This window comes from Struthio camelus, chromosome 2 (assembly GCF_040807025.1).
Source record: "Struthio camelus isolate bStrCam1 chromosome 2, bStrCam1.hap1, whole genome shotgun sequence".
Taxonomy (NCBI): domain Eukaryota; kingdom Metazoa; phylum Chordata; class Aves; order Struthioniformes; family Struthionidae; genus Struthio; species Struthio camelus.
Window position 1 is genome coordinate 147,551,368 of NC_090943.1, and position 144,179 is coordinate 147,695,546.

Below are 144,179 nucleotides of genomic sequence, written 5' to 3' on the forward strand. Positions count from 1 at the left end.
AACATTGGTACTAAGGTGGGTTTAAAAATTCTCCAAACGGAAAAGGGCAATTTCCATCATCTGTCAGCCAATGCAAAACAAAATCCTCTCGGCTAGAAACATAGCAACACTATTGCTTTCCAGCCCGAGTTTTACCATAACATGATAGTCTTTTGTTTTGGACTTGAATTTGTGAGCTAGAAGGTGAAATACTACATTTTAAGCGGTTTTTACTTTTGTCCTCCTTCCTCCGATTTCCTCTTCTTGACAAGCAGAGGATGAGCTGATCAGGAGTAACCGCATACACGGCGGCTGTTATTTGCCCCAGGACTGTAAACTAAGCAGGGCAGCAGACACGGCCATCCAGCAAGCCTCTCCCGCAGCAAGGCGCAGGAGAGGGCAGGGCAGCAGGAGGCACCAGCCGCAGGCTCGCGTAGCCCTCGTCCTCCTCAGCGCGGGAGGACCAACGCGGCTCCTCTTCCTCCACGCCGGCTGCTTCGCCCTCTCGTGTTTCCGCTTCCACGTACCCTTCCCAGAGACGGGTGACACAACTGGAACCCTTCCCGGGCAGCCTGCTGAGACCCCGGCGGTAGCGCAGGGGTACAGGACCCTCGGACCCGCCCCAACCGCCCTCCACCAGCAGCCCCGGCCGCTCCTCGCTGCTGCGGGCGAGCCGGACCGACCTCCCAGAGCAGCACGCAACGACTAACGCCAGCCGAGCTGCCGAGCCCCACCCTCCCCGCCAGGCCCCGCCCCCAGCGGGCTGCCATCCAGTAGCGGCTTCTCCGCTACCGCGCTCCGCTCTCGGCCCGCCCCAGGCTGGCCAACCGCCGCTCGGCGCAGGCGCGGGGGCGCCGGGAGGGACGGGAGCGGGCGCGGGCGGTGTGGCGCGGCTCTCGCGAGAGCTGCCGCGCGGGGATACGCGATGCCTTGTGGGAGTTTCTTCCTTTCTGGCTGCCCGGCCATCTTGGCGGCGCGTCTCCGGTGAGCGGGGCTGGGCGGGGGGGCCGCGGGCGGGCGCGAGGGGCCGCGGGCGGGCACTGACCGCTTCCCCCCTCCCTGTGTTCCAGTTCCCGCCCGACCCGGCGCGAGGCAGCAACATGGTGGCCGCCAAGAAGACGGTGAGTGGGAGCGGGCCGCGCCGGGCTCACGTGGCGGCGGCCCGGCCTGGCGGCGGCCGGCGGCGGACCCCGCGCGGGAGGGGGCGGCGGGGCCCGGGGGCGCGGGCTGCCGGCCGGCCTGCGGCCTCCGCCCGCCGGCTTTTCTGTCTTTCGCCGCCGCTGCGCGGTGTCGCTGGGTGCTTGCAGGGCTCCTGTGCTAGCTGCAGGAAAGGGGAGCTGGTGCTGCGTCCCTCGCGTGGGTGGGAGGACGGTGCGCTTCAGCTCTTGCCTGCCATGGGTGCGAGCTTGGGTTTCTTGCCACCTTGTGTGCTTGTCGTACTGTTAAAAGCTGCCCTGGCAGCTGTACTTTTCCGTGCTAGATAGTGGTGTGCTTCCTTGCAAACGGAGTTACCCGTCTTCACGAGCACGCTGCTGTTTCGAGTGCCTGCTCGTGGTGCGTGTGATTGCTTGCTTGTGGTGACAAATATAATGGTCTTAGTGTAACTTCTGGGACGTGACATACAGCAGTCGTCGCTCAGGTTTGCCAGGTAGAAGTAGTACCTATTTTGACTTGGCTGGGTGAGCATTGATGAAGGTCGATCAAATGCACCAGAACATCACTGAATAATTTAGATTGCTGTGATAAAGTATCAAGGAAAGCTCTTAAAAAACCACATGGATAAAGGATGTTTTTGATGATCCTGGGAAAGAGTAGCATCAGTTTAAGTATGGTAACGTTCCACAAGTGTTCTCTTAATCATGTGGTATGCTGGCTTTCTTGTTCTGCACTGCAAATAACGCTAAAATTGGGGAAAGAATGCTTATATTTGGAATTTCTGTATGCTCTTATGTTCTCTGCCAGTTTGCAAAAGGTAAGGTAGTTTACAGTAATGCTTTTCTACCTCTCTTTCAGAAAAAGTCACTAGAGTCCATAAACTCTAGGCTTCAGCTGGTTATGAAAAGTGGTAAATATGTGCTGGGTTACAAACAGACTCTGAAAATGATTCGGCAGGGCAAAGCCAAGTTGGTCATCCTAGCTAACAATTGTCCTGCTTTGAGGTAGGTAGATGATAAATGAAAAAAACAGTCCTCTTTAAAATTAAGATGGGTGTTTGCACAAATGCAGCACGTACTTCATGCTGCTTACTATGATGAAGTTTTAGTGCAAAATACTAGCATATTGCTATGAAATAAAAGTGATGGATTGTGTGGGGGGGAAAAAAAAGAAAAAATCGGTCTGGATATATCAGAATGCTTCTCAGCTGTTTTCCAGCTTTGTATACTACAAAGCTTGTGTTAGAGAAGATATGTTTTCATGCTCTGATAGAATTCATTAAAAGCATAATAGAATGGCAATTAATTTTTTTTTCAAAAGGAGTATATTGGAAAAATAAGATTATAGTTAGGAGAGCTATAGTAAGTGACACTGATTTAGTGGTTGAAGGGATTTAGTGTTTGAAGGTTATGACATTTGCTGACATGCGGTCTAAAATAAGCTCTAAATTTAAGTTTGTTCCTGGCCAGTAAAATTCCTTTTTTGTTAGTGAACTCTTTACCTTCTGTCTTCTCACATGTTCTGTCTTGTAGTTTTGAGTCCTTTTGTTATCAAAGGCTATTGACAAATAAAAGAAACTGACAGAGTAAGATAACATAGATGCCTGAGAAAGGGCAGCACTGTTACAGTGGGTAACACCTTAGTGTGAATCTGAGAAGAGCTTAAGGAAAAATGGTGGCCAATCTAATTTCCTGGTGGAAGGCAAAAGAGAAGGGAACATAGGTTGACGTTTTAAAAAAAAAACAAAAAACAAAAAAAACCCCACACAGTTGATCTCACAGCCGAGGCAGCCAAATCTGTTCAACCTCTTACGGCTGGGTATCAGCATTAATAATGGTCGTCATTTATGCAGTTGGCATAGCTCCTACTACTTTTCAGAAGTCTAAAAGTCCTGAATACCCTTCTTTACTGAGTGTTTATGTTTAGAAACAACTTACAGGGTTTGAATTTAGCTTGCTGCTACACGTCTTCAGCATGCTCCTGGATGAGGGTTCCAGAGCTGCAACATGATTTTGCAAGAAATAATGTTGTTTATTTTGTTTTTGGTTTTTTTTTGAGTGGGAGGGGAAAAATGCTTAGGACTTAAGTATGGTCGGAGCTAAAGCTACTCTGTGGCTGTATTATGAACAATCAGAATTGTTTTTCAGTACTTTAATATCTAGTTTTGGAATTTCAGAAAATCGGAGATTGAGTACTATGCTATGCTTGCAAAGACTGGTGTCCATCATTATAGCGGCAACAACATTGAATTGGGTACAGCATGCGGAAAATACTACAGAGTGTGCACACTGGCTATCATTGACCCAGGTATGCGTATCTGTCTGTGTAATGACGAAATAACGCAGGAATCAGTGGTTCCTTCGTTACCTGTCAGCAGTGCTGAGCAAGTAATACGCAGGAGTAATGTCATACTTCGGTGTCCCTTTTTGTTGGGCTTAACTTTAAATTTCCTCTGACTGAGATCATGATTGTACTTTATGAATCCTAGCTTCTTAAAACATGGAGTTCTTGCTTCTTGTGTTTGCATAGAACTCCTTTTACTGTTAAACCCAGTGAGTGTGTGTTTTGTTTCTTTTCTGTAGTGAGGTTTCAGTGGCTGGTGAGAAACTTTACAGTATATGTTTTTGAGACCATCTGCTAGAATACCAACTTGTGAAACATGCTTTCTGCATCAACTTCTTTCGACCTTTGTTAATCTAAGACAAAGGATCTCTGTAATTTGCCAGATTGTGAGTTGTCTTGCTTCCCAGAATGACATGTAGGAAAAGAAGCTATATATAAGTGGATAGTTATCTAGCTCCAGGGTTGAATATTACATTAAGTATGTTTTATCTTAAAACAGTAAATCTGTGCATAATTACTCTGGGTTGGTAGCAACCTTTGTCCCAGTACCTTCAGTTCTCCATGGAAACTGCTAATTAAGTGACTTGCCCAAAAACTTCCAAAGTGAAGTCCAAAATCTTTTAGATGAAGAATCAAATTCTTTTTCATTGTTGTGTTTGTTGACCAAAAGCATTTTCATTAAATGCATAGGTATGAATGCAATGTTTTCTATATTAACTTTCACCAAATGTTTCCCAAGTAAAATCAATTTGAATTCACTGATTAGTTTATTAGTTTTAAGAAGGATTTATTTCGCTTGTTTGTATTCAAATACTAGCTGTAAGTTTCGTTACCTTTCTTCCTGATTTCTTGGCTGTTGTGTTAGCATCTTTGTGTTCAGCTGCTTATAAGCTAAGGAGCTGCAATTAAATCTTAACCATGTGATTTAATGCGAATATTCTCGCTGTCCTGATATTTTGGTGATCAGGGGAGGCTAGACATTCGCTATATTAAACCTATGCATTGTGTCCCCCAGGACTAGAGTGCTGTTCTAGTGCTGGCTTTGTAAATGCTAGTGACAGATGCATAATTATCATGAATACATGTTACATTCTCTATGGATTAGCAAAGTGCAGTTACGAGTATCTTTATCAAGCCATCAAAATTCTTTGCTTTGTTTCTAACTATAATTTTTTTGCATTACTTCTAAGTTTTTCCTGTTTGTAGAATCAGTGTTCATTAATATTGTATGGTTTATTCCTGAAAACAGATCTTCCTGTGGGTCCTCTTATAAGAATGTATTTTTGTTTTACAGGTGATTCTGACATCATTAGAAGCATGCCAGAACAAACTAGTGAGAAGTAAATGCTGTAAAGGTGCTCTTTCTACAATAAAACTGGCTGCGAATCTGTTTTAAGAAAAATTTGTATTGTATTACACCTTTGGTTTTAGGGGACAAACTATATAAATGAAGATTCATTATTGCTGTTGTGTTTCCTGTTCTGTTAGAAATACCTTCACGGGACAAAGCTTGCCTGTTGCTTTCTCTAGAAGCTGTGCATCTCAAAAAGAATAATAGAATAAATTGTTCACGGTAAGTATGGTATCAAATCCCAACAGGACAGGGCTTTCTTAGATGTTTTGGAGTGCTAACACAAAATAAGCTTTTAAACTTCTCTGTTAAAATATGAATTTGCACTTAGCACGAGTTACCGTAGCGAACTTAGGATGTTGAGGGGAAAAATCCAAGGGTTTACTTGTTCTAAAACCAATTGAAACACTTTTTATTAAGCCTGTCACAAAGCACTAATAGAAATGGCAAATAGTATAGCTGCTAGGCATGATACATACTGTCAATAAGATAGGAAGTTAACTTCTTAAAGCTGGTCAGAAATGAGTCCCTTTTCTTTTTTTGTTTCTGAAGATGTTATGTTAGAGACAGGTAACTTGAAGTTCTCTAGTCACTGTTGGTGAAGGTGTCAGTGTCTTCTGGATTTGGGCCAGTTTTTGTCTGAGACAGTGGTTGCAGGATATTTCTTATTCGTGATTATTAAATGTGGTGTGAGTGTTTGCTGGCATGTGATAAAAGCAGCATCAAACAAAAACCTCTGTGTGGCAGCATCTTCACAGAACTGGCATTTTTTGCCAAAGTATGTTTAAAGCACAAGGTGCCAACTGTTAAAGCCAACTGTTAGGAACCTATGCATGCTCATTAGCTTCTCTGAGATCACTTAATGTAGCCTCTGCTGCAACTACCATTGTCTCCAGTATAGAACAGGTGAAGTTGTGAACTACTGACCAGAGGTAGACAAAGAGTAAACTAATGTGTCAAAGCAAAGGAGGAATTGCTGGTATCTCTACCTGTTACGCCCAAATTTGCATCAGTTCAGGAAATAGTTTAGATACTGCTGTTGGTCTGGAAGTAAAGCTAGGAAAAAAGTGCAGTCACTTACATGTGAAAGGAGAAGAACTTCAAGGCACTTCAGTCTTCAGAGTGGCTGGAAGTAATTTGCTGTTTTCATTTGAGTCTCAGAGTTTGTCAAACAAACGTGCTGCAGGTTGCATTGCCAACAGATTAGCTTCATATGTAGAATACTGGCTGTGTTCAGGAGAGTTCAAGGATCACTGAAGCTGACCAAAGAAGAGTAGGGAGAAGTAACCTGGTCTGGATGTGACAAGGGAAAAGGTACTTGGAACTTCGTATTGTAATACCATGATAATCCAGCAGGCTTTTCCACTTCATTCGTTTACTTTCATCATAGTTGAAACACAAACGTATAAACTTGTGTTTTCTCTTACAACTGATTTCACTGCTCTACACTTGATGGAAAGGATATGGAACCTAATTGCTGTGAATGCTGCCACGCTCTTGTTTTTATATATGCATGTGTGTGTGTATATATACATGTGTGTATATATAGATGCATGTGTGTGCATGTGTGTATATATAATATGTATATCCACACAGATACAGTGCTTGAAATAGGGGAGTGAATGGATGAGGGAAGCCCAGAAGAAAACAAGCCAAATAAATAGTATTCATACCCTAAAAATGCTTCAAAACATGGAGGTTTCACTTCAAAAAAAAAAAAAAACAGCATTTTATTATTTTGCATAGCTTATTTCAGCTGTTTAGTTCTACTTAATTAAAATTTTTACTAGTTACTAAATGGTTTATACATATAAAAACTTTTCAACATTTTTTATCTGCAATCAATGCAAGACAGTACAAATAGTATATAAATGTGAGGGTCCAAAATGTTCTTTTCAACTTCATACACAAGGATTTGTTAGTTTACTTTGAGCTGATCTAATAAAATAGCTCTTACAACTTTGTATAAATATAATGTAGTGTACACTTTAAATTTTCATCGATATCTTAGTCTGTTTTCCAAGTCTTCCATTCTCTTCGTCATTTCTTCCAGTAGGCAAAAGTTAAGGAAAGAGCTGTTGAAAGTATGAATTAGTAGAAAAACAATCTGCCAGACGACTGGCTCTACTGAAAGGAAGAAACTGCAGCAATGACAGGCAATGTATGGCAAGCATCACCTCTCTGGTAGCAGTCCTATTGATCTGAGGTGCTAATGTCTGTTGTACCGGTCCATCCTTCTCCAACCATTTACCTCCAGAGCCACAATAATGATGTAAGGCTGGAGCTAGAGGAATCTGAGGTGAAGAGGGGACCTAGCAACCACAGATCTCTGGTGGCAGTGAGGCCTAGTTTTGAAGGACTGAGTTGCTGTACTTACTGCTCACTCCTTTTTGCAGTGGAATTTACAGTCTTGATTTGAACATGATGAGGTGTTACACGATGAAAAAGGGAGAGGGCCTCACTTCACACACACATCGATAGCAGTAAAGTTTTTGGGTGGGCAAGTTAGCTACTTCCAAGTGAGTATATATGTAATGTGCTGACCTTACAGTGAAGCTGCATTTTGGGAATTGGAAGTTTTTATGCTCACTCCTTTCCTTCCCCTTCCTTCCTCAGTGCTTCTTTGTTTTCCTGGCTGTTTTAAAGATTCCAGCCACATGGTCCTTATACCTCTTTCCCAAATGTTCAGCATATTGGGAGTTGCTGAATAATATCATGTTTCACTTGCCGCTCTTCTGGGCTGTTCATCCAAGTTGCTTCTCTCATCGAGGCGTATATTCATTAAATATTCTCCTCCACATTACTTAAAGCTTGTAAAAAGGAGGGGTTTGCCCGCGTATGCTTGTAGTGGTATAACCTCTTGCTTGGACAGCTGCTCTGGGAAAAAAACATCTGTGTGGAATTCTAATGTGTTAGTAAAGTGTTATGTTGCAGGCAAACCTACAGATGGCTGTGTTAGCCTGACTCTGACAGACTAAACTCCGCAGGTGCCTCTTTCTGAAGTTGTTCTTGTCTAGGAAGCACGCAATCCTAAGTTATTTAAATCACTGCACTCTTCTGTGCCGAAAATAAGTCTTTATTTCTGCAATTTTCTCCAAGACTTAAATAGAAGACATGATGTCTTACTAATTAATTTGTTTGATTAGGCAGAAGCAGCTTTCATGAAGAAAATATGCAGGAATTTGCTGCATAAATATTAACACAATGCAAAATACTGCAGAAAGTTGTATTGCCAACTTACCGCTCTTTTCTTGTGAGACATCTGGTGGATGTTACAGGTATTTTAAAGGCTTCTGCGCTAGTAACTCCCTTAAAAAGCCACAGTAATGTGCATCCCCCTCCTCCAAAAAAGCTAGAGATCTACACTTAACCCCTTGTTACTCTGCATATTTGTTTTTTGCAAAGTCAATCAGACCCCGAGTTGTATGAGTAACACTGACACTCTTCATTTGGAATATTATTTTAAATGACTCATAGCATCTGGTGCTTTGCCTAGCAGTTCAGGAGGGAAATATCTCCAGTATTCTGATGTAATGGTTTCCTGTAGACAGTAAGTGCTATTTGGATACTGGAGAAGTAAAACAACCAAAGCAAAGAATATTAGACTTGAGTTTTACCAGTTGTTTCTTTGCTGTCCCTGAAGGTGTTTACTGTTATGGATTATTCAGAATTAAGATCCTTACTAGTATTTTGGTTCCTTCTCTGAGGGAGAGGTGGATTTTAAGTCTTAAGAGCCTTGCTTGGAGTTTTAACATTGCTAAGTAGTTCAGTGTTTCATTAAAACATTCTTCTGAGCCCATGGAGGCAGTTTAGGCTGGATGGGTTATATTAATCATTTTTAACCTTTTAATCGGTTTTAACCTGTCCCTCTTGTGCATTTTGGAGAAACAATTATTGTGAAAGGATATATCGCTGGGTGAGTTTTCTTACTTCAGTGGTTGCATAGTTCTGGAATGTCACAAGGTTTTCACATTTGCATTGGTCTTTATCTTTTGAAGCTTTTGCTGAAAAACAGAAACAGTCAAGCATATGCTTAGAACACTGAATAAATCCAGCAAGGTGGGGGAGGGAATGACAAGGTTGTCTAAATGCAGAGCGGCTTTACTACAACTTCCTGTTCTCAAAACAAGTCAACATCCAAAGAAATGCTATGGGAAACATGTTATAAATACTGGAAAACAGAACACAAAACTTCTTAGCCTGTATATTCAAAGAGAATTCTGGATTATCTAAACAAAGATAACCTAATTACCTGTTGTTCTTGTTGAGTAAGTGTGACTGTCTTCAAATAGATACTTATGGTGTACTGCAAAATTGGGACAGGCAAGGACATCTACGATGGCTACTGTGGCCGATTCTGGTCCTGCAGGAAACCCCCAAAAGATCTAAAAATCAAACCCACTTTACTTATACAGTATTTTTGCCACTCACATGCATTGAGTCTCCTTAATGCGTGAGTACTCCTTAATGCGTGAGTAATCTCACTGGTTGCAGTGAGGATCATTCATGGAGAGGACTAGTGACAGAAAGATGTGAAGGAACCAAGCTGTTAGGCTGTATTTGCTGTATATGCAATTTAAGTTGTGGGTTGCAGAACTGAAAGGGAGTTGTGAAGGTTTCTGTGAGCTTTACCACTTTAGAGTTGATGAACAGAAGTGATTGAAAGCTGAACATGCTTTGAAGCACAGTGTGTTGAAATACAAGTTTCCCCTTGAAGTAATTCATTTGGATGGTGTAAAAACGGAGCATGCAGCCGTGCTTTTATTATAGTGAATCTCAGAAGTTGTTCTGTACGAAGCAGCATTGACTTGCAATAGAAAGGAGAGGGTTTTCTTGAGTAGTGTGGGGAAACAGTTCTCTCATAGGTGAATTGCTAGGGTTTTCTGCAGAGGATGGCATGAAGAAGCAATTTAGCAAGGATCTGGGGGAGAGCTAACCTGAAGACTCCGGACCAGTCCTATGAAGCGTCCCAAATGATGGATCCTGCTGGCGAGCTGATTCTTGCAAAGCTGGCAGAAAGAAATTGCCAAAGGAAATGAAATCTTAAAAGGAGCAATAAAAATGTTTTCATTCCCTCGAAATTGAGATGTTTCTTACCAGTAGCGTTCTGTTGGTGCCTTTTTCATAATGCATGGGGAATGCCTCATACCTGTGCAGTTTGGAAGAGGTCCAGTGTTGATGGAAACTCCAGAACTTGCCCTTCAGCTGAGGTTATTTTAAGAACTCTTCCAAAACTAGAAATGCTTCAGCAGCAGATTAATAGCAGTGAAGAAACTTGAAATTACAGCAGCCTACTTGGTGTCCTTTAAGTGAAAATTTGTTATATGTTTTATTGTCATCCATCAGTTCTGTGGGGTGAACTAAATGAGAAGAACTGAGTACAGAAAAAACTTCTCATTTGACTTCTCTTTTCTCCTTTCTAATGGAAAATGTTGATTAGAATCAGTGTATTCAGATCAGAGCGCAATAGAACTTTTTGTAACACTAGAATTACAAGCAAAAATACAACTGTTTCTAATTCATGAATCATAATTTTTGTAGAGTAGGAACTTATTTTAGAATCCATGTAAACATTTTTTCGTTAATGGATGTCTAGAGAGAAATGGAAACCTGTTTTATATGTAGGTATAAGCACCTGAATGAGTATTTTGTACATTTTCCTCTTAACTGCCCCAAGAGGCTAACATAGAGACAGCTTTTGTTTCTGGAAGAGATATATATATTTTTTCCTACAAAATGAACGCTTCACCTTTAACTGTGGAGCCCTTGAGGGCCCAGATGAGCTGGAGGACATAAATTTAACAGCTGCATACCTTGATCAGCAATGTTAGGGGACCTGATGGAGCATCTAGGGCTCCCTCTCTGCTAATCTAGCCAGGGTTCTTTCCACTGAAGGTGAAAGCATGAGGGAAAAGGGGATGGTGCAACCTCTCCTGACATGCCCTGAAGATGCATGAGAAAGGTGGAAGATGCTTTTAGGCCTTATGGTTTTGTTAACAGCTATTTGGATCTCTAATATTGTTGGTTTAGTGAATCTTGGCAGATGCACGATACGCAGATGACTTAAGTGGTACTGGGAAGGAGATGAGCTACTTTGTGTAGGGCCTGGAATGACCAAGCATGAACAAGAAGACGAAATGAGTGGAGATGAGTGATTTGGTAAGGAGACCGGAGTTCAGTAGGAAGAACTAAGATACTTGCATATGTCCAAATGCATGACTGGGAGCCAGCTGGTGTGAGGAATACGGACATCTTGGAGAAGGTGCCCAAGGCAGAGAGGTGAGTGGGGTGAGACCATGCGGTAATGAAGAAGCTGAGTGAGCAAGGATTCCAGTATAAGAATGAGGAACTGGGAAGCAGGATGGGGAATTCCAAGTATAGGAGAGCAGAGACAAGAAAGAAGAACCTAGAGGAAGCATTTGGCCCACGGCAATGAATTGATCTAGAAGTGGTTTAAGAGATAAAGGCTAATGGGAAAATTGTCTAGGAAGAGCAGGGGGACTGAGGCGGAAAGTTTGAGTTCTAGACACTGGGCTCACACAAAGAGATTCGGATTAAGATGTAAGGGAGAGGAAAGAAACAAGACTGATGTGTTGGTAGAGGTGGGGCAGAAGGTCTCAGGTTTGGGATGGGGATCGAGCATTTCAGAAGACTCCTCTTCAGGCTTCAGAATCTGATTTGGAGAGATCTCTGATCTCATAACCTCTGTCACAGCTGTGAAAGGTGAGACAAGTACAGACAAAGGCTGCAAACACTAATAGAGAGTCCTTGCCTGAAGTCAGTGCAGTGAACATAAATATTCAAATCTTGTTGGGGAAGCATGCTAAAGCTGAGTAGCAGTTTTTAGTTTTCTGGTTTGGAACAAACCCTAAATACTATGCTAGAAAAAGCCTATGAGAAAATGAAGGACTGTGTCTTCAATTACTGTTTATGTGCAGCAGTGATACAGTTCTACAATTTGGAAGAACAGGCTGTTAACCAGCAGGCTGTTAAATGAGTACTGTCATCTAACCAGGGCTGGGGTCTTGTGATTAAAAAGAATGTGTTGCCATTTAATTAAAGGCTCCCATAATATACGTGCTCGGAACAGGGGAGGAGAGGTAATCGTGAGTGCATATTATGTATAACGTTGCTGTAGCCTTGCTGGTGCTTCCATTCAGAGCAGAAATGAACATTGATGAAGGCAATGGATGGAAACCTGACTGAATTCCTCTTGATAAGATGCAAAAGAGACCCCCCCCACACACACTTTTTGTTTACTACTACTCATTAAAAATAATAAATACTAAACAACTATTCTACCAAGCTGATGCTTTCTTGCAAAGTAAAAGTAAAAAGCCTTACCCCAAAACAGATTTAGGGGGGCTCCTTTACTTGGAAACACACAGCCTATCCACAGCTGGGACTGGGGATGAGAGGCTTAGTCAGTGGAGTCCATGTGCTGGCTGCATGAGGGTCAGAGGTTCCCTCACTGCCCTCGCAGGCTGGAGCCTCAGAAGTCCTCAGCTGAGGACAAAGAGAGATTGAAGTCAAAATGAAATTAGTGTTGTTACATAGAAGGGGAACAAATTTAGGCTGTAAACCAAAATGGAGAGGAGAAATTGAACTTTCAACTTGTGTTACAGGCTTGAAGGCAGAACATCTGGTGGACTGAGTTGATGAGCAATAGGTAGTTCTGGAGTGTCCAGAAAAAAAAGGCTGGGCCAATCCTGAATTCACAGGTGTGAGGCATTGCCTATTGGTGAGATGGGAGGAGGAGGAGGGAAGCTGTGAGGCACCAACTCTGCCCAGTTACTAGAAGTGCAGTTTAGAAACTGCCACAAAGGGGCAGGATTTACTTATTTTTCATGTAGCAGGTGATAGATTTTAAAAAGGGGGTGGGGGGGGAACGGGGGAAATTGTGGCAGCCAAAAACCCCTGCAGGTACCTGAGGGATGTATTACCACCACTGAGCTCTGGGGTTTGCTAATGAGTGAGAATTATTATACCAGTTGCCAGATAATTTTGGCCTTGGAATCTCCCCAGCTTTGAAGATGACGTGCTGTCATCAGCAGATTATCTACCTAGTAAGAAGGTTAATGAACAGACTTTCATATCATCATAGTATTTTGTATTTCACAAAGATGGAGCCAGAAGATTCTTAGGACTAAGGGAAACACAAACAATAATGCAATCTATGAAACATTCTCAGATTCTTTTTTTTCCAGATTCTTCCTAGACATCTGTATGAGGGAGAAATACACCACTTGTTAAAAGAAGAAAAAAAAAAAAGAAAAAAACCCTGCATTAAATTTGCATTAAATTCTAAGAAAAAAACCCTCCAAACTCTAGTAAAAGTTAAACCATTCTGTACAATTCTAATGCCCGCTATTTGGTGATGTTTCTGAATTTTGCTTCAGGTACCAGTTTGAAAGTACAAGTAATACTGAGTCCTGGGAGTATATTAGTGGGAGGGATACACTGTCTTCTCTCTGCTTCAACAGCTTTCATCCCAGCTCACGTTCCCCTTCCTTTTGCAAAACTTCAGGAGGGAATGTTTAGAGAGAGGCTGTTTGTGCCGGAGCAAGGAAGGGTGCTTTCTGGAATATAGGGTAAAACTTGGAGGTTATGCACAGTTACTGTATTTTGAACTCTTTGTATTTTTGAAAGTATATTCCATGAATTAATTTTGATGTTCTGTAAATATGTAGAATAGCTCTTTATGATTTCTTCTGCTGTATTTTAGCTTTTTGCCACTTCTCTTAGGAGCAATTGTTTATTCTCATTAAGGCATTATAAATCATGGACACTTTTTTTCACATTCCCAATGAATTAGATCATGCTGCTTTGGCTGGGTGGGGTTTAGTGCACAGATGACCTAAGGGTAGCAAAAAGAAAGGGAGGGAGTAATCAATTCTGCTGGGCTCAGAAGTGTCTGTTTTATGCAACCTTTATGACAACAAAGAAAAGGAAATTATAATATACCTTTTCCTGGATTTTGATTAATGGTATGTATTCCTCACATACTAAAGGGCAGAAATATTACCCTGAGTTACTTATGTCTTGCAACATCTGTGACTAATGGCCTATATTATGACAGAGGTCACACTGAAAAAAACTGTCCTTTCAGGCCTGCAAATAAATCTATAAGCATTCATTCGTCTGTCTCAGTGAAAGTAGAATACTGCTACCTTCACATATTTGGACTCTTAGCTTTTCACTTATCTCCTCCATGGCTGTGAAATCCTCTGCGTAGAAGAGATGTTTATGTGATGGCTCAGAAGCAATTTCCAGCAGTTCTTCCTCAATTGCTTTTCCTATTCCAACAGCATAGATAATTATACCTAGATTCAAAATAAATTGCACATAATTACTACATCAGCAGTTTTAAACCCTGTTCCTCTACGAAAGGAAAATACGAGTATTAGTCACTTTATGCATAGAGGGAGAGCGCAATAAGTGCATGTGCTGTGTATCTCCCAAATTGTGTTTGAACAGGCTTACTATGCTCTGCTTATTTAACAATTGTGTAGAAACTCACTGCTTTGTAGTAATTGAACAGATAATTTTCAAGTTAAAGAAGTGGCAGTTGCCTGGCCCCTACTGATAGTAAATGAACCCAGAAAAGAGTACTGCAAAGCATCCAAGAGAAGCATACGTTTTAAGCCAGTCTCACAGCTGTACCGAAAGCTCCTGGTTTTTGTGTGTGTGTGTATAGGGGTGTGTGATAAAGCTGGCTGATAGAGAGATCTGATGTGTGTCAGCAAGTGGAGCAGAAGCTGGAAAGAAGCCAGTAATTTCTGAGAAAAATGTAAACGCTTAGTTTTTGCACTGGAATCCTCAAAACACATCGAAGCTAGGTTCCTGCATCCTAAGGGACACCAGTGGGCTGGGAGACGCAGCAAAGGGAACCCAAACCTATGAGGGGAGGAAGAACAGGGGAAAAGAATTGACTTGTGGGGTTAGGAAAGAAAGAGCCTTCGAATAGAGGCACTTGGTACAAGCGTCCCCACTGCAGATGTGTTAGGGACAAAGGAAAAGATGATTCATGGTCCTTTTCACTCTGACAGCGGGGCAGGAGGAAAGGATTCACACTCCTCTCACCTGACAGATTTTAAACAAGCAGCAAAGACTAAGTATAGTGATCTTCAGTATCCCCTTTTTCAGCAGTTGACTAGAAACCTTTTATTCTGACAAACATATGATCTGATGCGACCTCTTGATTTATATCAGTTCTGGCTTAGAAAGCGTTCACAACTAGTACCGATTTTGTGATTGCAGTATATTAGAAAAAAATACAAGAATTCGCTTCATAATACAACAATTAGCTTCATAGCGATTGAAGCACTGTTTTAAGACGCAAGAGCAGAAGCTGACTTTTCAGCCAGATGGTTTCAGATAAAACAGAGGGTGGGCAGGTTTGATAGCTCTTTATCATCACTGGGTAATAGTGGCTACACGCTTACTCAGCTGCAGCTTTAACCCTCTCACTGAAGAATCCTGGGCCTCGTGACATTTTAAAATATGTATTTTCCAAGTCTTTAGCACTTTGTTCAAACATCTCCTTGCTTCCTATCATGAATCTGCCTGCCGTTGTGCTTTAGCCAGGAAAGTAAAACACTCACCAGAAACTGATTCAATTCACTGAATGGACCAGTCATGCTGAGGTCTGTTGCTTTTTAAAGACTTGGAGATATCTGTGATAAAACATTCAAGGCCAATTTCATATTCAGCATTACTACGTTGCCTACACTGCAATTACACAGGGGATGGATTTGGCTTGTAGCGTTACAAACACCAGTGTAAGCAGTCCAGGGCTGAGGTTTCATTCAGCAAGTAAGCAAGGTTGGCTTGTACTTCTTTCCTTCTTCAGTTCTGTAAATTCTCCATGTACTCTCCCAGACGTCACCACTTAAGCCATAAATCTTTGGTTTTGTTTTTAGCTTTTAAACAACGTTTTGTTGATATTCCATTGTGACAGCAAACTTCTTAGCTCTGTTGCCTCCTAGGCTCAATTTTGCCACACTACTCCTTTTCTCATCCTTGTACACTCTCCCTTTTCTCCTTACAGAGAGGTATCAGTGCTGACCATGGCTATACTAATCATGCATCAAGTCATGATTGGTATGCTAAGTCAATGAAACTGAAAACGACAAAAAATGTGCAGCACCTTCTAAAGTCTGACTGCTTTCTCTGTGCTGGAGGCCATCAGCCCAGGTTCTTAATAGAGTTTCTCGTAAAATAGAAAATGTTCTGCAAAAAAAAAAAAAGGTTCCTTTATTTTCTTGAAATGTTTTGGAAATTTTAAATCAGCTCAGCTGAAGAGCTGAAAATCTTGTGATTTTTGGTACAGCTGTCCTGGAGGATGGATTTCTGCCCCAGAAATATTTGATATTAAAAATCACCAGTTTTCAATTACATTTCAGCATGAGCCACCATCCAGCAAGGCACATAGAAAGAGAAAGACAGACAGCACTACCGCTTATTTCTCATATCCTTCTGACCTTGGAATGACATGCCTTATAGCAAAGGCTTCTGTGAATACCCAAGATTTGAACTTCTGCTGCAGTGGTCACTGTACTAGCCAGTGCACTATGGCAAACTCTCTCTCGATTAGCACATACTATAGCATCCTGTTTTTAACAATATTTGCCTTTATAAAGAATGAAAAACATCTCCAGTTACCCTTTTGCTTTGCTCTAGTAGCCCACTCAGAGACTTCATCTTGGGCTCGTCCATCTGTAAACACAATGGCGACTCGGGGGACTTTTGCTGAAAACGGTCTGGCTCCTTCCATTTCTGTGAAGCTCCTCTCAAACATTTGCTTCAGAGCCAGTCCTGTCATGGACCCTCTCCCCATGTATTTCATTTGAGATACGGCTTTCTTCATGTCTTTGGCTGAGCTGAACTGCCTTAGTGTAAACTCTGTGCGGACTTCAGTGGAATACTGAAGCAAACCGACTCGAGCAGCTTTGGGTGAAATCTCAAGTGAATCTAAGATTTCTGAGACAAATTGTTTTACAATTTCAAAATTGTTTTCTCCAAGACTTTTTGATCCATCAATCACAAATACCAGGTCAACTGGGCCTTCAGTGCATCCTGTAAAATAAGCAGTACAATTAGTCAGTCAGTGTGAGGCTAAGGCCTGCAATGTTCATATCATGAAAGAGCTCCACAAAGCTGAAAATGGGAGTTAGATACCTGGGAACTGCATGAGCACAGAGGTGTCCAGAATACCTTGTTTCTGGCACAGTCAACCTTACCAGCATGTCTAAATATGTTGCGTAGAGTCTATATCAAAAACTAAGACTATGCCAATGACTATGACTTTAACAAAAAATATAGTCATAGTAAATACTGCACCTAGCTAACCGGAAAGGTCTGTAACTTTTCTCATCACCATTTAAACTGATTGCAGACTAGACCAACAGATCCTGCAGGCGGTTGTCTGAAGGGCATAAGTGATGAGGGTTTGGGATTGTTAGATACCTCCTGAGAGCGAAAGTTACCAAAACAGATCTCCCTCAAAAGAGAAGTCTACATATGTTCTTTCCACATTTCTTTCTGCTTTCAGTGCAGAAGTTACTGAAGAGTTTTGTTACCAAGTCAGAGCAAGGATAAGGAAGTTCAGTTATGAAGCTTGGACTGTTCTTCTTAGACAATAGCTCCATTTTAGAACTGCGGTGCAAGAATTCCTTTCTCCAGACATCCAAGGAAAAAAATGTGTCACACCTACTGAGGTAATGGAAATGCAATGAATATGAACATCAGAACCTGTGTTTTTTTAATTAGGGTTGAGATCTGCCATGAGCATGTTACCATACTTCTGGTAATAATAATAATAATCTCCCCAAGTAAGGTACCCATTTTGCAGAATAAATGTTTTCATTGTGTTCCAGTTTAAAAAAAAAAAAAAAAGTTTCTTCCTCAACAATTAATGGATGATGGGATGAATTGGAAAGTGATCTACATATGTCATGTTAGAAGATAAGAAAATAGAATTAGTGATATTTTAAAATGAAACATACAAAGATAGAAGCTCCACAGTATAGGGATCTGGTTAAAGTCCACATTCCTTGATAATATGATTTCACTCTAACTTTTTTCCTGATGTTTGGAAAAGATTCTTATTGTACCTGATAATATAGCAAAATAACTGTTCCAATTTACTAATTTTTGCTTACAAGAACATCAAGTTAAATGATTCAAGGCATTTTCCATCACACTCACATATGCTTTTGGACTTCAAATATTATATCAGTTTTGAAGTGAGGCATGGCAGGTCAAGTAATTTTAAAAATCAAAGAAACAAATACTTTACAAATAAAATCTACTTACTTTTGCAGGTTTTCTGATCCTCTTTTAATACATATCCCTCCTGGCATTTGCAGATATATGAATCATCATTATTAACACAAATATGTTCACAACCATGGGCAACTGATTTGCAGACATCTTTACCTAGGAATAATTGAAATATTTATGGAGCGTTCTATTTCAAAAATTTCTAAATTCAAAGACTAAAAACATGATATTTGAAGAATGTATGACAAAGAAATAGACCATCGTTGTTCTTTTATGTAGTAATGCCAGAGCAGAGTGACTGATAGACGTACTCAGTTACTTACTTCGACATGTTTTCCCATCTTGTCGCAGGACAAAGCCTTCATGGCACTGACAGCTGTATGAATTGTTATTACTAATGCAGACGTGTTCACAGCCATGGTCAATGGCTTTACACAGATCTTTATCTGAGAATTGTTAAGAGAATTTCCTTATTAGATTGCTTCTCAAACGCAAAACTACACGAACAAGCTTTGAGTCTGTTATCTCTTTTGTGACTGAAAACACATATCCCCCATAAAAGTTCAAGCTACTCACTCCTGCAGGTTTTCCTGTCTTGCCTCAATATAAATCCCTTGTGGCACTGGCAAGTGTATGAATCACCAGTTGGAACACAGACATGTTCACAACCATGGTTGACTGTTTTGCAGATATTTTTACCTGGGAATAATGAAAATGATATTTAGCACAGTTGGCTAGGTAAAGAACTTTCACAAAATGTAAAAACTATAGCAATAATCTTCCATGAAAAATCTCACTTCCATGAAGTTAATTCTGTGTTAAAGATGCAAATGGCATGCTACTGTTGCATAGTGTGTTTTATTCGGAGATCAGAAAGTACAACACATATAGTAACAACTTACTATACACAGAAACAAGAAACAACTTACTTCTACAAGTTTTCCCATCTTCCCTCAGCAGGAATTCCTCATGACACTTGCAGATGTAGGAATCGTCAGTATTCACACAAACATGTTCACAGCCATGGTCAACTGAGTTGCAAACATCTTTGTCTGTGAGGAGTGGATAGAGTATGTTAGGTGAGGCTATTTAGGAAGTGATAATATCCTTTATTAACCAGCTTAAATAGTTGGAAGAAAACCCAGGTGAACATGCAGATGCACAAGCACTCACAGCCTCAACAAGACTTAAACTCAAATAAAAACATACTCTTCTTTTATAGATCAGGCTACTCACATCTACATGTCTTCCCATCTTCCCTCAGCAGGAATTCCTCATGACACTTGCAGATGTAGGAATCGTCAGTATTCACACAAACATGTTCACAGCCATGGTCAACTGAGTTGCAAACATCTTTGTCTGCAAATAAAAGAGTTGGTAGTTAAAATACAATCAGCAGAGACCTTGATCATATGTGCAGTTTATCAAATTAAGTTCTCAGGCTACTTACTTTTGCAGGTTTTCCCATCTTCTCTCAGCAGGAATCCATCATGACATTTGCAGATATATGCATCATCAGTATTAACACAAACATGCTCACAGCCATGGTTGATTGATTTGCAAAGATCTTTATCTGAGAAGAGACGACAGCTCTTGCTGGTTAATGTGCTTCTACACATGCATGAACTACAGATAAAAGTATGCCAATAAATACCGAACTACTTACTTTTGCAAGTTTTTCCATCTTCTCTTAGCAGGAAACCCTCCTGACACTTACAAACAAATGAATCACCAGCATTAACACAAGCATGTTCGCAGCCATGGTTGACTGATTTGCAAATATCCTTACCTGGGAATAGTTAGATAATACGTAATGTTGTTTGCTAGTTAAACATTTTCGTAAGTGCAAAGACTGCAGGGCTAATCTCATGAGCACAGAAAGATGGAGGGCTGCAAACAGAAGGCAAATTTCTGGCTAGTCAAATGATACTTTAGCTTATATGGAACATGAGCTCTTCACCAACTGAACAGAAGGAATTGCATGGTTTGGATGGCGTCCCACTGACGATAACACATTTTAGGAACAATCTGATTACTTTAAGGAGGAGGGCCTTATGTTAAAAGCAATAATAGAAGGCGAAAGGAGGGAATAATTTAGCACAGTCATTTAGCACAAATTCACGGTTATAACAACAAAAGTAAACAAAACACCAGAGGACACTAAGCAAAATAATTCATTAAGAATCTTACATCAGTGCCAAGAGTCTGCATTAAAAAAAACCCCAAAGAATAGAAACAACTCATTTAGGAGGATAAATAGAATCTAACTGGTATTGCTGAACATTGATGGTGTGTTTTGTGTGAGCGCGATGTTAAAACCAATTGGTCATAACCTACTTAAGAAAGATAGAGTGGGAGAAAATGTAGGAGAAAGTGGAGCCATCTATCACCATTACCTGTTTCTTTGTAAATCCAATGCAAAAGAAAGTATTTCCAGTTGCTAATGCAAAACAACTTTTACATATCAACTACAACAGTCTGTGCCACTGACTGCCAAGTTCATATTGGCTCTTGAGAAAAATACCTAACTAAAATGTGTAGGGAATAAAAACTAATATTTTCACAAGAACTTCAGTCTGAGGCATATTACCTGGAGGTCTCATGCTGCTGATAGAAAAGTTTCTAAAAATACTACAGAGGATAATTTTCTTATTCAACAAGCATTACATTCAACACATCACAAATCTAAACTAGATTCCATTCTAACAGATAAAGAAGAAATGATCATGTAAGCAAAAATTAGCATGAGCTTATATACAGCTGTAACTCAGACACATTTATTGTTTAGAGACAGAATCAAATCCACACCAGAAGTTTATAGGGATATTACTTCAGAAGTAACGCAGCTGAATGCAAATATGAGCTGAAGCATTTTGTGGTGGGAGGGGAAATAATAAAAAAAAAAGTGAATGATGATTGCACTGTTTAAGGCTATTTTACCTATACCCCCCCAAGAACCTAATCCTATGGTTTAGGAAATGAAATAGAAAGCAACAGTAAAATAAAATAAACAATAAAAATAGGATTTGAATATAATGAGTGACAGAAAGAAAAATTCACAATATTTACTATAAATGAAAATATTAGGAACTGACATACTGAGATAAAGGACAAGGGAAATAAATGCATGGCCAACAAAATCAAGGATAGCATGAGTAAGTTATTTAAAGGTATTAGGAACAACAAAATTCTAACAACATATGGTTAATTAGTAAACAGAGATGGCAGAATCGCCAATCTCAATGCAGAAAGCATTAAGGTAAAAATACTTGGTCTATACAGATCTGCATTTGTGAAATATGCTACTGATATTACCGAAATGGAGAGTTTCATCAGCTGAGAAGTAGGTCACACAGGACCTACTAAAGACACATTTTTAAATCAGCAATTCCAGGTAACTTGAAGCCAAGAGCTGTAAAAGAGTTGGCTGAAGACCTCTGTGGATGCTTAGTGCAACTTTTCAGAAAGCCCTAGAACCCTGAGGAAACTCCAGAACACCGAGGAGTTTCCACTCCCAGCACACAGCCGCGTGCACCCACACGTGCACACACACACACACACACACACGCACAGAGGAAAAACTACTGCTGTGCCAGTACTTGAAAAGGACAACTAGTTCATTGTAAGCTTGTCAGTTTGACACTGACCTGCATTAAAATAACGGAAGAGATAACGTGCAACTTGATTTCGAGAAAATCAAAGAAAGAAAATTAATATCAATCAACTTGGCATTGTGGAAAAAGAGATTGTGGAAAATTTAATCAGTATCTTTTTAGCTGCTTATAAGACTGGTTCATAAAGCCTATACCTTTCACACAATGGGGACTTCAGTAATGCATCAGTCTTGGTATTTATTCTGATGGAGAAAACAGGCTACATTAAATGGGTTAACACTAGCTAGAGAGGTCTCAGGAATAAATTGTAAATGGGGAATGGTCACGTGGCTTTGTTTCTAAGAATTTGCCCTGCTCCTCTACTACTTAACAATTTTATGAACAATGCAGAAGAAAATATAAAGTAATCACTGACAAAGTTTGTAAGTTACTCCAATTTTCAGAGAACGGCAAATAAAAATAGAGCAGTCACTGCTATAAGGAGACATGAATCTTTTTGCAAGCTGGGTACCAGCAAACTATATATATTTTAAAATAGCTAGAAGTAAGCTTACACATCTAGAAACAAAGAACGAAGGCTGTACTTACAGGATGCGGGACACCTGTGTGACTGTGAATCTTAAACAGCTTATAGGTCACGGGGGGTAACTGACTGAACATGTGCTCTAGTAGAATCTTATGGTCACATAGACCAATGATATCTTTTTTTTTCATACAAAAAGGGTAGATTCAAAGAAGAATTAAGTGGGTTATAACTCGTCTACCATGGGCCCTGCTGAGCTTCCTATTAGGAGAGTTTGTTCAGATGTGGCACCCCCAAAGAGAGGCTGATAACTGGCAGAGGGTTTAGGAGAGCAAGCAGAGGCTTATGAAAGGACTGGAAAACATATAAAGAGCCTGAAAGATTTTCACCTGCTTGTCGTTTACTAAAGAACAGGTTAAGAGCTAAGGCATGGTCTACATGAGTAAATACAAAACAACACAGGGCAATTAGAACTGCAGCCCGTCAAAGTAAAAAGCAACAACATCCGATGCTCAAGATTAAAGCTGGACATACTCAGTCTAGCAGTGAAGTTCCCGTTTTAAAAGCTACATTCTACACCTAAAATTGGCTCATTTTCTAAAATATATCTTTAGTTCAAGCAATAATTAATTCATAGAAAACTTAGGATCTACAGAGGACAATATTCTGCTCTGAGCACTGTGAACCTGTGAATAACCTCCTAATAAAAGGGAAATGAAATTTCTTCTTTCTTAGCTTATGAAGATAAGCTACTTACTTCGACATGTTTTCCCATCTCGCCTCAGTACAAATCCATCACGGCACTGGCAAGTGTATGAATCATCATTATTAACACAAAGATGTTCACAGCCGTGATTGACTGATTTGCAGATGTCCTTATCTAGGAATAATTTAGATGATATTTACTATAGTTTGACTAATAAGAACATTTCCAAAAATGTAAAGATTAAAAGTGTTAAGTTCCTAGTAACATTAAGAATTTCTCCTTATTTTTGTCTGAGCAAATCACAAATCAGAAGACCTGCCTCTAACAGAATATGATTCTTCAGTAGATCTCTGATTGCAAAATATACAGACGCATCAAATAACTTACATTTACATGTTTTCTTATCTTCCCTCAGTATGAAACCCTCATAGCACTGGCAAATGTATGAATTATCAGTAGTCACACAAACATGTTGACAGCCATGATCAACAGAATTGCAAACATCTTTATCTGGAAGAAAATTAAGGGTGCCAGTAGTTTTAAAACATGTCTATGAAAACACAGATTATAAGGAAAAAACTTCTATCAAAGATCATGGTACTTACTCCTACATGTTTTTCCATCTTCCCTTAGTGCAAATCCCTCATAACACTGACAGATGTATGACTCATCAGTATTAACACAAACATGTTCACAGCCATGGTCAACAGAACTGCAGATATCTTTACCTGAGAACAGTTGAGAGTGTTTGGTTAAAGCACACCTGCAAATGCACATATTATACAGGCAGAAATAAATATTTTTATTAAGTCAACTGATATCTTTAGAAAAAATGGACAAAAATTTGGAGAGCAAGCACTTCTAGCACTTGGTGCCTAAACACTTGTGGTTTTTTTTGTCTCTGGTCATATCAGTTTGTCCATTAAAACAAACTATTTCCGTTCACAGAGTCTCTTACAAGATTCCAGAAGGTATAATAACACTACCCCTGTATTATGATAGTAAACTATGAAAGCGCTGTTGGTTAAAACACTTCCACAAATGTACTACCGTAGATAAAAGCTTATCAGTAATTATCAGAGTACTTACTTCTGCATGTTTTCCCATCTTCTCTCAGTAAGAAACCCTCATGACACTTGCAAACATATGAGTCATCTTTGTTAACACAAATATGCTCGCAGCCGTGGTTGACTGATTTGCAGATGTCCCAGCCTGTGAATGATTTAGACATATATTTACATATGTAGATTATGAATTAAAACATATTCATAAATGTAGATTTCATAACGATGTTTCTTCAGTGAGAAGTGATAACCTCCCCTTTTTCCCTTGCCTGATGCACACAGAAATATGTTCAAAAGAGACCACTCACTTCTGCATGTCTTCCCGTCCTCTCTCAGTGCAAATCCCTCACGACACTTGCAGATGTAGGAACTGTTAGCACTAACACAAAGATGTTCACAGCCATGGTTGACCGATTTGCAGATATTTTTGCCTGAGAATAATTTAAAAGATAAAAAGTTGTGTTAGTTAAGGGCAGAATGTGCAAAGTCTTATATTCCCACTTACTGAATGTTCTTGTCCACGATGCTATACTGGACTCATCCTCTAAATCTTTTGTTGTAACCTCTGTCAGCTTTTATTGTAACAAAAACATTTAACTTTATCATTCTACTAATTTACAGTGTTACTAAGGAAAAATGGAGTGTTCAGATTCCAGAATTTACAGAATTTCATGTGTCCCTAACATGCAGATTAGTGACCCACACGGATTTACAGAGGCAGCTAAACCCCCCATCTACATTTCAAGCAAACTGTCTGATGAAAAACAGTTCTTTCCATTATTGTCTTTTTATCTTCAGTAATAAACCTGCTAAAATCTGAAACAGTAATGGTTTTTCCCTTGTAGTTAAGTTTTGCAGCTGTTTATCATTTTCCTGTAAATAACAGTTGTCCAGTACAAGAATGTAAATCTGAATTAAATAATTTTGGATCCACAGCAGTCCAATTTCAAAGCTAGTATTCATACTGAGCAGACATTTAGAGAGTGATTTAGGTGCCTTAAATTATGCATCCAATGTCACTGTAGAAACTCTAGAGTATCCAAGGCATTGACACACTCCTGGCAAATATGACACCACAGGGGAAACTGTGAGTTTCTGGAATCCTGGAGCATTTAATATGACACTGGACAGCAATGTTTAGGCAATCAAATCCTACCCTTACAGACTTCTTCTATATGTGCACAAAAAATATAATGTTGACTTGCTGAATAATAACTTACGTTTACATGTTTTTCCATCACTACGAAGCCTGTATCCTTCAAAACACTGACAAGTATAAGATCTGTCACCATTTATACACAAATGTTCGCAGCCATGATCACTCAGAGCACAATAGTCAACTCCTGCAGAAGCAATTGGATTTATTAAAAAACTTAAGACCGAATGAAGGAATCATTCTTCATCTCTAGTATTTGCATGGCATATACGCAAGTTAATATAAATACATTAAACTGCTTAAGCAATAAATCAGTTCCTTATCTGATTATATACCTATACCTTCAACAAAATGGGAGAGGGCCTTGTATGCTTTGTGTTTGTTGCTGCAAGAAGAGTTGAGAAAACTTATTTTACTGTGTTAACATAACTCAGCAGAGTCTGCATGTCTCAATACTTACAAACTGAATTAAAACCCTCTTTAGCAATGATTGTGTATGACAGACAGTGACAAAGCCAGAAAAGCTACCTTGTGAACAATCTTCTTTAAATAAAGTCTCTAAATGATCTAATATGAACATGGCGGTTTCCAGAACTCACTTGTGTGCCTGACCTAGCTGCGGTGGCAGCAAGCAGAAAACTCTCAGGACCTCAGTGGGTTTTGGCTCAGACTTTGCAAGCCTTTGCAGAAAATTGAAAATGATAAATGTGGTCAAACATGGTCCATTTTTCATCTCAAATTTCCTAATCATTTCTTCTCTGTCATACAAAGATGTAGACCCCTGGTATTCTGCAAGCAGCACTCACTACTCTCTATCGGCTGCACACAGAGTGCCACTCATTTTTATGTAATTAGTTCTCAAAGCAAAAATCAATTTACCACTCAGGTGTTCCACAGCTGTCTTAAGATACTTGTGCCTGTTTATATGACACCAGAATTGTGATTCCCCAGACGTTTTCCCATTAGGAGTGGTATGTGTTAAGTGTTAATCCTTTGCATTCAACTGCTCATTCAGGACATCCCAAAGTGCCAAAATCTCTTTTCATGATGGTCTAAAAAATGTTGTCCATGAGCTTTTAGCAACTCATCTGGAACTCAGGAACAGAACAAAACCTGTTCCTCAGGGGAAGGTCCTCCTAACTGGAGGAGAGGGGTACATTAGCAAGAAAAGGAACAGTTCACTGGGATCACTCTCATTGAGGAGGAAGCCACAGCAGAAGCCGCAGCAGTTTTAATGCTGCATACAGATTTCCAGCTAGTGCCTGGAGGAAAATGAGTCAGAGTGAAAAAACAGCTCTTTTTTTACTACAAAGGAAACAGATCTTTCCATTTGCAAGTTGATAAAACTCTCAAAACATTGTCTGGCTGTTTCTGCATTTCCAGCGGTTTGCTTAGATAAATGTTCAGACAGCTTGTTCCAAATAGACCAATCCCTGTTGCACATGTAATACAGGAGTTCTGCTTTTGCAGACTACTGTCTGCCTTTTTTTAGAGAGCTGCAGTGACAGACAGAAGCAAAGCCTGTCAAGATGCTGGGTGAAGCTAAAAAGGACAGGACGAAGACAAAGGCAAAGACAAAAAACCAACCGCCTTCACTAATTTGCCTCATTCTTCCTTAAATCATTTTTGTGTCTGAGCAGTTGCAGTTTTACTCCTGTTGAAACTGTGTTGCCAAAGTGCAAGAAAAGCAGCAAACTGTGGAGCTGCTCCAATGCGCAACAAACTTGGGAAACAATATAGCCTCCAAAATCTGTAGCAGAAGTGGCCAAAAAGCTCTAATCGGAGGGGATAGGTCCAGGAAAAGTCAAGAGGCAGAATACATTCACATTCCTCTTTTCCTGGCCCTTTCTATGTGTATTTTTCCTGGGAAGGGGGCAATTTGGCTCTTTGCAGTGATTCTCAATGATCATTTTACGAAGGGCGGAGAGCTGCCAGGACAACTTTTGTTCACATGTTAAGGACTCCAGTGCAAAATGTAAAGCTGGCATGGTACTCACACTCCTCCTTTCCCAGATAACATGAAATAGTTTGGGGGACACTGCTATCAGATGAGCTGTCTGGCAGACACATCTACCACATGACTGAAAAACCTGTCCTCAGCACCTGAGGGTGAACAGGTCTTTCAAACCTTTTCTGAAAATACTAGAATTTACAGTCATCTCAACATTTTTCTAAGTCCATCCCAATACTTTTTTCCCTGTGTGTTTGCTTTCAAATCTTTATTAAGGTATTTCTGGAATGCAGTATTTAAGAATAAATTGAAGGTGTGTCCTTGTATGCAAACAGAAACCTTTCTCAGGTGAGCGGAGATCAAGCAGGCTTCTCAAAAGACTTACGTGTGCAGGTTTTTAGGTCCTCATTGATGACAAATCCTTCAGAGCACTGACAGACATAGGAGTCACCAGTATTCAGGCACAGCTGCTCGCAGCCATGATTGCTTTCAGCACAGTGGTCCACTCCTATTCATTTGTGTTAACGATCGAAGAAAGCGCATTAGAGGCTTAGATACACACTCTACAACATTGCAGTTAGTAGGTGGAGCGTTCACAGAGCAAGGGAAAAAGATCAGTACAGCTTTGTATTTAGGTAGTATGCCCACCTATTTGAATAACATGGGTTAACTGACAACAGCTCAGTGAAATGAATGCAGCAACCCCACTTAACAAATAACAAACCTGATGAAGTGCAGGTTTTCCCTTGCCCAGAGTCGTGAAGAGAAAGTAATGCAAAGCAGAGTGAAGAGAGAATCTTGAAGCCCTGCCTTGTCTTCCCCCAGGACTATGCTTTTTCTGTCTCAAAAGCAAGACTGTCTTTTTTGCTCACCATAAAATTTTCTCCGAGAGAAAGTATGAATACTAGTAACTTTTGTAATAGAAAGTATGGCTTTCAGATTATTTCATAAACAGTGATTTTTTTCCTAATAGGATGAAAAATTACCAATTTAAAACTTTATCCTGTTAGCACGGTCTATCAGTTAAAGCCTAGCAGGGACTGATACAGATTATGAATGTGGGAGCATCTTAAAGTGTTCCTTTTCTTTGATTTTGCAAGGGAAATGTTTCTTATTCCAAGTAAGATACAGCGGAATATTTTTTGAATGTTTGTATGCAGCAGTTTGTGTGAAAGAGGAAGAGAGAGAGAAAGAGAGAAAGAGCTGAATTTGGGTTTAAAATCTGCACTGTCTCACACAAGGGCCAGCAAAGCAGTAGAGCAAGATACGTGCACTTGTGAATGTACTATGTAACCTGCTGATTCTGTAAGTATAGAAAAAGCACATTTTAGGAAAAAAGCTTTATACTGAACTTCCGCATAACATTTTATTGCTGACTCTTTAATGTCTATTTTTAGTTATATAGGCTCAGATCACTTTAGCTTAACTTGACTGAAGTTAGGGGAGTTCCCTCAGATCCAAACACAATCTCCTATGTCCCTATTTGCAAATTATTTACAGATGCAAGCAGACATGGCATTTGTTTACATAAAAAAGCTTTCTATAATTAATAATAAAATAGCTTTAAATAGTGTTGTTTATTAGTTTATTTAATTAGGTAATGAGTTTGCAGGAGTTCGTCCAGATACATAATTAGAGATAATGTTGGCTTGAACAAGTGAGGCCGAGATTGATGTTTTTACTAGTTAAAGCAAGTTCCAGCTGGAACAGTCTCCTTTTTCCATGAGTTAACATCATTACAAAGAGACTTGTGTAACTTCTCAGAGCACAAGAAGAATGTGGAAAAAAATAAAATATAATAAAAATAATAATAAAAAACCCCCAGTATCCTTTCTGAAAAATTGCATCTGCAGTTTGGCACCACCTTTTACAATACAAACACCTATACTAATGTGAATTTACCATTTAAATGCTTCAGGTATCTTTTAACACACTCTTTCAAGGAGTGGAATAATCTGAAAGCTGCTAATTGCCAGGCTTCAGAAACTAATATAACTATAAATTTGATTTAATGATTTGATACATGTATGTGTAAAAATTATCGTAAGAAGGAAGGGAAGGGAAAGGGACAGGGAACGAGACAGAGGAAGAGAAAGCAGATATATTTTCAAAAGTAATTGGTGTCATGGGATATATTTATTTTTAAATATTTAACTTGTGACAGCCTAAAAACATCTAATTTTTAGAAAGTGCTGAGTTCTTGCCCCCCTAAAAAAATTCAAACCAAACTGTGCACCTAACATATATAAAACGTGTTTCCTTAAACATGGCTTTGTCATCAATAGTTTATTTAAAAAATAATTACCCTTGACCTATCTACTTTCTTATTTTCAGTAACTGAGTGCTCCTTTGTCATAAGTTCATCAGAGAAAAATGCTACCAATATTTTAGATTGTGTGTTAAGTATGCAAAATCATTCTCGGGAAAAAAGCGTCTTCTGAAAACTGGGTGACTACAAACGGGTAACGTTGTTGGGTTTTTCTAATGTTCTTATTAACAGAGAGCATTTTATCAGACAATTACTGACAGTGTAAACATACGGAAGGAAGAAGCCCGTACAAATCACCATTAGTATTAGGTGTGCTGCAGTTTAAATGGCATGTTAGCAATGTTACAGGTGCTTAATAGTAAGCACTGCCTTTGTGTTAGACACCTTGGCTGAATACATTTTTCCAGTTATTTGAATTCTAGAAGATGATGCATTGGTTCTCTATTGGATGAGGGATCTTACTCCAGCTTTACTTCATTAGGGCTGGCTCTTAGTAGACTTTACAGTACTAGAGATTTACATAGTTCAGGGAGATCTCAAAAGGGATCTGTGAGTGTTCTCTCCTCCTTTTCACACCTCACCTCACTGCAGCAACTAGTTAGTTTGTGAGGAACACTCAGTTCTGCACGTTTTACCATCATGTCTTAGGGCTTCCCCAGGATGACATTTGCATACCAATGACTCTTCAGTGCTAACACATTCATATTCATTGCTATAGTGACCTAAAGCACAGAAGTTTACTTCTGTAGAGAGAATAGCATTGAAGAGTTCAAGCCAATATCAGGACTTCCAAAAAAATGGTTTAGAAAAGTCCATGTTTCTAAAATGGGACTGGATTCTCTGGGCACCTGCTTAAGCTGTGGATAGCAGCTGATCTGATGGCTGATTGCTACTGCTTGACTAGGCAAGACTTTTGACTCCCATACTCCTGCTTCTGTAGTCATCAAAACTGATCACAGGCAAGGAGGAATGTCTGGTGCTTGTAGACAATGATGTATTCTTCCTGATTCATAAAGAGGGCCTATCTGCAGATTTTCTGCTTTATTTTACAAGCTAATACAACATTAGCCTTATAAAAAAGTTTTGGAATAGCAGCTTGATTCTGAAAATGTCACCGGATTTACAGCCTGATCCAAAGCCCCTGGAAATTAAGGAAAAATATCCCAAATGAGAATTGCAGTTTGTCTTTAGTTCACAATTACAACCTTGGCAATAAATATGCTAGATAATACTAGGTCTTTTGGTCTTACGCTTGCCAAGCACATCCATTCTTTAAAATCTTGAATGTGTTAAAATACCATGTAGATAATAAAGAACATGGTAGCAGGGATTGTTGTAAAAAACACTGTGTAGACAAAGGTTCTTCATGAGAAAGCATCTTTTAGACTGAAAGAAAATACAGTTCCAGAAACAGATAAATTTTATGAGAGCCTAAAAATATAATTGTGTTGCTCTAGGCAAGCTTCTTATTCATAACATATCAGTGATATAATCCCCCCACCTCAGTTCTACTGGGCCACTAGGTCAAGCTTGTTCTTTTTACTGAATATGTGCTCGTTCAACGTTAAGACCACCACAGGAAAAATCTGCTGTGACTCTAGGTTCCCACTCAAGAAGAGCTGTAACACAAAGTTCTTTCTGCAGTATGTAGATGTATGTCCATGGCTAGACCAACTCAGCCAAGCAGAGGGAAATTTTAAAAAACAGCTGTTTGTGTCACTACAAAACAAGGTCAGAATGTCTCAAGTAAGTAGTGAACTTCTTAGTTTTGAGCCACTGCCTTCCTATATTATTCCTCATGTTCCCATAAATCTCTTATGAAAAAGTCTAATATACAATCTAGTCCATGCAACAGCAAACTGTATTCTTCTTTCCAGCGTGACTGGCTGAGGTTAAAATTCACGTTCCCAAAGAAAGATTTGTTTCAGCCTTAATTATAGAGAAAAATTCCATCTTGCCAGAAAGGAAACCATTCACAGCAGGTTTAACAAATAAAAGCAGATGAACTTTATTAGGTCCAAAGAATTACTCACTTTTGCATGTTTTCTTATCTGGATTAAGTGTAAACCCTTCTTGGCATCGACAAAAATAGGAATCATCTGTATTAACACATTCCTGTTCACAGCCATGGTCCTGCAGAGAACAATAGTCTGGTCCTAAATTGGGAAAAAAAAAATACATCAGTGAGGAGCATACAGAAATAAATTAAGTGAAAAACAGATACCTCATTTACTTTTGCTTACCTCTCTAGGCACCATTCTGACTTCTCCCCATATTGTTTCAGAACATGAAAATATAATGTTCCTTTTTTACAATGTTACTTTAATGTTACTTTTTTACAAGTATCTGCCATGCTTAAGTATACCTTGAAGTGCTATGCACATTACTTGAATGAATTCTTGGAGAATACATGTACAACATGCAGTACAGAAATTAGCACCATAAATATTCCTTGACATTATGCGGCTGAATCCTACAAAGTTGTCTCATTTTTATCCTAACAAATTACCTCTTTATTTTACTCAGAGTAAGTTAGATACGATCTAAAACAAATTCACAAGCATGCTTTTGAGCTGCAGTCACTAGATCAAATCAGGACTTCATCAGGAGTGTCAATGTTTTAACGGTTTGCTATATAGTTCTCCCATTTAAAATGTTCATGAGCAGAAAGACACTCAAATTCTAGCAACAGCTACTACTTGCATGTAAAGTACCCTAGAGAAGAACAATAGCTGCTGTAATCATTGAGACCAGTACCCCATAGGGTCTAACACTATTAATGAAGTCAAGGAATCTGACATTTACTTAGATATGGTGTCTGGCCATCACTTAGTTTTACACCAGTGGAGTTAACTAACTTGCACTAGTAAAAGAATGGTCTCGATCCTCCAATACTGCTAAAAAGATAAAAAAGTGAGAAATCAAGAAAGTAATGTTTTTAAAGACATCCAGGGACTTCTGAATACCTTACCAAAGAACCGTAACTGACATTCAGAGACTTTGTAATTCCAGAGGCAATTTGCTTCCTGAGGCAGACAGTTCTTTTCTTATATGCATGGGGACCAAATGCAACTTGCCTTTATGTATGATGATAAAAAACTATATTTTCAGGACAAATAAACTGGAATGTGACTTTATAAAAAAGCTTGAGAATATTCACAGAATCACAGAATGGTTGAGGTTGGAAGGGACCTCCGGAGATCATCTAGTCCAACCCCCCCTCCTCAAGCAGGGTCCTCCAGAGCATATTGCACAGAATCGCATGCAGGAGGGTTTTGAATATCTCCAGGGAAGGAGACTCCACCACCTCTCTGGGCAACCTGGTCCAGTGATCTGTCACCCTCACAGGAAAGAAGTTTTTCCTCAAGTTCAGATGGAACTGCCTGTGGTTCAGTTTCTGCCCATTGCCTCTTGTCCTGTCACTGGGAACCACAGAGAAGAGACTGGCCCCATCCTCTCAACACCCTCCCTTCAGATACTTGTACACATTGATGAGATCACCTCTCAGTCTTCTCTTCTCCAGGCTAAACAGGCCCAGCTCTCTCAGCCTTTCCTCACAGGAGAGATGCTCCAGTCCCTTCATCATCTTTGCAGCCCTCCACTGGACTCTCTCCTGTAGTGCCATGTCTCTCTTGGACTGGGGAGCCCAGCACTGGACCCAGTACTCCAGATGTGGCCTCCCCAGGCCTGAGGAGAGGGGGAGGACCACCTGCCTTGACTTGCTGGCAACACTCTTCCTAATGTGGTCCTTGCTGGTCTTCCCAGGAGACCATTGGCCTTCTTGGCCACAAGGGCACACTGCTGGCTCATGCTTAACTTGTTGTCCACCAGCACTCCCAGGTCTTTCTCTGCAGAGCTGCTTTCCAGCAGGTCAACCCCCAGCCTGTACTGATGCATGGGGTTATTCCTCCCCAGGGGCAGGACCCTGCACTTGCCTTTGCTGAACTTCAGGAGGTTCCTCTCCGCCCAGCTCTCCAGCCTATCCAGGTCCCTCGGAATGGCAGCACAGTCTTCTGGTGGGTCAGCCACTCCTCCCAGTTTAGTATCATCAGGAAACTTGCTGAGGGTGCACTCTGTCCCTTCCTCCAGGTCATTGATGAATACACTGAACAAGACTGGACCCAGGACTGACCCCTGGGGGACACCGCTAGCTACAGGCCTCCAACTAGACTCTGTGCCACTGACCACAACCCTCTGAACTGTGCTATCCAGCCAGTTCTCAATCCACCTCAATCCACTGTCCACTCATCCAACCCACGCTTCCTGAGTTTACCTAGGAGGATGTGATGGGAGACAGTGTCCAAAGCCTTGCTGAAGTCCAGGTAGACAACATCCACTGCTCTCCCCTCATCTACCCAGCCAGTCATCCCATCAGAGAAGGCTATCAGATTGGTCAAGCATGATTTCCCTTTGGTGAATCCACGCTGACTACTCCTGATCACCTTCTTGTCCTCCACATGCTTAGACATGACCTTCAGGATGAGCTGTTCCATCCCCTTTCCAGGGAGGGAGGTGAGGCTGACAGGCCTGTAGTTCCCTGGGTCTTCCTTCTTGCCCTTTCTGAAGACTGGAGTGACACTGGCTTTCTTCCAGTCCTCAGGCACCTCTCCTGTTCTCCAAGACCTTTCCAAGATGATGGAGAGTGGCCTAGCAATAACATCCGCCAGCTCCCTCAGCACTCGTGCGTTTTATCCCATATGAATTCCACTTTATGTACTTTCTTTCCCCAAGAACACTTTCTTTTCCAAAGCTGTTTATGATGGCATATACACACACACATATACACAACACAGACCTTAGCTGGTTCCTAAAACTAATTTGCTTGAAGAGGCAGAAGCCATAAAGCCATGTGTGTGCACCACAGGAATAGAAGTGTATGCATTCTGAACCCAAATTAGTATATTTACACAATGTTGTGTTGCACCTACCTGCTCAAATCTTTGCTAATTCCAGAATATCCAAAACGCAAGACAGACTTTTCCTGGGTAACTGATCATCAAGATGACCACAAAAGATGAAAAAATTATGTTATTATCTCTGTTGGAACCTTGAGGCTATTATGTTGGGAACACTAGAAACACGTTTCACAGGGCTTCATTAACACAGTCAAGATTAATGATGCTAACCGAAGGCCTTCACCAGCTACAGTTTATGTGAACCTACCCACAACTCAAACAGGGGCCTTTCTAACTCCTTGCCCTGCTAAAGAACAACAATTGGGACTCACATCCCCTAAATACAAGCAGAAGGCACCATCTGTTCTCCTGAAGGACGCAGCAGTAGTGGCAAGAGTCCTCTTACCTAACAGGTAACTTAGCAGAAAGGAATTAACTCCACCTGCTTGACTGACAATCTGGATTTGCTGCTCCCCTCTCTTTCTGCCATGCACAAAATACTCTGCTGGTGTTTGGCAGGGCTCCTCTCATGAGCCAAGTTCCCTGCATTTCACTCAGAAAAGGTTGGAGTGATTCCCAGTGAAAATATTTGTAAGACATGTATGACAGTACTGATAACATTTACATTTTCAAGCTTTTCTTTACTACAGCTTACTTTCTATCTTGAAAGGAAAGCCAGGAGGCTGAGATAATCACAAGGGCCTGGGAGCTGTAGCCCGAGGCCTAGACCTACTTGCTGATGCAAGTGTTCTGGTCTGGCGTGAGTGTGAGTGTTGGCTAGTTGGCAGTTGTCCCTGAGATTCAGTATGTAAGCCAAATTTGTAGAAATTTATGTTGAAGGTTTTACATTTACAAACAAAGCTATCAGAAGCTTCTTCCTTCATGTTTATGCTGACTGAAAGCCAGCCTGATTCATAACATATGGGAACTCAGGCACACTTTTGCCCTGAAGGGATCTCATGTCTTAACTTTTGCAGCGTTAAAAGCTATCCAGTTCCTTTCTTCATGTTTTATTTTATTAGTAAGGCTCAGAAGATATCAAGTGTGAGAAAAAGTGCCTTAATAAGTGTTATTTATGCTTAGATTCAGAAGATGTGTCTTGAATGAGAATGATTTTGCATAGTGTTTGCTTGTCCTTCCCTGACTAGTGCTTTTGAATCAATCCCTATGTCCTAGTATGCCCAGCCATTTTGTTCTTCTCAAATCACAACCTGATGGTATTTTTTTCCCCTTAGTTTTAGCTTAATTTAAAGCAGTCATAACAAAACAGTCATAACATGGTCACTGTGTTCAGAGACATTCAGAGCTGTAAGAAGCCTTGTCTGCAGCCTCTGCCCATTTGCTTGGGAGCTGCATTTAAGCTAAAGCCCTTCCCCTTGGTTCTTGCTTGAGCTATGTGATAGGTATGCCTGTGCCCAACCTTTCACTTTGCTGATCCTGGCTTGCCGAACGGCTGACTTGACTTCCTGGCTTGACCTTGGACCTCTCTTGTCTCTATGGACTTGTCTGGTAATCACTGGACTGTTGGCTTAGCCTGGTTACTGTCACAGGACCTGTTTTGCTCTTCTTTGGGTACTGTAGGACTGCATGCTTTGTCAGAGAGCTTACTGACCCTGCCTGCCCTGCTTTCACCCTTGGCTCCCTTAGCTCCAAAGATGTGATCAGTCCACTTTTGTGCTATATGTTAAGGAGCTCCTCAGCTCCACAGAGGTCCAATGTGAAACCAAATATGTGCCTGTTGAGAGTCTCTGGATCAAGATCAGAGCAGGAACAGGGAACAGGGTGGTGGTGGTGGTGTCTGTTACAGGCCACCTGACCAAAAGGATGTAGTGGATAAGACTTTCTACAAACTACTAGCAGAAGTCTCCACATTACAGGCTTTTGTCCACGTTGGGAATTTCAACCATCTAACCACCTGCTGGAAGAGCAAGACAACAGACATTGTGCAGACAGGCTTTTGTCCACGTTGGGAATTTCAACCATCTAACCACCTGCTGGAAGAGCAAGACAACAGACATTGTGCAGGCAATTTGGGAGGTTCCTAGACTGTCTTGGTGACAATTTCCTAACACAAACGCTAGATGGACAATGCCAGACCTGCTACTTGCAAACAGGGAAGAACTGGTGGTGATGTGATCACGGATGGCAGCTTGGGATGCTGTGACCATGAAACTACTGATTTCAAAATGTAGACTGAGAGGCGAAAGAGCAGAGTTAAGACTGTACTTTACAAGCTCAGATTTCAGCTTGTTCAGGAAATTGCTAGGAAGAATCCCCTGTGAAAGAGCCAAGAAGAGAACTAGATGCCCAGGAGAACTAGATGTTTTTTAAAGAAAACTTAGTAAGAGCTCAGGAACAAACAATACTGTTGCGGTAGAAGATCTGCTTCCTTGAGAATCAAGGAGCTTCTCAATGAACTAAAATGCAAAAAGGGAGACTAGCAGAGGTAGAAACAAGGACCAAGGGAAAAGAGGAGTATTAAAGCATTGCTTAGGCACTTAGGAACAAAATCAGAAAGACCAAATCCCAGCTGGCATTATGCTTAGTAAGGCACGCTAAGGATAATAAGAAGGGAGTCTACAAGTATGCTAGTAGCAAAAAGAAATTCAGACAAAACGTGGGACCGCTGTTGGAAGGGGGAACAATCTAGTAACGAATGATACAGAAAAGGCTGAAGTACTCAATGCCTTTTTTATTCCTGGTTCTCACAGGTAAAACCTGCTCCCAGCACAGTCTAGGAAGGAGAGGCTCAAGCAACACAGCTTAGAGAGTACTTAGAGATTTATGGTCCTGACTGGGGCTTACCTGGGAGTGCTGAAAGAGCGAGCTGATGTGATTGTGAGGCCACCATCTATCATCTATGAATATTCATTGGGACTGACAGAGGTCCTTGATAACTGAAAAAGGCTGACATTACACTCATCTTTAAAAAGGCAAGAAGAAAGACCCAGGGAACTATGGGTCAGTCAGCCCTGTCTCAGTCCTGGGATAGTGGAGTGTATTCTCTTGCAATCCCTTTTCAAATATGTGAAAGACAAGAAGATAATCAGGAAAAGTCAACATGGATTTAGCAAGGACAAATCATGCTTGATCAACCTGATCATCTTCAAAGATGAAACGCCTGGCTCTCAGGACCAGGGGAGAACAGTGGATATAATATAGTTTGACATTAATAAAGCTCTTGAGATTGTCTCCCACAGCATTCTCACTGGGAAGCTGGTGAAGTATGGGCTGGAAAAATGGACTGTTAGATGGCATGAAAATTTGTTAGACCAGGAGCCTTAAAGGGTAGCAATAAATGGCTTGACATCTGGCTGGCTGCTGCTGCTAAGGAGGAGAGTACCACAGGGACAGTACTGGGGCCCATACTGCTAAACACCTTCATCAGTGACATAGATGACGACACAAAGTGCACCCTCAACAAATCTGTGGATGACGCTAAATTAGGAACAGTGACTTAAAGCAAATATTACAACTCCAATACAACTCCAAAGTTCTCCAAAAGCAGAACTTTGATAAACTTGAGGATTGGACCATCAGAAATCTTACAAAGTTCAGCTAAAGAATTGCAAAGTTTTGTACATGGGGCAGGAACACCTTGGATTTGTACAGACTGGGAAGCAACTGGCTGTTAGGGTACAGCGAGGGCTGGAGGCTCCCTGAAGGATGGGGAGCCAGAAGCCAAGGGGGATTCCTGTGGCAGCTTGAGACCCTGAGGCTGAGGCCAGGCTGAGGCTGGGCGGTTACCTGTGGGTCGGGGTTAGGGTTGGCAGAGCCTGTGGCCAGGCAGGAGAAGGGCTATAGCATCTTGGAGCAGGGACTGACAGCCCTGGGCTGGGGTGAAATGGGGTCCTAGGCCTGGGTAGGGGTGGAGAGGCCCCAAGGAAGTGAGCAGGGACAGTAGAGGCCTGGTGGTGCTCTCCAGACCTTGACACTGGCTAAGCAGCAGCTCTGGGAGAAAGGACCTCGAGGTTTATAGTAGGTATGAGGATTGAATATAAGCCAAAAGTGTGCTTTCCATACAAATAATGTAAACCTCATACTGGGATGCATAGCAAGCAGATTGAAATAAGTTACTATCCCTCTCTACTCAGTAGTGGTGAGGTTGCTCTTGACATACTTTGTCCATTTTTAGAGCATCTCTCCACTTCCCCCCCCAATCCCCTAGCCTTCCCACCACCTCCAGTTCAAGAGAAGAAACTGAAGAAGGTCCAACAGGGACTTACTAAGACTGTTAGGGGCACAGGGCACGTGATTAGTGAGGATAGCTTGAGGGGAGAAGAAGGTATCTAATAGCAGCTTACAACTACTTGCTGTTAGCAGTTACAAAGGTGATGGAGCTAAACCTTTCTTGGTAGTGCCAGATGATATAACAAGGGGCAATGGTCATGACCTATGGCTTGGGTGATTCAGGCTGGACATTCGTGAAAAGCTTTTCACTAGGAGGGTAGCGTAGCACTGCAACTGGTTTCCCAGAGAGGTTTTGAAATCTCCATCTGCGGAGCTTTTCAAGACTCAGCAAGACAAAACCATAGCTGACCTCGTTTATGGTTTGTGATAGTCCCACTTTGAAGGGGAGGCTGGAGTAGATGACCTCCAGAGGTTCCTTCCAACCAACACTTATAAGTACTTATTCTTCTGATATAAGAGCAGAAGCACATGGTCAAACTGAAAGTCTATATAGCTCAATATCCTGTCTCCAGCAATACGTGTTTAAGGCAGGTAAGGACAGGACAAACCTGAAATACTACTTTCCCAGAACACTCTCTCTGCTTCCAGCAGTCTGTGACTCATCATTTTAAACAGGTTAAAATGATTCATAGGATTAGACCATAAGCAAAAACCAACTGAAGACTTATAAAATGTTCATATAGTTGTAAGATCTTGGATCACTTCAAACTAGGGGAGAAAACACTACTTAAAATCTACCTTTTAAAATTGAAGGAATCAATAAGAATTTTTGCTTGGGCATTGGAAAGCACTTATATTATACTAAGATTATTCCAGACTACATAAATGTGGAAATATATGTGGAAGTATAAGAGAATTTAGCTAGCCTTTAGCTGAGAGACACTGACAAAGCGGCTAGTGCGTATAAGCTACAAGCAACATGAACTGGCATCAGCTGTACTTTGGCCCATGGGGAAAAGTGAGATTCGTCTCCCCTAATTTTAGCCATCCAACAATTAGATGTCTAGTGTGGCAAGTCATATCCATACTTTCTGCAAAATCAAGGAAAATGTAGGCTCTTCCATAACTATGTATCTCAGAGAGGTGCAAAAAATCATGTTCTAGCAGTTCATGTCTCTTTTCCTTGATCATAAGGTCAGATGCCCAGCCTCGATTAGATGCTTTCTTTTTACATAGTTAACATTAAGTGAAACATACCAACCATAATATATTATACAGTCGAGAATTGCATAGCCTCTCATCATAAAGCTGAGAGTACCCCCAAGACTGTTAAACTCACAGAAATGCAGTGCTGTATTGATGCATTTTTTGAGAAATAATATTTGTTCACATCATTAAATAATACAGGCTAAATTCACCACTAGCATCAGCAGATCCACTCTCCTAAAGCTAATGGAGTTTATGTACTTACAGATACAAAAAAGTTTTTTTATCAAAGCTCAAAATAATAAAGAAAGAGAACTAGGTACATTCAATTTTCCCTTCACGTTTCCTGAAAGTGAGTTACGACATTTGACAATGTAGAGTTTTTAGCTTGGTTTCCCAAGGAAGGGAAGCCTTGGTAAAATCATTCTCTGGTCTGCCAGTTCCTCTCCATCTCCAACTCTGCTAATTTTTGAATTTATTATTAGCCCAGTATCAAACAAAAATGACAAGGAACAAACAGCAAAGCTACAATAAGGTGGAAACATGGAAGCTTGGTAGAGGCTACTGATGCCCCCAGAGCGTTGGCAAAAGGTATCAAAGAATGCACAGCGCAACTCAGTATTGAGGAAAGTTCATAAGAAAAATAGGCTGCAATGGTTCTTCTGATGGTGGAACTACTTGCTCGATTTAATTTAAACTTGTCTTACAAACCAAGGTGAGGAGAAATTGCTTTGTACAGACTGATCTTCTTTTGGTTTGTTTGTTTGCCTAGATAGGGAGGTGATATTCTAAATGTAAAAGCTGGATCATCAAAATGACTCTGCAAGATAAAGCTTTTGGCTTTCACCATCTGAAAAGGATCCTAGTCTCATGTTAAGAGCTCCCTGTCCATAGAAGGTACCCTTGTCCTTTCAGAAAAAATCCCAAACAAGCCCCCCAAAAGCTTTCATCGGTTTTACAACCTTTGGCTCCAAGGGCACTCTAACCATTTTTTATATTTGACATATTATTCACTGTTCTCAGGAACAGAGGGAGAACTACTGCTAAGAACTGGAAAGCAGGAGAACAAACTTCTCAGATTTAAACCTTATAATAACTTACTTCTGCAAGTTCTTTTGTCTGGATTTAAAATGAACCCTGGATGGCATCTACAGTAGTAGGAGTCCTCAGTATTAACACATTCATGTTGGCAACCTTGGTTATCCAAAGCACAGTAGTCTACAACTGAAAAAACAAACAAACAAACAAAGAGTAATAGGTACAATTAGAAAAACAAAATTGGAACTATTATTATATACAGAGATTACGGTACTAGCTACAAATAGCAGCTATAAAAGAAGAAGGAAAAGCTGACGTAATTTCTGCCCTGAAGAGCCTTTCTGCAACAAGCAGTGCGCTTTGAATACCACTCTGTAGATCAGCTGACAGTGATTTTGATGAGTCCCAGGTTATTTCTCCTACCATATCCTCAACTTTCCAGTTGTCAGGCTGTTTCTCCAGTCCCAGTCCTGGAATCAGTGATGGTTTGTTGCACCTAATTGCTCTACATTTCTTCAGCTCCCTCCCAGCTGTGCTGGGCATCAAGAACTGGTCCAGTAGCCAGTAGCCTGAAAACGCAGGAGACTCATGGCAATACCTTCTACACTGAGGATTGTCACAGCACATTCAGTCCCTCTGCCTTGCTCTAGAATCATCCTATACAAAGCAGCTGCAGCTATGGAGCCTGTGAGCAGTCTAGCACTGATATCTTGCTTCTATAAATGCTTTTTGTATGACAGAAATAAAACATCATACTTGGTTCAGTGGCTTGTTACAGAAACCCATATTTGCAAGATAGATTGCCAAAGAGTAATAATGTAATATTTTAGACTTCACTTAGACAACAAGGAAATTCAAAATAGAAGTGTAAAGGAGCGAAACGATTTTTTTTGTTATTATGTCCCTGCAGTTTAAGCTGTTTATTCACACAGGAAATCTTAGAAGAAATTAAAGACAAATAACAAAGCGGGTGTCCTGTCCACACAAAACTGCCAGGCTCACACTGGGAAAGGCTGCCTGATCTCTTCTGCAGAAGACAGTAATGTGCCCAGCTTTACACAGATGTTTAGTGAAACCACTTTTCCCTCTTTCCCATTGAGTAATTGTTTTTATTACTTTACACTACTGACCCTCCCAAAGTACTTTTAAGATTCAATAGTTTGTTTTTAATAAAATCAGTTCTTTCTTCAATAGCCCTGCCTGCATGAATAAAGGCAGATACTCTGGCGTGCTAAGCCAAGGCCGTCCAGTCACGAAAACAGATAATTCATTTAGTTACTTTGAATGAATTTCCTTTAACCCATCAGAATACTGGGGCTGAATCAAGTCAAATTAGGCTGCTCACTGGGTACCACATGAGACCGTTTTCCTGGCAAGTGCCTTCCTATTTCCAGACTGAACAGCTTCATATAAAAACGCATTTACTGAATATACATTTCAAGGATATAATGTGTCATACAAGTAGTCAGCTTTCCTCTTAAATTAATTCTAACCACATGCACACTTTCAAGTGGTTTAGAAGACATTTTAGCAAATAGGTAAGACAAAAAACGTACGATTTCTTCTACCCAGTACCCTATCTGGGAAAAAGCCTGTACGAATGTCTCCATAAAGTCACCTCCTTCTCTGCATTTAAACCCCAATAAACATGCATTTCTACCACAATAGACATGCATTTCTACTACACTATCTGCAACTGACCAATGAATGACAATAAAGTTGAAAAATAACTACACAGGTTCCAGACTTTTTTTTTGGTCAACATCTGAGCAGTTATCACCCTAAACACTTTCAGATTGCAATCTCTTCCAGGGACGGACTTTCACTTCTTACATGTATACATTTGTTAATGTACTGTGGACACAAATGGGGAAAGAATAATCCATATGAGATAATAATTTTTACAGGCTTACTTTGCTCCATGTATATTAATTCTGGGGAGCTCTTACTCATACAGTAGTAGTCTTCTGGCCTCCAACAATAATGAGCATATCAATATAAACAAAGCCTTTTTACTGACATAGTTAAAAAGTGAGGACATTCTCTTGACTGTTGCTTTTGGAGATAAGTATCATTTCATTATTTCAATAATTTAATACATAAATTGCTCCAATTACAGGCAGGCTTGGCCTTGCAGACTTGCACTAACAATCTACCTACAAATTTATTTCGTTCTTTCAGCGTCCAGTTTCGTCTCGGTGGCAATTGCTTAGAAGGGAGACTTGTCAATGCATTTCAGTCAGCAAGTAAGCTGACCATTGAATAAAATCTTCCTGGAAGGATTGAGAGGAATTATAAATGTATACTTCTTATATTGAGGCATTGCAGTCCTTTACATGGTATACAGAAAATAGAGTTTGTATAAGACCAAAACAGAATAATATGTTCCTCATTTTTGTTAACAATTTTATTATTCTCATATTTCTTTACTGAGTAGTGAGATGTGCATTAGAATGCTAACGTTTAGATCTCACTGTTTTTAATGTTAGTCTATGCTTATTTCAACAAAATACATTTCTAAATGATGAATTACTGATATTTTTAGCAAGCAAGCAATGAATTCAGTTGTCATCTCCCCATGTTTGTTCCACCCTGCTTTTCTCGTTTGGAATTACTTGCTAAGTGATGAGAGACATCTTTTATTTCCAGCTTGCAAATCTGTTCTCAGGGTGCTTATGTCCACTTCCCTGATCCATGGTCAGCATGGATTGCCTTTCTCCTGTATTGTTATTTTACTCCTGTAATGTTTATATAGCTTTTTCAGGCTTAGGAGAATGAAGTGAGCTAAACATGAGGGGGTGAAGAAAGCCTAAGGAGGAAAGGGGGCAGAATAAGGAAAGGCATAAGGAGAATGAAAGAAAGAAAGTAGGGGAGGAGTAGAGGAGACTCATGGAAGACTCTGGAAGTAGCTTAAGAACCTAGAAACCAGCTGAAAATGTAGCGGTGCCAGGAGTGCAGACAGATGCCAGGAGCCCAAGCAGTGCCAGAAGAGAGCCCAAGCCCAACAGCTCTGCAGCTGAAACAGAGGGAGTCTAGCACCAGCGCCAGGAAAGAGAGGACAGCATGTCCAGCAGCACCAGCAAGGTGGGGAGAGTGGGATCAGGATGGGGAGGACTGTGTGTCCAGCAGGACTAACAGCTGGAGAAAGAGTGGTTCAGTACCACAAGACTTTAACTGACAGGGTTTTGTTCATATGAGGGAGGGTGGTTAGCATGAGAAGCTAATTAAAAAGGCCCTGGATAGTGCTCTGCCAGTTTAGTCTGCAAATTTCTTCATAAACTTTTGTATTGCAAACACTCAGAGTGACTGGTCATTCAGTGGTCACTCTGAATAGATACATGGCGAGCTGCTGGTTGTGAGACTCTATTTAATCATAGCCATTCAGGTAGAAGGCTGACAGATGTGTCACTTAGGCAGTCAGCATTGCCTTTGATCCTTAACCGGAGAACGGAGCCTTTCCAAAAAGAGGAGGAGAACCTAACAAACCTGCCTGTGAAATGGGTGTTTGCACTTTCTCATTTCCTTTTGCTGGGGTTAAAATTTTAGATGTCTTAAATCTCTCAGAGAGGAACCTCTGTCTGTTTGAAAGACTTGCAAAACACGTATGTCCTCCTGAAATTCTCTCCTCATTTTCTGGATGAAGAGAACAGAGTAACCTTAGTGAAGTCAACTGCTTTTTACAAAATTATTGTTGTACTCTGATGTCACTGGTATACGTGTGTAATCAGGAAGCTCTTCCCTCTGATCCTGCTCATGTGATAATAAACCATTCATAGAAATGAATGGCTCACTAGCTGAAAACTAATGAAAAGTGAGAGTTATTACTATTGGTTCATCACTGTATGCAGTCTCATTTACAAGATTTTCCAGTGGATCATTATTTATTGGTGATGACACTTGCAGAAGCTGGGCAGTTTGATTTTAACACATTCCTTGAAAAGTTTCAAGTTATTCAAACCTGAGAAGTCAAATTCTGCAGATTGACAGCTAATAGAATTTGCCGACAAATTAGCATCAAAACTGCAAATTAGCCAGACAATATTTTCTTGTTCAGGAAATATAGAGAGGCTGAATTCTACATGTGTAAAACATAATTAACATACATTGAACCATTCAGGTGAAATGAAGAAGTTAAATGGTCAAATAAATGATGCAAATGAAATTGAAAAATAAAAGAGCTAATACGCTTTAAAATCATAACTAACAGTGCCAGTTACTGCAGCGATATGAATAATATGAGTTCATGCTTTTTGCTAAACTAGGCAGAACTAAATAATAATCAAGCAGAGAGGAAAGACAGATAGAAAATGCAAGATATCACAGTGAACCTATGCATGAAATATGTTTTGAAAATAATTGAGAACAGCTGAGAATATGAAAGCTCTGAATGGTAAAAATAGAGCTTATAATTAACTTGTATGTCTCCAAATCAAAGAAGATCAGTGAGAAGGTAGAATGGAATGGGGAAAATATAAGAAATTAAAAGTACATAAAAATTAAAGATGTATCACACCTCCAAGTAGTACTCCACAGACTTTGCAGAGAAATGGCTAATAGGCAAAAAAAAAAAAAAAAAGTGTTATTGAAAGAAATTTAGCATAGAAGTATTTTTAAGGTTTTAATGAGAAAAATAGACTTTGTATTTATTATAAGGGATAAGATTTGACATACAAATTGAATCTACCAAAGAATTTCTTCAACATTTATTTTTATTGCTACTGCATTAGAAGGTTGCACAGCCAGTACTCAATGAAGACTTGTTGTGCTATGTACTACTGCCAATATAAAAGAAAGTATAGTCCCTGTCCTTGCAAGTTACAATGTAATTTAAGGTGAGAGGCTTCCAGAGAATGTGTAAAATCATACAGAAAATGGGGAAGGTGAGACAAATGGTGATAATGTAGGCTTACATAATCTAGTTATTGTGATCACTTAGACGACCTCAAGAAATGTAAGACAATTGTTCTACAAAACTCATAATCTCTCAACAGATGGCATTGATGAAACTAGTATCAGAATACCACATCAAATTCTACTACGCATATTTAAACATATTTTGAAAATATGCCACGAGGTATAGAGAAAGGTGCTACACAAGTGGCTTGAAAACTCAAGTAAATTCCTTATGCTGAGAAACTCCCAGAGCTCAACTAAAATAGGACAGCTGAAGGAAAGGTAAGAAATGACTTAATGCAATGCATAGCTACCTCGTAAAAATATCTTTGGCTGTAAAGGACTGTTTAACTTAACAGAGAGAGAATAGCAACAACAGCTGATGGCAATACGTATGACTATTTCAAATCCAAATATATGGTAGAAAACAATTATAGATGAAAAAAGTCTGCCAATAAAAGGCGTAGATTTTTCTATCTCATGATATAGTCACATCAAGAGCAAAGAAATACGATTTATCTGAACACAGGTAAAGGTCACTAGGATTACCTGATGTTATTGGATGAATGTCTGTGGAGTGTTAGATGCAGGAGTTTGGGACAGAACATTTAATACGCGCTCTCACCTTAAAAGCTTTGAAATAGCCGTTATTAGCTGCATTTTCAAAACGTTTCAACTTCAGAAAACAGGTTCTTAAAATGGTACATTAGTGCTAGGACAAGCAACACCTACTAAGTATCAAAGCTACGCATCATGAAGCATGGAGATGAACGTCCTCTGAAGAGTATGTACATGATCCTCATCTGTATTTGGGTGACAGTGAAACCCAAGTACTTTCAATGCTACAAAGGCTGCAAAAAATTGTCCAGCTATACAGAGCCTAAATTTTGCTGAGGAATGTAAACACTCCTATACTGAGATCATGAGGCTACAAGTAAGGGAAATATTTATAAAGAGTAAGTATAGAGTGACTATTCTTCAAAAATACGTATGTTATCCTAGGTCTAAAAGAGCCTCAAAGCTCATTTGTGTGCCCCACATAAAAGCTACATGCAGAAAGCTCAGTTCCATAAACTGTCATCCATTTTGCATCACAGAATAGGATTGTTCTGCAAGGAATAACTCTGTGACAGTAATAAGAGACAGATTAGATTGTGTTAAAGTTCTTCAAAATGTCAAGAAGGAGTACGCTGCAGGAAGCAGCTTTTCCTTGTAATAAGAAAAGCATTGTGGTGGCCTTGTGGTAGGACTTGGGGCCTAGGATTCACTTCCATGGGATTTGAGCATATGTTTGAAATTAAGCATGTATTTAAGTGCCTGAAAAGAATACCTAACAAATAAGGAAATGTTTTTTTCAATGACTTATTAGGTTTTTCTGTGGTTGGTCCCAGAAGACAATATTTTCCTGAAATATAGCAGGCGATAAAAAAGGGTAATAGCCTGATGAACCAAGTTATTCTAGAAAATATTTACTATGTATAAATGAGAAAGAAGTAAAGAGTGAGATACTTATATGTTAATAGAAAGGGAAGCATGTTTTGTGTTCAAAAATTATTATTCTTTATTTCCACACTTTCTCTTTTGGGCAGTAATTATTAGAGCTGATATTTGTTCTTTATTGCCCACAGTGCACATTAAAGGCAAAAAAGGATGGGTTCTTAACGGGGACTACCTCTGATCTGCCATCTGACTGAAACAGAGATTGAAAGCTCTCTTGGCATGACCGTAAAAACAAGTGACACATGGCAAGCAATTGCCCACTTTCAAGTTTTTCCACATCTAACTTCTGTCTGAAGAGGTACTACCTAGTTTGTCTGCTTTTGTTTGCTTTTTAATAGTCACACGTACCATGCCAGTACATTGCTGGCCACCTACATGGATCTGGAATAAAACACCAGGTACTTTCTTTCAAAATAGCAATTTTACTTTCCAAGTGAAATTATTTGGCACATTTTTTTCCCCAGACACAATACATTATGAGAAAAAGCCTAGGAACATGCCTATACATATCCTTCCTCATCTACCACCCATGCGGGAGAAGAGAGCTTCCCATCATCGCCTACGGCTAAACTGAACATTAATTCATATTAAATTTCCCTTTGTTTTATGTCAAGAGAGAAATATGAATCGCTAATCTCATACTCACCGATACAATTCTTCCCATCTGCAGCAAGCTCATACCCTTCATAACACTGACAGACGTAAGACCCAGGTGTATTCACGCAAATCTGCTCACAGTCATGTTTCTCTACAGCACAAAGATCCTGAGCTACAAAACATAATTGCATGAATATGAATTTTTTTGATCTTTGATATTGCACACCTAGACTATGGATTGAAAATAAATTTCAGGAAGCTATGAAGAGCTCTTTAGAGATGAGCTCATTTTAACACAGAATATGTTGGTGTTCTGTCAAATGGTGAAACTTTTATGCCTGGAAGAATGACCACTCAAAGCTCATTTCTTTAGCTAATGGCAATGACTATTACTGGGGCCCAGTAGCTGCTTGACTGTATGTTTCTCTAAAAAAGTTTGAAGGGTATACTTCAGGGTTTTTTTTTGAAATAAATAATTTTTGTAGTCATTTTTAATTTTTTTTTTATTTTATGTTAAAAAAAAAAGACTTAGGATGAGGGCAGAAAAGGAAATACAAGGAACCCAGGGGATCAAAAGTCTTGAGGTTCTTTAATTTTTGATTTTTATCATTTTTCAGTTTTGTGCAAAACATCACAGCAAGTTACCCTCCCCCCCTTACTACCGCTTTGTCAGAAAAAATACTACAACAAATGAGGTCAGTCCTAAGGAAACACATTTGGCTTTCTTTACAATAGACTGAAGCTATCTGAGAACCCCAAGTTTCCTCAGTGAAATCTCTGGGAAGCAGTGTTTTGTGATGCTCAGGATAAGACCTAAAGACTGTTCAATATATAATTATTGTTTACAGCTAGAAAAAAGGCCTTTGGAGCAGATTTGAGGAAAATGGGCAGGCAAATACTCATTTTCTTTTAAAACTGTCTGCTTTATATCAAGTGACATGATGAACAACATAAACAGTCCTTTAGCTCTCTTGTTCAAGAATAAAGATCCACAAACAGATAATTTTGCAGCTTGTTTCAGGCACATTTGCTCTTTTGTATTATATTGTACATTAATGTAACATTCAAAACTATATAGAGAAGAATCTAAGTGATTAAGTTAAACAAACAAATACAGAGCACAGAATACATGATTACAAAACAGCCATTGCCTGACAAAAGCCAGTCTTCTCTAGAAAACTACCTGTAAGACATTAACCGTTTCCAAGATAAAATACGATTTTGAAAACTCATTGAAGGAAACAAATACAATTGTTTGCCTGCCCAAAATGACAGGCATTGCAGTATAAACATTTACAGTCCAAGTGCAAGATCATCTGTGCAATGCGCAAGGTCAACTTCCCATACATAAAACATGCAACACAACCTTCAGCACTGTTCATCTTTGGTGAAGCCAGATTTGGACACCACACTCCCAAAGAGCTGTGATAAACTGAAGAAAATCCAGACGACAGTCTCATGAGCAGGCAGAGATAGAGCAAGATGAGGAAAAATCAAAACAACTGGGCTTGTTTAGTTTACAGAGGAGAAAACTGAGGGGAAACGTGGTAATGGACTTCAACTATAATAGCTGCAATAAAAAAGATAGGAATAAATTGTTCTTTTTGTTTATTGTTAATAAAGTGCGAAGTATTATGATGGAACTATAAGAAAGGACACTTAATTTAGACATAAGGAAAATTTGTCATAGTGAAGATAGCCAAGCTCTGGCAAGGGTGCTCACCCACAGAGATCATGGAACCTCTGTCACTGCAGAATTTTAAGTACAGGTTAGAAAAATATCTGCCAAGGCTGTTCTACACGTAGTTGACCCTGTCTTGGGGAAAACTAAGATCTTGACAGCCATTTTCAGCCTTGTTTTTTTATGACTCAGGTTTTAAGGAAGAGAACTGAGATTTCCTAGTGAGATGCTCTTGGATCTTAGAGGTATGACAAACTGAAAAAATGCACGGAATACTCTGAATAAACAAACAAGATTTAGCACTTATATGTTGCTAGTACTTTTCACCATTAAGGTATATTAGAAATATTCACTTGAACCTTGACATTACATTTTTCTGGGCATCTATTCTGCAATTCAAAAAAATAAAAAAAATGTATATGTAAACTTGTCCACCTGAGTCCTTAGCCTTCTCAGAAGCCTGTGAATCATTATTTAATTATATACTACATCTAATGTCTAACTATCTCAACTTCAGAGATCTCTGGAGCTAAGATGGTCAAGGTACTTTTTGTCAAAAATTAATTTGGGAAATTCAGCTTTTAACAAACATTTAAAAATATTTATTTAACCTCTAGAATCATAGCATTGACTTTGGCCACATAGAGAGTAGGTGAAAAGAGCAATAGTGTTTTCATCCTTTGCACATATGCAAAAACTTCTTAATGAAATAATTGTAAGAATATTTTATGTTGGACAAAAGAATGTTTTTTCCTGGATTTGTTCTGGAAGACAGCTGAGTCGCTTTTGTTCATGTGGAAAGCAACAAATCACATATGTGATAGATTTTCTTCCTTTAACGCAAGGAAATTATTTTTGTAGAAATAGCGGTATACTGAAATGTATTAAGGAACAAAGCTGACATTCATTCAAAAGAGAAATGCACCCTTTTCCAGACTGGAGCAAAGCTGCTAACTCACATTGACTGATGCCATTCGGTTAAGGGCTTTCAACTATTGAATAGAGATCTTCTGTACTCTCACAACATGAAAAATGGTGCAGAAGAAAGAAAAGAGTATAACTTTAGATACACACCTTATTTTTTTCTGCACTATTTAAAAAGTGTTAACATGTAGAGAAAGTATTTGTTCATGAAAGAGCTTACAAATATATCCAAAACTTAGAAAAATACATCTGGTTTCTGTTGATTATGTATGGCACTTAGCATAAACATGATGAATTATTTTACACAGAGGTCAAGCGAGGAACATATTGTCTCTGTGTACTTGTGAAAATCAGCAGTCCACAAAAGTGACTAATATAGTCATAAACTGTAGGCATTTCTACCACCATTTCTCCCTTTACCTCCAGAAAGAAAAATGTCCTGTTTGTGCAAGTTTGGCCCCCTTTTCTCATGAATTTCTGTTACTTCTCTGGAGAGTGTTTAGACCGTGGTCTGACTTGGTCTAGACTGCTACCGTATCATTTCCCTCCTTCACCAACGACTTGCACTTTCCTGGCACATTTACAACCAGTCTGATGGCGTTTGGTACTAGATTTCCAGTGTTAATTGTTAAAATTAGTTCATGGTTTGCTGAGAAAGAAAAAGGTCCACTAGAAGTAGGCTGAGACACATTGTACGACTCATTTCCCTTCCATATTTGGCTGATTGAAATCTAGTATCATCTGATGGATGATCGAAGCACGGATAGAGTCATGCAAGCTATGTATGTCAGGTAAGTTCGGGATATTAATGTAAGACTGAAAAAAGAGAAAAACAATGCACCAATGGGCTTTGAAAAATGGTAAAGAAGCAACATATCAAGGGCTACCGTGCGTGTGCCCCCAGTAGGAAAACTGTACACAATTCCAAAACTGTCTTGTGTCATTCATCTGTAATTTGAAGCAGTGTAGCACCTAAAAGCTGAACTATTGGCTAATAAAAATTATGGAAATGTAATATACTAAAAACCCTAAAGACACAATAAGGAAAGAATTCTTAATACTTTTAATTTAAAATTTACCTGGTTTTGAACACCAACAAAATTCACTTGTCAAAAATGATTTTAGGGGTGAGGAAGGGGAAAATGTGAGAGAGTAAATTCAAAAAAAGAGAAATTTTGAATGTCAAATAATTTCCAGAAAGTTGAAAGGAGAAGAATTCCTCCATAAAAGTTCTTTGCTATGTGAAAATGAAGATCATCAGAATGGTTTAGAAGAGAGGTTTAAAGGATACAGATATCTTAAAATGAGAAGCATTTTAAAAAGGGGCGCAGTGAAAAGAATAGGTTCAAGTATGACTGAAATGTAATTATATAGTTGGAGCCCTCATTTGGGGTTCTGACAATGCTCTCTCTGAAGAGCCATAGCAAATTTGCAGAGGCATAGAGAATAGGCTGTGTGGAAGATGATTCTTGCCGGTGTTCTTGTCTTGGCTCAGCTGTCAAACCAAGTAATGATTAGAAAAAATTTCAGATTGAATTGAATTTTTTGGTCCTTCCTGCAGAAAAAAAAAACTGAATAAAGTGTTAAATTTGTTCCATTCATCACAAAACATTCCCCTATAACTGATACACGCACACATATGATAAATGTATATACTTGATACGGGATGCTGGTGGGAAAGGCAAAGAAAACGAAGATTGTTAAAACTAGCTTGCCCCATAGCTCAACTGCATAGGAGGTGAACAGTTCAAAAGCTGTTTCCTGCTGTAGCCTAAAGGCTCTGAACACACACCTCCATACTCCAGAGCGAACACCCAAATTGCTCCAGAGCTGATATTCTTTTGTTCCCACTTCTGTTTACTGAGGCTCTGACTGAAACCAGGTGTCCCACCGCACATGTAAGGGCTCTAATCTCCAAGCAGCAGAGTACTCTCAGATACTGAGATCTCCTTCTTTCAGTGGCTGTTAAATAGTTGATGTAATATGCAGCGCAAAGTGACAGAGATTGAGAACTCTTTAATCCTAGCCTACCTCCTTGTTTTAGGATGCTCTCTTGAGATACGCAACGTGTGAGTTCAAAACCTAAGGAGCAAAGAAAGGATTTGAGCCTGGGTCCTTCACGTCATTTCTAAGAAATCTGTTGTGAGGGGGAACATCTTACGCTCTCACCAAGACTGTCTCCTCCAGTTTTCTGAAAAGCTGTTTTCCAAAATTTTGCTTCTGGCTAAAGTCATTTTGGCAAATTTGGCCTGAATTCGTGAATTTTATCCAAGCACATTTTCCACAAGTAATTAACAATAATATCATACAAGTTTTTTTTTTTTTAAATCACGGTGGACACAGAAATAAAGTTGGTGTACCTATTTAACGTACTCTGCTATTAATTAATAGGAAGCAAGTTAAAACAGATAAAAAAAACGCTGCTTACAAAGATCATAACTAAACTGCGGTACAGTTTGTTATTACAAACTATAATTAAAGTCATTTGCTTAAAAATGAAAAAGGCAGCCCTTTTTAAGAGGGAAATAAGTGCAATAAACAAGACTTGAAACTACTGACTGAAAGGTTTTAAGTCCTTATACTTCAAGTAGAAGTTAGGAAAAATTTTCTGAAAGGCAAGTTATTTCACAGTTGTCTAGTATGGGGTTTATTGCACCTTTTCTATACCATCTGGTTGCTATCAGGCCTGGATGCTAAAGTAGTAAGCCCACTACATGTCAGAAGATAAAGCAGTTCTTTGTTTAGGTGTTGCTTCATTCTTGAACTTATTACACCATTAAAATTCCAGTACAATTTTATCTCGTTACAGTGTACTTCTGCATAGTCATTTACAAAAATTAACGTGATGTCTTTTAGAAAGGTTTATGAGAACTTTCTCATTTACAAAAAACTGGAAAAAGATACAACTTTGCCTTTTCAAATTCTTTCTTATGATCAACAGTAACTGTATACTGAGCTCAGTCCTCTTTATGAACCCAACTCAAAAGATATGTAATGTTAAGCACATTTTGGTGATGTGAGAGAGAAAAGAAGTTAAAAAAGATAACATACTGCTGCAAGTCTTCTGGTCAGCATTCAGAATGTATCCTTGTTTACATCTGCATATGTAGGAGCCAGGGGTGTTTATGCAGAAGTGATCACAGTGATGCTCAACTATACTGCACATATGGGGCACTGAAAAAAGAAAGGTAAAAGTTTATTAATTGCTAGCACTACTTACTTGTAGTCAGAACTAAATAAAAAAGAAGTTTTTACAAACTTTACTGAAGTCACGTAGAATTTCTAAAGTAAATATCAACAGTCAAGACAAAAAGAAGCTTAAACCCGTAACTGATTGTGAAAAAAATCCTTAACAAATAGCAATATATATTTATTCCTAACAACAGTATGAATGTAGATATTTTCTGCGTGGTTGACATTGGTGGCATATTTTTGGACATGGAATTGCACGTGGAATGGAGATATTAACAACATAAAAATTTACAGTAGCCTATCTGGAAGCACTAGTTGCTTGATGGTCCTAAGAACACAATGAAACAAACCTGCCACATTCATATTTAGAACATAAATGAACTTTAAACACAAACTGTTCTAGAGAACATCTAATTTCTTGAATGAAGAAAATAACCTCACTGCAGAATAATAAAGTGCAACGACTAGAAGACATCTCGATGAAGAATCTTGCTTGCTTAACTATTAATACTGAGAAACATACGAGCAATATATGAGTACAGTGAGGTCATGCATCTACAAGGTGCTATACCCCATAATATTTATTTTTTTCTGTCTTCCACAGCATGTAGTAAAATGCAACAGAGAGAGAATTAAGAAATTTCCCTGATATTTTCTTTCCACTGGAGCATTGCTTATATGTCATCTCTATAATATATAATGTGAATTCCTTCTCAGAGAGCACCACGTAGAAAAGAATGTATTTTGTTCAATAAAGAACTAAGGATTAATATGCTCCTTACTGTCTCAGGTTGACAAACCTCAAAATTTATGGAATAGATATCCAATAGTAATCTTCTAACAGCCACAACAGAAGCCTGATAAATATCTTAACATGTGGTATATGTGGTACTTACCTACTTAAAAAAAAATTGTGGTTTTGAAATATATACTATGTATCCAGCCTTTGGACTGGCTACCAGAGTTGTGCATTTATCACTAGTACACAAACAACCACAGTTTCCAAATCTCTCAATCAGCCTTTTGGAACTCATCACTTTCTGTCATACTAAAACTCCCCAGGAACTTCTGTTTCTGTGAATGCAGATCTGCTGGGACTTCTTGTCTTTTCCTTTAACGTTTCTGTGTTCCTGAAAATGAAGTTCATGATCTCTGACACTTTCTAAACATAAGTTTCCTCCTGGCTACTTGTCAGTAGCTTTCAATATCAGATATACCTTATTATAACCGAAGGAGCACTTTTAAATATGTCTCTGTTGCATCCATTTAAAGGAATCACTAATACTCTGGTCATCGGCCAGATCTCTGCGGCGAAAGAGGCTGCTGTCTGTATGACCTCTGCCACGTTTGTTGCACCAGCTGTTTGACGGACAAGACTGAAATAACAGAACAGCTGATCTCCTAATTAAGGAACCTGAATGCGAGCCTTGCAAATTGGATTTGATTCCTGCCTGTGTCATAGGGCCCTGACGTGATTCTGGACAAGTTAATAACATCAGGATCTTTGCGTCCTGCGTGCTCAGCTAGAGACGCCGGAATCCGAGTTTGCAGGAATGAAGGGCTCTCAGATGCAAGCGAAGGGAATGCAGTGCTATATTAATGCCACATTACTCCAAAAAATGCTAAATATTCCAGAAAATTAGCCCCATGGGCTGCACTGAGTCAAATTGCTAACATTACTGGGTGATTGTGATGGTTTTAACCCTGTTTCTGTGCTTCTATTCTTCCAGCGTAAAATGGGGATAACGCCACTATCACAGGAGAACGACAAAAACTTTATTTGTTCCTGACTGCTCCATCCCAACTTCTACGTCTTTCCCACTCTTCTTTTACCCAGTCTGCACCTCCTTTTCTGGATTCTCTCCCCATTTCTGTTTCCCTTCTGAGTTCTCATTGCTGGTCTCATTCCTCACCTCAAACCTCCGATTTGCCAGGATACTTCTTCCTCCTTTACCTTGCTGACTGGTAGTAAAAAGAGGGCACTGGGATTCCCTGGCCTCAGCTGTTGTGTCTGACATCCTCGAATCTTTAGCAGCCAGAGGCAGCAACCGTAGGGAAAGTTTGCCTTAGCAAGGGAATGAAGCACACTCGGTTCCAATAGCTTCTTTGAGAATTTACCTGCCAAGTACTGGGGAATCTCTGCCACGCATGGAAAAATAGAGGTTAATTACATTTACTTTTTATTTTCTCCATGGAGCCTCATCACTTGGCCAGATTTTGCTGTTATCTTAATGGGAACCACAAAAGCACAAGGGCAACTCAGGAGTCCAGCTCTTCTTCCAGAGCATGAAACCTAGCAGACTGGGTCTCAGGAGACTTAACTAAAGGGATGTCTTGATTGTTTTAGGAAAAAAAACAAGGCATCTATATGTTCAGCTCAGCAACAGCTGTGTTCCTCTGTGCCCCCACTGAGCAGAACTTTAAAAAACTGACCATATTTCCTGGGAAAAGTGCTCTGGGAGGAGGGGCTAGCAGATGTTTAGATGCTCTCTTCAACAAGCGGAACACTGCTTTAGGGCCCACATTCCACAAAACGTTAATGATCCTATTCGCTATTTAGTCCTTGAAGCTGAAATCCATAGGACACTAACAGATTAAATTCTTCGTTGAATCTGGGCCCGGGTTTTTAAGTGCTTTTTTGGATCTCACCTTCAATTCCTGAAACAGCAAATGTTGTGGAGGCACTCTCTGAGAAGAGGAGTCAGCAACTATCCTTGTCCCTTCCATACTCCTCCATCTGGAAGGGGTGATGGCTCTATAAAGGCTCATGTGTATTTGGATTAAAAGTGAACTATACAACATTTACTGGACACTGCCTAGTTGGAGAAATAAGCTTGTTATCCAGTGTAAATAGTACTTGTACTGGATTGATTTCTAAAATGCAATTAAAAATCCAATAAAATGAAGTTCTGTAACATTTGCTGTTCACTCCATGTAAACTCTCAGTCTGCATTTAGTTTAGTCCTTTTCTTTTGTTTTTAAATGTGTCCTACCACGCCAGCTAATAATATGGCAAGGAACAAACAGGAACAAATCTATTCTCTGACGAATGTCTGTGATGGTATTTTGTGCTGATGCAGTTCAGCTGGAGCTCTGTTGCTCTTTGAAACAATTTTGGAAAAGATCAAGTAAGGAAAATTCTCCAGACTACCCTGACAATAAGCCCCAGTTTCTTTTCTGGCAAAAGCACCCTTAAGGACGAGTGAGCATTTAACATCATCATGCATCCTTTTTCTGGTCTCTGCTGAAAATGCCAGAGTTTCATGCCAAATTTGTATGAAAATGTTTCATACTTATCTGAGTAAAAAATGCAAATAGAAAATTCTATTTAAAATATAGATTGGAATAGATCTTCTCCATCAGTCCAATGAAGGAGGTATGCCACAAGATTTTTAAAAGGTAATTTCTTATCAGGTAATCACATATGGAAGAAATTTCTCTCTTGGAAAGTAATAACTATTAAAATATTATTTACTTTTTTGTATGAATGAATAATACTATGGCAAAGGCTTTTTCTAACTTTCTGTTTTTAAAATGAAAAGAATAAAAAAGCTACTGAGTCTCTGTGTCTCACTTCCAGTCATGAGGCATGGTCAGAGATAAGTGTTTATATGTAATTATTACTTAAGCTTTGGAAGAGGAATACCATGACCTCCATGGGATTTTTTTTAGCCAAAAGACCATAATGTTTATCAGTTTAAAGCGTCAGTACTAAGGGAAAAACACATTTAAAATCAATAGATGAAATAACTTATCTGCTATTTAAATGGCAAAGGAATGTAATTTCATTGCTATTATGCAATGAATAGGAAAATCATGATACGTATATTTGTCTCACTGCTTATGACCACTAGGAATTAGATCACATTTTATGGCACTCAGCAATAGAATTAGCTTTTTCCCATATGTATGATTACTCTTCTGAATGTTCTCTGGCTAGTCTCCCTTTTTTCAATGTGGACATTCGAACAGATTAGGTTCCATGTGAAAAAAAAAAAAAAGTTGTGATAGCCCATGATGTCTTTCTGAGTTTTACTTTCACCTATGCAGTCAAATCTATAGATAAATGCCTTACCACAAAGTTTCGTCTGGAAGGCAGAGGTCAGTGTTTCAATCTGACTGAAATTAGCAACCAGAAACACATGCTCTTCATGCGGTTCACTCCCAATGGACCTCAGCGTGTTCATATCCACTTTTCCCACTCCAATGGCAAAAATCAGGATTCCTGAGTTACGAGCTTTAGCAGCAATCTCTGCCACTGGATCCTGAGGTCTCCCATCTGTCACTATCATGATAATTCGAGGCACGTTCTGGTTCAGAGGTCGAGCTCCTTCTGACTCTGAAAATGCGATGTTCACTGCGTACTGAATAGCCAGTCCAGTCATGGTGCCGGTTGCCAGGTACATCATTCTCTTTACTGCTCTCTCTATATCCTGCTTCCTCCTGAAGGTCTTCAAAGAGAACTCATGTTTGACCGTGCTGCCGTACTGAATCAGGCCTACTCTGGTGGTGTCAGGACTGATGTCCAGGAACTGCAAGATGGTTAAAATGAACTCCTTCACTTTTTCAAAGTCATACGGACGGACGCTGCGAGAGCTGTCAATGATGAAGACAAGGTCCAGACGTTTGTTGCTGCAAGTATTCTCTGGAAGGCAAGATGCAAACAAAAATACTTTACAAGAATTTTGAAATGCAGTGCAGATCAGGTTGATCTGAAGTCTCAAATGTGTTGTCTACACGAACACGCCGCTGAGTGTTGGCAAAATATAGGAAAAATAGGAGACGCCAGAATTAAGGCTACTTGAACAATCTGAATTTGGCCTCTGGGGAATAACAAGAGTTGGCAGTTACGTGATCAGTATATTATTTATTCCAGAAGATCAGTGCCCAGAACGGGTAATGCCAACGGAACGGGCAGATATCCATGCCATATCCTGTTTTGTCAGTTGTTTGGGTTGTGACCCTAACTTTATATACCCCACACAGGATGGAAACCCCTCTGAATCTCCTGGTTATTATTTTAGTGGGCTGCACTGTATGTGTTTTGTTATAGGGCCTGAGAATTTAGAAACCTTATTAGGATAATGCTCTGATGAGATAAAGTGGTACTCCACTATAAATAGGGAAACAGAACATGAGAGTTTCAGGTCAAAAGTATCTGTTGATTGCAGTGGCTGATCTGAGATGCAAAGGGACTGATTTTTCAGGGAACTTGGCATTCAACAGCACTTCACATGTATAAAGTACAGCTCTCAATGATGTCAGCTGCAGCTGTGAGTGCTCAGCACTTCTACAAATCAAACCCCATGATTTCAAACACATAATTAATGGCCATCTGGGAAAAGTCTAGTCTACGGGACTAGCTCAGCATTAAATAGAAATTCTGTGGCTGCATCAGAGATACAATCCAGTTGTCTGCAGTGGCATTTAATTTGGCCAAAAGACCACTCTTTCCCTTCCTGAAATTTTCTGTTTCACTCATTCAACACAATCTACTTTTTCCAACAGCCACTGAAGCAGAAATACTGCAGAGTCCGTCTATATCTGACTGTGGCACAGACGGGCAGACCGAGCTATCATGGATAACAACAGAAGCCAGGGCTGCCAACTAGGCTACAAGCTTTATGGGACTTTTGATACATCCTCTGGCTTCTGTTCAGCATCCTTTAGGATTTTATAATATCTTGAAGAATATGTGACGTAGGTATGAGTTGCACAGAGAGAATGGATACGGCCTGACTGTTCACTAGCTCTTCCTATGCAGAAAGCTAGTACATAGCAGGCTTAAACCAAACGAGGGGAGGTGAGCCATGGAAACACTTGCCACAGAAGGCAAAAGTTGTGAAAGTTTAAAAGGACTTTAAAGGGCTTAAAGGGAGGCTGGTGAAGAGAAATCAGCTGAGGGTTACTGGCTACATTAAAGACCCCTACAGATTAGAAAATCCCTAATCCACCAGAATGGGGTGATTGGCAGAATACCTGCAGGAAGGATTGCCTTCTTCTTATACTTTTTCCCTATGCATCCACTTTTGACTGCTGTCAGAAATCTATGGCTTCAATCAATACATCTGTTCTTACGTTAAATCTCTGTGCTTGTGAATAAAACTGTGTGGTAGGTAATGGCCTGTTTGTCTGCTGGGCTAGAAAGATTAAAAGTAGTGAGAATGCTCATCAAACTGCAATACCATCTTCATCTTATGAAGCTGAGATACCAGCAAACTCCTTTTCTACCCAGCCTAGTTCAATTGCCAGGGCACTATCATCCATCTTGTGCACTGAATGAGGCAGCTGCCCTGTGGAAAAAGTAGTATTTGATCGTATAATTAAAGGTCATATCATACTGCACAAATGCAAGTGGGCCGATTAAAGACTCAATTGGAACAACATCTGTCTGTAGACAAGCCTTTATAGGAGTTCACTTGTGAGCTGCTGATGAATGCTAACTATGTATTTCTGCCAGTGAGAGGGCTGAGAAAGATGCCCTATTTTCATTTAATTCCGAGGCCTCTTTCATAGATTACCAAGAACATTTGTGGACAATGAATAAAAATGCTCTTTGATGACAATAAAATGACTGCCCGGATTTATTCATGTGCAGAACAGAGTATGGCTTTATTCATAAGTGTAGGAATATGCTCCAGTTGCTTATTCTTCAAAATTAGAGGATATTAAATGCAAGCCAAACTGAGCAGAAACGAAATTCCAGTTCTAATGGGCTACAGCTATCCTGATGTACTAACTGTTTTCCATTTTATTATCTTAGTGGTACATATATATGATTATTACTTGTTTTTAATAATATAACACAAAATACTGCAGCATAATTATAAAACAGAGACAATATTGAGATATGATTTACATCAGCAAGGTAAAGGGAAAGAAAGATAACTACAGAAAAATGTCTAAGAATATATGTGTTTGTTTAAGGGAAAGAGAGTAGAAGGAGATTTGTAAAATGACAGGTATTTTTTTCCCTGCAAAAAAACAAGTCAAAACTAGAGTCTTGTTGTTGGACTCTTTTGAATTTCAGGGTGGTAATCAGATATGAACACTCATACAAACTTTCAATGAATTTTTTAGCAGTTCCATGGTTTTGCCCTGTATACTAGAAAATCTTCTTCCTAACAGCTCTTACATTTAAACAACGAACTTTCTCACAACTTTGGCAAATGTCTTCAAATCCAAAAGTAATTTTCTTCCACTGGTCTTATGAAAAGTCACACATTCCTAGGATCTGGAAATTGAAAAGACCTGTAAAACCATAAATCTACTTCTAAATCAGCACAGGTTTTTGTATTGGGAATACAAATGTTAAAAAAAAAATCAGAGCATGATTTATGTTATCCAAAGTCATGACAGGAAAGGCAAGGTAAGGCAAGAACAGATTAATGCTTTATTCAATATTTTCTCTTCCTTCACTCAACATCCAATTTTCCTGTAAATGACAGCTATAGTGATGCCAACTTTGCAAAATTAGCAATACAAGGAAACTTTGGATCTCACTGGAAGGATTCATTTTCAGATATATATATAGACTAAAGCTTAAAAGAATATTTAGCCTCTTAATTTCCTCTGAAGTTGAAAATTCTATTTTTTTCCCCCTCTGTTCCCTGCAGGTTTTCTTCTGCCCTGAACTGCCACTTTGGCTGTGACCAAGCACACATACTCGATTTTGCACACCCACCCAGGGTCAGCACGGGCTGAGGAGCCTTCCCAGCTGCAGGGGGAAATTTGGGGGCTCTGTAGCCCACTCTAGGTCAGATTCAGCAACTGCAGCAGCTCTCCTCCACAAATGAGGAGCAGAAAGGCATCTCCAAGACTTCTTCACTTTCTCAACTTGGTCTAGAGGAGAGAAAACTGCAGCTTTCTTCAGGTTTTCCAAGTTTGCATAAGCAGGCCTGGGATAAAGGGCAAAGGCGGAGAGAGCTGGCTGACTCTTTTTCACAAAATAGGTGGTAGCAGCAGAAGGGCCCTGAACAGCTCTTTCTCCTTCATCCTTACGAAAATGTCAGTGGATGGAATCTCTCCTTTCCTCCTACATGCAAACTCCTCTCTGCTCTTCAGGGAAGCTGGGATGTGGCAGGGCACTGTCCACTCCTCCTCCATAAGAAACGGAGAAATGGCCAAAATAAGTGATAGCAGGAAAGCCTTCTCCTAGACAAGCCTGAATCCATGATAGCCCTGAAATCCCAGCAGAGAATAGTACCAAACGGGACCTTTATCTGTGCATCCTCCAGCTTTACTCATCTCTATTGCTCTCAGTTGTAATTTCACCACTGTCCTAAAGAAATACAAGCAAGCACAACTGTCTTAAAGGTTCGTCTGAGACTGTGCCTGTTCCCTCTCACCTTATTTCTAATTATTGCTACATTGCCTTAATATATGCAGCACCTTCCTTTCATGCTATTCATGTTCGAAAGCAATCAGTAATTCTGAAGCTATATTGAAACCGTGCCAAGGAGTTTTCCTGGGCATTGTAATTTAATCTTCTGTGCTGTTAAATCACTAGAACAGTCCCTGGTATTGTCTGGCCTAGGACAACTAACTTTTTCTCAAACAATACTCAGATATCATATGGGAAGAAGCACGAACAAGGGACTTGTCCCAAGAGGCTATGTGGATGCAACCAATCTGGAAGCTAAGGGTATGTAATAGTATAGAAGCAGACCATTTTATACCATCGATCTCAGTGCCGGAGAGCAGTCCAAGATATATGCAAAGCTCAGAGGCCAGCTGGCCTGTATCCATAGTATTAAACTCATCTTTCTGCTAAAATAGAGTGGCTGTAAGCAAACTGCCTATTGGGAATAATCCCTGGCCCACTGTAACCCCTGACTCATGCCTGGGGATTGCCTGAAGGTGGCTAGTCATTGTGGGCCAAAGATAGCTCTAGCAATTTAGCAGTAACAATAATGATGAAGTTCCAATGCCCAAGAATGTCCCCTGGCACTGTTTAATCAGTATAGACACATCCTCAAACATTTCCATTTTGGGATACTCAAACCGAACACTTTCAAGAGGCCCAAGTTTTAGAGGGTGATTTCTTAAAAGTTGTTGCAAGCCACCTCCCTTGAAAAGGTCTGTTGTTTAGCACTTAAGATTGAGTTATTTTTTACAGTTGTACTGCTTCTTTATGACTCCTTGAAGTATTTTGTAATATGCATATTACTTATTTGGTTATTATCCTAATACATGCAAATGGATAACTGTTAAAGGAGGCAACTGCTGCATTCAAAGTAAAATGAGGTTAGTTCAGAATGGCAAATACTACAGCAATGTTAAGATATTTAGACATATAAAAAGTTTATACTAGTTCCATAAAGACTTTTATTATACAGAAAGACAATTTAAGCAAGAAGAAAAGATGAGATCAGTTAAGAAAAAATGAGATCATAGAAAAATTCTTGCCTGAACAGGAAACGCAATAATGACAATTTTAAGATTCAGTATATTGTGTTTCTTAGCTCGCTCCACATTATTGTAGGTACAAAACTAAACGCCCTATAACACTGCCAGCAATAACACCAGGTTTATTTTTATGTTTTATCTTTATTTGAGTAACAGAACAAAATCCTTCACTCGGAATTAAATAAAAGAGCAGAAAACTATTCTCCCAGCTAGCACACTATAAAACTTCTTTTTAATTTTCTCTTTTTCTTTGCCATTTTCTTATTTCATTTTTCCTCTAGCCTTCAACCTTTCTTCTTGCCTCTCTTTTCTTTACAATTTCTTCGTTTATAAAACTTAGTATAAATCATACCAAATTTGCTTCAAAAAGTACAAGTTGCGGGTACCAAAATTTGTTCTTAAAGGCTAGAATTCTGGTTTTCTCTCTGTATGCAGTCGCAAAGATTGGGTTTGACAGGTTCTCAGATATTTCGAAAAAGACTTCTCCATTCATCAAAAGAAGGTTTGTTCTTCTTGCTATATACTCATATAAGAAAACAATACTCAGATTTGCAATTCATTCATAGATACACTAAAAGCAAAACACCCTGATAGGAAGAAAGATGTATGCGTTACCTTGATACAGCCTCTAGGAACCTCTAGCAGCCTTCATTTGCAAAGATCAGAGGTGAGGTGCGTAGCAGTTAATGTAACATTGTTTCTGTCTGGAAAACACGTTTTGTGGTGGTTGTCGCCAGGACTAAATGAAGAACAGCAGTAATTCGGAGCACTTCCTGGTTCTAGTGAGACGTTTTGCCCAAGTTTCCTTCCCCCTCACCTTTTCTCTTTCCTCATTCTAACTCCACGATGAGCGAAGGATGGTATAGTGCAGTTCAGATACAGTCACACCCAGTGCCTGAGGTAGATGTCAGAAACTGCTCGGTACCCCTTTCCTGGCATGCACACCTTCAGCACTTGGCTCAGCAGGTGACTGTACCTCTTGCCAGCTCTGGGACAGACCACAGGTCCAAGACCTGTCCCCATACTTCCTGGTTCTGTCCTTGCACCAGTCCATTCCCAAAACTCACTGGCCTTAACCCAGAGATTCATTATGAGTTTGTCAGTGCACCCATTCCTCCTTAAAAACTTCTTCATCTGGGAGCATGCTCTGAATATAGTATAGCCTCTAGACATCTCTTTATTGCCTCTCACAAAAACTGTTCTGAACTTCCAGAACTTCTGTGAGGATTGTACAACTGTAGGCTCTTGTCCACAGATTTCCATTTCCTGCTACATGCAAATACTCCATTATCAGTCACTGTGGGAGCGTCCATCACCTTGTTGCCGTTTTACCTTGTTATATTTACTCCTTCCCTGTCATGTCTTCCAGAATACTGAGGTCATTATTAATACAAAGTCCTTCTAATTCCAGAGCCCCCAGACTGACTTCTGAATAGTTCTCCAGTTCTTTATTGAAACTAGTGCTGCTTCTGGCATGGAGCGAAAGTATGTTTTAGGGATACTCTCAAAATTTCCTAGTTCTTCTTGCATATTTCAGCTGTTCTGAAATGGAAGCTGTTGGGGCTCCCAGCAGGCATCAAACCTGCTCCCGCGGTCAGGAGGACTGGGGCGGGGGCAGGGGTTGCTTTCCCTTGCAGGCAGGGAACGCTGGGACAGAGGGATGAAGCATCCTGGTATCACCATATTGGTGTCCACTCCAGGCCCGACAGCATCGACATCTACCCGCCCCGCCACTTCCTAACAGAAATAAATGTCACGTCTCTCAGCTGAAAGTAGCTCACACATGTAAAAGACAATGAATTTATTTTCTGAGCCATGACGGGGGAAGCTTTGTTTCACACGATCAGTTAGTGCTACTCTGAGTCCAGCTTCTACGCACAATGTGGAGGCATTTACTCTGCCTGTGACTCTCTGCCTTTTCCTGCGCTCCTCTGTGAAGCAGCATGTCATAACCAACACAAAAAAGGGGGTTGTACAGGAGAAGATCCTCGTATCCTTCTCCTTGAAGATCTGAAACATCTCAGCTACCTGCCTAATCAGTTCCAGCGACACGGAAATGATTAGAGAGGAGAATGGGCAGGTTTAGGAAGTAAATAGCTGTTGGAGTAGCCACATAGAAAATCTAGTAAAAAATGTGACTTTAATGAATATGTGCTGTTCTCTTTTCAGGATATTATACTAAAGTTGTAAAAACTCCTATCAATGCTTTTTTTTTTAAGTTGCAAATGTCTTTGTTTATGGAGAAAGGTGTTAGCAACCTCGACATTACTCACTGATTAGCTGACTTGATACCACGTATTGCTGTCACCACTGGTGACAGTTTAAGCATTAGACTCTTCTCCAGAATATTTTCAGAAACAGCATCATGGGTACTGCTGCAAGCACATCCACTTACCCCCTAAAACACATGGGACACTATATCCACTGGAATACTGTATTAGTCCTACTACTTCCCCAACATTTAAATAAGTAGATGGTCCTTTCTAGCTTCCAAAGAAATTTTAAAAAGTCCCTCTTCACCCACAATAGTGACTGATTACCCACCCATATCTATCAAATGAGCCATTTCTTAGGTTAGGTAAATGTCTACAGCTTTCAAGATCATTTTGCACATACGTGTTTTTTAATTACTAAGCTCAAGTACTCACAATGGAGCCAAAACCACCACGCTTTACAACATTCAGTGTTCTTTGTCTGGCCTGACCTTCCTTCAAGATGAAATATGCTTTGTGCTTTTTAAGAATTTACACATAAAAAATGGAGTTTGTAATTTTACTCGGTGAATTACTGTCAAGACAAACTCTTTTTCAAACAGAAACAGTATTTCATAGCAATTTGTGGCAGCTGTAACAAACAATTTCAGAAATATAAAGAGCATTTTCAGGTTAGTATGTGACTGATAGTTTTTTCTGTAGCAACAGATATTCTTTCCTATGTGTGGGAAACTCAAAAAACTCTCAAAAACAAAGACAACAAGGAAAGGAAAAATAAAAAAGGAAAAAAGAAAAAGAAGAAATGAAAATAAAGGAAGGCTTTGTTGGAGGAAATACTCATACATTATATCACAGAAATAATACAGAAAATTTCTTGTGCTGCTAGAAAAATAATGACATCCTACGTAATGTCAATTATTGAATCGCCCTTTAAGTGGGTAAGAAGTGAACAATGCTATTTGATGCATGACTTGATAATTAATTATAAAAATCTAAGTACAACAGTTAGCGAGCATAAAGATAGTATGCAAGGAAAAAATTGCCAACACAGACCAAAATCCAACCTTTTTCACCTCCATGACAGTTGGCTTCAGATACGCGCACTCAGAATAGGACACAAATCCCTGAAGTCTGTCATGGTCCCATCTAGCCAGCACGGCTCCTTAGTCCTGCTTAAGGAACAATAGCTTCTGTAGGAAACAACTGACAAAGCAGGGGTGTGCCTGGCATTCAGATCTTGCCTTCTTGGACTCCTGGTCTCCTTTAGGGGTTGATAAGGCACAGCCTTCACCACAGACCAGACTACCAGGCCTCAGAGAGAGGGTCTGCCACTGCCAACAAAAACTGGAAGCCTAACAGAGTAGAGCAGTCTGGGAAAGTGCAACCCTCCTGCCAATGTTGCAGATCCCAGCCAGGTAGACAACAGCTACGGCAGGGAAAAGGCTACAGCTGAGATGTTAAGATGAAAGCTGAAGTTTAAAGGCTTGGAGTAAAGGCCACAGGACACCTCTCAGCTGCTGTGACAATTGCTACTGGAAAGCAAAGCACATGATTTCTATGTTCCCTTAAGGCACAATTACTGTAAGATGCATCGACAGCTGCCTCAGAGGGAAGAAACACATAATTTCACAGATTGTAAAATCCTTGACTCTCTCTTTTTCCAAATGTAACACATCTATATTTACATGGCAGTTTTATATTATGATTAGCAACAGCCTAAACTGAAATGTGTTTGATTATCTTCATAAGAGTTTGGTTACCTTTTTATTAGAAAAAGATTTTGGTTATATTTTAACTGAATATATGATAACTTACAAAGTGTAATTTTCAGCCTCTTCTTGCCTATATCTACTGTCTTGAGTAGTTCTGGTCTCCCCAGAAGAAATACCACCACAGTATGTCAAACCCCTGATGCAGTTATCATGACGCAATGCAGGTTTCAGCTGCAATGCAGGCTTCAGTTGCCATGACTCTACTTAACGTTTTTGAGGACATAAAAACAACTTGGTAGAGCTGCATTTATGCCAAGAAGTAACATGGACACACTTATATTGAGGATCTGAATAACTTTCTTACAGCAATCATCACCTCATGGTGGTTCAGCAGTTCACATCAGCAGGATTTAGAGATCTCTGATCATCTCTTAGAGTAAAAAGGTACAATCAGTTCAACCAAAACTAAATAGTAATCTTCCATAGAAACATCATGGATTGGACTCACTTTCATCACGATTTTTCTCCTTTCATTTGCGACTAACATTTAACCCAGGATAGTCAATCTGGTAATTTTCCTGAGTCCTAAGGTTACATACACACAAGTTCAAGAATCAGGTTGGATAAAAGAATTTTTGGAATAATGTTAACTGACTGCAGTGAGTGATTCATAAATTTAGTCAGTACTCTGTATACTTTGTGTTACTTCTCTTTATATTATTAGTGGAATCACATACATATAACCAGTAGATAAATCATTACATATTTAGCTGCAAAATACACTCAGTGCAGACAGGGACACTTGAGTTTAGCAGCAGCTAAACTGAAGCAGCTCTACTGAACAGGGTCCAAGTACATTTCCTTCTTGGCCTCCTCTCTCCTCTGTTTCAATTTTGTGCAGTATCAGTTAATCTCCTGCAGTATTTTTTTCTTTTGGTGTCATGTACTATCTGAAAGAATGCTCCCTCAGTTAGCTTTTTCCTCACATAAGGAGTTATTCCGAGAAACAGGGAGGTGCAGGATTTATTCTCCTAAGGAACAGAAGGAATGTTACTGCTTAGAATATCGTTCCACAGCTTATTCAATTACTCCCATGCATTTGCTTCAGAGCTCTTGAAAGAAATATACCCATGCGACACGAAACACATGCCCAATTTACAAGTACAGTCTTCATCAAAGAAAACACTCCCCTCCGCTATCTTGTGGTTTTTGCAACAATGCTGAATTTTTGATTTGCTTTGTATTACAATAAAAGATTAAGATGCAGTAGGACATAGGTCTCAAATCCCCTCCCTCCCCACTAAAACATGTAATCAAGCAAACAACATCAAGATATAGGTAGGGAAAAGGCACGTTTTGCAAGAGCAGGATATCTGTCAGCCCTGAACTCAGAACCCACTGAAGGGTGCTGTGGACCTCTGAGCACAGCCTTGAAATCACAGTATGGGTGGGAATCACCACTCTGGACAACAGATACAAATCGTGATCAGTCTATTAACAGCGCAGAAGCCCAAAACTCCACGTTGGTTGTACTGGCCTTTACTTGTCTCACTTGTACCTGAAGGGAATTAGCTAATGTAATAGACATCATTTAAAACCATGTAGGCAAGTCTTTTTCCATTAGTATTTTTCTTTAGCATTCAAAAAGCAACGCTAAGCTGGCAAGCTGTGCTTCCACTGATCTACATGTAATCTAACAAAGCAGCTGCACTCAGAAGGAACAGTGACTTCATCGGAGAGCAAAGTAAAAAGTCGGAGCTCAAATAAAACCTTTTAAAAAGAAGATTCTAAAACAAAAGATTAATTAACTTCAAGGTATCAGGATGAGGCCAAAGATCCAATACTCAGGATCAAATTGCTGACGAGGGAAAAGAGAAGACAGGTTTTTGTTCATATCCCTCTTAAGGGGAGAGGGGGACTGCCCTCTGCTACAGGAAAGAGACTACATGGGCCATCCCACTTCTTTCTGGTTTTCACAAGGTCTTACAGGACTATGGAAGTGATCTTTTAAAACATAAATACACCTACATTAAAACAATATTTTACAGGAATATATACATACTGTTATTGTTACATATTGTTATTACGATAAATACACATGTATTTTCTATTTCTAAACCTACCACACACGTCCTGCAACTAAACTGCTGCTAGAAAAAAATAACTTGTTAATGAAGTTAATTATAACTGGCGCAACTGGTTTTAAATACCTTGAAGTTTGCTTCAGTGTTTAAAGAAAGAAAAGCTAGAAATGAACCCAGTTCAAAGCAGTTTAGCATGCAAGGGCCGCACAGAGAGAATTCCAAGAACATTATGTTCAACTGACCCTTGCACATGGGTTTTCAGATTTTTTAACAGGAATTATTAGGAATTGTAAAAATAATTTTAAATAATAATGAGCAATGCATAGACCTGCACAATGAAAATAACACTCACTGACATTTAGCCAAAAGACTGCGGAGAAGAAAAACACAATATATGAGTATAATACGCTCATTGCTTCTGATATCTTCCTTAAAACATATGATTTATTAGCCCTGACAAGATAATTAACTAATCTAAGAAATATTAGTACCTGGTCGTGAAAACTTAAATCCTCCCAAAGCGGGATCCCAAATACTTGTATATGCATTTTGAAAATGCCACCGCATTTTCTGTCTGTTCCATTTTCCTTAATTACATTATAAGTTTCCTGGGACAAGGACCTTTACCTCTTTACATGGCCACTATTGGTATTTTACTGGTAAATAACCATATCATAGCAGTGTTCTGTTGTTTAAAAATTGGAAAAACAAAGAAAAAAGGAAACAAAATTATTTTAATGCTACTAATATTTACATAGCATTATCCTTCATTTTAGTCCTAAAAGCATAAGGACCTCCATCCAATAAACAAATAATCCCGTGTACTGTTATTGCTCTTCCAGCTATTTGTTGGCTCTTTGTAGCTACATTACTCACTTCTGCCTGCCAACCAAGTCTCTCCAAAACAGCAGTAATTGTCATCACCAGAACTACTATTTATAATACACATAGTCTATGGGACAGGTTCTGATCCTTGTAAAATTGCTGTAAATTCAGAGTGATTTTATTAATTTAATAGAATTGATGTCATCCAGATCATAAATTGGGCCAGGTCTTTCTCATATCATTTACAGTAACTGGTGGAGAACAGTATAGATTTCCAGCAGAACGGCGTGTATTTCACACAGCCTATTCTTTACAGAGAGGCATATTTTAACCATGCCACTACTTATATGCAACTGCTGAATTTGAAGCAGGTGACCTAATTCATGGTAACAGAATGCAATGTCCAAAGAGTCTGACTCAAAGCTGCCACGTACTTTTATGGGCTGGACCAGAAAATGTCTCAAGTTTCTTGCATCATTTAATGTCTTGAAAAGATTTTTTTCTGCCAGAGTTGCCAGAATTATTTGCATCCTGCACATGCCAAACTAAAGAGGGAGCCAGGATTTTCCAAAAGCAGGGACCACAAAATTGCTCGGCTTTTGAAAGAAGGAAGAAACAAATTAGCCCATACATTTTGATTTATACTGAGATCTAATGCTTTTAACATATTTTGCAGTGTTTAAAATATGAAAATGTGAGTATAAAAGCAATTACAAATCACAGGAAAAAAACACTAACTGGGAAGTGTGACACCTTTTAGTTTCTCTATATAACAGTCTACTGTTGCATTCATTTTTTTAGGATACATGCAGTTCATTTCTTATAGTAATAAGCTCACTTAGGATACTTGCTGGGGACCCTAAAATTTACAGGAAGGGCTGCTATTTAATCTCATTTTACAATTCAGGATTGTGGGAAGAGTTTGGCTCAGGAAGGCATGAAAGTGGGTGTTTCTGTTAGCCTCTGCTCTTCCACACCCATGCTTTCTGACAGGCTAAGATCTCCAGAGTAGTGGATTTTGGGCTGCAGTCACAAAACCCCGAGTGTCTATTGGTTCTGAGAAAGACAAATAAGAAAAGGAAACCTGTTGTCATTTGTCTTAAATTTTTTTCTACAGGAATTGAAAGCCACTGGTTTTAAGTTAATAAAAAGCCAGACTGTGAATGGTACTCCACGTATTTTGACATGTCTAAAGGTTGGCTTCGTAAATGTTGTTTGGAGAAGAGTTTCACACTGATAAAACCTGGTGCTCCCTCTCTCTGGCACCTCTTCTCCCATGCTCTGGCTTTGTTTCTTCTTCATTTTTTCTCAATACATCTTCTGCATGCCATTTCATAACCCTCGTGTTCACCTAGATTAGGTGACCTTTATGGGGAGGCAGGTCACATAACATCTCCCAGTGGCTGGAGAGAGTTACCTGATTAGATCTACTGTTAATGTGTTTCATGAATCCCTAGTGATGGGCCATGTCCAAAGACTCTAACCATGCTATGTTTTCATATTCTGAGTTTTTCATGTAACCGCTCAATTATTCTAAAAAATGAGCAAAGGAAAATGATTCTAAGTCATGAAGGGTCAGCAGACAAAAAAGCTGACCAGAAAACTGCCTGATGAAGTAAGGTAATGATCAACAAGGGAGATGAACCTTCTGTTTTTAAAATATGACAGCCACAAGTTAACTGCCATCCCTGTCCTCTGATTTTTGGCAAAACAGGGAAAATCATTATAAAGAAAATTAACCTGACAAAATGAAGAGATTAGCCCTGAGTAACATAATGAGAAGATCCATTTCCTCAGCAGTAGATTTGATTAGCTTCAGTTCGGTCATCATTACACACACCACACATACAGCTGTAACTTGCTAGATTGGGAAAAGATAGCTCTGACAGGACCTCCACAGACCAAAATTTATTTTCTCTAAGCAGTGAAAACAAGGTCTTTTTTCCAATGCAGCAATCTTGTAGCAAATATTTATTTTGTAACACTTAGATAAAGTAGGCCTAGTATCCAAAAGTAAACACCTTCTTTCAACACCTACTAACCTGCCTACAAACTTTCTCCTATTCCTGCCTGCAAATGGCAATGTCCCTTTCATTATAAACTAACTCAGCTAAAGTTTGGTCAGCTGCTCACACCTTTATCATTTGTATCTGAGATGGCTTTTGAGGGTGTTTTTCCTTTTTTTTTTTTTAATTACTTACCAAGCAGAGCTCGTGAGTTAACATCTCTTCTTTGTGTGAAATGTGCTCCAGGAAGATCTCTTGCCATGATTGAGACAGTGGAAAGCAAAGTGTGTCCCAATAGCAGAAAGAAGTATGCAATCATTTTCTCCATTTTCAGAAAAGGCAGGGACATTCCAGGATGCAAAACTGCAATAAAGGAAAGAAAGAGATGAGCTCTCTGATTACACAAGAAGATACTCTGTAACCATCCAGTTGCGCTGCCTTCTTCCCATCACATACGAACATGCAAATGTACCGGCACGGAATAACACTTACACCTTCAAAAAAGAAGTTCTGCATAACAGAGTAGCAGTTAGGAGACCCTGCATAGTCTTTATGCATATTGACAGCCGAAGTTCATAGTTAACATTTTAAATGTATCAACTCTTACAACCATACATAAGAATCAAGCATACCTAAAGCAAGAAAAGGAACTTTTTTTCAGTGAGCCTCTCAGCATAAACAGGTTTGAGGAGGACACAAATATATTTTCATTATTGTACTCAGCCCTCTGTGTGTTGTGTATTTTTTCAGAAACTTAATGGTCCTATCAGTCTGAGATATGCTTCGTTCAGAAAATTTCAGAGAAGAAAACAAGAGAGAACGGAATACACTCCAGAAACAGAAACTATTAGCGTAAACTGGCAAAAGCTCATGCTTCATTATTCAGAAGAGTGTCCATGGTTGCTAACAGGGAGATAACAGTGCAGAATGAAGAAATCTTGTTTACTCCAAGAGAAGATTCCTGAAAACTGGCGATGAACATAACCTAACCATAGGCTATAACCATAGGCATAACCATTCAGAAGAAAAAATTAACTGGCAAAACTCCTAGACCAAGAGATGATTTATGTGCAGAAGTTTGTTGAGGCACCGTCAGAAGCCACGGCTGCCTCTGCCCCAAGCAGAAAGCTACCAGTGACATGCTAAATGCTCATCTTTTGGCCAGGTCCCCTGTTGGTGGGCTTCCTTCTGTCTCTATTCCTTCTACCTTCCCCCAAAATTTCATTGCTGTGGGTCATGAAGAGCAACTCAGAGGAGCTAGATTCAGCCTTGGAATTGGTGACACGATGAATCTGAGTCACGAGCTCTCCTAGGTGTACAAGAAGATGGGTAAAACGACCCACTTTTACAACAAAAAATGAACGTTCTACATGAAACAATGTGGCAACTTTAGAAGCAGTGCACGTTTTAACAGGAATCATTGGCTAAGTAACTAGGATGTTGAAAAAAATTGTAATATTGGAGTCTTAAACTTGATAGGTTGAACTACACAAGGCCACAGATCTGTAACAGAAGACAATTAAATGCCTCAGCTCAACAACAGAATTAAATTTTTCTTTCTTACCATGAGGTACTCATTGGCAGAATATGAGATTTTGAGTAAATCTATTCTGGTAAAGGAATTTTATGTCTATTTTTTCCCTTTTGTGGACCCTACTCAGCTTTCCCAAATACAAACATAATGTTCTGGTATATATGCCATAGAGTAAACCAGATTGAAGTGTTCATACTCCAAATGACCAGCCTTGCTTAAATGTTCAATATTATTCAGGAACAGGCAACATGTGATATAAAGTACTCAAATTAGGCAAGAGATTTATAGAAAAAGTTGATACTTAGAACAGTGGCCAGAATTCAGTAAACTTTTGGAATTCGAGCAACATGGACACCTGGACGGTGTTACAGGTAGAGTGTGTCCAGTTCTCGCGTCAGAAACAGATGGACACTGCAGACAGTGTACACCACCAAAAATGGGACAGCCTTTTGCTGAAGGTAACAGTTGTTACTGCTGGAGCCTACCACCGAAAGCTATTCCCAGGCTGTTTCCTCACTTCTCAGCACATTAGCAACAAACTCTGAGCTCTGCGAGGAGCTCTCCCTTCTCTCTGGCCTGCTCTCTACACAGAAGGCAAACAGGCCTCAAGGACAGATGCCAGTTCTAGCACCAGCATTTTAGAAGTGTAGAAGCCATGCTCAGAGAACTAAGGAGTGTAAATAAGTATTTCTCATAATTATCTGCAAGGCTGTCACAGGAACCATGCATGAATAGCTCTCATGAAAGGGTCATCTGGCTGTTACCTGGTTATCAATGGCATCACTCAACCCTCCTTCCCATCCCTCCAAAAACAGCTGTGGAGATTGGACTAATCTCTAGGTAAAGCCTTTTTACCTACTCCTGCTGGCACATTAATGGAGAACCAAATACACCGTAGCAGACCACCTTCACAACACATCACTGAACCATCAAATAGGCGCACAATGTCATAGGAAACTGTAAGAAATAAAGCAGGACAGTTCTACTCATTCTGTAAAGCACCCCAAACCAGACACTCTTACGTTCTGCATTCAACCAATTTTATACCTTTGTAGCAATTTTTGATATTTAATAGTAATTTCACATTCACTACGCTCACAGCTTCTCCAGTAACTTAAGAAATAAGGGGAGAAAAGGCTTTTCTTCGCTGTGATTTTAAACATTTGAATTCTACTAGGCAAATGTTTATATAGCATGCAAATATCATAAATTAGCTAAACAAATAAACTAAAACACCTAAGTAATCATTCATCTGCTGTAACTGAATTATGAAATAAAGAAATATAGGTAAATTTTCAATTTGCATGATTTCACCAGTCACATTTGAAAAGTAAGGGATACTAAAGAAACAGAAGAACTGAAAAACAGTGTCTAGTCTTCTGGGTTTTTTCATTTTGAGGTTTTTTACACAAACTTCACATAGCTTCTACTGTTTAATAGTAACTCATTTTGATTTGGAAACCTTAGATCCTTGGATCTCAATACCTTTACCAGCCCGATAACTGGAACATAAGCATACACACAGTTCCATCAAAAAAACATGTAAAGCTAAGAAAACAAGCAAATAACAGACCATGTATTGTCCACATACTCCTACCTTGAAAAACAGTGTTTTAAACTAGTTCCAAAATACAGAGGAGAGCTTTAAATCTCCCATCTTACGAGTTCTGATATATAAGATAATTGAAAATAAAAATTAAAGTGAAATAGAGTCAACTTCTATGACAAAAGCCAAGATGTTTCTGAAGCCAAAAGCTGTGTGTTTGAGAAAAGGCACGAGTGAGCCAAGCCTGTTTTCTTCTCTTGCCACCTTTTCATACAAACTGGAAGTTTCTGTACTGTTCTCCTGAGATAGTGAGAGGCTGGCCTTGTATGCTTTGCTGTTGTTCCAGGTACATACTTGTGTCTACTGCTCCTTGCATTTTAAATGGCCAGTCTGCATTGTGGCTGCAGGGCTTCCAGTCCTCCCAGTTTTTTCTTTATTTTCTGGGTCTTCTGCAAGGTTCCCTGTCTTCGTTCTGGAAACTGGATGCTGTTTATTGCACCACATTTGGTATTTAACACCTCATTTTCCTAGCAGCCTAAGCCAGGCTCCTGGCACAGCTCTTTGTGACTGTACATTGCTGGCTAACTCTTGCTCTACCAAGCTGAGGACATGTTCCCAAAGTACCAGTCAAAATTAAAAACAAATATTTTAGTGGATATCTGGAGAACATATTTCAAGTACTTCAGTTCCAGCTGTTACAGTAGGAGTATTCATCATGATACCACCAGGAGCCAATTCACCTCGACAGACCCGGGACCAAGTTGTTGTATGGTGAACATCCCAAACACCTCAAGAGCAAAGGACACCCACAAGAGGTGTGGCAATATTTGGAGCTCAACCATCAAACAAGAGCATAGTGCCAAAGGAAACTCCTCTAGCTCCAGGTCTCCATTTACCTATCCGTGGAAAGAAGACGAAGAGGGTCCATGCAGGGCTTTCACGGCAATCTGGGGGCAGGCAGTGCAGCACAGCTAGGAGACACTCTAGCAGAATCCTAAAAGACTTGACCAACAGTGAACAGACAGCTGCTGCTCACAGAGATACAACCCGGAAAGGGCTGCCTGCAATATCTGCAGCCATCCTGAAGAAGTTTGGTGTAAAGGAGGAGAATTTTCCTGGAAGAAAGGAGGACAAGTTTCCTAGAACTTTTAAATAACGGCAGGGAAGAAGAGATGCTCTGTGGTGCATGCTGAAGTCAGTGTCCTTCTGGATCTTACTGCACTTCCAGGAAGTAAGCAATGCCTGCGGATTTGTTGGTAAGTAAGAATTCTAGCTCATCAGTTAAGTTAAGCCTTACTATTTCAGTTCTGCAACTCATTAGAGCTCTCTGTTTTCCTGAATATTTTGCATAAAACTCTTGAAAATCATCAGCACTTTAAAAATTTCTTTCACGTAGAATCAGGAAACCCTTTCTCTGGCCTGGAATGCCACCACTTTTTCATTCAGGTACCTTAAAAATGTGCCTGTCTTTGCTGGGCAGCTCATGCTGAAAAAGAAATTGGGAAACCAGGGTAATAAAATGCTTCAACTGATGCCTCCCACCCCTCTGGATGGTCTCCTTTGTCATCTTGCAGTACAAATTCCTTCCCAAGTGTTAAATCAGACCCACGAACTCTGCAGTCTCTGGCATCTCCACCTTCCCCAGGTGCTACCAGAACCACCAGAAGGCATTGAAAGTGCAGTTCTCAGCAGTTCCCTGGGACTTCAACACCTTTCGTAACTACAGACAACATGCCTTCTCTCAGGCCTTATGCAGTGTCTCATCCTAGATGGTGAGGAAAAGGAAGACACTGTAGAGGCTGCCTTCAGCTTTCCTGGTTTGACAGTTAAAACAAACAGCCATTTACTTCCTGTAAGTTGCCAGCAGATCTAACTTTGATGTTCTTAAGTTACAAGGATCATAAATGCATACAAGGGAAAACATTCTGCAGTTCTTTCAGCACTCCTCATTATCCACCCATTTTCAAGATAATAGGAAACTGCAATTAAATCCAAAGAAATGAAGCTAACAAATCTCCAAGTTAAGTCAATAAAATCATAGTCCATGTCCCCAAAGTAGCAACCACAGTTAGTTACATGCAAGTTGATACCTACTTTGGAAAACCAATCAGCTCTTATTACACGCAAGCTACAAAATATCCCATTCTCAATCCCATCATCTCAAAAGTTAAAAAAAGAAAGAAAGACAGAAGGCACTTTAAAGCCCTGTTAATTATCAGTTAGAACATGTTCCACAGTATTTTACTATCCACAAGCCAGCACCTGCATCACTAATCTATTACTCATTAAAATCACTGTGTGTGGCAGGGGTGTCAGGACACGGAATAATAATAATTTCCTCCATCTCTCTCTGGACCAGATTGCTGATAGAGGCATTTTCCAGTTCTAAAAATGACTATAGAGTCCATCACAGCCCAGGATCTATTCTACTTGAAGCTATCTGCCCCTAGCTATGCAGGTGACGTGAGGGGGTAGCTGGCCACGATTAGGAGTATGATATGTAGAGCTTTAACAAGTCCCATCTCGCCTTCATCCTTACAAAATACCATTCTACTGAATCCTGTTACCACCAAAAGATAAATAGATTTTCTCTGTGATTTCACACAGAATCACAGAATCGTTTCGGTTGGAAGGGACCTCCAGAGATCATCTAGTCCAACCTCCCTGCTCAAGCAGGGTCACCTAGAGCATATTGCCCAGGATCACATCCAGATGGGTTTCGAATATCTCCAGGGAAGGAGACTCCACTACCTCTCTGGGCAACCTGCTCCAATGCTCTGTCACCCTCACAGTGAAGAAGTTTTTTCTCAGGTTCAGATGGAACTTCCTGTGGTTCAGTTTCTGCCCGTTGCCTCTTGTCCTGTTGGATTTCCTTGTTGCACAAGCAGGGCTTCACTAGGCTCAGCAGAAGAGGACCGGTAGAACTCCCCTAAAATTATGGTTATCAAATGCATCTCACTGATATAGTCAAATCATTAAGAGGGAACAAGGTTGCAGGTGCTCCAAGTGTGTAAATTCTTCATCTCCTCCAAACCCTGGTGGCAGGCATGATAAGCAGAGATATGCATGAAGCTACCCTTTATCCATCTAAAATGATGAGTTCACAGAGAGTAAGAGCGACCCAAATCTGCAGTGGATTTAGGATCAGAAGTTGTGTACTCTGGCATAAGAAGACTGGGACTAATTCTTTGCATGGGTCCATGAAGGTCTATGTCCTAACAAGGAAGTTCTAGGGCCACTGATTGCTGTTTTGTGTCTACAAAAGGGCACAATCCCAGCACATGACGGCAATTTGCCTGCTCTAGATGTGCCTGCATATAGGTGGGGACAGGATGACAACCCCAAGTTCACAAAGTCTTCCAGATTGGTTTCACATGCTTTCATGCTGTCCTTCTCTAGCACCTATCCCTACCTCAGTACCTAGGAGGACCTCCGGGATCTCTCTGAATATCAGACACCCCTGCACTATATAGCAATCGGGCTGTGGCTGAAAGAAACTCCAACAGTAAACTCCTCGTTCTGACGGCTGCTACAAATGCCTAGACTGAGCTGTGTCCTGGATTAATAAAATCAAACATGACAGCAGACTAAAATAATTTACACGGTGGAAAAGTGAAGGAAAGACCAGAACCACACTATAGACCACTTCTTAGAAGGGAGGTGAATGACATTAGGTAGTCAGCCAAATACTCCTACAAACCCAGCACTGTGCCTGAATACTCCTAAGTGGAGTGTGGCTGAAGGCACTGCAGCGTACCAGAGGACAACCACACACTGGAGCCTGTTAGAAAAGCACTGTGGATAGAGGAGGAACAGCTTGCCTACTCAGGCATGGCAGCCAGACACGCACACACAGCCCGTGACGGGTATGCACATCGAAACATGAAGCATATCAGAGAAAGCAAAAAGCAGCACTCCAACTCTGCATTAAGTGCTATAGTGAGATGTAAATACCATAGCAGCACTTCTTCACAGTACGCTCAGTTACCTTAGAAGCTTAGAGAAAGAGGATTTAGTATATTTTCTTTAAGAATATATACTACATATATAAATTAATTTTCTATAACTGATGAAATAAAGACCATTAGCGGATCTATTGGTTGTTTCTAATTTATCTAAATCCCATATCAAGTTCCCGATATCACTGTGATAAAACTAATAGCTAATAAACCACAGAATTGTAGAATAACTTAGGTCAGAAGGGACCTCTGGAGGTCATCAGGTCCAACCCCTGCTCAGAACAGAAGCTAATGACCACTTCAATAATTTCAGAAACGTACCACACAAAAGTTAATAGAGATGTTGCAGAACAGTGCACTCATAGTACGATTTAGTCTGCATAGTTTCCAGTGGTCAGACACCAAGATTTAGCAGCAAGAATTCTTATTTTATGACAGTATCAATCTCCATGTTATGATTTTCTACAGTTGCCACTTGGACAATAGACCTTTTCATTACCTTGCTCTTTTGAGGCAAACTCATTTGCACTTTCTGGTTGCGAGTATGATCCAGACATCAGAGTTTCCACAAAGTTCCCCGAAGTGTAGCATGGCAAAACTGAGAAACTTTGCTTTTACCAGCCTGAGTAGGTATTATATATTAAAGCATATATTATGTGACAAATAGTATGTATGTGGGTTGCTTAGTTTTGTCTTTGTAAGGTACAGTTACAAACCATAACAAATTGCTACTAACTGCAAACAGAAAGGTTTTTTTTTTTTTTTTAAGGAAAAGGTACTTCCAGAATGTATTTGAAAACCCACACTGACCTTGGTACAATAATACAATAATTTGCCTGATAAAACAATAATTAGGGGATATAAAGCACTCCACTCCAAATACTCCTCACTCATAACGAAAACACAATTTAACAACGTGCACACTATAAAAAGGAGCTTGTTAATGATGTTCAAATTATAATTAAGTAGCAGGGGTTGCTGTTTTACTCTCCCATGGAGACAGTTTATAAGTCTTGCAAGACATTTAGATCTGATCACCCTTCCCCTAGTTCGCATGAGCTGAATAAAACATCTTTTACTACTGCAGTCAGGTCCCAGTTCATAAGCGCTAGAGCATCTGTTGGTTTGTTCACGAGAAATCCCAGCAAAGTCAATGGAAAAACTCACATAAGCAATTAAGTGTGCGAATACTGTGTGCAGGATTTAGGATCTTAGTTGCAGCCTAAGCAACTGAGTTGTACATTTTCTTAAGATATAAAATAAAGCAAATTTAATGCGGTGAATGTATTTATAATGAGATTAATAAAGAGCATATTAAGAAAAATTTTAAAATCAGGAGTTCAAAGCCGGCACATCTATACAAGTAGTGCATCATTCAGAAGTGATGTCGGTAGCTAAAGTTTCAGGATCTTGTGGAAACGACGGCTCCAAAAGAAAACCCGGGCGCCTAGGAAGCCTTATGTAAGTCAGCCGGTTGCGTTGCTCCCCCGGAGCCAACACTAACCCGCTGTCAAGCACAACGGTAGGGGCCAGCCGCACACCGCAAGGGCCGTCTCCTGAAGCAGGAACACGCGCTCTTTAAAAGATCCCGCACCAACTTTTCTAGGACTAAAGAGCACCACCTAGGCTGGGTGTCCCGCGCCTTCCCCCTCCAGCAGCCGCCGGGCTCCCCCGCCGCCCCCTCGCAGCCTGCCCTCCGACCATGTCCCGCCGTAACGCTCCCCTCCACTTATGCACTGATTTACAATGAAGTTTTTTTCCCCCCCTCTTGCAGCACGTGAGCTGTTACATGATTTCAGAGACACGCCGAGGGGCAGACTGGGGTTTCCCCAGCCCCACGGAGTCCGAAGGAAAGGGCAGCGTTTCTCCCACAGCTGAAACGCGAGCAGCCAAGCACCCCAAACCGGCCCGCCTGCCCCCCTCCCCCCCCCGCGCGGCCCCCAGCCCCGCTCGCCGCCGGGGCTCCGCCGCCCGCGCCGCTCCCGGAGGGCCGCGGGGCGCCGCCGCGGGCCGGGACCGCCCGGTTGCTCCGCGCCGCCGCGGCCACGGCGCCCTCCCGCTGCCCGCAGCCCCCCCGCTCCGCGCCCGGCTCCCGGGGCGGGGGGGGGCGGCAGACCTCACCCCGCGCCTCAGCCGCCACCGCTGCCGAGCCCCGCCGCGGCGGCGAGCGAGGAGACGGGTGGCCGGGCCCCCGGGCTGCAGCGCCCCGGACAGCGCCTCTGCGCGGCGGGCGGCAGAGCCGACCTTACCTGAGGGGTGGCGGGGCCGCTGCGCTGCGCTCCGCGGCGGCGGCCGGCAGCGAGGGCGGGAGCGCCTCCTCCCCCTCCCCCGGCGCGGCCCCGGGCAGCGCCCCCCCGCCCCCGAGCGGCCCCCCGGGAGCGCCGGGCTGAGGGGAGCCGCCGCCTCCCGCCAGCCCCGTCCCCGAGCGGCCGCCCGGCTCCGCCGCCAGGGAGGGGAAGGGCGAGGGGGCAGCCGGCGGCGGGGTGGCCCCCCCGGGGGGCACCGGCCCCTGCCCAAACCTCCCGGGCCGGCTCTTCGCCGCCGCGGCACCGGGAGGCAGACGCGAGGGACCTGGCCTCGCTCTCCTTCCTCGCCCCCCCCACCCGTGAGGGACGCGGGATGGCGGGGCCGCTCCTTCCCCCCCGCCCGTGAGGGACGCGGGATGGCGGGGCCGCTCCTTCCCCGCCGCCCGTGAGGGACGCGGGATGGCGGGGCCGCTCCTTCCTCCCCGCCCGTGAGGGACGCGGGATGGCGGGGCCGCTCCTTCCCCCCGCCCGTGAGGGACGCGGGATGGCGGGGCCGCTCCCTCCCCCCCGCCCGTGAGGGACGCGGGATGGCGGGGCCGCTCCTTCCCCCCGCCCGTGAGGGACGCGGGATGGCGGGGCCGCTCCTTCCCCCCGCCCGTGAGGGACGCGGGATGGCGGGGCCGCTCCCTCCCCCCCGCCCGTGAGGGACGCGGGATGGCGGGGCCGCTCCTTCCCCCCGCCCGTGAGGGACGCGGGATGGCGGGGCCGCTCCTTCCCCCCGCCCGTGAGGGACGCGGGATGGCGGGGCCGCTCCCTCCCCCCCGCCCGTGAGGGACGCGGGATGGCGGGGCCGCTCCCTCCCCCCCGCCCGTGAGGGACGCGGGATGGCGGGGCCGCTCCCTCCCCCCCGCCCGTGAGGGACGCGGGATGGCCGACCTGCTCCTCCCGCCCTCCGGCCCCCGGCTGTGGCGGCCGCGTCCCCCGGCCCCGCTGCCCCCCGGTCCCGCCGCCCGTCCCTCCCGGTCAGACCTGGCCCTGCGCTGGGAGGGGGCGGCGCGGGGCGGCTGCAGCCCTGTGGCCCCGAGGAGCGCTGCCCTGCGCGGCCGTGGGGCCCCCGCTAGCGGGCACCGGACGCCCTCGGTTTCGCCGGCGGCGCAAGCTCAGCCCCGGCGCCCGCGCTGCCGTCCGGGGAAGCCTGCGGAGGGCAACGCCGGGAAATGGAAACCCCGCTGCCAGCACGGAGCATCTCCAGGGCCAAGGCCAAGAGACCCTGGCGAGCCGTGCGGTGCCTCGACGGCCCGGCCCGGCCCCTGCCCCGGCAGCGCGGCGGTGGGAGCCGCGGGGCGGCGCGGCGCTGCAGAGGGCAGCGGCGGGGACGGGCCAGGTGAGGGCATCGCCCTTTCCCTGCCATCGGTGCCGCTGCGCGGCCAGTCGTCGGGATGGAAAAAGCCGGGTGTGAGATTTACAGCAACACTTACAGTTCAATTATGCAAGAAGAAGAAAAACGTCTTGCTTTGTTCCAAAGCAATAGTGATTTCTGTTTTCCGGGAAAATCTAATCTAATCCCTAAAAAAGGGGATGTAGATGACTAGTAGAACTTCAAACGAAGGGAGCAGGATTCACCCCACCTTTCATATAGAGCAGTGACTCTCTGTCTCTCTTCTTGCTAGAAGAAAGGAAACAATTAAAAAGATAGCTAAACGAACTATAGTGATAGACATTATAACAAAACCAAGAAAACCAAGCGCAGAACACTTCTCCAGTTCTTTTAACCTCAGAATTTGACTGTGCTGTGGCCTGATGCACCAAGTTGCTAAATGAAGACAAAAGGCAGGAAAGAAAATGTTGTGAAAAGAAGATGACACGAGCTCCCAGAGGCTCAGCTTAGGGGCTCCAGCTCCAATTTGCACATAAGAAACCCCACCATTAGCTGTCCCCAGAAGCTGTGCAGTCTGCTGCCACTGGCAGGTTGGACTCACGCAGAGTGTCGCAGCTGAAGATCAGAGGAAGGGGTATGACCGCAGTGAATCACCAAGCTAAGGTATCTATTCGTTTCATGAGCACAGGAAATGGGGAGACATTTGCTGGACAAACAGTCGTTGAGAAGAGATGAATGGTGAACCTAGTGTGGGGCATGGTCACATGCCTTCAGATTTAGGACTGTGCAGCAGATCACACCTTTCACTGTGTGTGTCAGGCTCGTGACATACATCAGAGACTTCTTGCATCTCTCTGTCCTCCCTCCTCAACTAGCCCTTGTGCTTCACATCTCTCTGTTTGGAGGGCTGACTCTCTGCAACATCCTGCTCCCAGCATTAGGAACAGTGTGTGTGCCCACCTTCTGGCCTCTGCCATAAGCCAGGAGGTTTCCATGGTCCCTGCGCTGCTCAAGGTGTTTTCTTCTCCAAATCTTTTTTTTCTGGGGGGGGAGGGGAGGAGATGTTGTTCAGACTATCAACATTTGGGAAAATGCGTAGAGCAAAGTCGGGAGCAATTATACTAGAAAACACTAATGGTCCTTATCAACTTGTTCGTCGATCTGCAGGCAATTATTGAGCTGCTTGAAAGTTAACTAGGTACCAGAGGTTTTCTGAGTTTCCTCTTTCCTGGTTTCTCTCAGTATTGGGAAGATTCAGTTCTCAGTCTGGAAGAAACTCCCAGTGATGGAGTCTGCTCTCTAATTATCATAGACAACCATGTAATATAAATCCTTTCAGAAAGAGAATAGTTACATCTTAAAAGTAGATGTTTTAGTAGAATGGATTAGTAGTGAATGGATTTTACTCCTGCTGTTAGAGGACGGTTTCAGAACTTCCCGTCTCTAATAGCTAGACACCTTCTACTAATTTCCAGCCTGAATGAATTCATTACCATTTTATACTTGTTTTCAAGTGCCAATATTGTCTCTCAGCCCAAATGGTTCTTTTTTTTTTCCCCAAGGCTTACCTAGCTAGTGCATTTACAGGCGGAAGTCGTATCCCCTCCCAGCCTTCATTCACTAAACAAGCAAGCTCTTTCAATAGCCTCATAAAACAGGTTCATTTTTTTCCCAGTCATTCTATTTCTTTCTGTGCCTGTGCTGAGCCCCATATGAGATCTCACCCAAACTTATACTTAACTCTCTTTACTGAAAATACTTTGCCTGGTGTGGTCTAGAATTTCATTGTCATTTTTTCATGGCTGCATTACTCTTGATGGCTGATGGTCATCCTTGTGCTCAGTTAATACATCCAGCTGCATCTGGTTTTCAGTAGATGAATCCTAGCTAACACATGATCTATCATTTTGTACTGTGGTATTTCAGCCTTCATCTAGTTCTTCAGTTGTTGAGATCATCCATTTTTTTTCTGAAAGATAGCCCCTTTTTTCTTGTCATTTACAGCGCCTATTAACTCTCCCATATTTTATCAGAAAACTTCTTTTGTCTGCCAATGTTATGAATGAAAATGTTAAATAAGGTTCCCAACTGATCCTTTAGAAATCACTAATAGCTTTTCTCTAACTATATTTTCCCTTTGAACAGTCCCTCATCCCATTTTCCTGTGAGCTTGGTCCATATTTAGCTCATAGTCCTTCTCCTACTTTCTATTTAAATTAGTAATTTCCTCTGGGACAATGCTTTAGTGAAGTGCAAATAGATTAGATATACTGCATTTCCTTTACTGGCTATATCTTATCCGGTCTCTTGAAGATGTGTATAGATAATATGTTAAATCTCACTATCCTAAACTAAAATCATTATCTTTTTGCTATGCCAACAAGCCCTTTCTACTTCAGGCACGTACTCCATTTCTTTTCTTTGTTATTTTGATCATCTTTTCCATAGCTAGCCACCTCCTAGTCACTGATATGATGCTAATTTGTATACAGTACATTGTATAACTTCTAAAAAGAAATTAGGAGAGAGTTTTTGAAAATCCATACTGTTTTCTTACCTGGTATTTCCTTTCAGTTCAGCTGACACTTTCCCTAATTCTAGGAACATGCTGTACTGGTTAACAATAAATTCAGTAAGAATTCAGACACAGCCAGAATGGCAAAATGTTTATTTCACGCTTTTGTTAGCAGGAACTCTTCTGGGTGTTAGTGATGGACCTGCAATGTAAGAGTTACATGGTTCTGTTCCATTGCTTGTGAACTTCATTATATATATAACCAAGGCAGCGGAGATGGTTCAAGGGATATGAAGGAATATGAACTTGTAAAGGAGTGCGCGCTTAGTGTCCTAAACTCACCTCTTAAATTTGAGTTATTGAAGACATATTTCCTGAGATTTTCACCTGATGGCATATGTTCCAGTTCTCTAAAGGTTCTTTCAGCTCTTTGCTAACTCACCCTAATGGTTTTAAACTTTCTGCTTGAATTACTCACAGTTTTAAGTTATAGGGGAAATATAATCCACTTTCCCTTTTATTGAGGATTTATACTTTCTTTAAAGCCAAAGATTAATTTTAAGCATCACACAGTCAAAAACTGATCCCCATAGCATTTGTCTTGAAATATACTCACCGAGAATTCTTTGCTTATGTACAGTTGAGAGTTATCAGCTTTTTTTGCAACCTATTTAGTGTGTGCCATGCTGTTGCTCTGTCATTCTAGTTTCCTAGCCAAAACATCGTGTTGTATCAAGTCAAATGCCTTAGAAACGGCCAAGTGTATTACACTTACACTCATTGATCCATTTCATAACCCTATTTAAAAAAAAAGAAGTCTGACAAATTTTGTTTCCCCTAGCAGTTCTGTGTTCTATTATCAGTTTTCTGAGTAATCCACTATATCACAGAATTATAGAAAAAATTAGGTAAGAAAGGACTTAAAAGATCTCCAAGGATGGTGTCTAGTTATAGCCAAGTATGATGAATCTTCTATTATATCTGAAGTCTTATAATTGTAAATGAGTAACTACCAAAACATTGAAAACAAAGCAAACTTTGAAAAAGACATTGTAGTGAAAAGATATAAGGATAACTATTTAAGATAATGAAAGATTTCTTGAATATACTATTATACAGTTGTAGATATAATACATCTTAAATAATTTTACGTGTTACTAGTGATGCTAAAAAAGATGCCCCCTTGCCTCTTCCCTTTCCCCCAAATATCTGGAAAATCCATCCAATTTCAAGATGGTATCTCACAGCAAAACGCATCAGGCCAAAATCACAATGAAAGAAAAACTCGGAGATGCAAAGGAAGATCTGTAGTAACCTCTTGGTATACCTTGCAGCTGAGGTAAACCTGAGTGGGTAGTAAAAGGAAAATTAAAATAATGTCACTGAATCCAAGGCAGTCCTTCCCTTGCTCTATCGTTCCACACATAAAGTAACATGTTGGCTACGTGAAATCCAACGGTTAGAGACAAATGCTAGATGTCTGCCTCTAATTGCATTCTTGTCACTGCTGTCATGAACGGACCTGAACTGGGCCCTCTGGATGGGAAAACAGTCTCAAAATTACAGGCAATCAACTCCCTAGGGTTCCTGATATTGAAGTAGAAGGAATCTCAAATAAATAAATAAATAAATAAATAAATTAAAATCCTCAAACCCAAAAACGCCAGAAGCATTTGGATACTTAGGCATAGTCTATATGAAAACAACTGAAACCTGCTTGTTAGAGTTACTAGCAGGATACATCTCTGTTCTGGAACGGAGCCCAGATTCTGAGCTATGAAGCTGTGTGTGGCCCAGCACTGATATTCCTGGTCATGTTGACCTTAAGCAGCAAGTAGAGGACCTCTGAAATGGCTGCAGAAGCTCCCCCATGCTGCAGCTCCCTCCCTCAAAGCAGCTTTGCAGCTCTCCTGTCTCTGCTGGCTAGCAAGCTGCTTCTGTAAGCCAAGTAGCCAGCCCTGCTACATGCCTGATTCATCTCCTCACTGTTCATTCAGTCTTCAAAGTGACACCAGTGTCCTTGGCTCAGACCAGTTAGTTAGTCCAGCCCTGCCTACAAAGGACAGAGACCTTTTATAACTTTCCGAAAACCCTCCTGTTTGAAAGGTTTGAATAATGTGATAGGAAAAAAAGTGACTTTAAATTTCACTAAGTTCTTTGTTTAAAATAAGCAACTGTTCTAGTCTGGGCTCTAATATATGTTTGTAGAGCTGCCTTTTTGCTTTGGAGTATCTTCATATTTGTTGGCTAAGTGATGAGATTTTCCACTCTTTTTGCTTTGGTATCCTATTCTGCTGAAGGTAAGATATGGCCTGCAGGCAGAAGGTCACAGATCTGGCTTCCACACCCTACTGAGCTATTTAGCTGAAAAACTGGCCACGTTGCAGAACCATTTTGGTTCAAATCCATGGGTGTGGAGACATCATTTACAAATACCAGAGTCTTTCCCCGACAGAACTCTAATCCTGATTTATCAGAGCCAAGCCTTCCTTTAGATAGCTATGGCTGCTATTTTGGGTTGCTCAGGACTGTGGACTGGAACATCTCACAGAATCACAGAATCACAGAATGCCCAAGGTTGGAAGGGACGTCTGGAGATCATCTAGTCCAACCCCCCCCTCCTCAAGCAGGGTCCTCCAGAGCATATTGCACAGAATCGCATGCAGGAGGGTTTTGAATATCTCCAGGGAAGGAGACTCCACCACCTCTCTGGGCAACCTGGTTCAGTGATCTGTCACCCTCACAGGAAAGAAGTTTTTTCCTCAAGTTCAGATGGAACTTCCTGTGGTTCAGTTTCTGCCCATTGCCTCTTGTCCTGTCACTGGGAACCACGGAGAAGAGTCTGGCCTCATCCTCTCAACATCATCCCTTCAGATACTTGTACACATTGATGAGATCACCTCTCAGTCTTCTCTTCTCCAGGCTAAACAGGCCCAGCTCTCGCAGCCTTTCCTCACAGGAGAGATGCTCCAGTCCCTTCATCATCTTTGCAGCCCTCCACTGGACTCTCTCCTGTAGTGCCATGTCTCTCTTGGACTGGGGAGCCCAGCACTGGACCCAGTACTCCAGATGTGGCCTCCCCAGGCCTGAGGAGAGGGGCAGGATCACCTCCCTCCACCTGCTGGCAACACTCTTCCTCATGCACCCCAGGATACCATTGGCCTTCTTGGCCACAAGGCCACATTGCTGGCTCATGCTTAACTTGTTGTCCACCAGCGCTCCCAGGTCCTTCTCTGCAGAGCTGCTTTCCAGCAGGTCAACCCCCAGCCTGTACTGATGCATGGGGTTATTCCTCCCCAGGGGCAGGACCCTGCACTTGCCTTTGCTGAACTTTGGTTCCTCTCTGCCCATCTCTCCAGCCTGTCCAGGTCCCTCGGAATGGCAGCACAGTCTTCTGGTGTGTCAGCCTCTCCTCCCAGTTTAGTATCATCAGCAAACTTGCTGAGGGTACACTCTGTCCCTTCCTCATTGTGTCATTGATGAATACATTGAACAAGACTGGGCCCAGGACTGACCCTTGGGAGACACCACTAGCTACAGGCCTCCAACTAGACTCTGTGCCACTGACCACAACCCTCTGAACTCTGCCACCTAGCCAGTTCTCAATCCACCTCACCGTCCACTCATCCAACCCACGCTTCCTGAGTTTACCTGGGAGGATGTGATGGGAGACAGTGTCCAAAGCCTTGCTGAAGTCCAGGTAGACAACATCCACTGCTCTCCCCTCATCTACCCAGCCAGTCATCCCATCAGAGAAGCCATTCAGATCCATGCTGACTACTCCTGATCACCTTCTTGTCCTCCACATGCTCAGTGATGACCTCCAGGATGAGCTGTTCCATCCCCTTTCCAGGGAGGGAGGTGAGGCTGACAGGCCTGTAGTTTCCTGGCTCCTCCTTCTTGCCCTTTCTGAAGACTGGGGTGACATTGGCTTTCTTCCAATCCTCAGGCTCCTGAGGACTGAGTGCCATGACCTTTCAGGGATGATGGAGAGTGGCCTAGCAATGGCATCCGCCAGCTCTCTCAGCACTCGTGGGCGCATCCCATCAGGGCCTGTGGATTTGTGGATGTCAAGTCTGGACAAAAGATCTCTAACCTGATCCTCCTCAACCAAGGGAGAGTCTTCCTTTCTCCAGCCTTCCTCTCTTGTCTCCAAGGTCTGGAATTCCTGAGGACTGGCCTTAGCAGAAAAGACTGAAGCAAAGGCAGCATTCAATAACTCCGCCTTCTCTATATCCTTTGTGACCAGGGCAGCCGCCCCATTCAGCAGCGAGCCCACGTTTTCCCTAGTCTTCCTTTTGCTATTGATGTATTTGAAGAAGCCCTTCTTGTTGTCCTTGACATCCCTCACCAGATTTAGTTCGAACTGGGCCTTAGCCTTCCTTGTCGCATCCCTGCACGCTCTGGCAACGTCCCTGTATTCCTCCCAAGTGGCCTGTGCCCTTTTCCACATTCTGTGTACTTCCTTCTTCTGTTGGAGTTTTGCCAGGAGTTCCTTGCTCATCCATGCAGGTCTCCTGCCCGCTTTGCTGGATTTCTTACTCAGAGGGATGCACCGATCTTAAGCCTGGAGGAAGTGATATTTGAATATTAACCAGCTCTCCTGGACCCCCCTTCCTTCTAGGGCCCTACCCCATGAGATTCCCCTAAGCAGGTCCCTGAAGAGGCCAAAGTTAGCTCTCCTGAAGTCCAGGGTTGCGATCCTACTTACTGCCCTGCTCCCTCCTCGCAGGATCCTGAACTCCACCATCTCACGGTCACTGCAGCCAAGGCTGCCCCCAGCCTCTACATCTCCAACTAGACCTTCTTTGTTTGTTAGTACAAGTTCTAGCAGTGCACCTCTCCTTCTTGGCGTCTCCACCATCTATGTCAAGAAATTATCATCAGTGCTCTGCAGGAACCTCTTTGAATGTTTGTGTCTAGCTGTGCTGTCTTCTCAGCACATGTCAGGATGGTTAAAGTCCCCCAGGAGAACCAGAGCCTGTGATCATGAGGCTACTTCCAGCTGTCTGCAGAAGGCCTCATTGACTTCCTCTTCCATCTCCTTAGCCATAGGCGGAGAAATTTTGTAAGAAATGCTCTGTCAGGGCACCTGACTGCAAATTCTGCACCTAATATACACATATAAATATGAAGGATATAACTCCAGAGAAGTAGCCACTATATGCTTGGAGCCTTCCATCGAATGAGACAGTTAGGTAGGAGTGTAACCAGTGCTCCTTCAGGTTTAGAAAAATAAATCTGTAGATATCGTGAGTCTTACAACAGGTTAGAACAAGGCATCATCCACTCCAGTGCTTAAATTCTGAAACAGAGCTGGTATAACAGCTAACATAACAGGTTACAGGAGCATTTTCCTGGCCATAGCACAGGAGAAAGAGAGCACGTCAACCATTCATGCTTGTAGCAGTGAACCCTATCAATACAAAGACATCTGTCTCTCTGTGCTATTTAAAGGATACACATGAGCCTTTCCCTCCTGTGCTCTGTTACTATTTCCTCTCCTCTCATTCTCTCCTTACCAGTAGCCATGTCTTCCATCTTGCAGATATCCATCCAGTGTGCAGATTTCTTGAGATTAGCAAAAATTTGTTAAAATTGTCCGTTGGTGTCCTTAATTGCTGTGCTTTGGCCAATAGGATAATGGTGATGAATGCACCACTTTGAAAGCAGAGAATATGGAATTTGTTTCAGACTAGTTATCTTTCCCTCTACATCCTTGCTAAGCTTTTCTCTGGCCATAAATCGACCTGATATGGTCTCTGGTAGCATGACAAGTCTGGACTCTTTTTACAAAGTAGAGATTTTCCCACAGGAGTACAGACAGACTAGCACCTAAAACAATGATTATTAATAATAGTTTTAGAAAAATTAATGTATTTACAAGCACAAGTGACACACTGCTGGGACACCACTACACATTCCTCTTTGCGCTCTCTCTCTTGCTCTCTCACAATGCACACACGTATGTATGAGAAAGAGAAGCTATATTGTTCCATCTATCACATAAGAAACCATCCATCACAGATGAGAGAAACGAGATTTGTGCCTTAGCACATGTTGGCTTTGAGAAGCCTGCAAAGTCCTATGTCTGATTTTTAAAAAATCAGAAGATTTCAACAAAACATCTGCTTGTATTTCTGGTACAATCAAAGTTTAGATTCCTATCTGCTGGTTTTGGCTCCATCTGTCTGATGTTCCACGTCAACATACCTTGAAAATATTTTCTTTCCATTCTTCAGTTACTAGGCATTATTAATAATGAACTGCCATAACAGAGTTTAAGATAAGAAAAAAGGACAGAATTTGAGTAAGCACATGTCCCGAGTATCTAGGAGAAGGAAAAAAGGCATTTGGTGGAAGGAACAGTGAGAAAAACAGTTAGGAACAAGTAGTTCCCAAAGCACAGGATCCTAAGAAGCCAGGTTTTTAATGGATTTGTTGTCACAGATGACTGACTTTTAAAATGAATTATAGAAAAGCTGCGCTGTGAATTCACCTGGATTAGACATCTAGAATGGAGAATGGAGAATGAATGGAGAATGGAGAATGAATTCAACAACTAAGGCAAAAAACCTTCAGCTGGAGTTTGTATCTCTTCTTGTAACCCAGAGAACATAGTTTGTCTTCGGGAGTGGGGGAAATTATCTCCCATGTGGCTTCTCTGATGCCTCAACAGAGCTGAGTTCATGCTACATTTTCTGTTTTCTCCTACCCAGCTGCCTGTCTACACTGACTGCAGGGATGTCATATTTTTACCAAACCTCCCTTTAACTGACATTGGCCAAAATCCAAAAGATATTAGGAGTCCTGGCAGAAAAACACATGCACTCACACTCATACACATATGCTGTGAGTGAAAAAAGTCTTCCTTTTTAGCAAGCCAAGCTAAAGTCTACAAAAATTACATATGAATTAGCATAATGTTATCCCCAAGATCATGGGGAGAAAAAGAAGCCATAGCTTTCAATAGAGAGCGCTGTTCTGTACTATGCACTTCATCAGCACCATGCGATAGGCCTGGGAAACTGTCTGCAATTCTGGACAACAAACTAAAAGCTTGAATTATGTCTTGTTTTTATTGTACAATAAATTACCTGATAAACTTACTAGTCTTTTCTGCAGTTATATAGTATGGAGGGAAGGTTGGTGAAAGGACTGAAAAACTGGTTTTCAGTTCATTTATAGAGAAAATCCTGTCATGTTGGATTGACTGGACAGGAATTTGTGTAGGCTTGTGCTGGAAAAACTAGCAAAAATGATTTCCACAGTCTTGAGGAAACACCCCTTTATTGTAGAGAAGTTTGTATACACAGATGAGATGTATTTACAACCAGCTTTTCTCAAACAGATGACTATTTAAAATCCCTCACAAATCAATCAAGAATGAAAGAAAATGAAGCTCAGAAGCCTAGAAAGCCAGCCCAACCCCCAAATTCAGTTTAATTCTGAAAGCTAATTGTAATGAGATAATAGTGCATAGAGTTATCCTGAAGAGAGCAATTTGAGTGTGGCAGAGAACAAAGGATAGACTTGAAGATTAGTTCAAAAGCATTGCTGAGTTTGATCTCAGAGCGAGTGAAGCATGGAGTTAAACGTCGGTAGACAGATTGGGACCTGCCTTTTCCTAGATGTGTGGAAGAGAGGCAGAAAGAGAGCCTTGCCTTTCCTCCCATGACCTCTGCAAGGACAGATCACAGTGGCAACCTCTCTGAAAATAAGTTTTAAGTCCTGTGTTCCTCTGGAAAACTCTTTTCCAGAAAAAGGCAGGAAAACCTTTTCTTTGGTCTGCACAATGGAGTCAGTGCACAGTGGGCAAGAACATGTGTCTTCCTTAGGAAGGTCACAGACTCGCATGTCAGGCCACTTACAGGAGAGAGCGCGCCTCCTGCAGGAACAGTTTCTTCTGGTGTCCTCCCAAATTATGGTTCAGCTCTGCACTGCCCTTTGCCTAACACTGTGTGCAATGGCATCAGTCAGCATGTTTAATTACCCCAAAATGCAGAGGAGGCACCATGGGGAGGGAGTGATGAGAGGTAGAAACACGCTCATTTTATTTCCTTTTTGTGTTCCTTTTCAGTAAAAAGTAGAACTTTCATCAACAACAAAAAGTTGCATGTGCAGGAGGCACTTCTCAGAGGAAGAAAAAAATACCTCACACAAGCATTCATAGATGGATGAGTCCCATGAGAAAGATTCTCAGCACAACCAGTTCAGTCATAGAAAGGAATCTAAAATCCCCACGTTTATGTACATGAGAAACACGCAAAAGGTATTTGCTAATGCTTGAGGAAGCTACATGCATAAGTTTCCCATAGCTTGGGGAAATATACTTTAGTATCTGCATAATTTACTTCACACTCAAAAGAACACGGCAGTATTTACAGGCACATTCCAACGGAAAAACATTTGCATATTGAGTGCCAAAGATGTAGCTTTCTCACCAAAACATGTGACTTTAAAAGTATAGGGTTTTGACCTCCAAAAGCAAAGATTTTGTGACTGTTTAAGAGGTTGCTGGAGCGGAAAAAGCTGTATAGAGAGAAAAAGAAAATTACTAGAAGTGGGCAACAATTTTTTTTTTTGAACGGTTGCGGGCTGGGACGAAGTGACTCTATGTAGTCCACAGATCCTGGCTTGCTCCAGTACATCACAGAGCACTTTGTCTGCTCTGATTTGCCATACCCATTTTTCCCAATTAAATGTTTCCCACTAATCAGGTTGATGAGAATAGTAGCTAACACTCATTGTTCCTCTAGCAGTCATCATCTTTCATTGCAATAATTTAACAATTTTTTGTGGAAGAGGAATGAAGTTGAATGTCACCTCTTTGGACTTGGTCTGTATTCTCAAGGGGAAAGTGGGCTTTTGAGAAACACATTTTAATGCTCTGGAACTTTTTTAAATAAAAAAGGAAAGTTACACTGAACCTGACTGAGACTGCAGAGTTCTGAGTTCTCTAGCACTGCATGTCAGACAGGGTGGAAAAAGCTATTCAGTGACTACTGCTACCTTATCACTACCCAGAATAGTTCTGAAACTAGTTCAGCACACTACTGTAGTCGCAGCACATTATTAAAACTATCTACAGATTTTTATTCATACAGTTTAGGTTTCAATACACCAGCAAAACAGCAATGTATAACCCATAGAGGTTATATCCTGGAAGTGAAATTATCAAACTATTGCTCCAACATCTGAAAAGTAAAGCTATCCTCCCTCTGTACATAGCATGTTTTCACTTATGCCGATACATAAGGTGGTGGTGGATCTTTAGCAGCTCCATTCACAGGATCGTCATAAGGTGGCAACAGCACCTGCAGGAAAGGAAAGGAAACAAGGTTATATTTTTTAAAAAGAAGCCAGCTGCTAAAATTGTCAGAGAAAAAACTTTAGGCCTTGTCCTAAAAATAGCAGAAGTGAATAAATTAGTAAACAGGAGCTGTCTCAGAAAAGAACATTTAGAAAACAAAACACTGGTAACTTAATATTGCTCCATTTCAGTTTGTGTTTATTTTCATTATGAAAGAAAAAAAGTGATTTCTTTTCATTTCTTACTGACTCCAGTGACAGCTGGATTTCAGCCACAGAGCACTGGTTGCTGGTACCTGAATCTGCTCAATTTGGCAGTGACAGCAGCTGCTTATTCTGCAGCTGTCCTCTTCAAGAGCTCTTAAACCACGTCTCCTGGAGAAGAGCTCAAATTGCTAAGCTAGAGTGAGAGAAGAAGAGTCCCCAAAACCTCTCTTGCTGAGGTCACACTGGAGCGACTAACAATTATTTTGGAGTGGTGAAAAGGACAGAAAGTGGAGAACAAATTACCCAATGTCTTAACTAAATCTCCAATTTACTGCTTATGGGGTATTCAGCTGTGAGAAGGAAGACCTAGATTCCCATAAGTGCACTTCAGTGAATATTTAAATAGCTGATCGAAATTAGGATGGGTTTAATCAGACATCATCCCCATTCATAACTGGGAGGCAAGACAGCGTCCTGGGACACGGGAGATGCAAATTTAGGCCACTCAGGGCAGAGAAGGCATTTGAACCAAGGCTTCTACTACTTTAAACAAACATGCTAGCTATCATGCACTGTGTAAGCACTGTCATTACATAGCTTGGATGTGAAAAGGCCCGTGGTCTGTGAATCTCAGCAGGCACTGAAGGTAAAATAGGTGTCAAATGAAGAATGAATGTACATTCCCTAAAATATCTCAATACTGTATATGAACATCAGTTACGGTGCACTGGCAGAGTTACTTTATGTAGCTGAAGATCATTTATTCATGATGGAACTTCCAGATTTATGAACATCACTTCTGGGTCATTAAAGGGCACATAAAGCTGAACATCTAAACATACAAAGGGAAAATCCCAATCCCATTACAGTCAATGGAAGTTTTGCCATGAGAGGATTTAATCAATATTCTTAAAGTTGATAGTCTGCAAAGAAACTTCCATAATCTTCCCTTTCAGCCCTCATCCATAATATAATGAAATCAATGTGAATTTTTCTATAAATTTAAATAAACTTTGGACCAGGCTCTTGCAGGACAATTCCAAGAGTGATTCACATTATACTTTTGTGAGCTTACAGACATGCATTGATGAGCATGTGTTCAAGTACATCTGTGCACATGCTTGCTGGATTACAAAACGGATACCTTGGCATCTTCAGCTCTTTGTCAAAAAAACCTTCATTATTTAGAAAAGGAAACTCTAACACATTTGCCAGAATCATCACTCTTTATTAATACCATATGTCTGAGCTTTTAAGTGGAATATACTGTTCATGCATCCAATACAAAATATAAAAAGCTTCGTATTAATAAGCATTCAATACATTATGTCAGCTTAAAGGGTGCAAACAACTTCTATCAGACAACAACCTAGTGAAATTATAATAACATATAGAACTTTAAACAAATACTATGATAAAAATCTTAAATACATGGCATCCTTGGTAAATCACACTGCCAAAACATGTAAACTATAAATGACACTTGAACTGGGATCCTCTCCCTAGTGCTAATCAATTGTTTAGTAGCAGGGTCTCTAGTAAAATCCTTGTGTTACTAAGAAGGCACTAATTTCTGAACTGCACTGAAACACATTCATCAGTCGATTATGAAGCACTATAATTAGCAATTAAATGTGTTCTATAGATGAGTCTGAAAATAAATCAAGTATGTTTTATGATGATTTAGTCCTCTTATTGCACCCTGTTGAAGGCTAAGTCTCAAACTGTTGCCTTTTCAGATTCAGAGTTCAGTTCTTCAGGCCTGATAAGAAATGGCAGTGGACTTGATCCAAAAAGTTGTCCATTTCCCAAATCAATAAATCTCAGATGTTCTCAGATACTCTTTTAGATCAATGTATCCTAAGACTACTGTAGTGTATTACTACACAAAATTACTACGTTAGCATTTTGGATACTGGCACTTTCAAGATGTCTGCAGAAGGATTTACTGATACGAGTGAGATTCTTCACTCTCTGAGGCATGTTCCCAAGAACATGAGAAGAGCCTCAATAGGATGTGAACACTCTGCTTTGCTCTATGAATGCTTCACTCACAGGAGGGTCAATGACCCCAAGGAGCCTCAGGAGATGCCTTCCTAACAGTTCAAAAAGAAGTGAGGGGAGATAGGAGGATCCATGGGTCCCATTTTGGAGAAACCACTGGCTAAATCCTAAAGCATATGCATTTCTATGGAAATATTAAATATGGGGTATGAATTGCAGAGGCCACTAAAAAGGTTCAGAAGGTTCACAAGAAAATATCTAGGCTGGAAGGCTCAAGAATGTTTGTAAAATGTCTATAAGGTTTAGGGTCACTCTATTGCTAGAAAAGGTTATTTGTCTGAACAGTTCTATTACTAATGCGCTTACAGGCTTATTTCCAATATACATCATTGGTTATTTAGATACCCTGATCTTGCATTTCCTTGACAGGAACAGGACAGTGAGCTGTAATGTATAATTATAGAATTATATACATTATATAGAATAATGTAGAATAAGTAGGATGCAAAACTACTACTTCAGCCTAGCAGTGTTTGAGTTAGACAAAGAAAATATGGACAGAATATTACACAAAGGTTAAGATAAATGATGATAGACAACACCTAGAAGAAAGCACTCAAAGGTTTGTGGAACGCATGGGGCCAGCTCGGATGCTAAGTACCTCAGCATAACTTAGTTCAGTGTCCTCATGTTGTTAGAACAGTAAAAATCCTTTTAACTAATTATCTATTTTACTTTTAGTCAATGAGCTCTGGTTACTGTACTTAATCGTTTGCTAACTGTAAGTCAAAATAGTCATTCTTAAGCTACCATGACAATTTGAAGAGCTCATCAACCAGTCCACAATTACAAATCTTGTAAATCTGCCTCTGTAAGACCACTTTTTAATTATTTTTGACTCATGCAAAGTTTCAGGCCGTTACTTTACCTTAACAATCTTTCAATCTTTTCTCAATTAAGTCCATTTTGACCAAAGGGAAAAATATGATAAAACTTGAATTATCTCAGCTTTTAACTGTTTACCGTTGAACTCAAAAAATCCCAAGGAAAAGAGAACATCATTAAAATTTTAATCACTGAATTTACACCAGAGTTGCTAAGATGAAAATCTGGACCACAGTAGTTATCTCTTCTCTTCCATCAATCTTAAATCTCAACATGGTTTAATGGAAGTAGGTAAGTGCCTTGGACATAGAACAGCTTAGCTGCTCAAGCAATACCTTATGCTGTCCAGAAACTACTAAAATGGAAGCCAGTCACTGAGGAGGTGACATTACTCGCTCTTTGTACGGTTGGCTAATGATAAATGCATTGCCCAGAGACTGTGAGACCAGAGCTCTAGGGGGGTTCAGACTGACAGCTCCCACTGCTCATATGCATGCCTCAAACGCAAGGTTATCAGCTGGGCTGGCAGGGCCATTTTCCACCCTCCTGATGAGGCTGAGAAGAAACTCAGGTACTGTGAAGCCAGGTGTGCAAGAGTCCATGGGGAAAGAAAGAAAGAAAGAAAATAAGAGGAAGTGTGGCTGCGTAGCCCTATGGTTAGGGTACTCACGTGGGACAGAGAGTCCTGGGTGCTGGGTCTTGCTCCCAGCAGCATTTAAGTATTTTGTGATAAGCAATCTTGTTCCATAACATACAGGAATAATCCAGAACTGACCTGTGAGAAATTCTGGTCCTGTCTTAACTGGTATCATCCAAGTTGTTTCGATAATTGTGTTACATAAACCTCTCTCTATTATAAAGCACTTGATACAGGATGACCTTCTCTGGAAGAAATAATTACCGTATGATTTTCCCAAAGACTATGACTTACTCAATTAATATAAACATATGTACTATCTCAATTTTTGTGTCCTGGTTAATATGTTTTTGGAGAACAAACTTTTAAAGATATTGTTTAGAAATATGCCTAAGAAGAAACCTGGGCAAATATTTGTATATTAAAACAGTTTGGAATTAATCTTGGCCCCAAGAGTTATTGGCAATTGCATAATTTCAATGATCCTCCCACATTTTTTGCAGCTGTTTCCACATTTACTCGAACCTCAAGTAGAAAAATTTCTTTCTTCAGCACATGTACAGGTTATCTAGCATTGCTGCATTTATTCCTGTCCGAACTACAGATCTTAGATCTGTTTGCTTTCTAAAACACAAAATATACTTAGTTCCCTATGGGTAAACTTAAATATTTAATTAATTGATTATTTCTGCATTCTTAAGGGTCTGATCCAAAACCCACTGAACTTTACAAAAATCTTGCTGTGTCTATGAGAGCTTTGGATCATGTTTTTCCATAGCCATTTGCATTCTTCACTGAGTGGAAAGGTACAATTGTCGCATGACAGCTCCTAGTTTTAAAGCAGGATTTTTGCTGGTAGCTGTATGGAATTTTTGTAAGTTCTCATAGCAAAATATCTCGCTGATGTTTTGTTAGACACATTGTTAGAACCAACCCTAAAATACTTTTCTCTAACATTTTCTAGAACAGAAATGCATTTGACGATGCCAAAAAAGCTACAGATTAAACATTTCAATGGCAAGTGATCATGGTGGTAGGGAACATTCAAGATGTTTTCTCAAACTTTATTTTCCAAATGCATCAGTTCTTCAATCTCCTTTCTATAAATCAAGGATTATTCTATAAATTATAGAATAAATTTGAGAAAAAAATCCTTCTGTGCATCAAATGAGATTAAAGGGTAGGTTGAGTGAAATTAGGATCATCATCAATTACTTTAGGCTAAAGGTAAACAACAGTTGCATAAAAGATATTGCATTGTACAATATTTAAGCAGGGTCAGCTGACAAAAGGTAGCTGAGTGAAATTAGGATCATCACTAGGATCATCACTACTGCAATTTAATCCTGGTCCTGTCTTTGACCCTTTGAGTTTGGGCAAGTCACCTGATTTTGTCTTTGAAAGATTTTCCATTTGTAGAACAGGCACATTATTTGCAACATCTTAAATTTGAAAAGCTTAAGATAGATGGGGGCTTGTGCTGATACACAGGAAGGGAAGTGAGAGAGGGCAAAAGGAGCCCTTTCTCTTATATAGCTTTTGATGCTTTCTTCCATAACATCCTAGAAGACAAGCTTATGAAGTATAGGACAGATAAGTCATCAGTGAGGTGGACTGAAAACTGGCTGAAGTGCTGAGCTCAGAGGGTTCTGATCAGTGGCATGAAGTCTAGCCAGAGGCCAGTCATTTGTGTTGTCCCCTAGGGGTCGACACTGAGGCCAATACTGTTAAACATCTTCATTAGTTACCTGGATGATGGGACCAAATGCACCCTCACTAAGTTCCCTGATGATGCTAAACTGGGAGATGGTTGTACTGCCATTCAGGGAGACCTGGACAGGCTGGAGAGATGGGCAGAGAGGAGCCTCCTGAAGTCCAACAAAGGCAAGCGCAGGGTCCTGCCCCTGGGGAAGAATAACCCCATGCAGCAGTACAGGCTGGGGGTTGACCTGCTGGAAAGCAGCCCTGCAGAGAGGGACCTGGGAGTCCTGGTGGATGACAAGTTGACCGTGAGCCATCAAATATGCCCTCATGGCCAAGAAGGCCACATGGTATCCTGGGTTGTATTAGGAAGAGCGTTGCCAGCAAGCCAAGGGAGGTGATCCTCCACCTCTGCTCAGTCCTGGGGAGGCCTCACCTGGAATACTATGTCCAGTTCTGGGCTCCCCAGTACAAGAGAGACATGGCACTACTGGAGAGAGTCCAGCAAAGGGCTACTAAGATGATGAAGGGACTGGAACAACTCTCCTATGAGGAGAGGCTGAGAGAGCTGGGACTGTTCAGCCTGGAGAAGAGAAGGCTCAGGGGGGATCTGATGCATGGGCATAAATACCTGATGGGGGAGAATAAAGAGGACAGGGCCAGACTCTTCTCAGTAGTGCCCAGTAACAGGATGGGAGGCAATGGGTACAAAGTGAAATACAGGAGACTCCATCTGAGCACAAGAAAACCCTTCTTTCCTGTGAGGGTGACTGAGCACTGGAACAGGTTGCCCAGAGAGGTTGTAGAGTCTCCAGCCTTGGAGATATTCAAAACCTGACTGGACATGGCCCTGGGCAACGTGCTCTAGGTGACCCTGCTTGAGCAGGGCGCTTGGACCAGATAATCTTCAGAGGCTCCTTCGGACCGCAACCATTCTGTGATTCAGGCCTTACTCTCTGCCTACTTAAAAAGGGAGGGAGAGTAACTAGAAAGTGAAGAGCAGTAGCCAGATGGACAGAATATGCCAAAGCCTTGACAGGAATAGTGGATCTACTGCTGCTCTGTACTGCAGGTTAGAGTGCTGAGCCTCAGGGATTTCTTTGTCCAGGAACCTCTCCAATATGTAGCCCCGGACATGGTGATGGAAAGAACACTAACAGTGCTGAAAGCTGAAATAAAGAGTTAGTGCACGTCTTCTTTCTTGTGGCTGGTCTTTTTTCCCTCTCCTTTCATAATTCAAGACAAAATTTCTCCTTGATGTAGCACAGAGCTGATGCATCAGGGTCAATGACAATTCAGTTGAAATATGAGGTTTAAGCAGCGCATGCTTAGTTGCACCAATTCTCTGATATGGGTTCATTCATCTTGGTGATTTCAACACAAGATCAACCACCAACATGTACCAATTTGATGACAGACATTGCCAAATTTACAGTTGTTGCTGTTCTGTGTTTTGGAGTGGCTTCAATGCACGTGCAATCAGATTTACTAATTTCATGTTTACTTCTCCACTCTCCTGTCTTTCACCCAGCCAAGAGGAGCGGAATTTCCTTCCACAGCTGCGGTGCTTTGAGAAGCCTTTAACTGCAACCTAAACTACATTCAGCTGCAAAGAAGCAAGCAGCTAGCCTAAAAACAGCTCTAAAAGGAAGGCTGCTGACGTGGCCACCTGTCCAGTTCAGGATAGTCCCAACAGCCCTCTCATAATGTTGCGATCTTGACTACACAAATATTATGAAGATCACCTAGGGGAAAAGAAGATTTGTGTGTGCATAAACAGCTACAGCTTGCTGATTGTTTCACTCTGTTTACAGAAAATGCTGAGAATAATTCTCTTTTTACAACATTCTCCTGATGAGTTTGATAATGTGTTTTTTTTTTTCCTGAAAAGTCTGAGATTACAGAGGAAAATGTAAAATTAAAGTTGGAGTAAACTAAGGTGACTCTGGGTATTATTAGTCTACTTAGTAGAGTGGCTGCAAATACTATTTTTAGTGTGCAAAAATATTTGGTCAGAAACCTTATCTCTATTTTTTGCTGAAAATTTTCAGAAATCCAAATCTTCTCAGTTCAGCGCTGTTCTAGAGCACTAAGGCACCAGGTGGCAGCTATTTCCTTAACAGTATATATAATGATGAGCACCAGACTATATGTAAATGTCAGTGACATAATTAACTAACTATTGCATTTTACTTGAAAAGAAATAAACATATTAATGTAGCACATATTTTCTTTCTTCTAAAAATTTAATGAATGTAACTTCATACACTGATTTTATTGAGATAAACTCTTCAAAAGTTTCAAACATTTCAGTATATATGGTGGGAAAAAGCAAAGCTTATCATGAATTTCTGAAAAAATGTGTTTTTTCTAAAATGAGTGCCCAAGAGTTGTGAACCCCTGGGACTTTGGAGGTGTCTCAGAATAAAGTCACCCAAAGTCTTGTAGTACTTTTAAAAATTATTTCATAAATTGTAGATGGAAATCTTCTGGTCATCTGATCTGCTCAGCTCTGAGGTAACTTCAGAAAAGTAGATAGTATTTGGCCTGGAAGAAGAGTAGATCACAGACTCAGATTATCAAGAGAGAGATTGACTGAAAGAGTTAGGAAGTATTAAGACTAAATCCACTGGAAATTCAGAGAAAAGCTCTTTAACCTACTAACATGAAGACACATTTTATCCACTGTATGAAAAGACTGAGAGTCTGCAGAAAGGGGAGCTTTTTCATCGTATTGAGGAAACAGGAAGAATAATAGTAATTCTATGGTGAGAAGCAGCCATTAAATGTTGCAGACAAGATAAGCACTAGAGAAAGAATTAGGGATTAGCTTTCATCAAACTGCAGCGAAACCTGCGCATGTATGAACAGCTCGACCGGTTCAGGTGAAAGGTCCCTCCAGATCACAGTGATCAACGATGGATATTGAAGAAAGAAGCGCAAGAAAGAACAGTCAAAAAAGTGAAGAAAGAGCAGTGTAAGCATATATAGTTACAACGTGCCCAAAATATTCTCTAGACTGTCAGAAATGCACATGTTAAGGATGTACTGAATCTGGTCATGTCTTGGGTAATGTTTATCTTTCACTGATTTTTCTAGCCTGCGTTTGAACCCATGTAAACTTTTAGCATCAATTATGTCCTCTGGTAAGGAGCTGCACAGTTAATTTGTGTGTTGTGTGAAAAGACACCTTCTTTGGTTGCTATGAAATCTGCCACTAGCTAGTTTCACTGGACATCCCCTAGTTATTTTGCTAAGACAGAGAGCAGTCGCTCCTCATCTACTTTCTCTCTGCTACTGATAATTTTAAAGACCTCTATCATGTTCTCTCTTGTTCTGTCCCTCTTCCATCCTCCCCTTAAGCATCTTTGCTTCCCTGTAGTACAGTCACAACTAATTTTGTGATATTAGACAACTTGAGAGTTTGGGGTCCAGGCTGAAAAAAGATAGAGAAGCATTACAGTCAGGAGCGGAGCAACTCGCATCCCTGGCTAGAGAGGGAGCTGACCTCTGCCCACACGAGGCTTGCTTCATGCTCAAGAGAGACATGTGCACTGTTAGGCACTTTTGCCCACCTGACTTGCATTACATATGTTCTTCCAGATGAGATAAACTGCCCTCTAGAAGCAATCCTTTTTCTCTGTTGCTTATAAATATCTACCTCAGAGGTGGCTGTTTACCAAGTAAATCACTGCTCTGGTCAAATGAGTCCAGTCAAAGCAACTATTTCTGAGGAAGTTAGAGAGGTGATGTTTACAGAAAAGTTCCCCACTTTTATTCTTCTCCTCAGATAAAAAAGCCCTGGGCATAGGGCAAAGCTTCATATCAGCACCAACTCATTCTCATATCAAATGAAAAATGTTTTACTTTTCTTCATTCACAGATGCATTTGCTTGAAAAGTTTGCCTGAAAAACACAAGTTAGTTACTATTTGTTTAAGTATTTCACGGTATGTTATCTGTCAAATAAGTCCCAGGATATCTTCCTCTCAGCATCGCCAGGAAGTATTTTCATGTTTATATGTATGCATTTCCATTAGAAACCACACTAGAATGATTACAGATGGAATAACTGGAAGCAGAACGACTCTGAGATAATTTATAACCCCAGTCAATGAAAAAGTAGGTCTCAATGCTGCAAAATCATCTGTGCAGAGTTATAGTTGGTATGTTTTGTTCTCCTTTGACAAAACTCCTCATTTCTTCAAAGCCTCTAACTCTCTAAAACATTACTTAAGAAATGTTATTTGAACTTATGGATTTCTCTAATGAAACAACAGAATGTTTTCAGCACTCCAGATGACAGAGGAGTAAGTATATAGATTACAAAGACACAGTAATATTTAGGGACAGATTGTGATTGCTCTTGTGTGGGAGGAAAATTGGATTCAGGAAGCTATTGTCTTTTCTCCTCATGTGCAGCCTCATAAAAGTCATCCAGAATAATGGTTTAATTACCTTCTCCATTCAAAGAGACAGAGGGATAGTTCACCTCAGGCTACCAAAGTCTTTCCTGCATCTTGGCCAGGACTCCTCTGCTTCATCTCTTGTTACGCATCAGGATCTTGTGCGGACAGAGCACATCCTTCACGCCTTCAAAATGAGCATTTGCTGAATGAGTATGTGCTTTCTCAGGGGATACTTGCCTGCGGGTCACCAGTACTGGTGACTTGGAAGACGTACACTCTGTGCAGAGAAATGGTTGATGTGTGTTGTTCTGACTGCAAAGACTATGACAGAGCACTAATCTTTTGACGGGCTTTTTAATTACTAACCTGCATCTCTATCTAACGATACTCATAGCAAACTCATTTGTCCTTACAATTTTATATCACACTCAATAGCCAGCCAACACAAGAATTTATTAATAGCTCACATGGGACAGCCAAATTATTTAATAGGAATGGTCACTTCCCAGGACTACTCTTATCACACCCGTGCTTGTGCTGTGGATAATGCACTGCTTATTCAGTCGTAATTGTTAGCTTGCATGCCTGGAAAGGCTTATCTTAATCTTACCAGATGGACCATTTTCCCTGTCTGTATGCCTAGAAATATGGGGTGACCCAATATAGGTCTTTGGGCACCACAAGACAGATGGGCCATTTGTAAAATTTGGAGGTAGATTTTGAAACCTCATTCTAATGTTTGGGAGTGGTTAAACCTGAAACTTTGAGTTGACCAATCTCTGGTTCTGTCTTCCATAAGTATTTTGCACTAATTACTATTTTTTCTACTTTCTAATTGTTATTAAAAAGTAAGGTGTAATGTTGCCATATAAATTCAAGTTTTTACTGCACAGTGCACAGGCATTTCCTAGTGAAAGCTGAGGGAAAGCCTTCGTTTATAACAGAATTTTTATAATATTCTTTTAAAATGACAAAGCTCTAGTGTCATGAAAGGTGACGACCTGACGGCTTGAGGAAAAAATCCTACATTTATATAAAATCCTGTTAATATTAATAAATTACATTTGTAAAGCACCTGCCAACCAGAAACCCTCATGAATTTTGCAAATCTTCTAAATTTGGCACATGAATGACAACTCATCGTGTTTCTTCTAAAATTAAGCAGAGTTTTTCACAGAGTTCATTAAAGCACATCTCATTTTCTCAGTGCTCATAAGACAGAGGGCTCTAGCCAGAAGTGCTGCGCAGCCCTGGACAGGGTGCAGCAGAGGAAGTCCTGTGTCCATAAGGAGTCCTGAAGGCAATTTGGGAAAAAAGCCCTTGTTCCACTGCATTTTGTTGCCACTAAAGCTAATTGAAAATGGCCTGGAAGAATGGTCCAGAAATCACTAGCAGCCCTTAATAACTGCAGGAAGTTGGAGTTGTAGATTATTGTCACACTTTCAACAAAACAGCCTAGCTGCACCCTGATACTATGCTTAGCCTTGGTTTAAAGCAATCTCTAGGAGAACAATGCCACCTACTGAACCACCAGCAACAGCATCTTCCTTGCACCTAAGTTACAGCCGCTATTATTTCTGCCTCTGCACAGTTTAAGATACTGGCTAAGTTCAGGCACAGAGGCTCACAGCTGCAGGAACGTGGATATGCAAGGAGTTACTCCACCACTTGGTAATAGCCAGGCTTGCGCTATGCACAGGGATGTGGTGCAAAGATACCAGACGGCGCTAGCTTTGGAGCCAAAAGCAGGACTGAGGCACATCACAGTGCTGCCTCTAAGAGCAGCTTTGCAGAAGGGCAGGGCTTACAACCATGGGCCAACTGAGTGGTTATTTAGTCACAGCGTGGCTAACTGCTGCCGGCACTTGGCATCTTTGCACCCTGCTGCATTGCGCTGCTTGAACAATACCAGCTGGAGCCAATTCAGGCTTCATCGCACAGCAGAATTAAGACTTGAGCCTGACCTGGAAAATCCAAACCCAGCTCAGCTTATACATCCATCCATCCTTGGCAACAAGGATTTAAGCTGTCATCGGCTTTTACTGCACTGATACATGTCCTTGGAATTATACTGAAGATTTCAACTCATTTTTGAAGCCCACAAAACGGCAGCTGTCAGATCTTAATGAATCAACCCTGTTAGAAAATAGGGTCTATAAAGGAACACTGCAACTTTATAAACACTCTATTTTTTCCTACATTGCAACTCTTCCAATTACTGAATCCAAAAAGATTTGAAAGATTTAATTTACCCATCCTCATTTCAAGTCTTATTTTTAATCTAATTGTGAACAATGAGAACAGATTTACCTCTTTCTGTTACAGATCTCTCACTGTTTTTCATTTATTAGAATAATTTCAGTTCTTGAATTGCAAACATAACTAGAGATTGTTTTTGTTTAGAATAAAATTCTACTGTGGAAAATAGATAAAACCTCTATTTTGATCCAAATTTAACCTGTACATAAACATAAGTGTAATGACTGTGATGACAAGTGAAAACGTTTTGGAAGTCTTACTCTTAGACTTCAGTGGACATTTGCCCAAAATTGTCATCATTAATAGCCTATCTCTAACAGCACAGCTGGTTTCTGGGAACAGCCACCAGGTGAAACCTGTTACAAGACATTAGCTTAACAAATAGCATGAAGCAACAGAGCAAATGAAGCAATAGAGACCACAGGGAATGCTGCCTTTTTTAGACAAAATCCTTGCATAAACAAGGAAATAGTGGAAGCAAGACATTAGTATAGCTGATAAGATGGGAAAGGAAAAGAAAATAAGAAGAAACACTAACTATTCATTAAGGTTACAGGAGAAGGAACAAGAGATGGGACACTAACTGCATGTAGAATATGAAATGCTGGAGCAAACATCGAATAGGTAGGTGTTTGTTGACAGAAGCAGACTGCCATGATATTTTTCTGCAACCCAAAATCAAACTGAAGAAGAGGAAGTATGTACACATATTAGACATCAACTCTGGCATCCACGTTGAACCTGAGCCCACTGAAGACTCTCTAATTAAAGACCTTGCTTAGGGAATGTGCAAGCCCAGCTTATAAAAGCAATGCTGCAGAAAAACAAATCCAGCCTTAAAGCAACACTTTTGGGTCCCATGCAGAATACTACATGTGGCTAAAAACTAATCACCCCCTGTACTTAAAGTGCTGCGTAGTTATGCTCATATACCTTTTTTTTTTTTCCTGCCCCTGCTGCTGCTGCTTCTTCTCTGTCTCTCATTTTACCAGTTTTCCCTCTTGCAGATTTTATCAGACTGTTTCCGCAAGGGGAGGTTGGAGCTCCTCTGCCTGGACTCAGATGGAGGCTTTGAGGAGGGCTCAGGCAGTGAGTCATGCCAGGGTATTCATTAGTGGTGTTTGCTCACTTTAAAGTATGTTCACAGTTAGCATTTACTAGGAAAAGATGCCTCTGATCTAGTGGCCTAGTAATAATGCTTGCATACAAACTACCACGCAAGACTTCAGCTACCTGGTGCACATTGCCAAGTTTCTAGGATTTCTCTGCAACGTTATGGGAAATGTCTTCATAAGCGGGATTTTTCTTGAAGTTATCCTCCACTCAGACACGTACCATCTCAAAACTTGGTCAATATTTGGAAACCACAGGTCCTGCAGAACCCATCAGAAACAAGAGCATGGTCTGTCTGCCTCTGGGCTGCTTCTCACACTTTTGTCTGTTTAACTGGCACAAACCTAAGGATCCTTCTCTCCTACACCCAAACTAATCGCCTTCCATACGCACAGAACAACACAAAAGGTGGCTCTTCCAACCTTACCAAAGAATATTCCTTCCTCTGCTCAGAGGAATCATCCAGCAGCAATGAAAGACCTAACTCTGCATTTCTCAAAGAGGTCTCCTGTAACTTTGAGAAAAGGAGAACAAACGAAAGGGAGGTGTTGGTGGATTAATCACAGACTAGCTATGTGCTGTCCTGCCCGCAGGAGGAGCGCAGCCCTGCTGCAGAACCAGAGAAGTTCTTTAGCTCTTGCGGATAACTGGGATGTCACAAAGGACCCACGGGAGCGCTTTGGTTGAGTACGTAACGATCTAAATCCCACTTGGAAGGGAGATTTACGGCTTTGTATTTTATCCTCACCGGCGGCATGACCGGAGATGAAACTTCCATTCGATTGGCTGCACTGGGAGTTAAAAATAAACAAAATGAAATCCCCCAGCTGCCCAAGAGCACGAAGGAGCCCTTCCTGTTATTCAGAGCAGAACGTGTAACTTCAGGTTACCTTCTGCACTCATTTCTAGGCTCGCACTTTTCCCAGATTGGACTAACGTTTCCGTGGCACTGCTGTGACAGTTTAAATTACTGCAGAAAACTGATCTTCATCCATAATACACCCAAAGGAGTTGGTAGGAAAAAGAAATACCAGATTGGAAAGTGGATAAAACAAGCTTCAGGTAACTACGGTTCACTGTGGGGGAGCCACGTTACTGCCCATGCCAAAATCTCCCTATACAGCTGCCTCCAGAAATGGACGGGAGGGAAGTACTGGGAAAAACTGAAAGAAGGGAGATGACAACATATCCCTGAGTGACTTCATTGCTGTTGTGACTAAAGTTTACAGCTGGCCCCGAGATCCTGGCATTATCCGCTTCCAGAGTATAAAAGGGTCACTTTTTCCCATAGCTTGGGGTCAGGCACCAGCTGGTCCCCTTGTCCCATATCATAATCTCTTCCCGGAGCCACACTGGGTACATTCATAAGGAATCATACTTAGATCAGGGGCCACAGAGGGAGAACCTCTCACTTACAAGGGATAATGGGAATACTGCATTTACAGCATGCAGTGGGAAAGAAATTCATGTTCCAGATGGCACACTTGAAAAAAGTATGGCTTAAACCACTTACACTCAGTGACAAAAATCAGATTATCTGGCAGCTGATAACTCTAGCTATCAGGCTAGTTACATTTCAGACGTAGGGGTATTATATACAAGAGAATCAGTTTGACTAGGGGGAAACCAACTGGCAATTTCTGTGCTGGGAGGTTTTACACCAAAGACCTAAGACAGTCCACACTTCAGGTGTACAGCAGCCTGGTGTTTTTCAGGGGTATGAAGATTAGACAATTAGTAGGAAAGAAGGAAGGCAACTTCATCTAAAAATAAAATTTTTAAAATAAAATTTTTTAAAGAATAAAATATTACTACTAATAATAATTACTGGGGGCTTGTAACAAAGAAGGACCTGTAGTGTGGATCTCATGAGGAGCTGTGACAGAACAAAGTCCAATAGACGTAGGAAAGTTACAGTGACAGGAGTTGGCAGAGCTGTTCTTGATGAGGCTAAAAACCACAGAAGCTCATGTCTTGGAGGCCATTCCTGTAGCTTTTTACCACCTAGCAAGCCAAGGAGAAGATAGAGGATTATTGCTGTTGAGACCGATACACTCTTAACATGAATTAGCACATCATGATGGGTTTCCCCTAGATAGAAACAGGGGAAACTAATTATGAGCGCAAACAAGGTCTTCTTGAATCCACGGAGCTGAGGAACAAATCAGTAACAAGAAGTAGGCCCACATAACTGTGCTTAAGAAATCACGCATGCTCCTAATCGAGTTTGGATATAATGTTTAAGTGTGCTTATGCATCTTGCCAGTGGTAAATTAAGAAATGCAGTGAGATTAAAGATAAGCTGATTATTATTTACAAAACAATCTTCTGCTTTTGAGAACCAATTATATACAATCACAATGGCCTTCTCTTTTGAACCAAATTCCAATGCTATATATTACAGAAGTTTCCTTTTCTCCCAAGAAAGGACCCTGCAATCCAAACATTTAAGAAAGGTTCTCAGATGCTGCAGCCAGCTATTAACTACGGACCTTTCCTCTCTCTAATGGCCTAGCATCCCAGTCAGCATGGATTTGAGTGTTTTTCTCTAGAAAAGCTCAGTCATTAATGACATATTTCCATTTAAATTGGAAGTCTTAGATATATTTTCAAGATTGTTCAGCAGGTAAAACAGGCAATCCCAGTTCAAAACTTAAAAGAGGAAAAACAATGATCTTGATAAAGCTACAGGCCAATTTGTATTTATGGTACATCTAAGAATTTGATTTTGCCAAGATTTCAATAGATCAGAAAACAGATAATTATTATAACTGACATGTCTCATCTTACATCAAACACGGGTCTCTCTTTTGAAAGTGGAATACAATAATCAACAAGTAATCATAACAGACATAGGTCAAGCATTTTTAATGACTACTTAATGAATGATAACAAGAGCTATTAGAGAAGGTGAGTTTACCTATCTCTTTACATTTTCAGTGCAAGTCTTGCCGGTATACAGCAGTTTGAACCCAAGGAGAAAATGCAGTGTCTGCCATTGATGATGTTTTTGAAGGCACAGAGATTTCTTATTGGCAACTTTTCTTTCCCTGAGTCCATATTACGATAGAAATAAGACACAAATTTCATTTATTTGGATATTTTTCCAAGACTGCGCTCCTGAAAATTTGTAAGACACAATAATAAAAAGTTCGCAGTACTAAATACCTTAGCTTAATTGAAAACATTCATGTAACTACACAAAGATTTTGAATTTCTAACCATCCCAATTCATAAAGCAAACCTTTTGAATTTAGCAGTAAACCGTCCCATACTCCAGCCTATATCTAAACTCCAAATTAAATGTTTTCAGTAGTACAGTATCTAGCACTTGGATACCTAATAATTTTTTTTTAGATCTAGGGCTGCTGAGTGCAGGCAAGAGTCACTAATTACTATGCAGTACAAAGGATGGTAGCAGGTAACAGCTGGGAGCTGATCGCTAGATTTTGGGGGTATTGGGATATACTTAAATGTTAACATTCTGAATTGCAGCTATTATGTCCAGTCACATATTTAAGCTTAGATTTTCACCATCAGCTGCAGAGATTTTTGTGTGTTCTTTCAATTAATGCTATATATCAAAACAACCATCCCCAAAGACGAGAATATGCCCAACAGGTATGACCTACAGCTCAGCTGGAATTCAGGTAGCAGATTTGATTCTAAAAATGGCATATTTCTTTGTAAGCAGAGAGTAAAGATTGGCCTACATTTTTAAAGAAACATTTAGTTTGTAATTTAAAGACGCGTCAGGGTGAAGCAGCCCTGCCTGTAAAAGTTTCCCAGCATCAAAGAGAATGAAAACCCATTATTTTAATACATAAGTACACTTGGGTGTTGGGGGACTATTATACACTTCAACAGACAGTATTGACCTATCTGGATATTTCAAAATTTCATGTGGTTTCTTCAAGGGTCCTAAGCTCTCAAGGGTCCTCAGCACTCAACTTTCAAAGCCCTATTCTTCTACACCTCATTTCAAAACCACTTTTATCCATTTCTATTATCTTTTAAAATCATGTGAATAGGTATTTTTGCTGATCTCTCTCAACCTAGACATAGAAAAAAGATCTTTTTCAGCCTGTGCTTTGAGGGATGAAAAGAGGGAAGAACAATCTTCTGTTTCACAATAGAGAATGACTGAGATTTAACCTGACAAACTATCGTTCCTCACTGAAGCTTAGCAATGAGCAGCAGAAAAAAAAGGAGCCTGCTCTAGAGCACGTTGGCTCCTCCATCTCATCCCTGACTGCAAAGCACTGGCTGGAGAGAGGCAGTTAGACAAGGGTTTGAGTCAGGCTTGCTTCTATCCCAAATAAATCATTCAAAAAATAGGTTGTTTGTGTCTGTCTTTCCTCCTGCCTGCCCTGGCTTTCTCATCCCACTCTGGGCCTGAGGAGCTCTTCCCTAGCAGCACCTTCCTGTTCTGATGAACAAGCATTTTCTGGTGAAGTTAGCGGAGAAATTCCAGAAGAGCTCTTTCTACGGAACCTGGTCTAATGGCATCATATTGAACTCACTTATAAAGAATGAACAACAAGTCCATCATACCCAAAAGCAAGACATTCGGACCATATTCACATTAACGGAATGCAAATATTGAGGAAGGAGAGTCCAACGGGCAGGGCACTAGTTAGGAATTCAGAGTGTTTCTCAAAGCCTGCCTCTCTGCCACTGCTGTTTTGTAAGATAAAGATAAGCATAGTTAAATTTACTCTCAGTGCAAGAATGTGTCACCTGTGAAAAGGGATAATAGACTTCCTTTCTTCACAGAAGCCTTTATAAATGTTTTAAAGATGATGAGGCAGCTCAGGTCACTTTGGTAATTAAGGAGAGTTTCAGTAACCAGGCATCTCTGAAAACCAGAGTCTTCTGCTTTACAGACGCAACAGTGGGACAGGTGGTTTTACTGAAACCTTTAAAAAGCCTTGGAAACTGTAGTTTCATAAATAATTCAGCTGATGGTCTCCCACAACCAAGCCTGCCAATTCTGTGGATTATATACCTAACAGTGTTTGAAGCTGTTACAACTACCTATGGGCTAAACAAAAGAGCTGTCAAAATTATTTCACCTAAAACTCCTGGTTTTACTCAAAGAAAATTCCAGTAAAGAAAGCAGTAATATTTCTTTCAGTTAGCTTTCAATAAACTCATATTTTTACACTTAAACATCCTGGTTGCCAGCTCTGATCACAGTCTGCAAAACTTCTGATGCTTTTCTTAAAGCTCCAGGTATTGAGGACAAATAGCTATGTGAGAGTTACAATTCTTACGTAAAAATAGTAGTAGTTGTCTAATCCTTGTGACTGCACAGGAATCATTCATTATAATGGCTTAAAGTTGGTAGTTAAATATCGCAGCCTGCGGAGACCACCCAGGCTTTTGGAAAGCCTGAAGCATGCAGTCCTGAAATTTTACCCAGATGATCTAAAGGCCTAAGTTCATGCTGCTGTAATTCTGTTATGTAAATTATACAAAGGCCCTCTTTACATAAACCATAGGAGTCACCCCAAGGATTAATTTGGCGCAGTGCCCTCAGTGCGGGGCTTGGGTGGAACTGAGTATGTGTGCAGCAGCTCTGCAGAGGTATCACTGCAAACAGAACTAGCTCTTTCCAGGGACTCTTTCTTTTTGTATTGCCTTCTACAATGAGCAAGACATGGCCTAATAGTAGCGCCCTTGGCATATTCATGTCAGAGCTAAATTACTGTGACACCTTCTCATTCTTTGTGGTTAAAATCTGTCCATTCATTCCTTCATGCTGATCTCTGTTTCGTTCTGTCTCCTTACCATGCAAAACCCATCATGTGCTGGGAGATGAATCACTGACTTTGCATTGGTTTAAACCTACTTTAGCCCCCCTCTGTGATGGCATAAAGCACTACACCAACTGCTGAGTGTACAAAATCACAGTCTCTACAGTTAAATCCACCTTTCACAGCAGGTGTATACCATGGCTTGCCCTGGGTCCTAATCAGTCCCCATACTGTCCAGATCATAGCTCCACCTGGGTCGTGCCATGAGATGGTCTTCTGGTCTAAATGATTGGGGTTTGCCCCTCACAGCAGTGGGGGCACTGTGCCAGCTCATGGCTTGACTTGGGATTATCATGTCCCTGGAAAGCTCAGAACTGAGGGTCATTCCTAGACCCACTAGATTAGCTGTAGTTTATGTTTAACAGAGATTCTTCTATCAGACTATATGCATAACGTAAAACCAGTATTTTAGCAATAGATGCCATTTGTAACCACTGCACATCACGCTGTTGAATCTCAAGTCTAAACATACCTAACAGATGAGGACTCTCAAGGGAATTAAGATGACTTAAGGGTCAGAAATGAATAGAAAATAAAAATATTAAATGCAAAATATTAGACAGAATGTTTACTCTGCATGCTGACGGCCTTACCGCAGTGTCATTGGTGGTAATGTAAACCAACACGTCTGAGTTGTTTCTGCTGTTAATGTATCGGTAACAGTTCCACACGCAGCTTATCAAGTAACCCTGCAAAGAAAAGAGATTAATTATGTGCAGAAAATACCCTATATAGATTTTTCTGCCATAGCTTTGTGTAAATTCTTGAACCTGGGCTGGTTAAAAGTCCTGGTTTGACAGTAATAACAGAAGGGAAAAACATTTACTGTATGTTCCACACAAAATCCCCCCATCCCCCTCAAAAACAGTTGCTAAGGAAGAAGGGTACATATGTTTATTAACTATTCCTTTTGCTAGAGAAATCTCAGCTTCCTACTTTCTTTATTCCGTGCCTTTAATGAAAGGCCATATCACAAAGATAGCTTTCCATAATGCACTGTAAATTGTGTGCTTGCCTAAATCTCTTGTGATTTAAGTGACAGAAGAAACAGGCGGAGCAGTGCAGAGCACAGAGCAGAGTATCACGCTCTTCAGAGCTCCTTTTAGGAACCAGTGTAGTTAAACAGTAAAGTGCAAATATAAACAGGGATATGAGTCTGACCGAAGCACAGGACAGTGACTTTGCTTGTTATAGTTGACTGGAAGGATGTGTAGGGATTCACTAAGTAATCTGACGTCCTTCCTCTTACTGAGCAAGAATTTATGGAGAATGTGTTGGACTAAGTGCTACCCAGTTTAGGCAGATAGTACAATCTAGACCTATTTGAGTGAACTTTACTATACCAGATATTTCATGTAGTATATTCAATTTAGCATAGACCGATTGCTTTGAAAATAGCAATTTCTTTGGTCCTGAATATAGCCAAAGTAACACCTTTTTGTGTATATAAAGTCTATTTTGCTCAAATGAGCAGGTCATGCATGCTGGCTTTCTTTTTTACTCCTCTCTATAAATACAGAGAGATATGAGTTCAACCAGACGTCTCATTACTGTGCATAGGATACTGCAAAGCAATAGAGGGGGAGTTTTACAATATAAAGCAAAGTATACGTCAGACCACGACTAACAGGAGAAGGTGCTCCGGACGCAGCATGTCTGAGGAAAGAAGGTAAAAAGTAAACAGAAACCAATTTTGAGAAAGTGGAAGCAAATCTCAGTAAAAGGAACACGAGCAAGGTGGGAACTGAAGAACCATCAAGCAAGTCACAGAAACCCCCCTCCCTGCCCTTGTGAGTGGAAGCCTGGCCAGTGACTACGGGACTAAGAAGCCAGCGATCCTAGATATCATGTGCATTGTTCTGCTACTCTGTTTCACTTAATCTGGCATTAATTCAATGGATTCCATACGACTGGAATGCTCTGGGGTCTGACTATTGGAGCCTGATCAGAGAAAACTGCCTGCGTAACCGCTTTTATTGAAATCTGAAATTATTTCTGACCTTTTAGCCATTATTACAAACACTTAGTTTTTTCAGTATAGCGCACAAAAGTTGTCATTGCAGCAATAATCCTACTATAGGGCCATAAACTTCACTGTTTTTGTTCTTGGAGCTTACTTGGCTCAGGATAGGGCTGCTGCCTGGCAACGAACTAGTAGCCTCCATTTTTTAAAACTGATTAAGAAAAATGTTCCTATCCATCATTTCCTCTGCCAGCAGGAGGGATTCCAGCATGGCCAGAAGAGAGGAACAAAGTGGCTGGAAGGTAGACAGGAGGCAGGAACTCGTGGAGAAGCAGGAGTCCAGATCCTCAGCGTGCCAGGAACAAGGCTGGTGGGACTAAGCAACTGGGTCACTCTGGTGCTTTCTGCTTCTCCACTCAAGTGACAGAGAGAGCAATGCACTTTAGTAGTGCACAAAGATAAGTGCCCAACTTATCTTTTTAATTCTGTTTAAAACTGCTCTTTCTGCGTAACAGTTCCTTCGCAGACATAGTGTGCACAAATTAAACTTCCAGCGCTGATTGGATTTGCATGTGCATCGCAGAGTGAGTCATACTTTTGTGACTCACTTGCACTGATGACCTTCCAAAAGCCTCTTATCCTCTTTAGCTGCCCTGTGTTTCCTCCCTCTCCAGAGCTGTCACATATGAGCTGTGTGTTTCAGGATGCCACATGACTCACTGATTGCTTCCTTGCAGATCAGGAAGGAGTTTTTCCACTGGGGCTGAACTGGCTGAAATCTAGTTAAGTTTGCTTCATCTTCTTTATGGCATCTTATGGGTCCTGGATGATTTGTGTCATAGACTTTGGCAATACTTTTAACACCAAATGGAGAGGACAAAAGATTTCTGGAGCGAGCTGAGCCCTAAGAGAAGGTTAGACTGGCTCTACATCCCAAGTTACGGGTTATGTAAGCTTGCCATTGGCTACTGAAACAACTGGTGTAAAGGCATACAAACAAGGAATTGAGTCTTTTGTAGAATCAAATGCCATTGTAGTTTAGTTAATTATATATAATAATAAGTAGTTCAACAGCTTTCAGCGCTCAGATACCACGCACTGAGGAAGGCATAAGAGCTAGTAGACAATGGAGCACTGAATACAGCAGACTTCTATGGAGACACTGAACCCATCTTTATAAAAAACCCTTGTCCATTAAGGCTACCAATTTGCAAACCAATTTCTGTATTTCTTTTGTTACAATCCAGTCTTAGAGGTGATCAGTTTCAGATAATACAGGCTTATCTGGGAGAAGCTAACATGAGATTTATTTTTTAATTCTCTCATTCTGTTCTATGCGGTAAATAAAACATGTTTAACACATGTCACAATACACATGTACAGCTGTTCCATCACTGAGCTCTAGCTCTGCTCAGCCCTGCTGCCTGACTGCACGGGCTGTCTCTCAGTGGGCGAGGTCCATTTCAGCGCTTGAATTAAAGAGGTCATCAGTTAGCGCATAGCAAGTACTTGGCTCCAGGGCACTGACCCATATACATCTGAGAACAGAGGCAGCTCAGACCATTTCACTGTCTATATGCTCTGGACGTGTGTTCTCGGCCTGCTAATCACGACTCATGGAAACTCATTTTACTTAAGATGTACTGACAACCCTGTAACTTTTTCTTTAAACTTGTACCTAATCACTGTTTTATGGTGATGTTGCTGCATCGTTAAATGGAACTGCTGATTTAGTTACCAAATTTTTTCCTCAGAGACTTGGATGGGGTTTCAAATGCTACTTTAAAATGTGCAGCTGGACAGCACAGTGTAATGGTCTTCCCTTCAGAGACCAATGTTCACATTTGCAATAGGCCCTATGTAAAAGGCATTACATGACCTCAGTCTTATCCTTAGAGGTATTCACGACTACCACAACACAGGCTGCAGACAGACGCACTTTGCGGTGGCAGCCTTCTTTCCAGAGGAGCACAATGAAGTAGTGACCACTTGAAAGGACGGGTGCATTGAGAAGGGCTTAGTGTGGAAACAGGCACCGTGCCTACTTCCACCAGCTTTCAGTCTTTCCATTTCAAAGGCAGTAAATAACTTCAGCCTCTAAGGAACTGAAACCCACAAAATTTTATAACCTTGCCTCTCAAAATAGTTATTTCATATGCACTTGTCAAGTATGCATAACAATATTAATGTACTGCACAACTCCTACTCATCAGACATGTGCCTGACCAGCTGCAGACCAACATGTCTGTGGAAAATAGAGGTTCCTGTATCCTGCCATTTCTTGCAACAGCAAGGAAGAACCTCTGACAATCTGGGTCGCACCAGCCCTCTGGGCAGTTCCTTAGTTAGCAGCCAAGCACAGGGCAAATGCACAGAGTACCATTTTAGACTCCACTTGTTCTGAATTTTCTGTCTATTTACAAAGCTCAGCTGGTCTTTATTACTGATAAAAATAAGATAAAAATTCCTACACAAACTGAACTTTATCATGAAGGTTTCAGAGGGGTGCTAATGAGAGATCAGCTAGCCATTCACATTTCTCATTTCAACGTTGCAGGAGAAGAAACAACACAGATTTGTGAAACTGCTGTACTGATGAAATCTGCAATTAAATCTACCTTGTCAGCACAATAGAAAGTATTCCTTGTGAGTACGAAAAGGCTGCTGAACAAGAACCATTCTTTGTAACTGCAAAGAAATACTGCGCTGATTGAAAAAGAATTAATATAAAACCGAACCATGGGCCTTCAAGTTTTTAAATAGCACCTTATATGGGCCAGGGCATCATCTGTTGTCTCACTATCTCACATATTTGGGGTATGTAACTTAAATCTAGTGACCCATGCTTTAGAGAGGCTTCCTGCATCTCCTGCAAGTACTCTGCTTTCAGCAGGCCCAGTGCTGGGACCTCTGTCAGCCTTGCGTCAAGAGAGTGGCAACGCCTCCTCGCTCGGTGCTGGCTGCTCCTGGGTGTGGGAACCAGAGCTTGGTCACTGGGGCCGTAGGTTCACGGTCGTGATTGCTGCTCCACGTGCCAGGGCAACACGTCGCAGGCCAGAGTTAGCCCTGCTGGCAGGATCCCACCATGCTGAGATAGTGAATCTCTCAGGATGAGGACGAAACTTCATTCTGCACCATTCCTTCCTCTTTGCTGAGGACACCCGGACACACACAGTGGTCACGTAGCCAGGCTCAACGGTTTGTACATGCGGCCTATATGCATATTACAGGGACCAGCGTACTATTTGCTGTGCTGGAGATCAGCTTGTCTCCCAGGAGTACCTTTGGGCTGCCTCACTGGCAACCACCTCTTCCAGAAAAAGAAAGAAGGGTAAAAAAGGGAAGAGAGGGTATGCTGTGCAGCTGAGGAGCGCTCAGCGCAGCTTGGGGGAAGGGTTTATTGCAGCTGTGTTTGTGCTCACCTGAGTTTAGTCCATTTATGCACGGGGGGCTTTGCCCCAGTTTGGGGGGCGGGGGGGGTGTCTCATCCTTTCTATCCTGGCGGCTGGGGATGGCCAGAGGAAGCCGTGGCCCTGCTCCCCAAACCAGCTGCAGACAAGAGTGTGATTCAAAAGCCACTGTGCTGGTTATATGCCATCCGAAGTTGCTTGTACATATATATAAAATACATTTATGCTGCTGGATGTTCTCCCTCAGATAGATAGGAAACACCTATATTTCATGGTATGCAACTCTTGGTTCAGTTTCTAGACATACACAGTAAGTGATATAACACATTTTGGTCCACTGTGTTTTCAAAAAGATTCTACGTGGTGAAACCACCTGAAATAACCATTAGCTGCTTGGGATCCAAGTGAGTAACTAGGATTAAAATGACAAGTGCTTCTGCGTGGTTAGCTGACTTTACTATCCCCTCCCATCGGCCCTTTTTACAATGCCATGATTGCAAGGCACAAAGCCACCATCTAATACATGTGTATCTTCATTTCTGCTCAGTAGTGCTTTCCTTTGCATGTAGCCACTCCTGAATTATAGTGTTATGATGCCAAGTATTTTTGATGAATTATGTGATTCTGATTCATATTTCCCACCAACTGAATGCAGCTTTTCCTAATGTAGCTTTTCCTAGGTTACAGTGTTTTGGTTCCTCTGGTCAAAATCCAGAGGGAGCTCGAGCACATTTTTATGCACAGTACCATTTCAGTTTCAGTATATAAACCTGGAGCCATCTGTTAAATCTATCAGTGATAAAGTGTGATGCATCTAACAGTGCCCAGCTTTCTTTTCATGTAGCAGATTCCATAAATCTGCATAGCACCTCTTCTGGAAACGCAAGAAATTCAAATTAAAATGACAGTGCTAACTGGAGTTTAGCGGCTGTTTCTGCGTGAGTCATACTTTTTGTGACTCACTTGCACGATAATATGTTGCTAGAATGAGCATTAAGAAAAGCAAGAGTCTGTAATAACACTGGCTGTAAAGAGCTCAAATGAATACAAGAATGGGATATCAATTAATACTTCAATCAACTAGCCACTTCTATTCTTGGAAATAAAGGTATGAATATGCGCTAGCAATTTTAAAATAGAATAACTCTTTTGCGCTATCAATTTCTTAGGTTTTCCTTGTTTCTGTAATAATAAGCGTTTTTGCCATTTCAGTTTTAGTTGCTTTTCTTTACAAGCTTGAGACAACCTTGTTATATTTATCCAGTGAAATACTAGACCCACTTGGGATAAACAGGAGGTAATCTTTGCACATGAGAATTTCAAAGAAAACGTCACTTGTGTCATCTGATAGGTCTATATATTTATTACATTTACGTATATTTCTTAAAGGTGCAACTGTACTGCTGTGCACATACATTTCATGCAACGCCAGTAGGCTAAATGATATTTGTAAGGCACAAGAGAAAACTGAGTATCACTTTCAATGGCATCTTAAAATATCCTATCTTTTGTTTTCTATTTTGAAGCCGTTTCAGTAATTTAATCTACCCCTTTTGTCATAATAACTTTCCCTTTTCATGTATTCAAGTCTGTTGTTTGTAAGCAATACCCCAGCTGTCATCCTGGCACTTCTGGACTTCTCTAACGTAACGCATAATTGCTCTGCAGAGAAAGGGCAAGAATTATTCTGAAAAGAACCCAACACCGCACCAGAGCAAAGGTACGTGCAGTGCAGTACCCTGTCCGAGGCTCAGGGGACTACTTGAGCTATAAGTGATGTTTTTTTCATATGTGAATTTGTCTAATCTTACTTTACACTCTTTTCGGACTTCTGGCCTGCGCAGTGCGTGAGGTCGACCTTGCTGTGCTGCGAACCTGGTGCAGGGGTTTCGTGCAAGCCCTTTCCGGCCACGCCGGGCGAAGCTGCAGCTCCCCTCACCTGGAACCTGCCACTTCCACCTCTCACCCTCGAGTTTCACCTGACAGCAAATAAATCGCTTCGTATTCCCCTTGCCATCCTATGTGACAGTCCTGTACGTTTTCCCTCCCAGGAGGGACAATTTGAATCTATCTAGCTGTTCCTCATACCAAAACTGTTGCATACTTCTGATCATTTTTGCTTCTGTCCCTACGGGTCCTGCAACTCTACAACATCCTTTTTGACACGGGGCAACCAGCTAGGAGAGAATGTTTGCTTCAAAACATCATTGCATTGCAGACATCAAAACTGGCATAGTAATGGCTTCTGGTTTGTTTTCTATTCCTTTCCTCATATTCTTAACGCCTGTTGTACTTGTTTGACTGTGGCTAAGCATTAACCTAATATTTTCGCAGGTCTATCTATTATAAGATCCCTTATTTGTGGTCCCAAGATCCCTTTTTTGGGTGGTCACGCTCAGTTCAGAGTCCACTGCAGTGCGAGTGAAACAAGGACTGTATTTCCACTATACCATCACTTAGAATTTATCACCATAGACTTTCATCCGCCCTTTATTGCTCAGTCACTCAGTGTCCTGATACCCTGCTGTAACGTGTCTATCGCTTTGCTTTTGTAAACCCGTCAGACTGCCTGGTCTGTAGTTCCCTAGGTCCCTTCCGGAGCCAGGTCTCCCAGCAGGGGACATTTCACCCATGACCAGAAGTAAATTTTATACACAGTAATGCACTTACCTTAAAAGCCAAAATGATACTTATGAAAAGAAGTATAATCACAACCAGACAGGTTGGGTTCACAGACATGATCTCTTCCTTGTAGGGAAAGTTGGTGGGCTGCATAAGCAAAAACAAGGAAAACACTGTAAGTTAATCTCAGGAGTCATTTAAGAGCCATTCAATTAATGCACTCTGTAATTAATAGCTTACAAGACTTCTGATGTAGTACATCAAGAGCCCTTTGCGTGAATAACCAGTTTCTGAAAGTCTGGCTGGAACAGGCAGTACAAGGGGTGCAAAGACTCAGCCTGCCCAGGGCTCACTGGAGGGCTAAGGGATTTGCTTTTTGTTTGGTATATGTGGTGGGTTATTTTTCCTCTGTCCACATTTGTTTTGTGCTTCAGGTCCTTCTGTTATCTCATATATGAAATAGAGGTGATATAAAATTCTTCTTCCTTAGAATAGGCTCCAGTGATTTACAACTGTGAAGCACTTTAGGATCGCTGGCTGAAAAACAGCCTGTAACAATGTTTTACTATAATCTTTATGACTCAGAGAAAACGACACCACAGCCGTCCCTCTAAGAGGAGCGTTCCAAATTGTTGTGAAATACTGCAATGCACAACTTCCTGTTTCAGTTAGAATTAATTATGGTTCATAGCTGTTCTCCACAAAAGACAACTTCACTGCAACACCAGTCATGGCAGAAGAACGCATTAGCCCCTTCTATACACAACCCCCTTTGCCTTTGCAGGTCTAATTAAGCAACCAGGTCTGCTCTGCATCCTTCTCCGGACAATTAAGTAGAGGAAGCTATAACTGTGTTCTCAGCTATGATACGGTAAATCCAGAGCAGCTCCTGAATACCGCTTATACCAGAGCTTCGCCCAGTGCTTCAGGAAATTCTTTTCTGACAGCTGTTAACGAGAATCGTTCTTTAGCGCTTGCACGAACTGTTATGAGCGGTTCATATCAACAGCTGCTGTAACCATTTGAAGCTAAATGTTACATAAGCACATTTTCTGCTTCTTGACAGCAATGTTTCTGTTCTCGTATTGAATTTCATGACTGAAGTTTTTATTACTTTATCTTCTTTGTCAAGGTCCAGCTGTTGTAGGCACCTAGCTTGCTATAATTCATTGAGTTACTTCTTTTTTCCCACACAAAAATGTTTATATATATTGCTAAACATAGCAGATGCAGTCACCCAGCAACCAAGAAAGTAAGAGCATATGTCAATAAAAGATGTACTGAGAAATAAGCACAAATATTATATGCAGAAAATTTAAGAATTAATGCCACAGCTGATCCTGCTGCTTGCAGTAGCGAGGTCACATATTTGGTTAGAAACTACCAAGACAGTCACAATACAACTGCTCAAATACAATTTCATTTAGCACTGACCAACTATTAACAAAATTAGTCAAACCAGATGGGAATGGAATAAAAACTCCTAGTGAGGCTTTGGCCCCGTTTCACTCCGGTTGTGGGGAACCTGTCACCGGTCTAAGACGGGACGACCAACCTGCTGGCACTCTGTTCATAACCTCATGGCCTGTTTCTAGACCCAACTCAACGGGGATTTACCCAGAGGTGAGAAGAGGGTGGGAAAATGACCAGTAGAGCCCCTGCTGCCCTAAAGAGTAGGAGCGCCCGCTGCGGCCACGACCCCACGGTGGCCAAGCTCGCAGCAGCTCCGAGCTCTCCCTCGCATCCGCTGGGTTTCAGCTGCAAGGACGATAACTCGGCCTCGAGAGCAACGAGCCAGGTGAGGATGCGAGGGGCGAGCGCTGCGGTTTGCGTCGTTTCAGCTCGGCTGGCTATTTTTCGTTCCTGAAGAGATCTACCCTGAAGGGAAGCCTCAGCACGGCCTTCATTTCAGCTGAAAGTGGGTAGCAAAAATGCTTCAGACAGATCACTGTCTAAAAACACCCACTGTTCTCCACCGATGCTGGCGTGACTAGCTCAGGTAGGGAAGTAGGTGTATGCAGTGGGGAGGGACAAATTTCCCTCCCTGCTCCTGTGCCACAGGTCTGGTGTCCATGGTGAAATCAGGAGGTGAAATCCTGTCCTGCTCAGGACAAGCGCCTGGCGAGGGCACCGGTGCTGCAGCTCCGTGGACAAGCTCTGTGTCAAACGTTGTGTAAGATTTGATGAAGCTGAGACAGATATCCAGCAGGGTGGGGAAAATCAAGCCCGTCATTAGACATACAGGAGCGATTTTGCAGTGGGACATTAAGCAATTTTATATACGAACAAAAAATAGTTGTAGCGGTGTGGGACTAGCATGCTAAAGTCAACATTAAAGTGTCATTCGTCATATTGTCATGGACACTGAGAGTGCTACAGACATAGTAATTAACCTGGTGGACTTTCAACTCAAAAAAATTACTGCTCACACATAGCAAAGTTCTAGTATTCACTTTAAAAAAAATCTAAAACCTATATGGAAAGGATACTATTTGCACATTGTACAAATCCACAGCAAAAATAAAGAAACCCAACCCTCTATCTCCATCCTATTCTCTCAACCTCTTTGCACTACATTTCATATTTGCTTTCTGCTTGGAACCCAAAACACAGAGTGGATTCTCATTCAGCAGTTATAATCCTCTGGGCATTAAAATCTTAAGAATTTAAAGAAAACAATAACATGCCTGTAGAATTTTTTAAGCGTGCAATGAATTTAATTGTACTCCTACTTTGGAATTATAACATGACATTAAAAAAATAACAGGGTATTTCCCTATTTAAGATATAGTTCATAGGAATAATGTCTTTTAAGTTCATTCTCTTTTACATTCTATAGACGTTCCCCTAGAATTTAAAAGCAAGACTGATACAACCTTAAATTGTTAGGCAGCAGTACGCCAGCTAGTTGCAGAGTAAAGCTAACTGATATACTTTGTTTGAAATTGTCTTTAAATGAACTGCAATAGTTCAGTACTTTAATTACAAACACGTTTGCATAAGTCAGTTGTAGACTAGCCTGTTCCGCACCTCTGGTTTAATTCCTTCTGTATGCCGTATCAGATGATAGAAGATTAAGTGTTTAACTTTAAGGTTTTAGGAAGCACATATATCAAAGATTTAGTGAGGATAAAGAACTGTGCTTTAGGTCAAACTACTTTAGACCCCTGCTGCTCCAAGAAGCAAAGTGATTTTTGTTTTTTACATGCGGTATTTACTGTAAGGGAAGAGTTTTTTGCCCTTATAGTGACAGTCATAATGTCCAATATAACCTTTACAAAGTTTCACGCCATATCATTGCCGTACATTTCAAATGCTGGATTTGTAACAGCTACTTACTTTACATGACTCTTCATGTTGAGATGTTCTCGAAATTTATAGGTATTGCGACACACCTGTGTGCAACTAGATATTAGAAGGCAACAAAAAGTTTCCAAAGATGCTTGCAGCTCTGAAAGAAGCAGTCAGCATAGGCTGACATTGCAAAATAGCCTGCAGTTATCATGTTCCATATTTTAGAATTGCACCATTTTTAGCTAGGGCTCAGCTTACACTATTGATAGGTACTTTATTTATTGCCCTGCTGAAAGTACATGGAGCATTATACAGTAGCTTCCAACTCACCACTGATTGATAGACTTAAATCTGTGCGCCAAAGTGAAAAGATAAAATAATTCCAGATACTAGCATGGGGGAATAGAAAAGGTTAAAAACATGGGCTTTTGACCTTAGGGCGACCATTGACATTGTAAGAAAATAAGGACTGAAATTTTATTAATGTTCTTCTGTGAAAGCCAAAAATACTCCATTACCAAATGCATACATTCTTCCAGATATTCAGTAATGGATTTGCAAAACGATTGGGATTTTTCATTTCCCTGATGGAGCTGTGCCCCCCTAAAATATCAATCTCCAAATTCACAGCAATTTTAGATGAATAAACACTGCAAGAAGGCCAGGAAGAAACACAACTCAATCCTGTCCTTTCTGCCTACCTTGGCAGGCCTCTGCAAAGGGGATGTGGGCAAGATGCATCTAGGGCTTATTTATAAATCATCAGGAGTGAGCATTCTCAACTTGTATGACTAAGGTCTCACCTCGGGGTACAAGCGTATTAATTACAGTCTTGTTCTAAGCATAGCGCTTAAGACTACAAACATATCTAGCACAAACATTATTAAAAGATAGGGAAATAAATCTATGGGTACAAAGCTTGTTCAACAATATTTGGGTTCTAGCACTGCATTGCTGGCATTGTTACCAACCGGAAAGGCTTGGTTTTAGTTTCATCTTGTCCTTTGTCTGAACATCTGATGCCAGCAGACGTGATCTTCATCCATCCCTTTTGCTCCTGCCCACTCAAACAGAGTGTATTTGCTCTGAATCATAATGCAATGCCCTTTTGCTGACTGACATGGACCTCACAAAGAGTATCTGAACAGATTCCTTCTGAGCTACTTGTGCTTGGGGTCACAGCTAAGACAGAAGAGGGGTAAACAGCTTCAAAGAAAGTTATATAAGATAATCAAGGTTACTATGACTATTGTACATCAGCTGAAATTAACTGTACAAAATTTATCATGGCTCTTTGTAGTTTTTGCCAATCACTCATCTCCACTGTGACTGGTGAAATAAAAACGGCTCCTTGTTTCTGACTGAATTTGACCTGGATTAGTTTTTAGCTTCTCATTCTCATTGTTTCTCCTCTACTTTAAAGAGCCTTTTAATACCTAGTTATTCTGCATATGAAAACTGTAATGACATCATCTCTCAGTCTCCTTTCTTGGCAAGCTTACCAAGAAAAGTTGACTATCTCTCATCATATCACATTGTACCCAATTTTCACAGAGTTTTCGGAAGAACTTTTTTGCATATTCTCTGACTTTTGAACATTGTTAACACCCAGACACCAGAAATAGACAGATGCAACCAATGACACCAAAACAGAAGGAAAGTATCCTCTCTGTTACTATTCACAGCTCCTATTTTTTTATGTCCACAAATCCCACAAGCAGTTTTTGCAAACAGTAAAAAAAAAATTGGACACCCCTGTTTTGTCACTTCTTAGATTGCCTCCAGAGTCACTGCATCCCAGCTACAGTTGCCATACTATAAGACTGTAATACTGTATTCCTAATTCTTAAAGCATTTCTTTGTGTTAGCAGTGCAACACACTGCTGAATGGACTCAGGTTCCCAGTCAGTCTAGCTCACTCTGAGGAATGGTTCTGTCCTTAGAGTTATTTACTTCTCCATTAGTCTCTGCGTCAGCCATAGATTTTATTAGAAGTGATTTTGCTGGGAAGAGTCACAAGTACTTACTCTAGGCAATGAGGGATGTACTCACTTTGGGCAATGCAGGGATAAGGTCTTTCTGAGAGTGAGGCAGAATAGCTAGATTAAGTTCCTGCCTGAACCTCCCGCTGAAGGACCTGATCTCTCTAGACAGTGAGCCTAGGGAAGGTCTCCTGAGGCTGAAGTGAGCCTTTGTGAACAGCCTCACGCGTACCAAGATTACTAATGGAAATCAGGAAGAACATGAAACCAAGTGTCGATTCCTGGAGACCTTCCTCCAACCATGAGAAAGACCCATTGGAAGATGCTCGCCTTGACCACTACCCTTTGTAGTCTACCAGCTAACCCGTTCTAATCCATTCATATATCCTTTATTGATCTAGTGCTTTATTGTTGCTTTGAATAAGATGCTGCAAAAAGTCAAACATCTTACATCAAAAGTCCATTATACCAGTGGCCATCTTTATTGACTAACTTAGTAATCTTGTCAGTGAGAGAAAATGAGTTTGCCTGCAGGACTGATTTTCCATAAAATCATGCTGACAGTCATTAATCATATTCCTCTGTTCTAATCCTTTAACAATTGACTCTCATCTCAGCACTTCTGTTACTCTGCTTGTTAGTGACGTCAGGCTAATCACCCTACAATCATCTCGGAATTTCCCCTTGCTCTTTTGAGCACTGACAGTTTAGCACTCATGAAGTCTTGTGGAATTTCATTACCAGTCCAGAAAAAGATTTACATCAGTAAGACACAAATTTATGCAACCAGGCATTTCACTGCTTGAGAGTGCAAATTATTTGGACCTGCTCATTTAAAAATTACGTATTCAGAGTAAAAACTGTCTAATATGTTCCTTGACTGTCAGTGAATGGAAAGTACTTCAACACCCCATACAATATGATATATATACAACATATTGCTTGTTTCCAAGTTCTGAGCAGAATTCACTAGTGAACACTTTTTCCTTTTTTTAATCAATAATTTCATTGCCTCTGCCCAGTAATAGCCTCTCCTTGGATTAGGGCTTTTTTTTTTTACTTTTTGGCTTCTAATATCCTTACACTAACTAATAGCCTTTTGTCCCTTCCAACTATAGATTTTTCTCTGAGGTTGTTTAGATTTGTTAATTATTTTTTACCTCTTGTAACTTCTAATGGAGGTTTCATTAATTTCAGAAATAAGGTATCCAGAAATAAGGTATCTCAATAGCATGGCAAATTTTTAAAAGGAGATTAGGAAATATCTGCCTTTCTGCAAGTCAAACTGTAGGACCCACCTCCGTGCCTCAGCATACCACAGAAAAAGCTTCCGTGGACAGCAGACGGTGGCTACACCGAATGGGAGAGAAAAACATGTCCTTCTTGGATTTATCAGTAACACACTGGAGTTACCTTTAGAAATGTAGGCCAAAGTAGCAACATGCCTCAAAAAGCATTCTTCTGCACAGTTTGAAATATCTTCCAAGGTGTGCTCCTTATATTTCTGCTATGGAAGTATTGTAAATTAGAGGAATGACAGTGATACTTTAAAAGACTTTTTGAGAGAATCATCTCCTCTTTCCCCTCCTTTGTGCTAGTCCCAGCTGTGGCACCAGAGAATGGATTTTCTGCAGAACAGCAGTGACTTTTCTGTGTGCAACTCCCAGCACGTTCCTGTTCCCAGGCTGCTGCTTTCCCTCTCACAGTTTCCTTTGCACAGTGACCAAGACTGAGTTAAACCTGGTTACAACTAATCCTCTGGGAAGGGAGGAGAGTTAGCTCCAAAGCCCCAGTTCATCGTGCAAGCATACGGTTGCTTGTGCTGCCCCAAGAGAAAGGCTGGCACTGAGTCAGAAATGAGGGACCGCAGGCAAAGGGCAGATGGGAGGGCTTCTGGTGGCAGTGCACTTAAAGCACTCACCAAACTATGACCTTAATCTGCTGTTTCCCACTCGTGCCTCTGGGTATCTTTTGAATTATTCCTCTCTTCCAATGAAGCATCTGCTGTGAACACCTTAAATAAGGCGAAGGATAATACAGGCCCCTGATACACTCAGCTCCCGCTGGCTTGACACATTGCCACTTCCCACAGATCCGTGAGTGACTGCTTATCTGCCTACTGTTTCTCATTACCTGCTGTTTATACTTCCCTAGTTTTCTATCTCCATAACAACGTTAATAGCCAAGCTAATCTGAATTCAAGTTCTCAGGGCAGATTTTCAGAGACAGTTGCAGCATTAGTTGCTCCCAGAGCTCTGTAACTCCGTCCGAACCCACAGGCCAAGGTCCTGTGATGAGAGGGAGTTCAATAAATTCTTGTCTTCACTGTAGGTGGTTGCAATCACGTCATGCAAGCTCACATGATCATGACTATGGTTGTTTGGCCAAAATAGATTATGGCAAGAAGGGAGCCTGTAATCTCCCCTAAGAAAGAATCTGGTAACGTTTTTTAACACAATCAAACCTATCTTCAGTCAAACTCCTGCCTAACGAAATCTGTGCTAAAGTCACCAAATTAATTCAAAGGAGCAACATAACATCCTTGAAACAGCACCAAAACTCAATCACTAGTTGATCAACACAATAACTCTGAATCCAAAAGCAGTCACTTACTGATCTGTGTCTTGAAATACAATTCTCATGCTAAATGAAATGGTGCTTAGAGCTTTTACAACATTGCCAAACTCCAGAGCTCTGCACAAGTATTGTAACAAGTTATTAATGCAGCCTCGCTAGGAGGCTGAACATAGTCAAGCAAGCTCAGACTGAGAGGACTTTTCAAGGACTGCATAGGAAGTCAACAGTGAACCGTTGGCTGGAAATAAAGGACAAACTGTGCACCTTTTCAGTTTTCCATAAAGCCCCCAAAGGCCTGTGAATATCAATCGATTTACCAGCTGGCGGAGGTAGTCCTGAATTGTGCTGGGATAGACAAGTACGCTGATGGCAACCAATGTGTTGAGAGCAAAGTCAAAGATCTGGTAACAGAAGAAAGGAATGATCCAAGCTGCATGTTGCTAAAAAGGAAATAAAATAAAAACTTATCAGCCACAAGCTAAAAAAGAAGCAGACATTTCTTTTTGCACTAAAATCTGAAGAATATTTGACAGAATGCAGTGTTACATTTCATGAAACCGTAACAAAGAAATAACTCTGTAAATGAGCTAAAAGAAACACGACAGTCAAAAGAGTTGGACAAGCCAGCTTGGCTGCTAAACTGCTATAATATGGATGGTGTAAGTCCCACAGCTCATTTAACTGTGACATGTAGACACCACATAACATTGCCCTCACTTTCTTGGACTTCAGCCTTTTTTTTTTTAATTAATGGGATTAATATTGGTACAAACCCCAAGTTTAGGATGTGAATGGGAAAAAATTCCCTGAACTTTTATAGGAACAAGATTCAGTTCTCTAAAATCACAGCTTGCCCAGAGCTTACTTATATTTGAAACTGTGGACAGCAAATATAACAGAAGGCAGTCGTCCTGCCTTCAGCGTGGGGCTGTGAGATACCACAGATTTAAACAATCAGTTCTATCTCTTGTTTTTTTCCCTGTTTTCAACTAAACAACAACTAAACGAGAAATTGTTAGGAAGTACTTTTCTTAATGTTGTTTCTACAGAGTTTTATAAGTCACTTGATTCATGCCTTTACTGACCATAATGAATTACCTTATATGCTCCATATGTAGCCATTGCACAGATCAGAATCATAAGGAGAGAAATTGCTGTAGCTATGCACATATCTGGAAGAGAAACATATCAAAATGATTGCAGATAAATACAGAGCTTACTTCTGTTATTTTGCCATCTGCCTCGTGCAGTGCATCTTGAAGAGCAAGATGGTCAAGTGGGGTGGAGATGGGGGCAAGTAGATCATTCAGCCTACACTGGATGAAATCTCTGGCTCGTGTGGGAAACCTCCCAAACAAAATGAGAAACAAAGAACAATAGCAGATGAACACATCACACTGCACAAGCATCTGCAGCCTCTACCAGGCTGGAGAGATGCCGTGAATATTTTCACTTTTCTAAAGGATTTTCAACAGTGGGGGGAAGACTTGACTAGAAGATTATTTTGCCTGTGATGATGACATATGCATCCACAAAGCATCTGAACTGTACTGAACAGGTGACCATCACAGATAAATCTGAGCTTGCCAGACCCACATGAAGCTCAGCAGGAGCCAGCTGCCTGGCTATTACCCAATGCCTCTGGTACATTTACACCCTGTACTGAACTCTGTCTGCTGTGACAGGGCTCCCAGTATCAGCACAGCTCATACGAATCAGCAGGAACTACTGTCACATCTTCGACCACCATTGTGGACATGTCTCTCAGTCTAAAGAAATTCACAGCCTTAAAAGTGATGTCCCTATTGACCTAAATAGCTAAGTTCAAATTAACCTTAGCAAGACCAGGATCTTCTCATTATTGCCGCTCTTACTCTGTGACTAACCTAAAGGATGGCCAAGCTAAAATGGGTCTGGAAACAAACAAAAAGAGAATACACACCATAGTTTGTTTTGGTTGCTATGCACCATTGCTCACATATCTGTAAAATCTTCAGAAAAGCAGAAAGGAATTTTTAAAAGAAAAACTGGACAAGGCAAGAAGAGGCATCTTAGAGTAGAAATCCTGGAAATTTTAATTTCAACTGAGAATACCACAAAGTTATACAGTTTATTAATAATATAAATGCATGACTACAGTTTATTAATAATATAAATGCATGACTATCTTAAAGTAGTTTAAGAAGCAAAATACTCTTTAAGGTTTTGATCAGAGCAATTACAGTACTCCTGTCTTTTTCTTCTATAACCACTGAGCTTTCAGTTAGCTTCTCACTACATTTTAGGAGTTCCTAAGCCACGATATGCTGGAAGGAGGTCCTGGGAGAAAAAAGTAACATTTGGCCTTTTCCTATAGACCTCCCTGGATACCATTACAGGCTGTAGTCAGAATGCTAGAAGAAAGAATGTATTTCTGAGCCTGACATTGCACTATTTGGGAATGCAACTAAAAGCTGCATCTACTTTTCAGAGACTAAGACAGTGTACAAAGAGTAAAGAAGATGTAAGGTATATGGGACATAATCTCTAGAATTTCCAGCTGGCCTGTGAGATATCTGCTGCTTACAGCTCTGTTACCAGGTGCATTTAAACTACCTTCCCTGATGAAGCAGCAGGTAGAATTGGGTCGTACTGAAGTACAAGACAGATATTCAGACAGTTCACTACCCATCATTGTCTGACTTTAGAGGCATTTAAGGTGCTAAAATGCCTCCATTTGATCACAGAGTTGCCATGGCAGCTAAACATGAATTCCAGCACATGAGGCGTATGCATTCCATAGCTAAAGGACGCCTCCCTGGTTGCAGCAAGATGTGGTTGTGTGTAGGTGCCCTCAAGCCTGCAGTGAAGTCTCTCAAAGGGTCTGGCTGCTAGCCACAGAGCAAACACTTGAATCTTTGTATTATTATCAAAATAAATAACTTGTGCCACTGGCAAATCTCACCCAAGAGAGAGGCTCCCTGCACTCAGTTCTGAGTTTAGCTGCACCCTGGCACTCAGTGTTTCCTACCAGGTGGCTTTAAACGGCTCATTTTGTGGACGCTGGGAACTGCCCTATGGAGGCATCTGGCCTCCCTGCTTATGATTCAGAAGGGGCTGACACCTCGTTAGTGCATCCCAAATTGCTCTTTGGAGGAACTTCCTTCTCCTCATTGATTGTATAGGGAATACTGATATGCAGCTTAGGCATCTGAGTTATATCACCATGACCACTCTCTAGCTTTTTAGGTGCTGTAATAGGTGTGTTGTGTGCCTATTACAGGTAAGCTGAATCCTGCCCTCGAGAGAGAAGCACCTAAAAAACAAGCCTGTGCTAATGGATGTCACCACAGTCTCCCCACACTCTTATTTATGCTGTCAGTTACTCTAATTGCCCCATACGCATCATGTGGAATCAAAATGATTTTGAATAGACCAGGTACAATTAAGATAATGAAAGAAAAGTGGAAATGGTTGCTTACAGCCACTAACCTCAACTGAAGCTCTTGATAAAGATACTCTTGGATCAATTTTGTTATTTTAAGTCATTAGTTTGAAGGTACTGCTCATTTATTTATTCCATCCATTCTTAACCCCAGTCACCTATTCACCGTTTCCAAGGGGAAGCTGCTTCATTGTCAGTGATGGCAGATGCAGTGGAGCTACAGGCCTTGCTTTGCTTATGATCATGGCGGTACTGGTTCAAAGCCAAAGCCTAGTAAATTGTTATAAACTTGACTTTCAGGCTTTGATCTGACACACTCGTGTTCCCAGTCTTTTCTGACTCTCTAGCTGTGCTCTGCCATGCCAAGTCCTACTCAGCTCAAGCTGGTTCTTTCTCTTAAGACTTCACTGGGTTTATTGAGCTATGTTGGCTTAAATTAATGAGAATGAAACTAGGTATGCAGCACACTAAATGAGAAGCTGACAGGCGTGTGCGCTTTTTTGTAGCAACTGGCCTTGCTGTACTGTCCTTGCTATTCACGACTAGAACTGTATTTGGACAACCACAGTATTTTTATGCCCTCTTGTTTTTGATGGCTTTTCGAGTTTTTTTTTTTGTGTTTCAAAGAAACCAGTTGGTTCTTCTTCCTCTTACATTTTGCAGTGAGAGCCTACCTTCTTGCCTGTGAGGACTCCCACTTCCTACTTCAGGGAGAAGATGCTGCTGGTGCTGAGCAGAGCTCCTGCCACGTCACGCTGACTTGCACGGAGCAGCTCAATACACCCAGGCAGTGCAATGGGGGGAGCAGGACCTGACGGAGAGGTGGGAAAGCAAGGCTGAGAGCTCCCCTGCCAGAAGTGCGAGCCTCCCACTGAAGCCAACACGGGAGGCCTCCCACTGCAGGAGCTCCTTGCTGGCCCTTCTTGCAGATAAGTTTCCTGGCCAGCAAGAGCTGCCTTCCTCCCTTCGTCTCCCACCCAGGAAGGGTGGTGGCGGCTGCTGCAGCAGCAGAGAAGCAGCGAGGAGCAGCCGGGGGGGCCGGTCCCCGAGCCAGGATCAGTGTGGAACGGCAGAGACTTCACATCTCCAGCTCATCACCTTCCCCAGCCCTGGAGTTCATTACTGGCTTGTAGCTCCTATAGAAGAGTCTAAAAAGATCCTGACCAGCAGCCTACAATCCTCAGATAGCTTTGGACCACCCTCACCAAGCCTTTATTTACCTAGTAGCCTGGTGTCTTTCCAGCTAGCTAAGGGTTATTTATTCCCTCTGTATATCGTCCAAGCTGCTGTGTGAGCTCCGTCCTCTCCTCCTGGCGGCCGTGGGCCTGACGGCATCGCCGCCCTGGAGCAAGCTGTGTCTCAGTGGCATTTTGTCCACAAGATAGGAGGGAGGCCAGTTTCCTCACCTTTGAGCCCAGCTCATTTCCTCCAGAGGATGAGGCTAGACAGGAAGATGCAGCCCTGAACAGGCCAAGCTGGGGCAAGGATTTGGTTTTTTCCTCTCCCCATGTCATGGGGCTTATGCTACATTGGAGATGCTGATGGAGAGGGGCAGGAGAGGACTTGCTCTACAATTTCCCTCCAGCCCCAACAGAAATTCAAGCCTGCTATCTGTAGGCTTTCTTGTAAACACATTTGAATTCATCTTTTTAGGTCCCAGATGCATGTCACGCTCTCCAAAGAGACCATCAATCAGTGTACCCTGCCTTTCGTTCCCTTGGGCCCCACACAGTCCTCTCAGTTGTCTCATTTGCACGTCCCCAGGCAGGGACGCAGGCTGATTTTGGCCTGATTCGCTGGAGTTGAAGTTCCCATCAGTTTCTACAGGGCACACAGAGCATTTCAATCCTGGTTTTCATATGGTTTATGAAGTGTCACATACATCTGCGACACTGCGTAGTAGTAAATAAAAACAAGCAACGCAGCTGCTGGGCCGTTAAAATGTCAGGATCACAGTCTGTATATCTGGACAAGCTGAGCAGGAGCTCAGGTGAAGACCTCAGGAAAGACAAGACGATTTATAGGGCTCTTCCATCTTCTGCACAGAGATTATTAGTCTTTTAACAGCAGAAATATAACACTGGGTAGTTATCACATTTCTAGTGTTTCCTAGTCCAGCTTCTAGTTCATAAACTCCCTCAGGCTCTAAGGAAACAATAACAATAAAAACAAGACTAACTGGACTCAGATGAATGTCCAGTACAGTAGGAAGCCTGGAGTTTTCCCTAGTTCCCAGAGGTAAGAGAGTCAGCCAAACCACACACACTGGTGTCCTCCCAGTACATCCATCTGCCACATGGCAAATCTTTGCAGGTTTTTTTTTTTTTTGCCATTGTTTCCTTTCTAAAATAGAAGGGAAAAGCGATAATGTACTGCTGCTTATAAGTGCTCAGGTAAACACTTCCTCTGCGTAGAAGAAGAGTCATTTCAGACCCTCTGGTAATGCCATAGGAAGCGTGCTAAATCCTGAAATTATGGATGAGCAGTCATTTGCAGAAGAACTGATGCTGCATGGGCATTTTCAGACATTTTGCGCTAGACTGGCTCTGCTTCTCTGCATGTGACAGGAATTTTTCCCACTCCAGTAACAGAAGTTTGAAAATACTCCATAAACCAGGCCTATGCACACTTAGAAATAAATATGAATATAAATACTAAAGGAATCCTGGTTTCCTGAAAGTCAATGGCAAATCTGTCACTAACTTCATGTGAGCCATAATTCCACTACTATGACGCAGTTGATATAAGTTTATTTTCGGGTGATATTTTCAGATGTTATGTCAAAGAGCCTATTCAAAGAGAGATGGAAAGGGAGTGACAATTTTGCATGCAAAGTCTGTGTCTACTTTTTTTTGTTTGCTATTGATAGGGGCATCAAAAGTAGTATTGAGAATAATGGCTACTAATATTTCTGTCATTATTATTTGTCAGCACGAGTACATACAGTTAACAACTTTAGGACTTTCATTAGCATAAATATGGATGTATCCTGTAGTCTTAACTTGTTGTGTTTTGAGTACATGATTTCATATAAGAATTTCAGCATATGTAACAAACCTAGGAAACGTCTTCAGAAAAAGACAAATAAACACAGGACAGAAGAAGAACATGTAAAAGTTTGTCTGACGGTTTATCTCAAAAAGAAAATACTTCCTCAGATTTGAACAAATGTAATCATACTGTAAAAAAAAAAAAAAACTAATTCTCTCTTGCCAGCTATTTCCAGTAACTATAAAAGCCAGTAGCCTGATTCAGCTGCCTTTACTCAGTAAGGCATTAAACCTGAGGGAGTCAACGAATAAAAGGAGACATTAATTCAGATGTTCATTTGTAATTTAACTTCCTGGGAAATGTTCCCTTTACCAAATGGAAATGAGGTTGCTTGGCCCACAGGCCATCCTTTTACTGTCTTTCAGGGTTCACTTCAGAAACCTCAATAAAAGATACAGAAAATACAATTTTCAAATGTAGATGGAAATCCCCAATGTACTTGATCTGACAGCTATAGCATTACAAAACAGAATTACTATTTTAAAGCCTTGGGCACTGGCAGGCCTCTGATGTCGGCTATATAAAACCACACTGACAGACAGTCATTACCAAGGTTAATCTCTGAGAATTAGGACAAGGCAGTCAGTTTTAATATGTCAGAAGCAGCTAGGAGCTCATCTGTATCTACTGTGGTCCTTACTTTCTTAAACCCAGTTATATAAAAAGATTTTTATTCATAAGTTGTAGGTGCTTTTTTTCAATCAAGACAAGTAAAGTAGCAATTGCCCCTATGCCCTCCAGTTATCCCTTAACTCACGCCCAGGAGCTCTGACATACCATGGTCATAATTATTTTTCTCATGTGTGGAGCTGTTCCTTCTCCTGCCGATATTTTTATGGCCTTCAGTAGGAATAATGAAAGAGCTTAAAACCTTTTGCTGTGGATGTGTGTCCTTCTGAGCAGCAAGACACCACTGTAACTAGTATAAGACCTTATTTCAAATTACAGTGAGAAATGTTGAATGTATCAATCTTACGAGTAGAACTGCAGGCATTTTTATCAAAATCACATAGAGGAGAAAGTTTTCTAGACACTATTCAAAAATTTAAAACAGACAAACAAGCAAACAAACCTAAGTGCCATCAAATCATTTTAAACATTAATGGAAGAAAGAAGCATTTTTCCTTACAAGGAATAGGAATTTTTTGTAGGAGATATAGATGGGCCTGGATCACCCTTCCCTGAAATCATATCTAGGTTTTGCTACATCCTTTGGTGAGTGAAGGAAGCAGCTCTGCATTATCACTAATACATCTATGATTATATGGTTAATACTTATACTTGCATCTATTACAACAGGCTTGCACAAGTCATGCTAGATGCACGAGGGGTGCGTAAATATGCACAATGGGAATGAACACGTTCAGACACTTATATAAACAGCAGCTTGTATCCTTATGCATGTGCAGGCACTAAAGGACATGCTGCTTGGAGGCCCAGAGACTCCACATCTCCTGCAAAATCCCACTGAGGGGTTCCAGCATCATTCGAGGGATAACATCTCCTTGTCAAGGGGTGGCTCTGTCCTCAACGAGTCACATAACAGCATAGCAGATAAGATTACTAATATAACAGACAAGGTTACTAATAGGTATCCTTTTTGAACTATGCCATAAATGCACCTTTCACAATAAAAGTGTAACTGCAAGATACCAAGACGAAGAAATAATTAAAGCACAATAATTGTTGAAACGATAGGATAGCTACATACATGCTAGAGAGCAAAGAGCGCTTATAGTTAAACATTATGTACTTACTGGCATCATCCATAAATTCGAATTCACCCCCCAGCTCAGCACTCGTTAAGTGGTACTGGTCAGGATCAGTCAGGGCGCTCAGCAGGATCAGCAATACCACCGAATTGATAATCTACAGAGAGGAAGAAGGAAAAGGGTCAGGCTGTGAAAGTACTCAGTGAAAACACTCTGGGCAGGATACGCCCACTGCAGGCTACACTAACTATGGCAGAGGCTGTGTTTTGACTGCAAAACTGTAAGTAGTTAACTGACACGTTAATTAGTTTCTCTGGATTTGCATAAATAGGGTATATTTCTTCCCCAAGTGGCAGGAGAACGAAACACAGCATAGGCTACCCCTCTTCCTTCAGACTCCCTCCTCACAACATCGGACAAGTTACCACTGCTCTTTCGGGCTGTAAAACATGTTAAAACATCCACCTCAGTTTGCTCTGTTGTAAGAACTAAATCAATTACAAAGCAATCATTTTGAGATTACTATAAATGAGCGCTGTAGTCAACGATTATTAGCGTGGCAGAGCTGGAACTGATGACATGTCCTCTTAAATTGCTAAATGGTCAAAGAGGAGCTGATTTGCTGGAAGAGACCAAATTTTAAGAGAGGCTGTGGGAGATGAGCTGATTCACACGAACCTCCTAAATCAGGAGGCCCAGGGAGCCAAGAGTAGGTGGCAATATTAGGCCAATGTCTGATGCACATTTTCCTATGTCACATGCCACAGAAAGAAATTCACATTCACTAAGACTTTGTATATGAGATGCAATAAGCGAACAAAAAGTAAGAAAATAATAGAGAGTGAGAAAATTAGCAGAAACCCATTGCCAAGTATCAGACATCAGAGGGATGCAGAGGTAGGCAAGAGCTGTATTTTGAAACAGATCTGAACAAAATGCTCTTATCACATTGAGCTGAGTAGGACTAACTGTAGAAAAAAAGATTGCTCAGCATGAAATAGCACAATCTGGCTAAAAGATCGAAGATCTCCAGAACTAGTAAGATAACGGATTAACAGGAAAACTATTAAAAGAAAGCCAGTAATAGAGTATGTTGGGAAAGCTGCGTTTGTATTGCTTTGGTTCTCACTTTGAAGTTATCCCAATCTGACCACAGGTTACTAGCAGCAACAAAAAAGAGTAAGAACATAGGCTATAATAAGACATGAACAGGCTATCTTGGGTAAGATAAACGCTTTTTGATGGATAAATTCCATCAAGTTCAGCCAATTTCAGCTCTGTTGTTTAATTACTTTAAAAAATAATTTTTTAAAAACAGTTGAGCATAGGTTGGATTCACAAGACAGGGAAAGGCCAAGCACAGTTTGTCCCTTTGTAAAGAAGAAAGGCCATGCAAAGAATTCCTGGCTAGATTGTGAGATTTAAGAATAAAGGAGCCCAAGAACAAATAATCAAGCAGTCTCCTTGATGGCACTCATAACTGGTATGGTCAGAAGCAACAACTAGCATGGATTTGTCAAGGATAAACCATGCTAAACTATCCTATTCTCCCTCTCTGACAGGCTAACAGGCCTTACAGACAGGGGGAAAGTGTCACATATGGTCTCCTTCCATCTTCACAGGACTTTTGACATTATCCTTTATGAGATTCTCATAACTGAGCTAGGAAAACCTCAACAGGTGAGCCCCCAACCAGGTGGACAGCTGCAATGAAAGAATAGTTCTCACGGATTCACAGCCAACATGGAAGATACATTGAATGGTGTTCTCCAGTGTTGTGGAAATACTCAGCATTGTCACCTGTGACTTGTATTTTCCTTTAATTTGCAACCAATGCCAAGCAGTAAGCACTGTAGGAGATGCAATTAGAAAGATTTTGATCAACTGTAGCAGAAGCCTGAGATAAATAGAGCATAATTTAGTAAAGATAAGTGCAAAGCATCACATTTGTGACAAACAGCTGCAGACATACAAGAGGAAAAATAACTGAATAGGTAACAGTTCTTCAAAAAGCTGTCAGGGTATGACAGTGAATAATCTCTGACCGTGACTCAGTGCCATCCCGTTAGCTCCTCTGGGCAGCTGCGTCACACTGGGCAGTACAGCAGGAACATGGGTGTTAGACTTGCATGACAACCTTCCCTTTGCCTGTCAATGGGGCCCCTGCAGGACCACAGCGTCCCCCTCACAGGGCTTCAGGAACTTACCTAGAAGGACCCTGGGGAGGATATAACCACAAGAACAGAGGGTCATCGGGCTTCCAAAAAGCATGACTGGCTGGGAGAAAACTGCAGTTGTTTAGGCTAGTGAGAGAAGATGGAAGGAGATGGTGGGATGATGGAGTTTTTCATATGGGGGAAGGTAAGGAAAAGAAGAAAGTATTAAACCCTTCTGCAGATACACTGGGAGATGAGCAAAATAACACATTCAAATTACAGTAAAAGGAGATTTAGGTTAAACAACTTGCTGAGCAGTAAGAATAATCAGGCATCAGAAAAGATTTTCTAGGGGTGTTAAGGAGTCTTCATCACTGTATTTTTTTATAGAACACTTAGATAACTTTGTGTTGGGAATGCTGTAGCCATAGATGGTCTTGTCGTGGCACTGAAGATGGATCAGATGATCTTCAAGATCCAAACTTACATTCCATAAGTCCTCTCAATTTCAAACATTACTGATAACTTTAGACTGCAATCCAGTTATTGCTTTATATTCTTTTGTTGAAAGCTAGAGGACAGATGCCAGGAATAAATGTTACTTAAGAGGAGTACTCACAATAATCAAGCAATCAGGAACTACAAATGTATACAATGTTGCTTTTTTAAAGGCATACAAGTTTAATCTTTTGTACAGATACAGACAGAAAGATTCATAAAATACTGATCTACGCACTCTACTTTCTCCATTTGGACATGTCCAGATTCAGAGTACATATTTGTCAGTGCAGTCTTTGTGTCTCTCTTTAAAATACAGGATGTGTTTGCTTAATCTAAACCTTCCCGCAGTCAGTGGGACTCTCTCTAATGCCGTCAGTGCATCACGTTTCTAATCGATCAGTTTTTTATCCTGAGCTCCTCATAATGGTGTTTGAGCACCTTCCAGCTGTACTGTCAGCAGACCAAGTGAAAAATACCATGTATTTATTCTCTCAACCTCTTTCTCAGAGAAGAAATTGTGCACAGTTGGATGTATTGTATTTGTTTTTTGTTTTGAAAGTGATGCAAACTTTGAATTTTGAATGATGCTTTAACACAGAAATTTAGTATGCCTAAAAACTTACTGATGTAGCATCTTCCTAGGAGACATAACCAAGCAAAAGAGCCTAAAGTGATTCGCTGCTGGTCTATGCAGTTAGTATGAGGGCTGAAATCTCCGTTCTAGGAAAGCCAAAAGGAGGTTTTTCTCCTCTCTCAGTAGGGCCAGGATTTCCTCCAAGATATTTTATATTCCTTCAGTAACAAATAATGTCATGACTAATCAACATTATGCAATGTTTCAGTAAGAAATTAAGCCCTTGTGCCTCCCTTATGACGCACGTTGTCCTCCTTTTACAGATGGAAAAATGGACATATGCTCATGAACATGCATCAGGCTGGTGTTCAGCAGCGAGAACAAAATGCAAGATTTTCCACTGTCCCTGCTACCCCCCAGCCTCCCTCACTCTGCCCAGCCCTAGACCTCCATTTCAGCCAGCCCGGGGCCCTCTGTCCCTGCCCACCACCTTGCAGCGGTGTCGGCTCCAGCCCCGGCTCCTGGTGGACCTCTCAGAAGCACGTTGTAGCTTGTCTCCAGGACCGTTTCTGGCCCCATCCCCTTTTGCTGCTGGACGGCCTCTGGCCCTGGTTCAGCGTTTGCCGTGTCAAGGGCTACCGATGGACCCCCTTGCCAGCCCCCAGCTCAGCCCTGTGGGACGGTGCCTGTCGGTGCCAGCCCAGCCTGCGCGGTGCACCCTCATCCCAGCTCACCCCCCTTGGGAGCAGCCCCGCTCCTGCTGTTCCCTGATAGGCTTTTTCTTAGAGGACAAATTCATCCCTTTTTTTGGGAGGGTGCCTGAAAAGGAACAAGTGAAATGGCACTATCCTCTCAAGACCTTGCTCTCTTTGGCTCTGCTTGCAGACAACTTAGCACAAACGTGGCTGAGAACGAAAATGTGAAATTGTATTACAGCAAAGCACTGCGTTCTGCATAAAAACAAATAGAGGAGAGTGTTACGGATAGTTGTTGTGAGATAGGGTGACTGATTTCGGGCCAAAGAACTAGCTCTTGAGAGGGACCAAGAGTGTCCTGACAAGAGACTGCACATGGGAGAAGGCTCCCACACATAGTCCTAAAAATGCCCAGCTGTCCTCTTGCCCTAATACAGGAAGAAAAAAAAAAAAGTCATGCTGCTCTGGCAAACAGATGAAATAAACATATACACCTTCTTGTCAATGTAGAGGAGGAAAAGAACACAGTGCTTTTCACAGACCTCAAAATGTCTAACGAAAAGAGAAAAATGGATTTCTCCCACTACGTACAACAGGAAATATCCTGGAAGAGACAGCTGGTCCAAATATTGAAACATGACTTGGATTTCCTATTTTGGTCTTATAAAACATGATCGCAAAATTGACTACAAGATATTTTAAATAGCAGCAACCACGTGTGACAATGTGTACACAGGCCTGAGAGACAGGCGGCACGTGCTGCGAGCAGCACTGGCACCGCCAGCCACTCTTACTGCTTCGTTTCTGCAGCGATACAGACCTAGAGCTCGGCAGCTAGGTCTGGTCCCAGGGAGCTCTGCTAGAGGGAGCGTGCGGTGTTTTGGAGGCAGCGCCCAGCGTTTATAAACTATATAATGCACTAAAATTTCTCTGCCACCACAGTTAGTTATCTTCTTCGCCATATCACTTGCTTCAGAGATCAGCAGTAAACTATGGTGACCCACAGAGATAAAACACAGGGGAAAGAAGAGGTCAGGAACCCCTGTATCAATAGGTGATGCGAAAATGAAAAACACAGTATCACTTCAGACTCTTCACAGATAACTGCAGGGTTGCACGGTATTTATCCCCTCTTATCTGAAATGAAACTAGTTCCAGTAGCTCCTAAGAACATACCACTAATACAAATCTTTTTCTGTTTTCTAACTCAAAATAAAATGGAGAAACACTCAAGCCAGTGACTTAGATATATGTCCATAAATACTACAGGAATTGTCAGGAGTTACACTAGGTAAGTTTCTTGCCACTTCCATCCAGGTTACAGTCAAGGATTGAAATAAAACTGCTCTGATAAAGGAGTTTATAAGAGGCAATATTAAACATACTTTAATTTGACATGTTGCATTAGAAATACACCAGTGTTTCTATTAAACTCCACAGGGTCTGTTGCACAAATATTCTGCTACAGTACTCTCAAGAATTTCCAATGTGCTGAAGAGAGCGCCTTATATTTATAGGAAAAAAATGAGAAAGAACCAGCTTTCCTTCTATTGAGAATTCAGTATGTACCTGGATCCATGCATGTAAGTCTGCACACTGTCTATTCGGTGGAAAGATTTCTGCACACTTTTAATTCTGCGCCTGTTTTCAACCCCACCGGACTCAGGAGAGATCAGCTGAAGCTCCCTCCTTCAGGCTCGGCTGTGGGGGAGCACCACCCCATGCCTGTGCTCCCGGCCAGTGGGGTCCTTTACAGCTCTACAGAGCTGTTCCGAGTTACCTGCTTTAATGACAACAAACACCCCAATAATCTGAAGGTAGAAAACCATTCATTTGGATGAGGGAAGAAAAACAGAAAACTAGAAAAGTAAACTTTGTGGTTATGACATAGAAAATAATGAAAAGTTAGATGTAATGAAAACGGTCATTCTGGATTAACCGTCCCAACTTTCTGTAATCCGTATTAGTGAATTAAAATGATAGGATTGATACATGGGGCCAATTACCATAAACATCACCGCAGCTGAGTCGATAGTCCTCTACCTGACACCTACCAGGTGAAAGAGGAGATGGAGTTTATGAGCAAAAAAGGTTGTGACTGAGCAGTGAATAAGAGCAGATTTCTACATATATTTTGAACGGTGGGTCATCTGAGATTGCTAACCAAGACACCTAAACCCCGACCACGTTTTCAATGGGCAAATACAATTGTAGCAGACATTAAAAAAACACAAAACTGGAGAATTTAGTTTGTTACCTCTACAGAGATATCACTGAAGGAAACCACTTACTACATTAATTTTGCTAGTAAGATATCCTAAACGTTTTTAATAAAACTTAAGAAAGTCTCAAGCAAAATCCCATACGCTCTGTCCCTTTCAAAAAACTCTAGGTAATTTTATGGCTGTAAGTATCCATCTGCTACAGAAGCAAAACCCCACTCTTAAACGTTTTTCCTCCTTGAACCTATCTGAACCTAACAGAAGACTGCAAATATTTTATACTACTTGGATATTTGAAGTCAGTATTACTACTAAAAAAAGTGAGAATTTATGGAAAATGTATACTTAAGCTAAAATCTGGACATCCTTAATTCTGCTCCATTTATCTTTTGCCTCGTGTTTGGCATGTTCTCTGCATTTTTCTTGTAAGGAAATTTTTAACATAGAAGACATTAATAAAAGCAAGAACACTTTTTTTTCATTAAGAGGACACACAATCCTATAGCAGAAAAAAACCTTTTCACATTTAGGGTTTAACTCAGCAGTCAGGCAAAGCACATATGTTTTTAATTCTAATTAAGGAGAAAACAAGGATGCAATTTTAGGAATAACAATTTTACAACTGTCTGACCGCTGTGGGCAGGAGCAAACGATGTGAGAAGGAACAAGCTGTGTTTCCTATCTGCCCAGGTTTCCCTACAATTGCTTATGAGAGCAATTCATCTTCTGTGCCTCAGAGAGCGCACAGGATGCAGGAGCTGTATCTGAGCACA

General features: G+C 41.1%; 3 protein-coding genes, 1 long non-coding RNA gene and 1 other non-coding gene across 8 annotated transcripts in view; 3 read left to right on the forward strand and 2 right to left on the reverse strand.

The window, feature by feature from the left end:
- The first annotated feature begins 511 nt into the window (after window positions 1–511).
- On the forward strand, window positions 512–4,940 carry RPL30 (ribosomal protein L30). The gene is made up of 5 exons (XM_068932971.1): window positions 512–963; window positions 1,050–1,100; window positions 1,993–2,138; window positions 3,311–3,441; window positions 4,772–4,940. Exons 2-5 carry the CDS (start codon window positions 1,080–1,082, stop codon window positions 4,819–4,821), a joined length of 348 nt encoding a protein of 115 aa, XP_068789072.1. The 5' UTR covers window positions 512–963; window positions 1,050–1,079; the 3' UTR covers window positions 4,822–4,940.
- Window positions 4,406–4,540, forward strand: LOC138066401 (small nucleolar RNA SNORA72). The gene has a single exon (XR_011139839.1). It is a non-coding gene; the product is annotated as a small nucleolar RNA SNORA72 (small nucleolar RNA).
- A 1,598-nt stretch (window positions 4,941–6,538) lies between the features above and the next one.
- MATN2 (matrilin 2) lies at window positions 6,539–81,061 on the reverse strand. 4 transcript variants are annotated; one of them, XM_068932967.1, is made up of 27 exons: window positions 80,989–81,061; window positions 71,896–72,063; window positions 57,528–58,097; window positions 53,312–53,434; window positions 47,705–47,827; window positions 40,729–40,851; window positions 31,429–31,551; window positions 27,512–27,634; window positions 25,240–25,362; window positions 24,328–24,450; window positions 24,045–24,167; window positions 23,561–23,683; window positions 23,343–23,465; window positions 23,007–23,129; window positions 19,779–19,901; window positions 19,563–19,685; window positions 19,349–19,471; window positions 19,042–19,164; window positions 18,689–18,811; window positions 18,436–18,558; window positions 18,146–18,268; window positions 16,493–16,906; window positions 13,999–14,151; window positions 9,766–9,837; window positions 9,081–9,191; window positions 8,737–8,832; window positions 6,539–6,880 (listed from the first exon to the last, which is right to left on the reverse strand). In XM_068932967.1, the coding sequence occupies exons 2-27, from the start codon at window positions 72,047–72,049 to the stop codon at window positions 6,825–6,827; spliced, it is 3,840 nt and encodes a 1,279-aa protein (XP_068789068.1). In that variant the 5' UTR covers window positions 72,050–72,063; window positions 80,989–81,061; the 3' UTR covers window positions 6,539–6,824. The 4 variants fall into 4 exon arrangements, 3 of the variants coding, with proteins under 3 accessions (XP_068789068.1, XP_068789070.1, XP_068789069.1); XM_068932969.1 differs by lacking the exon at window positions 19,779–19,901; XM_068932968.1 differs by lacking the exon at window positions 9,081–9,191.
- Window positions 81,062–92,151: 11,090 nt separating this feature from the next.
- The window catches only part of LAPTM4B (lysosomal protein transmembrane 4 beta), a 60,989-nt gene continuing 8,961 nt past the window's right edge, over window positions 92,152–144,179 (reverse strand). Inside the window, exons 2-7 of the mRNA XM_068932972.1 lie at window positions 137,304–137,415; window positions 130,170–130,243; window positions 129,389–129,511; window positions 121,267–121,365; window positions 113,817–113,912; window positions 92,152–94,195 (exon numbers count right to left, since the gene is read on the reverse strand). Coding sequence (XP_068789073.1) covers window positions 94,121–94,195; window positions 113,817–113,912; window positions 121,267–121,365; window positions 129,389–129,511; window positions 130,170–130,243; window positions 137,304–137,415 — 579 coding nt within the window. The 3' untranslated portion in view covers window positions 92,152–94,120. The remainder of the gene's footprint in view (window positions 94,196–113,816; window positions 113,913–121,266; window positions 121,366–129,388; window positions 129,512–130,169; window positions 130,244–137,303; window positions 137,416–144,179) is intronic.
- On the forward strand, window positions 119,618–121,259 carry LOC138066068 (uncharacterized). Its single transcript, XR_011139269.1, has 3 exons — window positions 119,618–119,704; window positions 120,185–120,316; window positions 120,441–121,259. It is a non-coding gene; the product is annotated as an uncharacterized lncRNA (long non-coding RNA).

Coding starts and splice junctions, on each gene's coding strand:
- RPL30 (XM_068932971.1), top strand. CDS start 1,080: ATGGTGGCCGCCAAGAAGACG. Junction 1,101..1,992: donor TGGTGGCCGCCAAGAAGACG/GTGAGTGGGAGC, acceptor CCTCTCTTTCAG/AAAAAGTCACTAGAGTCCAT. Junction 2,139..3,310: donor AACAATTGTCCTGCTTTGAG/GTAGGTAGATGA, acceptor TTGGAATTTCAG/AAAATCGGAGATTGAGTACT.
- MATN2 (XM_068932967.1), bottom strand. CDS start 72,049: ATGTCCCTGCCTTTTCTGAAAATGGAGAAAATGATTGCATACTTCTTT. Junction 19,686..19,778: donor AGATGGAAAAACTTGCAAAA/GTAAGTAGTTCG, acceptor GTCTCTTCTCAG/ATAAAGATCTTTGCAAATCA. Junction 19,165..19,348: donor AGATGGGAAGACATGTAGAT/GTGAGTAGCCTG, acceptor CACTCCTCACAG/ACAAAGATGTTTGCAACTCA.